Source organism: Nesoenas mayeri (genome assembly GCF_963082525.1).
Source record: "Nesoenas mayeri genome assembly, chromosome: 30".
Lineage (NCBI taxonomy): Eukaryota > Metazoa > Chordata > Aves > Columbiformes > Columbidae > Nesoenas > Nesoenas mayeri.
Window position 1 is genome coordinate 2,223,181 of NC_137564.1, and position 123,606 is coordinate 2,346,786.

The following is a 123,606-nucleotide window of genomic DNA, read 5'->3' on the forward strand; positions in this document are numbered from 1 at the left end:
GCTGCTCGCCCAGGTAGGCCTGGAGAGACTTCTGACAATGACTTTGCTACAAACAGGAAAGCAGGAGCTTCTGGTCATGAGGATGTCCCTGAAGGTGACACTGCTGAGCTCTCCTAAAAGGAAAAGAAAAGAAAAAAAAAAATCTATCTATCTATCTATCTATATATATATATAGATATAAAGAATTTTAAAAGAGATCTGTAATTGCACTATTCCATCATTTGTTAGAGATGACCTGCAGTCACAGCTCTGCTCTGCTGCAGAGAAAGCCAAATGGGATTTTTTCTCTTCTCTCTTTCTGTGTTCCCCCAGCCTTTCGGCTCTTGCTGTCCCTCATCTCTCCAGCCATCACCCGCTCATCCTTACACCTGTCTCCACAGTTGGGTTTCATTTTTCAGATGTTTTGTTGTGAGACTCTTCTTGTCCTCTCTTTCTCTTCACTTACACAGTTTCATTTTGTCTTTGCCCTTCTCTGTCTCTTGTTTCTCTCTCTGCCTGCCCAGCTGTGTTGTTAAAGAGTCACTTAGCTGAAAAGCAAGAAAACAAACAAACAAAAAGACCCTTTTAAAATGTGCTTTTCTTGCAGGCTGCAGGGAGATGGCCCAGCTCCAGGAAAATGCCAACAGCATCATTTCTGCTTTCTACACATGCACTAGAAGTGACGGGAACTGCAGCCCCCTGAGCAGGGAGGAGCTGAAGCTGCTCATCGAGCAGGAGTTTGCCGATGCGATGGAGGTGAGGATCCAGCCCCGCAGCTGGCGCCTGCCGCGGGTTTACCTTCTGGCTGCAGGGCTGGGACCCATCGTGCAGCACAGTGGGTAAAGCCATGCAGTCCCATGTGGGTATGCAGGACACCTGGCTCCCTGGGAAAGGTACAGATGACTCCAAAAGCCCAGGATATGCAGGGAAAAGTAGAGGCTGTTCATTCTCCCAGTGCCAGCAGCTCGTAGAGCTCAGTGCAGGGATAAACACAAGCCACGGGGAGTGGGGGAAGCGCGGAGCTGAATTTCTGCTCTGAGACCACCCAGGTGCTCCTAGAGAGATTACACAGATGGCTCACTGGCTTTGCAGACACCATTTGTCTCTTTACAGAACCCCCAGGACCCCAAAACCATCAAGAAGGTGCTGTGCTTTCTGGACAATGACAGCAACCGCAGGGTTGACTTCAATGAATTGCTCAGCCTGGTCTTCCGCGTGGCCAAGGCTTGTTGCAAACCACCCCAGCAACACCAGGCACCAGAAGATGATCAAGAGCCAACAGTGCAAGGAAAGGCAGGTGGGGAGCAGCTGCCGGGGCCACATGCAGCCGGAAGGGTCTCCCTTGACCAGCAGGTCCCTGAGCAGGATGTAAACAATCAGGTCCAGGACTCCGAGACACAAGATCCAGAAGACCGTCAAACCCAGGAGGGTGACACACAGGAGCAGGACCAGGACACCTGTCAGCCCCAGGAGAGTGAGACACAGGAGCAGAACCCAGACACCCCTCAAACCCAGGAGGGTGAGACACAGGAGCAGGACCCAGACACCCCTCAAACACAGGAGGGTGAGACACAGGAGCAGGACCCAGACACCCCTCAAACCCAGGAGGGTGAGACACAGGAGCAGGACCCAGACACCCCTCAAACCCAGGAGGGTGAGACACAGGAGCAGGACCCAGACACCCCTCAAACCCAGGAGGGTGAGACACAGGAGCAGGACTGGGACACGCATCAGGATGACAGGACTGAAGCACCAGAAGGGGATGCAAAGAGGGGTGAGATCCTGGAGACCAAGAAACAAGACCACATCAGAAATACCCATAAGGCTGAAGAGACTGAGACACGAAAACAGGACCCAAAAACCCACCAGGCCCAAGAAAATGAGATACCAGGCCAGGGTTCTAACTGTGATCAGAACCCAGAGACAGAGTCAGCAGAGCAGAACCAGAATTGTCCCTCTGAGACACAAGAGAGACACCCAAACAATAAGATTCAGGTCTGTGAGGCCCCTTGGCAGGACCCCAACCCTGGCAAGACTCAGAAGCTGCAGCACCCACAGCAGGGTGCAAGCCCCTCTCGGGATCCCAAGTCCCAGGGAATGCATCATGACCTGGCTTTCCATCAGCTCGCTGTATGCAAGGTGCTGGAGCAGGAGCACAGCAAGGTGGAGGCTCCAAGTTGTCCAGCACAACAGCAGCAAGGTGCTCATGGCCAAAGACAACCAGCTATGGAACAACAGCTCCTGAAGTCACTCTATCAATGGCCAACACAGCAGTAAAGGCTGATACAAGCCCCTGTCTAAGTGTAGCTGTTGTCCCCTGAGAAGAGGTATATTTTGTCCTGTCCCACTCTGTTGTTTTGCATTTCTATTAGTCATGTCTTATCCCATTCCTTATTAACTGTGGGCTTCACCTCTGTTTTTTATTAAGCTCCGCATGACTAGAGACCTTCCCTCTTACTCTGTGTTAGACTGCCCCTGTCTGTGTAAGCAAAGCAATAAAACTGAAAGCAAAAGGACATTCTGTCCCAGTGTGTTGTTGCAAGTGTACCCCGGACCCAGCTCTGAGCATTGCCAGGTTGACAAGAGGCAGTGCAGGGGACCTGAGCATCTGCTCCTCACATGACATACGGCCACATTGCTCCAGGGTACAGACAGAGGGATGGCTGCAGAGAGGCAGGTGTGTCTGGGGGGTGAATAGCCTAAAGGAGCTGCTGCTCAGTCGCCTTTGCGATTTAGCTGAGGTGAATCGATTGCTCCCCGCAGGCAGGGATGTGACATCCCTGCAAGAGATGTCTTCAAAGAGGGTAAAAATCTGGATTAACACAACAGCACAGCTGACCTGAACAGATTCCTCTCAGCCTCCATCTGCTCTGGGCATTTTTCATGTCTGCGAAAAGAATAAACAGCTGCTTAACACTGAATGGGAGGGATTTTCCTATTTGACCTCACTTATTAATAATCTCAGAAGCAAGGGGAATTTGTAGCATGCTATGAAGAACAGAAATCCCTATTAGCTATGGAAAACTCCAAAGGAAGGAGTGGAGATACATTACACACAGGAAAAATGATTATTCACATACATTCAATCCCAACAACAACTGCGAAGCCAGAGATAAAGAGCTAAAATGCAAACTGTGCACAAATGGAGCCAATCTCAAACTCATATTCAGCTCACATGGTTTGGGGTACCAGAGCCTTGGGCACTTGTCCAGACACATTCCATCCAGGAATGTGGATAATTCTGAGGGCATGAGCAGTCTGGTGAAATCAGTGTGGTTTATTAGGGAGTTCAGACATGCTGGACCACCAGACAGACCCAGGACTTGGCATCCCTCAGGGAGGGTGATGCTCAGCCTGTTTTTCACTATACTATCTTTCACTTGAGACCTATCAACTAAATCAGCATATGATAAATGCACCCACACCTCCTGCTCTGTGGCTGGTGACAAGCAGCACGCAGAGACCTCACTTGAAAATAAAACGTCATTCCTCTGGGACACACCAGAATTTCACAATTTGCTAAACGCTGAATCAGAAAAAACAGCATTTCAAAACTATCCCCAGAATGTACATCCAAAAATGATTTGGTCTAAAAGTGCCAATGTCATAATTAAATGTATGAGACACAACATATATCTACCTCATGACAGATGTGGACACGAAACTGGAGAGTCAAGACTTAAATTTCATCACCTATCTGTGAAAATCCCATTTCACCTGAAACGTTCCTTGTAACATTTCATTTTCAAGAAAACTCCATTTTTCTTGTAAAATACGTCTCAGGAGTTTGTCCAACAGCTCTTTTACTTCTTCTTAGCTCTGGCTTAGGGTCTAAAATCACCAGACCAAAGCACCTGCCTGTAGTCTGTCTGTCCGTCAGCTACCGCCTTTTACAGCATCAAAAAAACCTGACCTCCCAGTTCAGGCAGGAACCAAGCCCTGTTAGGGACGTGTTTATTATATTCTCTATTCCAAATGACACTACTTTTGCCATCACGAGTGTCGTATTTGAGGAAGGGATTTTTTTTTTTTTGCTGTTCATTTTGAGGAGAACATTATAGCACAATGAAAATTATCCCGCTGACACAAATGAAAAAATAGTCCTGCAAGTCTGGGAGGTGTTGGAGCTTGGATCTTCTGAGATTAAACGCAATAGAGGCTCGATCACCCTATATAAACAGCAACAGAGATGGGTGCAGAATTGGGTAAGAAGCAGGAAGATGGAACCCATGCTCTTGGGTAACAAGCTTTTAAAAACCTACCATGAAAGCGTCGTTGGGGAAAGGCAAGCCACGGGAGAAAGGGGGCATTTGGTGCTGCCAAGAACATACTTTGAAACTCATTGCTTTGTCCTTTGGCTGAAAATGCAACATACCTTTTGCTGCATTGGTACCTGAACTCTGCCTGGCGGGTCACGTACCACCCGACCATCCTGCACTGACCCAGCCCCTGCAGAGGGGATTAGAGACTGTTATAGGACACCAAGTGTACAAGCTCCAGCCGCACTGTAATACTCTAATTTTAATAATAACTCAAATCTACCATAAAATTACAGTTTCCCAAGGGTATTATTATCCCACAGGTGGGGTATAATTTGCACAAGTATAATTTAATCTTGAAAAAAAGCTCAAAAATGAAGTATGGTTAGTAACAATCCTTAGTACGCACTTGTATGAGTATCCCCAAAGTGTTACCAGCACTAATTAATTAGGCTCCTACACCCAGTATGATCTTACCTTACAGATGGGCTAGATGAGCCGCTCACCCAAGGCTGCATGACAAGTTCATGCTCTGAATGGTCTCTGCAACGTCTCTGTCGTGCCTGGCAAGGCAGCATCCTGCCTCCAAACCCAAAAGCCCAGGTGGCATGGCTGGTATCGTCCTCGTTTGCTCTCTGTACTGGGAGATTTCAGGGTGAATAAAGGAGTCAGTTGGTCTCTAATTAATCTACTGTTAAAAGATTTTTTTAAAAAAATAATTGTAATTACAGCAAAAGCTGCCTAGGGCAACCAGATGAAGATTCAACACGAATCAACTGCTCAGCAGAGAGGTTTCTGCTTTTATTTTTAATTAAAGATCAAGCAAAGTTGAAATGAAAGTCATTCATTGAAGACAGTTAATATGAAAGCTGGTTTATGGTTATTTTTCTCAATGAAAAGACATTGCTTATTGAAAAGACTTCTTGTACAAAAACTCATTTTGCAAGTTTTACCGTTCAAAAATATTCTGTCTGTGGCTGTAGTTTTTATTTTGTTTAGTTTTGTTTTGTTTTTCCCAACAAAAACCTGAACAATATAACAATAAGGCTCCTTACTAAGAAGTTACCAAAAATTAAAAAAAAAAATCAGCACACTCTACAAAGACGCCACACAGGCCAAGACCTGGAGGATTTTGGGACCTCACTAAAGTGCACTTGCATTTCACCATTGCCATCTCACTTAGGTCGTCTTCTCTCCTTCTGTGCGCAAGAGCCAGACCCAAATTCCATTATCCTTGTGCCCAAGGTGCCAAAGGAACTGCACAAAAAGCAAACAAAAATCATCTCAGATGTTGTGGTATCAAGCTCATTTGCTATATAGACCTTGACTGTCCCTGATCCACTCTCATTGGGCTCTGCTACTGTCAGCACTTCTGCCCCCATCTTCAAAATTTCATTCTGTTGTTATTTTTATGTGTTTGTATTATACATATATAAATTCATACCTACGCAAATGCACATTTATATATAAATACACCCTCCCATTAATACATATATACACTTTATAGCTGTTCTGGATTTTTTAAAATCTGAAATGCAATCAGCCTGTAAATTAACTTTACAGTCCGGATTAGGTGGAACCAACCAGTGCCTGAATTGCCACATGGCAACTGCTATTTCTGGGTTAAAATGATAGGTAAGGGGATGATAAGTTAAATAACCCGTTTGAGGACATGAAGGTGCAGCTGGGCTTGGCCAAAGATGAATCAGGACAATGTCCACAAAGGGTGTCTCCTTTCTGTAGCTCCATCAAGGACCCTATAAAAGGACTCGGGTCCTCTGATCACTCCGCACGGCTTCACAGGAATCCCACTTGATCCTGTTGGTGATTTGGGTAAGTCACTCCTGAAATGTGCTCTTTGCTGGGCAAGAACGTGTTGTTTCTATAGGATTCATGTTGGGTGGTAACATCATTACTGCCACAGTATTTTCTGGGAGTCTTCTTGTTTATATGTAGTGAAATGTTTTGTGCGATTCAGATACCTGCATGCGGTTCTTGTCTGTTCACATGTAGAGGCAGCTTTTCTTGAACAGAAACCAAGGAAGGGAGTCAGTTTTTGTGCCCTGCTTTGGGTCTAGTGTCAGCTCCTATTCAGAATGAACAGACTGCAGAAATTTTCTGTTTTCAAGAGAAATACCGAACCCCAGGGTTTTGTATGCAGAGATGTGCACATGTGTTCATGTGTGTATATATATATATATGTATATATATGTAAAATAGAGGCGGCAAAGCAGACATGGTACAGCTTCACCAGCTGCACCGATGTGCCTGATAACAGGCTTGGGGATCCTATGAGGAGGACAGGAGGAGATGGTTTTTGAGGGTCCCAGACAAAAAGCTCAAACAGGAGCACAGCTTTCTGCCAAGCAGATCTCAGTAAAATTATATCAGTAGCTCTGACCTAGGTGATCTGACTGTTCCCCTCTGGCTAACTCAATTTGCCAATGAACTGATGTTGTGATGGAAGCTTTATTGATTGTTTTACATTACTACTGGTCATAGGACCATCAGTAACAAGGCTTGTTTTAACACTCTGTAAGCACTCTACCTGTCTCTGACCCAGGTGGGTCTTGTCTCAGGCCATGCCAGCGCTGCATTAGACATCCTCTAACTGGCTCCAGAGAAGCCAGTGTACATCTATTGTGGGTCCTGGAAAAACATAAATAGCTGGTATAGCTCTAAGGGGCACGTTCTCAGGGCATCTCTTGAGTCACTGTCCCCAGTCCCCTCCCTGTGATCCATAAACACAGGCATCCTGCCATCCACTATTAAATCTCATTCAAAGACATCAGTAGACAAGTTGGAGGACCCTCCCCATGCCACTAAAACACCTAAGCATTTGAACTTCTTCCCAGTGCTCTGGTGAAATAGAGCTCACCATGGCACAGGAGTAGACACACAGTACATGGCATCCAGTGTCCCATTAATGTACACAGCCTGATCCCGTTAATTCCCCATCCTCCTTTCATGCTCAAAGGCAAGTGAATCTCCCATTCTTAAGCTTGCTCCTTTCCATGCAGGCTTGCTTGAATCTGCAGGAAGATGTCTCACTTCTTGGACAGCATTTCTACCATCATCCGTGTCTTCCACGAACACGTAAAGGAAGATGGAGGCTGCTCCAGCCTCAGCCAGAGGAAGATGAGAGAGTTGATCCAGACAGAGTTTGCAGATGCTATAGCGGTGAGTGCTGCTGCACGAAGGAGGGCTTGAGTCCAAGGCTGGAGTGCAGGGACTGCAAAATTGCCTTCCAGATGATTCTTATGACTATGGGGAGGCTTTCACCAAAGGGGAGCATCAGATGTGTCTCTCCACTGATTGCTTTGACAGCTCTTCCAACACATTTTGTCATGAGCAAATGGGCAAATGTTGGAGAATGAACTGTGGCAAGGTATGGTTTTCTTCAAAAGGTAGAAAATAAATTAATCCAGTAGAGGGGTTCAGCATCTCCCAAAAAGAGGAGAGCTGGTGGGCTGCAGCCAGGGAATGAACAGGAAAACAGAGAACAAAGACATGGAGTTGTTGCTGAGCTACGAAAGCAGAGGTGGGAGAGATGGAAGGAGAAAAGATTGCGATTGTTCCTGGCTTTGCGTTTCTCTGACAAGGAGCACGAAGGCTAAAATCCATTTTTTGTTTCCCTGTCTGTTTTCCCTGCAGAACCCACATGATCCTCAGACGATTTACAAGATTCTGCAGTTTCTGGACTGGGATGATGATGGGGAAATAGATTTTAATGAGTTCCTGCTTTTGGTGTTCAGAGTGGCTAAGGCCTGCTACTGGTACCAGTTGAAGGCACCGTGCCTTCTGCAAAGAACAAAGCTGACAGCCAGTGATAAGTCACTCCAAGAACCTGAAGTTAAGAACAGAGGAAGCCATCGGAATCAGCAGGAGGAGGAACGAAAAACCCGTGAGAGCAATCATCATCCCCCTGGTGAACATGAGCTGCAACAAGACACCAGGATCAATGAACTTGGAACTCTAGAGGAAATGGGGAGTCATCACCAGCAACGTAACACACAAAGCAGAAACAATGCAAAACGAAGCACCGAGCTGGGGGAGCCAGTCCTTCAGGTATACGAAGAACGAAGCCAAGAGCCACAAGACCAATGTAACAGCCAGAGAAGATGTCAGCCAGCGAAGCTGGACAGACAAGGAGATGTACAACTCCAAAAGCACAGCAACTTGCAAGCACATCACACCCAACTAGAGGCAGATGAAAGGCAAAATCAAGAGAGGCCTCAGCCAAAACAATTGGCAGAAGTGAGGAGTCACAACCAGACACATAAACCTCAACCACTGCCAAACCAGTGCAGAAACCATGAGCCAAATGAGCCATCACTACAAGCCTATGATCAGAAAAAACGTCATCCACAAGAAGCAGATAGAGTGAGTTACAATCAGCCACATAAAGCTGAATTACTAACGGAAGAGAGAAGCCAGGACCACCTACGTGAGCCAGAACAAATTGAACTTGAAGACAGGAGCCGACACAGACATGAGCTTCAATTCCTGGACTCAAGATGCCTGCATCAGTCATACATTCAGGAACCAATAGAGATTGATCTGAGGTACAATAAGACCTGTGAGCTAGAAAGAGACATCTCTGAACAAAGGAGAAACCAGGAATGTCAGCTAAAAAATGTAAGACAGATTCAGCAGACTCGTGAGACTGAACAAGACCATGGAAGGAGGGAAGGACCCAAGGGGGAGAGGAGAAACGATCAGCAACGGGAGCTGGAACTCTATGAGTGCCGCAACCACCAGACACGAGAGAGGGAAGAGCAAGGTGCCATCAGTGACCGGAGAGAGGTACGTGAGAGATGTGATAGTGAAACATATGAGCCAGAAGACAATGGAAGGGGACCACGTGAGTCAGTGCAGTATGAAAGAACACGGGAGACTGCAGTGGTGGCAGCAGAAGCAGATGTGAAGATCCACCGTGTGTCCAGGGAACTGGAGCCACGTGAGAACCTGGAAAGGAGGAAACATCCCCGTGAGCACCAAGAACCAGTGGACGAGAGAAGGATTTGCCGAGAAAGACAGAGGGAAGAGCCCAAGTGGGAGAGGAGGATCGATGGCCAATTGGAGCGAGAGCTGGAAGTCTATGAGCGTCGCAGCCGCCAGACACAAGAGAGGGAAGAGCGAGGTGCCACCAGAGACCAGAAAGAGGTACACGAGAGACGTGACCGTCAAAATTATGAACTTGAAGACAATGTAAGGGGACCACGTGAGTTGGTGAGGTATGAAAGAGGACAGGAGAGCTCAGTGGTGGCAGCAGAAGCAGATGGGAAGATCCACCGTGTGTCCAGGGAACTGGAGCCACATGAGAACCTGGAAAGGAGGGACCATCCCCGTGAGTGCCGAGAGTCAGAGGACGAGAGGAGGATTGGCCCTGAAAGACAGAGGGAAGAGCCCAAGCGGGAGAGGAGGATCGATGGCCAACTGGAGCGAGAGTTGGAAGTCTATGAGCGCCGCAGTCACCAGACACGAGAGAGGGAAGAGTGGGGTGCCACCAGAGACCAGAGAGAGGTACATGAGATACGTGACCATCAAACGTATGAGCCAGAAGACAATGGAAGGGGACCACGTGAGTCAGTGCAGTATGAAAGAACACGGGACACCACATTGGTGGCAGCAGAGGCAGGTGTGAAGATCCACCGTGTGTCCAGGGAACTGGAGCCACGTGAGGATGGGGAAAGGAGGGACCATCCCCGTGAGTGCCGAGAGTCAGAGAACGAGAGGAGGGTTGGCCCAGAAAGACAGAGGGAAGAGCCCAAGCGGGAGAGGAGGATCGATGGGCAATTGGAGCGAGAGTTGGAGGTCTATGAGCGCCGCAGCCACCAGACACGAGAGAGGGAAGAGCGAGGTGCCACCAGAGACCAGAGAGAGGCACGCGAGAGACGTGTCCGTCAAAATTATGAGCTTGAAGATGAGAGAAGGAGACCATATGAGACAGTGCAGTACAAAAGAACACGGGAGACTGCAGTGGTGGCAGCAGAGGCAGATGTGAAGATCCACCGTGTGTCCAGGGAACTGGAGCCACGTGAGAACCTGGAAAGGAGGAAACATCCCCGTGAGCACCAAGAACCAGTGGACGAGAGAAGGATTTGCCGAGAAAGACAGAGGGAAGAGCCCAAGCGGGAGAGGAGGATCGATGGCCAATTGGAGCGAGAGTTGGAAGTCTATGAGCGTCGCAGCCGCCAGACACGAGAGAGGGAAGAGCGAGGTGCCACCAGAGATCAGAGAGAGGCACATGAAAGACGTGACCGTCATAATTATGAGCTTGAAGACAATGTAAGGGGACCACGTGAGTTGGTGAGGTATGAAAGAGGACAGGAGAGCTCAGTGGTGGCAGCAGAAGCAGATGTGAAGATCCACCGTGTGTCCAGGGAACTGGAGCCACGTGAGAACCTGGAAAGGAGGGACCATCCCCGTGAGTGCCGAGAGTCAGAGGACGAGAGGAGGATTGGCCTTGAAAGACAGAGGGAAGAGCCCAAGCGGGAGAGGAGGATCGATGGGCAAAGGGAGCGAGAGCTGGAAGTCTATGAGCGCCGCAGCCGCCAGACACGAGAGAGGGAAGAGCGGGGTGCCACCAGAGACCAGAGAGAGGTACATGAGATACTTGACCATCAAACATATGAGACAGAAGACAATGGAAGGGGACCACGTGAGTCAGTGCAGTATGAAAGAACATGGGAGAGCACAGTAGTGGCAGCAGAAGCAGATGTGAAGTTCAGGGAACTGGAGCCACATGAGGATGGGGAAAGGAGGGACCATCCCCGTGAGCCCCAAGAGCCAGAGGACGAGAGGAGGGTTGGCCCAGAAAGACAGAGGGAAGAGCCCAAGCGGGAGAGGAGGATCGATGGCCAACTGGAGCGAGAGTTGGAAGTCTATGAGCGCCACAGCCACCAGACACGAGAGAGGGAAGAGCGAGGTGCCACCAGAGACCAGAGAGAGGCACGCGAGAGACGTGACCGTCAAACGTATGAGACAGAAAACAATGTAAGGGGACCACGTGAGTCAGTGCGGTATGAACGAACATGGGAGAGCACAGTAGTGGCAGCAGAAGCAGATGTGAAGTTCAGGGAACTGGAGCCACGTGAGGATGGGGAAAGGAGGGACCATCCCCGTGAGCGCCAAGAGCCAGAGGACGAGAGGAGGATTGGCCCAGAAAGAGAAAGGAATGATCCCAAGCAGGAGAGGAGGATCAAACACCAGCAGCACGTGGTGGTCTTTTAGGATCAGTTCTGCTATCTGTTTTCCTCCTAGGTTTTTACTGTGTATGACAGAGAGGTGATCAATGTATAAGTTTTAAGGGGTTCTCTTTTAGGCTGTTAAGTGAGTTTTGGATTTTCCATCTAACAGCAGCTATGTAGGTAGAGATTTACCCTAAGATCTCAAGCTTCTGCCTTCCTTCATTATGTCTGTCTACCTTCATGTATTATTTAGTCACATCTGTGCTCTACTTGGTTTCTTTGGGACTCTCTGGCCTTTATGTCCCTGTCATCCTTTCTACCCTGTGGCATGACTGTCCTGCATCTCACTGCTCTCATGTGTCCCATGTCCTGTGCTGGGCTCTCATGCTAGCTTCTGTGTGCATTGCAAACAAACAAACAAAAACCCAACAAAAACAACAAAACAAAACAAAACAACACACACAAAAAAATCAATCAAATAAACAACAACAAAAACCAAACATCTTCCTTCTAGGGCCTGAGAATCCTCAAGGTTGACAAAAAAAAAAGCACCTTTGCAGACTCAGTGCTTTTGGTTACACCTTTCTGCTCCCCTAATAGAGCAGGATCCAACCTCTGGCCTCACAAAGGCTTTAAAGCAGACGGGTTATGCTCTGGTTACTGCAGGATAATGGTGGTGGGGTGGGGGTGGGTCTCTTTGTTCTTCACGCTGATGTATTGCATGAAAAATCAGAATAAATAGCTGACGACTGCACTAACTGCTGCCATCCTTCATCCTTGCATCTAATTTCTATAACGGCCCCAGTCTGGTGCGTGAGTGTCCCAATTCAGGTCATGCATTCCTCCTAATGCCAGACACCTAGTGCAGACAGGGGCTGCCAAAAATCCCACCAAATCCCCCCTACTACACACCTAGGAGTCCACATCCTTCCGAAACTCTGGCCCTCGTTACTCATCTGCACGGTGTCAGGGGCTCCCAGCACAGCTGCACATGCTGTGATCTCAGACCCACATGGGGACATTCAGATGTGTGCATGTGCTCCAGCTTTCACAGCAGCCGTGCACTACGAGGAGAGCCAGCATCGCAAAGCCAGCCCAATGCACATTTTCCTGGCCACATGCATCCATGTGCTTTTTCCCTTGGACTTCCCTATGCCCAGGATCACTCCTTGATCCTATGGCAGGAGAGAGGCAGCAGCATGGCACAAAAAAATGCACCAGATGCCACACGTGATACATGAGGCTGGAGATGGAGACATCAGTGACCCTTCCTTGAGAAGTCCAGATTTTATTCATTTTTCTTTCCCTTGAGCAAAAGAGAACCAGTTCCCTTAGCAGCAGACGGGGTTGTAATTTTGCAAGAAGACAGAGAAGCGAGGGCAACCCCAGCACCATCTGTGCCTTGCTCTTAAATGCAACCACAGCCTGCTGGCTGGTAACAGGGCTGGCCAGGAGGAACAAGGGCATCTCAGGTCCACCACAGCCTGATGCGGCCCCAGCGGACAGCAGCCAGCGCTTCTTGCTCACCTGGCCACAGTCACCACCCTGAGACATTCCGAACCCGGTGCTGGAGGGACCTGGAAGGGTCTGTCCCAGCCAGGGGCAGGGAGATGCATGAGGCAATGCTCCGACCAATGTGCCCCTTGTGCATGTGACAGTCGCAAGTCTTGGTGACAAACATATGGCAGCACAGATGGGCTGTCTGCAAACAGGGCCAACGCCTGGACTGCAAACACACACGGCAGCAGCAAGAAAAAGAAACCTCCCGAAATCCCCCACCGCAGCCAAGACAGGGTCGGGCCACAACCCTTTTGCAAAGGGTAAAATAACAGTTGCGCCTCCAAACAGCTCATATTTTATTGTTAAGGGACCAAAAGAGCAGGCGGGAGTGCAAAACCCAAAGAGAAGTGCAGCAGGTTTCCTGCCCTCAGCTCCCAGGTTTGGCAAATCCTCTTGATTTACGCGGACTGAACTATTTGCATTTCGGGAGGGGGCGGCTGGGGACTAGAGGTACTTTTTCCTCAATACATGGGAAAAAAAGGATAGTTTGGTGGAAGGATATTGGGGCAAGAAAGAGAAGGAGATTTGGGACTGTTGGCCCCCTAATTTACTACTCCCCTTTCTCCCAGTCTGAGTCACAGTCTCCAGTGGGATTTCCCAAAGAGCCCCATCCCTGGAAGCTGTCCCAGATCCCAGAGGACATCCCGGCTCCCCTTGCCCCAGCTTCTCTGCTCCAGGCTTCCCCTGAAGCTTTTGAGGAACAGCGGCACCACCCAGGGCTGGGAGCCACGGGGAAATATGGCCTCGAGTGGGTGATTCTGCATCAGCGCTGGTTGCAAAAGCACAGACATGGGTGCTGTAACCACGGACCGGTTGCCTGTGCAAACACGGGGAAACACGACATGTCTGAGCAGCTTCCCTGGCTCTTGTTGGGTGGGTTGCGGCAGGGCAGCACAGCCTTGTGTGCCGGTTTCTGAGCAGCACAAGCCCCACAGCCCCCACCCGCCCTGCTCTGAGCTATTTTGGCTCATCACTTGCCTTTCAGGGGCCTCATGTCACTTCTGCACTTCTCCATTTTCACCCCTCTGGGGACTCACTCCACAACAGCCCAGGCCAGGAGCTCAAACCTGCACTGCTGGGGACAAATCCTGGCTGCAACACAACCAATCCTTTTACAACATGATGAAATGGTATTATCAGCAGGTGGGTTGGGTCAGGGTTGATGGGGACGGGGATAGATGGCCCCCCCAGCTGTGCTGGCAGAGGGACACTGCCTGCTCTTCTGTGCCTGATCTGCCTTCACGGACCTCGTTTGCAAAGCTGGGAAGGGCCAAATCTTGCCCTAGCGTGAGGAAACACTGCGGATGTTCTGGGTAGCAGCAAGGCAGTGCTGGGGGCTGAGCCCCAACCTGGGGAAGAAATGAAGGGAGCCATAAAGGGACAAGTTGCAAAGGACTGAGGGAAGAAAACAGATAACGAGGAGAAAACTGAAGTGTAAATAACTGTAAAGAATAAAACTGAGGGTAAAGGGACTGAGAACCCAGAGGAGGGGCCCAGCCCGTTCCTGGGAACCACAGGCACGTCCAGATCTGCCGTTACTGCTGACGGTTGCCCAAGGCAGCCCCAGGCTGAGTCAGGGCTGGGCGCTGGCTGACACGGGAAGGGCGGTGGCTGCGGCGTGAGGTTCATAACTGCCCCAGCTCCCGCTGCGCCACGTCGTGCCGTGACCCTGCTGAGCACCGAGCCCCCTCCTCGCACCCCGGCCATGGTGAGTGCGCAGGGACCTCGGGATGGGGAGGGAGAAAAGACTCCGCAGGGGGGGAGGGCGATGACAGGGGAGAGTTTCCGTAAGTGGTCCCGGAGCCGAAGGCAAAACACACTTTGGCACGGAAGAGAGGAGACGGTGCCAAGGGCTGAGCTGCTGGGGAGGGGGTGCGGGAAGAGGGTGCAGAGTTAGTGAGGGAGGGGAGAGGGTCCCCACAGGCTGGGGGGACCAAGGAGTGGTGTTACACCCCCAGCCATGCAGCCCCCCCCCTTCCCTCCCCTCCTTTTCCCCACTGCTGCTCCACCCTCAGCCCCCCTACGCCCGAGCAGCAGAGCAGGGGGTGCAGAGGAGTCAGGAACCCGCAGCTGAGGGTGGAACCAACTCAGCTCCTCTCACATTAAGAAAAAAAGGGTGAATTGAGCCTCAGGCAGGGCAGGGTGTAGCAGGGAGTCCCCAGGATGCTGAGGTTAGATAGGAAGGGCGGATTCCTCCCAGAGCTGTCCTTTTCCCAGGGGGAAGAGCCCCACATCCCCTCCATCTCCCTCATTTTGCCCCATCCATCACCACCCAGGCCACTCCGACTCCCTCCCTGCCTGGAGCCAACTCCAGTCGCATTTTTCTCTCCTGACTCAGAGTTTCTCCTCTGTCCAGCCAGGGCAGGGGGAGGGAAAGGAGGAGGCAGGCTGGTTTATCTTTCCAGAAAAGCAGCCTCAGTCCAGCCGTGCTGGAGAGCATGGAAAAAATGAGCACGTTGCTGTGGTTGCAGCGCAAGCTCTTTCCCACCCGGGACACTCCTCTGATGGGAGCTGATGTTTCCCCAGGGGATTTTGCATGAACCACTCCCCAGTCCTGCACCACAGTGCTGTGCCAAAATAGCAGAGAAATTAATACCAAAGAAAAATGCAGCTGGGCAGGTTGGGCAGAGGAGACTCCTCGAGGAAAACAATTGCAAGAGACCCCTCTTAGCCCAACCTTCCTCCAGAAATGGAGCCAAGTTGCTTGTCTGTGGGCCCGCGGCTCCCTGCAGCGCTAGCCTGAACTTGCTCTTGTTCCTGCAGCCCACGGAGACCGAACGCTGCATCGAGTCGCTGCTGGCCGTCTTCCAGCGGTATGCAGGGCGCGAAGGGGACAACTGCACACTCTCCAAGAAGGAGTTCCTGGCTTTCATGAACACTGAGCTGGCCGCCTTCACAAAGGTGAGCAAAATGCAGGCCAGGAGTCTCCTTTGGCACAGCTTCAGCCCCTGGGACACCAGTGAAGCCTTTGCCCCTACAAATGCTGCGGGATGGGCAATGGGAAGAGCTGGCTCCCCGCAGGAATGGCCTGACCTGTGTCAGCCCAACTAAATTCTGCCTTTCTCTGCCGGTCTCTCTCCTCTGGTGCTGAAATCAGCAGCTGCAGTTCCCTTCCTGGGGCAGGGGCGTTGCTTTGCCTACAGGCCAACATCAATTCCTACCTCTTTGGTCTTTTGCAGAATCAGAAGGACCCAGCTGTCTTGGACAGGATGATGAAGAAACTCGATTTAAACAGCGATGGGCAGCTGGACTTCCAGGAGTTCCTGAACCTCATCGGGGGCATCGCGGTGGCCTGCCACGAGACCCTGGTGGTTAAGGCCCCTGTCCACTAGCCCTGGCTGCTGTGTCTCCCCTGCCACTGTGAACATTCCTCAAACAAGACCGATGCAAAGCTAGAAGCAATGCCCTCAAGATGGAGACACCCCAATTCCTCTTTTTATCCCTCATTTTTATGTATAAAATAAAAGGTTTAACATTCTAGTGTAAGGCATGGTTTTATTTTGGCATCATGAGTGAGGAGAAAGCATTGGTGGTTAGTCCAGCCCCAACAGGAGCAGCATCTTTAGGTCCTGCCCTCCCCTCTGCTTCTCCATGGATAGGAGAACACACGTGTCCTCATCCTTGTCACTACTGGAAACGATGATCTGCCAGGCTTTGGAGATCCTCCAGGCTCCTAAGTACTATGGTACAACCATGCAAGGTAAATGCAAAGGCAGGAGCACTACCAGTAAGGATCATTTCAGCACTGGCACCACTGATTACACACTGGCATAATAAATTATTTCAGGACTACAGCCTCCATTTTCTGTGAACTTCAAAACCCTCCAAGTTTGGCAGCTTAGGGGTGTGAAGGGGAGATGAGATGAGGAAATTAAGCCTAATCTCTATCTCAGTAAGACCAATCAAGCTACAAGACAGGAAGATCAAGATGGTCAACTTACTTTATTCATGAGAGAAGCTGAGTATTTTAAGAAATGTTGCTAGGACAACAAAACAAAAAGTCAACACTAGCACTTGGATGATGAGCTGCTCTCCTGCCACTTCCGCGGGGAGCAGGACTGCCCCGGCGCAGGGACAGGCTCTGCGCTGGCCGCAGTTCTGCACGGTGCTGTGCTCCCAAGGGAGCCGGGCTTGGCTCTCCCTGCTCTCCAGGCTGCAGCAGCATCTTCAAGCTCTTCCATCAGCAGCCAAACACTAAAGGATGTCAGAGGCAGGTGATGCCTCTCAAGCAGTTTCTACAGAGTGTACCATGCAGTAACTGGAACTCAGCAAGAGTCATCCTTTATCCTCTGGAAAAGATTTGCCTTGAGAAAATCATGCACACAAAAATCATGTCAGCTGGATCTGGAAACAGAAGCGTAAGTCTCTATGACTGGGAAGCAGTAGAGAATCTGATTACAGCATTCCTCAGGGGGGGAAGAGCAGGTAAGACAGTACTTGCACAGCTACGGTGAAGAGACTAGACTAGACTAGAAGCTGGAATGGTGTGGGAGGTGAGAGTTTCCAGACTGTGCTGTGAAACGGGACCATTTATTCCCATCTAGCACCTCCCCAGGACACACAAGGCCTAGCGGAACTGGAGTGGGCTGATCCGCAGCCCGATGACATCTTTGCCGATCTCCGTCACCTGAGGAATAAAAGGGAGATGATTAATGCTGAAAAGCGACTCGACAGCCCCACCCCGTGTGCGGCGCTCAGAGCCAGACGGTTCTTGAGAATGCATGCTGCTGATCGCTGCAATGTTAGTCCCTGAAGGTCACTTTTAAACGACATGGTTATTTCCCAATTCCCAAACTGCTCCACCTCACAAGTCTTCCGATGTTCAACCTGACCCACAACGCATGCCAGCTCAGTTTAGGGGGAGCACAGGGGAAGCTGCTGGAGGGGATTCTCAAAGGAAACATCCCAGACTAGGAGTGGGTGGTAACAGACACCAAGACTCCTTTACCGTAGTGACACGGCAGATCTGCCCATGGAACTCAGGGCAGTAGCAGGCTCCGCTGAGCGGACACTTCTCCACCGGTTTGCCACGATAGATGGGTCGGTAAGAGGCGGCACAGATATCAAAAGGGTTGTGCATGTCATAGTTGAGCTGGTAGGTGTCAGTGGGATTCTTCTCACATGCCGACAAGATCTTGCGAGTCTGCAAGAAGCAAGCACATCGACCACAGAGGCAGTGAGGAAGCAGTCCCAACAGGGTCTGCCCCAGCAGATACTTCTGCCCATGCACATCGTGGACATACCTGCTGAGCCACCTCAGGCTTTGGACCCAGCTCCAGCAGGCGACGGGCGAAAGTAGCAGCTGTCTTGAAGTTTTTGAGTTTGAAAAAGAGGTTGAGAGCAGTACGCAGCACCAAGATCATGTGGACGGGCTGCAGGTTGGAGTGGGTGAAATAGGCAGCCATCTGCATTAGGGAGGAGGGAAAGAGGGGATATAATCACTACCAACCACAGGAAAATCTGGATGTCCTGAAAATGCTGCATTCAAGGCCCTGCCTTGAATACTGTGTTCAGTTTTGGGCCCCTCACTACAGGAAAGCCCTTGAGGTGCTGGAGTGAGTTGAGAGAAGGGAGTGGAGCTGGTGAGTGGCTGGAGCACAATGTGATGGGAGCGGCTGAGGGACCTGGGGGGTTCAGCTGGAGAAGAGGAGCTGAGGGGAGACCTTCTGATCTCTGAACTGCCCGAAAGGAGCTTGGAGCCAGGGGGGTCGGGCTCTGCTCCCCAGGAACAAGCGCCAGGAGCAGAGGAAACGGCCTCAAGTTGCGCCAGGGGAGGTTGAGGTTGGATATGGGGAACAATTTCTCCCCAAAGGGCTGTGGGGCATTGGAACAGGCTGCCCAGGGCAGTGCTGGAGTCACCATCCCTGGAGGGGTTGAACAGACGCGGAGATGAGGTTCTCAGGGACATGGGATAGTGCCAGAGTTGGGTTAACGGTTGGACTCTATCAGCTTGAGGGGCTTTTTCAACCAAAATGATTCTATGATTCTCCCTCATCTCCCTCCCAGTGAGGAAATTCACAGAGTTTCCATACCTCGCAGATTCGCTTCTGCTGCTCCAGGGTCTCTTTGGGCAGCTTCTTCCGCTCAATCTCCATCGAGAGTCCTACAATGTACTCCCGGCAAATAGCAATCAGCTGCTGGGCCTTTCAGAGAGGGAGACAGAGTCAGGCATTCAGCCTCCTGCCCCACAGGCACACAGACAACAGACAGAGTCTGCCCCTCACCTCAGCGATCTCCTGCTTGTTATCCACCACCAGCAAGGGCACGCTGAGCAAGATGGAGCGGAACTTCTCCACGGCCTCCTCAAACTTGCCAGCCGTAGTCAGCTGGTAGCAGATCTGCAGGCGCTGGATCAGGTCGTTCAGTTTCAGCCCAACGGCAGGGAGGGCATTCTTCAAGCCAGCTTCTTTCCTGGGGGCACCAAAGATGGGTTGGGGGTACAAATGACAGCGCTGCAGAGGCCAGCAAGAACACAGGCATTGTCTGCAACTTGTCAGAAATGCTTTGACCCAGAGCCACGCTGTTTTTCTTGGCCATCAGCTTAGCACAAAAGACATTCATGCTTCTGTAATTCTGCCCCCACAATACTCAGCTCTGTGTCAGCACAGGTTGGGAAGTGTGGCTCATTTTTCTACAGCAGCTTCCAGACATCACTGTAAAAATACACTCGTGGTTCTCTAGATGCCTCAGACCAGCTTTGTCAGAGGCAGAACACTAGTCTGAGAAAACACAGTATCCCAACTACCTCACCCTGGTTTTAATCTCTAAAAAAATGAAAGTGGTTCTTTAAAAATCTTTACATCTATCAGCAGAAAAATCCCACTAAAGACAGAATGCTCCCTGTTCATATCCAGCCAACAGGAAGGCTCCTCCCAGGTTAAAGGTTGGTCTTGATGATATTTAAGGTCCTTTTCAACCAACACGATTCCATGATTCACAACAGGGGGAGGAGACGTTGCTCTCAGGGAGTCTGGGAGGTAGACAGCACAAGGAAAAGAGCCGACAAAAGGAGCTGACCCGGTTGCTTACCAGTTGCGATGTGGGTATCCGTACATGGTAGGGAGACACGGCAGGGCTTGGTAGGTTGTGCGGCCACGGGCATAGGTCTGCAGGAACAGCTGCTTGTAGGGTCCAAAGTTTGTTACTCCTACCTGGTCATGGAGGAGCTGAAAAAGACATTGATCTGCTGAGTAAAAGTTGTCCAGGGCAGTAGAAAAGCTGCACAGACATAACTCTGGCTCACAGCAGCTCTTGTTTTATACAAACAGAAAACAATGCACAAAATGACTCACAAAAGGACACAAAATGAAGCTTCAGATTGGATCACAGCACATGGGGGACAAGGACGCAATTTTTTCCCTAGAAACTCCAGGGGGAAACTTACTCTCATTGCTGTCTCAAAGGAACCTGCCAGAATGTGGTCCACAGGAAGCTGAGAATTGTTACACCACACCTACAAGAAGGGAAGAGGAAATACAAGAGGAAATGTGTATATGTGCACATTAGTCTTACCTACCCTCATCACCCCCAAGTCCCCTTAAAAAGTTCTTACGCTGTGCTCACACAAGTGTTCACAAGAAGGACTGAACCCAAAAAAAGAAGTGCCAAATTAGACTGTTTCTGAGAATGACAATGAAAAGATCTGTGCTGTTACCTGAGCAGGGCTGGTACCCTTGGTGGGTGGCACGAAGAATCCATCCTCAGCTGCTCCTGCTGGACCTGCAGGAACATCCTGGGGGAACACGCAGAGCAGTGAGTATCATGGAAGTCTCCAGCATCCAGATGAAATCAGAGCTGGCCACAGCTATGGTGATCAAGTCTCTGAAGAAGCCCAGAACACATTTCTCCCACCACTACAAGGTGTCATTGCTACAACTGGGCTACTTCAGAAGCCTCCTACCAGTTCCGGGGGAAGATCCAAATCTTCCTCAACTTCCCATCCACCTCCATCTTCTTGTCCTTTACCTAGACCTTCCTCTCCAAAGCCTTCTCCAGCATCCACAAAGCCATCTGCATGGAGTGGGCAGAGGGAAATAGTCAGAGCTCTTACACAGATGCACCCTTACACTTCTGCAAGAAAAACTCTTAAATTCCCCCACCTTCATCCAGCTGCAACTCTGCATCTTCTCCCCAGCCCTCAGTGCTAACAGCGTCAATATCAATATCGGCAGCCAAGGCTCCTCCTTTGCCTGCAAAAAGGGCAGGATCCTCCATTTACTCATTTCTGAGGTGGTCAGGTGATCAGTTAAGAACTGCATTAGGCCAGCACCCTCCTCTCTAATTGTCAAGTCCCATCTTGTGGTAAAAGGCCAAAGATTTGAGAGATTTCCCAAAGATAGTGTAAATGCCATGTGAGCTGGATTACAGCTTCTGTGAGGTTAACAGCAACAGTTCAGGAACCACAGAGACAAGTATCTGCAATTTGCATATCCCAGCTTAATGCAGCTTTCCAAGTGCAAAGCAATACCTTTGCTAGCAATTGTTCCTTCAAAGAACCCCTTGGAGACAGTCAGCAATGGCCAGTTGGTATCCAAGGGCATGACAGGAGCAGGAGGCTGCAGCAGTTTTGCATTGTGATCAATGTCTGGAATCTGACCAGAGAGGAGCAGAAAATGGTTAAAGGCCACATAAGGAAACTCTGATTCTTTGACCTACCTACCTCCCAGCGGCACAGACAGTCTGAAGCCTGAGAAGTGGTGACTGGAATGGAGACAGTTCCTTCCTCCCTCCCAGCAAGGAGCTGCCTCACCAGTCACACTAACACCAGACCCCACTGTCATATTCCCAAACTCTAGAGCTCTTGTAACAAAGTAGGAAGCATTAGTCAGTCTGCTAACCATTTCCTTTTCGGGATCAAATGTCTCCTTTAGGCTTTCAGCTTCCTCATCCAGACCATGAGTTGCAGCCGTGAGATAGGCCAGAGACTCTGAAATAAAATATAATTAACATGAGTGGACATTCTTCATTGCCTAGAGAAACAAAAACTTCTCAGAGCAGCACACATGGCCACACTGTCACAAAGGCACGACGAGCAGCACAGCAAGGTGCAGAATTACACCTTTAGGGGTGTCACTAGAAGGTGTAGGCAATGACTGACCATTTGAATATCATCTACAGTTGACTCGGGTCTCCTGGATGGTATTCAAGCTCTTGGGTTATTTTGTGCTCATCTGATTCAGTTTCTCAGGGAAGGGATTATATTGATCTGCCTCCAGAAACTACTGTTCATCCCAACTACCTCCCCAGCTTCTCCCCACATTAGTTTGATATTACTCACTTTGCCCGCAGTTCTTCAGGATCCTCACTCTCTCTGCCACATCTCCTAGATACAAGGCATTCTGGTAGTGGCCACTCATATCCTTACGGATCTCAGCTAAAACAAAGGAAAAATGAAGTCTCAATATCTTCTACTTTGGGAAGTTATGGGTGTTATTTCCCTGTAGGAATAACACTCAGATCTTCTTATCTCACTCTTCTTTGCCAGCACCCTGGCACTCACCTATCTTCATCATCTTCCGAAGCTTCTCCAGATTGCCAGTGATGAGATAGAGGAAGGAGAGTCTATCGAAATTCTTGGTGCGCTGGTAGCACATCTCCACAATCTGGTGATTTCCCTGCAGCAATGCCACTTCTCCCAGTTTCTCCCAACAATTCTTGTCATCCAGAGCCTTGGCTGCTTCCAGAGCAATCTAATGAGAGAAGTGACAAGGTGACAAGGGCTTTCCAGAGAGCACTTTTCTCTGCAGGCTCCTGTTGATAATGCCTGTGACGGAAAGCATGGGATTACAGGGATCACTGCACTAAATCCTGCCGCAGCTGAGAGGCCGGGCCTTAGCAGGGCTGCTATCATTCTCAACTCTATTGTTGTCAGTATCACTTAAAAGAATGAATCCTGGCTGCAATTGCTAACCTAAAGATATGTAAATCCCTCCAGTTTTAGGTCAGTCTGACAGAGATAAGGGTGACTTGAAAAATACTTAATCAGAGAGACTGACCTTGCAGCTTTAGACATGTGGTAGCCTGCACAATTAGTCGAGTCTTGTTTTAACACATATCTTGAGACTGTCGGATAAAGTGTCCCTTAGCTGAACATTGCTGTTGGATAAGTGCCTTTTAGCTGAACGTTGCTCATTATACGCTAAAGGGATTATGTAACGCAATATGCAAACATGTCACCAACTGGCTCTTTCGAATGTGAATGTAGTGATAAGATTTTGTATATAATGGCTGTTACTTTTCTTTCTGGTGTGCTGGCTTTATTCCAGCATTCAGGCTTACGCAACTCTGTAATAAACAATAACTCATTTTTGGTTTTGCACACCAGGTCACAAAACCCTGGTTTTGCGACACTATCACTCTCAACTAATATTTCTTCTTCTCAATACTCCTCCTCCTTGCAGCAAAAAGTAAGGTTTGCAATTGGTGCCCTACAAGGACATGCCTTTGTCACAGCACCACTGTCACCTCACCTCAATGTTGCCACACTCCAGCGCGAGGCTGAAACGGGTCTTCTCATCCTTGACAAAGTGCAGTGCCACCTCGGGGTAGCCTTTTTTCTGCAGGTAGGCAATGATGGACTGGCCCACAAGCTTCGCATTCCTCACCATGTGCAGCACCTGCAAAGAAAAGGCCCAAGCACTGAAGCTGATGCCACCACTTGTGAGGAAGTTTTCTATATCCTCAGGCCACAGTCAAGGAAGAGTGCAGGGTTTCTCATGCCACCTCACCTCATCATACTTTCTGTTGATCAATGCCAGCTTGAATTTGAATTCTGTGGGATCAATAGTGAGGACTCTGGGGCGGCACTCTCTGTCCAGGCAGTAGACGTTGTTCCCCTTTACGCGGGTCACGTAGATAGGCAGGTCCAGGGTGCGGATAATTCCGTGATCCCTACGCCAACACACAGCACACGTGTGACACATGTGCCAATACAATGTATCTGTATGACCACATCCCCTACCTCAAAAAGGCTCCTACACTCTGTGTGTTATTTTAGGCTGACTTACAAAAACCCCAGTCAGATGAACAGTGCAGCCATCCAGCCCAGTGATAAAATACCAGTGCACCAGGTAAGCAACCAAACATGAGTATTTAGCTCTTTAGGTATGTCCATACTGTAATAAAAGTGCCATTTCAGAAGCACCAGCTTTGGCATCTACAAAAAAAAAAACCCCAGGGTAGTGTGCACAAGGTCCAGTAGTTCAAGGACTGGACTGAGCGCACAACTCCCAGACTCACCCTGTGGTGACAGCATATTTGATGTGATTGCTGGTGGTGTAGATGAAAACACCGCTTTCATCCCAGGCACCGCTCTTGACGCGGATGTTCTCATGGATATTACACAGTGACTCCAGCTTTCTGTTGCATATCATGATGGCTGGGGAGGAAAGCCAAAAGAAGTAAGGCTAGGGAACCCTCTACTGTTACAAATCTGCCTCGCAATAACAACATGTCTCTTCCATAGTCCCAGCAACAGAGACCATATTCAAAGAGTCAGACACTAAGGAGTTGATGGCAAAACCCAAAATTGTCACCATGTGCCTCTGTTTTACAAAAGGGATTAGCTGGATCATTGTGAGGAGTACAAGAAATCCTCTGTTTTACAAGCTTGCAGGAAGGTTTTGCTGAAGAAAGGGCAGACACTGTGAGCGTCTTCAGCTGCACCTTCACTGCTGGCCCCCACAATGAATGGTTTCTCTAGCAGGTCACACAATCAGGGACTCTGTTCCCAAGCAAGGAAGGAGCTACTGTGCTCTAGGATCCAGGTGAAACACTGTGCCCCCCTGCCCTGCTTACCGTGCTTTGCCAGCAGAGCGACGTGAGACATGTCAGCCGACCAGATGACGTATTTCACCTTGGAGATCTTCACAGAGGCCAGAGTTCTGGAAAAGGAAAGCACTGACATCAGAGAGTTGAACAAGGTGACCAAGCTGTGCAAGAACTACCAGTACCCAACACCCTGAACCCACTTTGCAGATGCTCTGAAGCTCCTTTTTGCAATTCTGAAGCTATAAAATCATGAGGCAGAATTGCGTGTCTCTGCAGTCCAGTTCAGCAAAATAAACCTCTCTCCACATCTGTGCAGTAACAAATACACTTGAAGTGACAGTTGACTTCAAAACCTGGATTTCTGATGGGGTTTTAGGGATGGATTGAACAGAACAAGGGAAATAAGATATTCTAAGCAGCATTTGCTTTGCTAATATATTTGCAACTTCCCAAACAATACTAGAAAAAGAAAGGCATAAAAATAAGGAAATTAAAGTCATGAGGCATGTTCTGAGATGCAAGTGATCAACATAGACTGTATCCACCTGCAGATAATCCAGAGCCTTCTCAAGCCTACAAAGATGGCAAAAAGCACCAATTCCTTGCCTTTGTGGCTAGCAACACATATACCAGCACAAATAGGCTGCCACAGTCCAATTCAAGAACATTTTGAGTAGATATAAAATCTAAGGGACAAGAAATCAGGCAGGCTTAGCTTGAGTTTATTCATTTCTCTCCACTTTCACAGCACCTGATTCTGCAGTCGCAGGATTTACAAGGGTATGGCACACATCTCCCTGTGATAAATAAACGGCACAATGCCTGCAGCATAAATTGCACCTTGGCTACGTTCGCACTCTGCTCTTCATACCAGCTGTTAGCTGTGGTTTGGATCAGTGTGACACAGCCTGCAGCTGATGCTAAATTCTAGAGTGCATTAATAGCTGTTACTTGTCCCCCGAGGACGCAGCCAGCAGGATTACGATATTAAAATTTCTCCCAACAGGCCACATCTTACCGCTTCTGCTGCACGTCAAACAGGGTGATGGAGTCTGCGTCTCTCAGTAACAGGTTCCCTGTGCCAGCGTAGAAAATCTCATCACAGTTTGGCACCTGCACCTTCTTTGTAATCTCATTCTTCAGGTTTTTGATGAGGATCTGCCGTGTGATGAGAAGACATGTAACAGCAAAGGACAGTTAGATCGATTCTACAGTTACGTAGAGTCTACAAAGAAATTCAGGATTATTTGAACTCGGAATTTTCATGTTGCTAAACCTCGGTGACAAAAGGCCAAAAAAAGAGCTTCAGCCTTTCTTGAAGGATGGGACTGCATCCTGCTAGAAAACCCGACCCCAGGTTTGCCAGGGTGCAGACACAGCGTACCCTTTCTTTTCAGCCTCACTGCTGTCAGGACTAGCTGGCTGATACAATTCGCAAGCCCTCTCTCCAGTGAGTATATGAGCAATGTAAATATTAGGGAAGAGTGAGAGAGAACACAGTGTAGCTGGAAAAAGGAAATGTGGAGGTTGAGACAGGAGAAAGGTAAGAGGAGAAAGGGAAAGAAGGGAGGAGTAACAGAACAGGTATGAAATAAACTTGAACATACTAAGCAAAAAAACAAACCAACCAACCACACCCTAAATTAAAAAAATACAATATCCTCCATGGGGCAAAGAGCAAAACTTGTCTTCCCCTTCACATCAATTCAAGCAGGGAAAGCTTTCCATGACTGTCTTTCCCCTTTCTCTTATTGTACTCCGTACGTGAGAACAAAGAGCTTTATAAAAACCGAACCTGTATTTTCCCTGTTTCCACATTAATTTCATGGTATGAACACGGCCTGGGTGGCTTCCCAGCCCTGTTTTGGTCAGCATTCATTCCTAAACTCACCTGCTGCAGCAGGCAACCAGCAACCAAGGTAAGATCTACTGTCAAAGGAGTTCAATAATATTTCAACTCATTACATTTTCACTATATTATATTTCTTCACGTGTGCCTGCAGCTCACCCTGACAATGCCTTGCCCGTCTACTCTGATCTCCAAAATTCAATTAACCCAATCTCCCCACTTTCCATCTGTGTGCTTCCAAATGACAAAATATCCTGTTAAAAGGACGGCCCTATAGAGCTTGTCCCCTTACCGAATGCATGCGATCCAGGACTGCGAAGCGGTTCCGAGCGACCCACACAGCTGTCAGCCCAGAGGAACGCTTCCCTTCGGGGGCTGGGGAAGAGCAAAACACAGGCAGTGAATAAAACCTCTGGCAGGCTCTTACAGCAACACATTAGTCAGTCTTGTTTGATCCCATATTGGCCATCGGAGCCGCCTCCTACTAATTCCTATTTAACCCCAGGCTATTCACGAGACTCATTTCCACCCCGATGTCCTTTCAGATGGGAGCATGGCCAGCACCAGCCCTTCTCTCCAGCCAAGGGACAAGACAAGTGGCCGTCAGTCCTGCCAACGGCGCTGCTTGGCGTGGGAGCCAGCCATCCTGGGCGACAGCACCGTCTGTCAAACTAACGAGCAAGAGCCTCCTCGTTGGCCAAACAAACCGAGCAGTGAGGGTCCCAGCTTCAATGCAACCCCCCCGCAAAACGATGTAATGAGCTGGAGGAGAAAGGCTGCACTCTCCCCAGCACGCAGCTGTGCTCCTGCTTTTAAAAAGCGAACACACTCGTCATGTCAGGTGCATAGACAGAGCAGTACTGCAGGACGTGCTTCAGATGCGGAGGTGGCTTTCACAGCAGCAGAAGAGAACAGAGAAGCAAAGCGAGAGCGCTGTTGCTGTTTTGGTAAAATAAAACTTCGGTTTTCAGTCTCTTTTTGCAGCAGTCCTCCCGCTGCTCAGCGCGAGTGGTTTCGGAGACTCACCCACCACACCAAGTGCAATTTCACCAAGCAAAGTACTATTTGTGGCAGATCAACATCCAAATAAATGACGGATTAAACGTGAACTGTCTCAGCCCTCATTTACAACCCAACACAAGAAAGACTTGTCTGAATTCAACTTCCAGCTCTGCTTGGAGTTTTCTGATGGCAACTGTTTTTCAGAATCCCCACAACTCAACATTTTTACTGGTTTTAAGTCTTTAACACTGACTGTAGATCAGGCAGAAAACTATTTAAATATATTACCCAGAATTAGAGCGGTAAGAAAGCTTAGCTTCCCTTGTAGGTTGGGTAAATAAGCAGGAAGACATGAGGATGGCAACTCCAAGGCATGTGTTAATTATCTACATGATAGTCCTGGAGATCATGAGAAGGCTGCGAACACAGCGGCTTGTTGGAGAAGGTATTTATCACTTCATTAAATTTTATGCTATTCTTGCAACTGCATTAAGAGCTCGCAGTTTTCATGAGGTAAAGACATTTCTTCCTCTGGAAGAAGAATAACCCCTTTCATCATTTAAAGGGTCACAAGCTGGGTGTCATATTCAGTAATGTTTAAGCTATATAAAGTTACTAAAAGGCTCCATTTCTCTTTCTCTCCCCAAATACACCTGCTGACCGTACTCAGCAAAGAAATCTTCCCTTCATTAGATCCAGAGAAACCAATAAATCTATAACGAGTGAACTGGATTCCAGTCTCACTCATCCATCACTCCCACTCATTTCAAAATCTTCACTGCCATGACGACAGAGGCAGGAGGAACCAGCTGGAGCTTCAGATTCCAAATGGAATTCATAGTTAGGAGAAAGAATGATTCTTTTTTCCTAAATCATGTTTTGACTTGTAAATTGCCCAAAACTGATCTGGAATTTGCTGAGAGGAATAATGACTACTGGCATCCTGGTGCTGTCACTTTTACAGCCACTTGTTCAGAACATAAAGGCTCTTAGAATAAAACCTATCTGATTAAAATCCATCTTTGCTGACGGGCCAGGAAGGCTGCCTGCTGAGCAGAAATGGAAAAAATTGAGAGTTCCTAATAACAAAATTATAAAATATATATTTGTAGCAGTAAAAGTTTGGGATGAACATGAATTTTTCAAGTCAGTGTAGTGTGATATAGTGAGCAGGAATCCTGCCAAATGACGTGTGCTGCAGGGGCACTGGGAAACACAGAGTCCAATGAGAGAGGCTTAGAGAAATGGAGCTTTTTTATATATGACACACACACAGTTGGAGAGTGGAGGATGGGACAGTTACACAGTAATAAACACTCACAAGGATTAATGTGAAATAAGAAATGCCTACCATCCGGATTCTGGGAGTCTGCATCCTTGGGAATGGTGTACAGGTCGTAAGTACTGTTCTCTAAGTTGCTGGCTCTCTGCAGACGAAAAAAACGTCTTGAGACAGGATTTCACAGCCTCACGGAAAGTTCTTTAGCACACTATGCAACAAAACGGACTCACTGTGCAGAGAAGGACAGCGTTCTCAGCTGGGTTGTATGACATGTTGAACACGGGGAACTTGGAACCACTGAAGAAGGATCATGAACAAAGAAAAGTTAGAGTGGATCAAGAGTCACCTTCTGATAAACACTCTTTATTTTCTGAAATACATCAAGTCTCAGAAAAGCTAAGTTTTGTTTAATTTCCTGGATCAAAAACACTTGGAAACACTGTAAGAACATTAGCGTCTCATAAATCAAAGAACTGGTATTTCAGTTTGAAATTATTTCAAACTTAATGTTACAAAAAAAATTACATCTACGCACAGATAAAAACTGACTGAAAAAGCTTCTTGTAGGCTTTGTAACTTCATATGATGGAAGAGTTGGCTGAAACTGAGGTATGTGAATACAACAATATGACATATCTGTAAGCACAAAACTAGTATGGGATTCAGGATACTAGCAACACCTCTTGCAACACAATGAGCACCCATCTCCCACCTTCGCAGCTGCATGACAGCAACATCTTTTGAGCTGTTGAAATCAAGCTGGCGGAGGAAACGGTCCTTCACGTAGTACAGCATGTTCCCGTGCACGGCATAAGCAGGTCTCTCCCGCTCCAGTTTAAACACAATCATGCCACCATCATGGCCTGAGAAAAGGCACGGAAGAATTTAAAACATGAATTAAATCCTGTGTATTTTCTCATTATGAAGGTAACACTACCAAGTCTTTCAAATCAAGGAAGAACTAAAAAGACCAGTGACTTCCAGCCACGTCTGCTACCCCTCGGCCAGACTGAATTAAGAGATTCCACTTCTTTCCTCACTAAGGGCCATGTTCCCACCCCTGTACAGATTTCATAAATCTAAGATCCGACACTTTTCTAAAAAGAGTCTGCCCTGCTGTCACGCATTTCTTTAAGCATCACTAGGTCCCCTGGGATCTGTCCCACCTGTTCTTAGCCTTAGAGTATTTTGGTAGCTAATGCAGAGGCTGTCTTGTTCTAAGCTTTGAACTGCAGCTCACAAATGAGACTATGTTCTGCTCACAGCTCTCAGACACTGCAGGAAGTTAAACAACGATCTTTTCCCAACAATACATTTAATAAAAGCATCTGCAAGTCAGTATGTTCTGCAAAGCATGCTAAAGAAATGCACATCCTATACGGATGTCCTGTATGGAATACATTTTCTCTTCAATGACAACCTGTCAGACACTGAATCGGTCTTTTCTTTTTTTTTTTTACCTGCTGCGAAGAGATTGAGGTTGGGATGAGCAGCCAATACCCAAAAGCGATCATGATCACGCCGAAAGGTCTGGACGCCCGTGCTAAATGTGCAAGAGAAGGAATAGCAAATATAAATATAAAGCAACCCTGGCGTAAACTTCAGTTCCCAGAATGAAGATCCTAAGCTTTGTCATACATCTCTAGTATTCAGCATGAGTCCACTGAGAGTGCAAAACACCGTATTCAAAGCCTTCTGTCAAATAATATATTTTCATTTAACATACTTTCAGCAGCAGTATCACTAGAGAAGTCAGCCGCCTTCTGCTTGCTTTCAGACAATTACAAGCCTTGCCCTTAGCATGTGTCTCAAAGGCACAGAGAATGCCCAAAACATGAATTCTCACTCCTGAATTCTCAAACGCTAGTGCTGTTTTAAGAGTTGCTAGTGTTCAGTTTCTCTAGAAATAACCGTAAGCCTTTCATAACATGTAAAAACTTTTATAATAAGGTTGTGTCAGATGCTTGACAAGCACTAACCGTTTAGACATATCCCAGACACGGATGCTTTTGTCTTCCGAATTGCTGAGGATCAGTTCCTGTCGCGGGTGAAAGACAGCACACGAGACGTTGTTGTAATGCCCCCGGCAAGTGTCAACCTCCCAGGCCTTGGATTCTAACCAAAAGTTGAAAAGAATGAGGAAAAGAACACTTAAACAGGCTAAGGACTGCCATAGCAGAAAAACATCAAGTACTTTACTAAAGTGACTGCACTGGCTGATAGCCATTTGATCATTCTCTGCGATTTACACTTAAGGTCACTTTTTAACCACGAGCACAGCTCACGTGAAAAAAAAAAAAACAACAACAAATAAATCAGTTTTCCAAAAGGGCCACAGTTGAGACAGACTGAGCTGACAAAAGCATGACCATTCCTGGCTCTCAAATCATCTCCCTTTCTTATTCCATTGATGCACACTCAAAAAACTTCAGAGTCAAGCTCTTCTACTCCTGCAAGTTTCCACCCAGCAGTGCCTGTAAATCAGAGGTAGCTAAAGGTGTTTGCTAGAAAACTGAGCTCTCCTCAAATTGCAAGACAATGCTGCTGGAGATTATTTACCTCTCATGCAGACATGTTTGCAAAGTGCAAGTTACCTCCAGGTTCAGCCTATAGATGTCCTAACATAACTTTCAAGTCTCAGCCCCCTTCCCTGTGCCGGCTCCCGCAGGAGAACTTTCTCACCATTCATCCGCCAGATCTTCACTTGCCGATCGTCAGCTCCGGACACGATAAGTGGCATTGTCGGGTGGAAGGCAGCCCAGTTCACCCCACGATCGTGGCCCTACAGGCAAAAAGAAATGTCACTCGAAGCAATTTGGTGACTGAATGGAATGAACAAAGGAAGGATGAAGCAACAAAGACCGTGGACGGGCTTGCCAAGACACAGCTTTCCCCCTTTTTAAACACCATGCTGCTCATGCTGAATGCTCACAGATAGTAAAAGCATTCTTATAGATGCCCACGATAATAAGCTTTGCAGATACTGTTTTTCACCAGTAGAACAAAGCTGAAGCTCGGCAGCAGAGCAGCCCTACATCCCAGCTTTAACAAGCCATTTACAGATGGTTCTCTCTACCATAATCTCCTCTGTTGCTTCCAGTAACACAAGGTAATAACATCTGTTATTTAACTAAGCTTTTGGCAGTGTAGAGACAACTGTATCAGTTTGGTTACAGCACAAACTTCTCCAGATTTCCATTTTTAAACTTCCCAGAAAAAGGAGTGCCATAATCTATAAGAACATGTATCTCTACAGAGCCGAGTCCGGTGTTTTAGCTCTTTCCTCCTCTGCTGTTCTTCTTGGACTTTAGAGAATCATTTGTGTCACAGGGACTTCATTGGATAAATCTGAAAAGGTTGAACTGAACACACACACATTGACACTGTACCTCAAGAACGTGCTTCACAACTGCATCTGTTGTCCCAAACAAATCCACGCCAGTTATTCCCCTGACATCCGATTCCACAGCTCCAGGGGACAGGTTCTTCTTCCTTAGGCCTTGTGGAACAAAGAGGAAGGAGAAGCAGAGGAGGAAGAAGCAAGAAGTATATTATCAAGACAATGTTTCTAATTTACCAACAAGTTGAGCACTCCCCTGTGCTGTTTACACACATCTTTGGGTGAAAATAGGGACTTGAAAGAATGGAAGATGGTGAGAAACATCCAGAAACCTCTTCCACTTCCTCCAAAAACACAAGCTCAGATGAGACAGACCAAAAGCGAAGCCTGCAACACAGTATATTGCAGGGAGGATTCGCTTCAGCTCACTGGGATGCAAACAGCAGCACCTCAGCAAAGGGCTGATACATTCTTATTTCTCCCCCTCTCACCCCGTCGTTAATCTGAGCTTGTGCCTTTGTTGGGGGGAGGGAAATTTCACCCAAGACACTTTGATGTCCTCTTGCTTACAGATTTTGGACAAGGTGCCTAGACACAAGGTATTTTCAGGAGCTAAAACTATAGGAAATAAAGTCTGATCCTGATGCTAAAGAAAACTCATTTAACATCAAAAAAACCCAGTGCTCATAATGCCAAAACCTGCTGAAGAAAATTCCCATTGATGTCAGCAGAAGGTGCAAGTTAACAGCAGGGTTCAGAAATGGAGTTAAAGCTCAACACCAAATGCTGCCCTCTGTGAGCAGGATTGTATCAACAACAGACATCAAATAAAATGGGGAAATAATCCTTCCTGGGAGACTGCTAGAGCCAGAACAGAATCCCGCAAAGGCCATACGTAATTTGGGGGAAAAACTGTGGAGGGAGGGAATGTATTTTGAATCCGTTTCTCATCCCTCTGTAGGTTTTCTGCACACTAGCATTCTCACAGTGTCACGTCTGACTGGAGCGGCAGCTGAGTCAATAACTCAGAGCGTCTCTAAAATCCCCCATCACACATCAGCTGAGAGGGAAAAAAAAAAAAAAGGGCTGTATTATCTCCAAACTAATTTGGCAGCTGGAACTCTGCTGAGAGCATTTGTGGGAGAATGCAGCAGCAAAGAGCACAAGAGCTGTTAAATTCCCCATGCTGGCAGTAGAGAGGGGCACAGGTTTTAAATAACCGGGATATCCTGTCCCCAGCCCCTACTGTTGACACAGCTGGTCACGTCTGAGCGCGCACTACGAATAACGCTGCATGCCCAACCAAAACTGCAATGGCAAGAGTGGATGAAGGCTCTCTGTGTCACAGCCCCACCAGTCCTGCCCTTCCCTCCCTCCCACCAGTCCCTGATCTCCATCTGGTATTTTTTTCGTTCCTAATCTTTCCTTTAGGAATCGAATTTCATCCCACGAAGTCACCCTGCAGCCTAGGTACAACCTAAGAAATAGCAAAGATATCAGTACTTGGGATTTTTGACTTGCAGCTCCTGCTCCACTCTTCACTTAGAAAGCAGACAAGCAGGCTGAATGTTGACAGAATTCCTAATAATATTTTCTCCCTGTCACCACCCACAACCAGGCTACCAAGAAAAAACCCCAAACCTCTAACTGCTTCTCTTTTGGTAACCCATACAGAGATCTTCTCTTCTTTCTCTCAGAACAAATGACTTACTGCTGCCTCCAAGAGTTTGTCAAGGGGATAAAAGTGATCCAGAATTTTCTAAAATCATCCTCCAAGTCACACTATGTCACTTGTTGCAATACTCATTGCTTATGTTGGCTATAAAATCAGACTGGGAGATAAGGTTGCAAAATCTCCATCTTTAGAGGGTCTTTTGGCTGCACAGAACCACAGCTCACCTCATTTACTGTTGCAGAAGACTTGCTTCAAGCAAAAGGGTGGCCGAGGTGGCCCCCAGAAGTCCCTTCCAGGCACTATCCTACAACTTCATGGAAATGGAGGGGAATAAGTCCCCATCAATAGAGAATTTTCTAATTGTCTGCCTGAGGTTCCTGCTCTCAGACCCAACTTGTTCCTTCCTGCCTCGATTTGCTTTCAGCAATTGCAGTTTTGAAGTGGGTTTTACCATGGGGTAACCCCTCGATCTGGGCAGCTCACCAGAAATATCCCAAACACGCACGGTCTGATCCAAGCTGGCTGACACTACCAGGTCCTCAGAGGGGTGAAACTGGGCACACATCACATAGTGGTTGTGTCCTGTCAGCACGCTACAACAAAAAGGACAGAAAATACCATTTAAACATAAAATGTATTATTATTAGAATTCAAATTTGCACCAACAACAGGAAGCTCAGTCTGGGGAGGGATGATACAGGATTGCTAAATGCTGCTCTTCCAGAGGTACCACACCTCAACATCAGGCACTTCTGTTCCTACAAAGAGCACTCAAGGGCCGACCTTCTGATATCAATAACTTCACAGGCTTTGGTGCCGACATGTATTATTTTAACTTCCAAAAAACGTTCAACCAAACAACACATGAATTTATGATTACAGGCCTGGTGGCATCAGAATAAATGAGGAAAAAGACTGACAGAAAGATTCAGAACTGATCAGATCCCGCTGTCGGTTCTGTTCCTTCAAATAAGCGCAGCTTCTGCTTGAACATGACAAAAGATCACAGTTCATCCCCAAACAGTCTGGCTATTTTTTAAAAGAGCCCATTCATTTTACCAAACACAAGTTCTGGACTGCCAGTTCCAAACCCGAATGGTCTGGTCATCAGAAGCACTCAAGATCCAGGGATATTCCTAAAAAGACAAAATATGCTTATATGAAATGACACACATCTCAGACATTCCCTCCCCACAGGATATTTTTCAACTATCCCCAGAAACAACCCATTTTAAATTTTATTTAAGATCTTGGAAGCAGAATTTATGTCTCTTACACTTCTACAAAAGGCTATCACAGCTGGAGCAGCCTCAAAACACCAAATCCAGCACAATTTCTTTAGCAAAGGGAGGAGGCACCCAGCACCCGGGTAAGCATGAGAGGAGCTTACATACATGGTGGAAGAATGTTGTGCGAATATAATCCAAGTGCCCGAGCAGAGTGAAGAGACAACGACGCAATTTGTAATTCCAGACCTGCACAACACAGGAGCAGAACAATGACTCTACACGTCTCCCCCACCGAGATTTTTTTTGTCATTTTTCAAAAGATTCAAGACTTCAGTTCAACTTCAAGCCTCTCACTTCCATTTTAAAATGTGTTTCTAACACTACAGAGACTTCAACTCGCTGCACTCAACTCTAACGTCTATGAAACAGAAGCACTTAAATACCCCAAAACTAGTTCCCTTCCCCACCACACACTTCCTCGTCTTTTAACCAGTTTCTTTCCACATTCCCTTCCCTAGACAATGCCTTTGAGAGAAAAAGAGCTAAAGGGATACAATTTTACCTTTATTTTATAATCATCACCTCCAGAAACAAAGAGAGGCTGCTGCTTGTGGAAATCAATACCTCGAACAGGTCCTGCAAATAGGAAGAGCAGGTTGGACACAAGAAGACAGTTGACAGCTGGAGCAGCCCCTTGAGCAAGTTAAAAGATGACAATTCACATTCCTCCTCACTCCTGCTGCTACCGGTAAATTAAGAGCTCCAGCACAATACTGAAATGTTAGATAACAGTCTGAGATCTCACTCCCAAATGTGCTTTTTTTTCATCAACACGCCTGCAACAAAGCATCACAAAACATCCAGAACTTTCAGATCTCTATTTACAGGATCATTTTCACACTAGAAACAAAATTATTACCCCAATTAATGCATATGCAAGCAAAGCTGGAGCACAAGTCTTATGAGGAGCAGACGAAGGACCTGGGGGGGCTTCAGCCTGGAGAACAGGAGCTGAGGGGAGACCTTCTCACTCCCTGCAACTGCCTGAAAGAAGGCTGCAGCCAGGGGGGTTCGGCTCTGCTCCCCAGAAACAAGTGCCAGGATAAGAGGAAACAGCCTCAAGTTGCACCAGGAGAGGTTGAGGCTGGATCCTGGGAACAATTTATTCCTGGAAAGGGCTGTGGGGCGTTGGAACAAGCTGCCCAGGGCAGTGGTGGAGTCACCATCCCTGGAGGGTTGAACAGATGGAGATGAGGTTCTCAGGGACAGGAGCTAGTGCCAGGGCTGGGGGAACGGTTGGACTTGATGACCTTGAGGGGCTTTTCCAACCAAAATTATCTGGTGATTCTATGAAGCTCAGCACCAGTGAGCTGGCCCAACAGAAACACAGAGGAGTCCAACAAGCCTCAGCAATACTGGGGCGCTGCCCCCCTTCCTCCTCTCACTCTCCCCTCACAAGCAGGTCCCATCACCCACCAGCTCCCCCCAGCTCACTGACCGTCGTGCTCATCGAACTTGTCGATGAGGGTGCACATCCGATAATCCCACAGCTGGATGACGCCATTGTGCAGGCTGGTGAGAATCCACGGCCGCTTGGGGTGAAAGCTGAGCCCTGCGAGGCACCGAGAGACCCGTCAGCGAGGCCTCCGCGCACCGGGGAGGCCAGAGACCCGGAGCAGCCCCGAGGGAGTTCCCGGCAGAGCCCCCCAGGCCCCCATCACGGCCCCAGCCGCGTCCCGCCGTTACCTTTCACCCGGGCCGACTTAGTCTCGAACTTGGTCAGCATCGCCCTGCGCCCCGGCGCTCTCCACCGCCCCGGCCCTCCACGTCAGCGCCCCGGAAGTGACACCGGCCGACTTCCGCTTCCGCCACCTCCCGAGCATCGAGTGTCAGTCCTCCCGCCTGCGCAGAGCGGCTTCCGGTGCTGCCCGGGCGCGGCCGAGGAAGCGGAAAGGCCGGGAAGATGGCGGCGGGGAGAGCGGGGGGCGGGCGGGGGATGGAGGCCGCTGCTGGGAGCTGCTGGGCCCCGTTCTCGGCCTGGTGGGGGCTGGTGCTCGCCGTGCTTGCAGCGGGTGAGGCTGGCTGGGAGGAGGGCGGGACGGGGCAGGGCAGGCCTGGCCTCCTCCGGGCTGGGGCGGAGGTGGGGAGGGCCCTGCCTGGCCCCCTTGACATGGCGGCGCTGGGAGCCCTCGGTGTCCCCCTCCGAGCTGTGGAGGGGCTCGCTTTTCCCCACCCTGAGCCGGGGAGAGCCTTTTGAGGCGCGGGGAGCCCCTAGTTTGGCTCCCTCTGAGGCGGGGCTGCGTCTTCTCCTCAGGCTCCTGCCAGGGGAACTCGGTGGAGAGGAAGATCTACATCCCCTTGAACAAAACTGCACCGTGCGTTCGCCTTCTGAATGCCACCCACCAGATTGGCTGCCAGTGTGAGTACAGCCGCGGGGCGCCAGAGCTCTGCCCTGCGGTGGCTGTGCCCTGGGCTGGAAGATGTGCCGGGGAGGGTCAGGTTGGACATGGGGAAAAGGTTCTTCACCCAGAGGTGCTGGACACTGAACAGGCTCCCCGGGGAGGTGTCACGACCCCAAGCCTGACAGTGTTCAAGAAGAGACTGGACAACGTCCTCAGACACACGGGGTGACCCGTGGGGTTGTCTTGTGCAGGGACAGCAGTTGGACTCGATGATCCGTGTGGGTCCCTTCCAACTCAGGACATTCTGTGGTTCTAGAACCCTGTTCAAGCAGGATTCTGGGCTGACGTTAGTGTAGAAAGGGCTTCCTGTGCGTCAGTGTTTTACACACAACTGAGTTTTGCTTTCCCTCAGCCACTCCCTGCAGCAGAGGTTGGCAGCTGCCACAACAGGGCAGCACAGCTGTGCTTGGGCTGGCAGATATCTGAGGGTACGAGGTTCTCTGACACCTCTGCCACCCTTTGCTGTGAGCCCAGTGCCTGGGCAGGCAGCTGTATGCCATCCTACTCCCCTGACACAGGCAGTGGCCATTAATTACAACAGTTACTAATTGTAGGGATTGACAAGGTGCTTGTCTTTATCAGGAGCTTCTTCTGAAAGCACTTTGCTTTCATTCAGACAGGGCAAAATGATGAGCAGTGGACCTGCTTTGTTTCTTGTCCCCCTTTGCTGCCGTGATCTGTTTGCCCTTTATCTCCCGCCGTGCTCTTCTGTGGCTTGTGCTGAGCTGTCTTTGAGCTCCATGTTCCTGAATTTGTGATCTTTACTCGTTGAAGAAGGGCAGCACTAACCTGGGTCTGTGACTGTGATCGCTGAGGCTGGTCCTGGCTCCTCCGAGTTCTTTTCTATTTTGGGCTGCAGTTTCCTCCTGTCCGTTCTTATTCTGCTCAGTCACAGGAGGCCCGTAGTTATCTGAAGATCCTTAAGTGCTCTGATGAGCTTAAACAAAAGATGCTTTCAAAGCATGAGTGCTTACTTCTTCATGTATGCCCTTCAGCGTCTTTTTCCTCTACCAAAAGCCACTGTTTTCTGTCCTGCTTTGGCTAAATGGTATCACTTCACCAGATTGCTTCCTCTAGACCTTTAATCCTGTGAGTTGTTCTTCCATAAAGCCCTTAGGAACATATTGCACTGCCCTTAAAGCCAGTGAGGGGCTGGAGCACAAGTCTGATGGGAGCGGCTGAGGGACCTGGGAGGTTCAGCTAGAGAACAGGAGCTGAGGGGAGACCTTCTGATCTCTGAACTGCCTGAAAGGAGCTTGGAGCCAGGGGGGGTTGGGCTCTGCTCCCCAGGAACGAGCGCCAGGAGCAGAGGAAACGGCCTCAAGTTGCGCCAGGGGAGGTTGAGGTTGGATCTTGGGAATCGTTTCTTCCCCAAAGGGCTGTGGGGCATTGGAACAGGCTGTCCAGGGCAGTGCTGGAGTCACCATCCCTGGAGGGGTTGAACAGATGTAGAGATGAGGTTCTCAGGGACATGTTTAGTGCTAGATTTAGGTTATGGTTGGACTCGATGAGCTTGAGGGGCTTTTCCAACCAAAATGATTCTGTGTTTCTATGATGTGGCACTTATGGACATGGTTTGGTTGGACTTGATGTTCTTCAAGGTCTATTCCTGCCTAAATGGTTCTACGATTCTATTCTGGGGTGGTTTGGGGGTGTGAAGGAAGTAGAGCGCTGTGACACACAAAGGGCATGCTCTCTCTCTGCAGCCTCCATCAGCGGAGACACGGGAGTGATCCACGTGGTTGAAGAGGAGGAAGACCTGAAGTGGGTGCTTGCTGATGGCCCACACCCACCCTACATGATACTGCTGGATGGGAACCTCTTCAACAGGTCGATCACCATCAGCTTTTATCTTCCCAGGGTGACATGAGCCCCCAAGACCACTCTGGGTCCTTAATCTGGTGGTAAAAATGTCATTTTTCAAATGACAGATGGCAGAATCAGACCTGACTGCACTAAACTATATTGAGGTTGAAACGTGTGTTTTAGTGCCTGAATTTATTTCTTCTTAAATGGGCTGTTTTGCAGTTAGAAGGGCTCTGGTCTGTGTGAATTCTCTTGCCGTGTTCATCACCAGCAGTTACTAAAGTTCATTAAATAACGTGATTAATATTGGTCATGTCTCTTCCTGGGCAGAGCGGGAAAGAAGTGGTTGAAGTTTTCTCCTTGTTGCTGTGGGCGTAATCTTATGTAGAAGATAGTGAAAAAGGGATAAGTTGGCTATTTTGATCAAAATTATCATCATGTGCTCAACTGTAAGAGCTTGTGAATGAATTCAAAATTTCACTCCTGTTTTCTGTGTTCCAGGAGGGTGATGATGCAGCTGAAGGGAACCTCCCGGGTGTCAGGCCTAGCTGTGACCATGGCCAAACCCAACCCTCCCCAGGGCTTCTCTCCTGGTTTGAAGTGCCCCAATGATGGGTTTGGTAAGGAAGCGTTCGGTCTTGATCCTCATTGGGAGGAAGAAAAATGGTGCCTTGACATTGGATGGTCAGCTGCTGAAGCTGCAGCTCCACTTTAACGTCAAAACGATGTTTCAGATAACAGGCTCAATATCTTCTTTCAAAGTCATTGGTCTGAGCTGGAATCTCGTCAGTTCTCAACAAGAGCTGGGAGGGATGTTTGTGAAAGACTGGTAGATAAGCTGACTAAAACAGCGTGAAGTCACGGAAGTGTTAAGCCTGACCAAGAGTGGTTGTAACTTCCTTTTCTTTAACGCATGAAGCATGTACTTTGTCCACACATGATGGTAAAAGCATCTCGTGTTTGCGTAGATTGAGCAGCGAGTGTGTTAACCTCCCCTCTGGGCCAGTCACTGCTTTTTAAAATTCCATCCCGCCTCCTTGATTCCCCGCTGTGGTTTCAGGGTTTCAGGCTTTCGTCTCACTGGTTTTTCATGCAGCAAATTTACTGTATTGCACTTGGAGGGGAGAAATCGCGACACCTTCAGTAGTTTGCACAGAGCTTTCTGCTGTGTGTACGCTCCTGCCATGAGTTTGACGCGCTGGCTTTTGTCACGTCCCTGCCTTCATGCTGTTTGCACAGTATCTAGGTGTTAAAACAATGGGCACATTATGGATGCTTTAGGGCTACTTCCAGCACATGATGAGCTCACAAAATGCAGGTTTGTATGTTCCTCCTTTAGAAGTATAATGTTCCTTTGCGTGCCTCCTCCACTCTCTCAGCACGTCATAACTGCTTGCTGAGCACTCTTGCCAGCGTCCCACCAGCGTCCTTCTCCTCGCTCTCGCTGCCGCTCTGCCCCATGCAGTGACCAGCTCCATCCCTCCAAGCTTTTGTCAGCTGGTTCCTGAGCTCGTCATGGTGCTCATGCTCTATTTTTTCAGCAGGCCCTACCTTTCCTGCTGTTTGTTCTTCTCTTCCAGGCTCTGATTCACCTGTTTCTTTCTGTTGCCAGGTGTCTATTCCAAAGATTACGGCCCTGAGTTTGCACACTGCAACAGGACTGTGTGGAACCCTGTGGGCAATGGGCTGTCATATGAGGATTTTGACTTCCCTATTTTTCTCCTTGAAGACGCCAATGAGACTCAAGTTATTAAGCAGGTACTGAGCTTCCTCAGCAAGCAGAAGGGGAACTCCTGCCACTGTTCAGGAAAGGGGGTGGAAGTTTTGTTTTCTCTCAGCTTAGATATTGAAATCTACAGTAAAACTGTCAAATTTTAGATGCAGTACACAATGTTTTTACAGGAATACTGTTTTGCCCTGATTTTTGTTTCCATACAGTGTTACCAAGATCATAATGTCCCTCGCGGTGGATCAGGCCCCGAGTACCCTCTCTGTGCCATGCAGCTTTTTTCCCATATGCACGCCGTCACCAGCACCGTCACCTGCATGAGGCGCAGCTCCCTCCAAAGCACCTTCAGCATTAATCCAGGTGAGCACATTCCTTCTTTCCTTGACATTATGCCTGGTCGTAAAAATCCCAGTGCAATACAGTTGTGCAAAAGAAAGAAAATTTTAGAGTTTCCCTAAAGGCTTGCTTGTCAACTGAGCCTTTTCAAAATACGTTTGTTTTCAGTTTGGAAAATAATGTATAAAAAAGATGAGACCTAATACCTGCTATGTAAATCATCAAGAATGGCTCTGAGCTTACTGCTCTGTTAGGCTGTGTATGCATGAAATTAAATCCTGAGGAATGTTTTACCAGTGGCTTTCCTGGGGCCAGGACTTCATCCCCACTGAGCACAAATCTTCTCTTGTGATAGAGCCACTGATGAGCTACAGCTGACCAGAAAGCACATTTCTGACTTGTCACTGCTGTAGGCTCAACTCAAACCGTGTTTTTTCTGCTTCCTAGAGGTTGTGTGTGATCCTCTGCTTGATTACAATGTCTGGAGCACCTTGCAACCTATCAATTCCTCTGGAAAAGTTGATCCTGAGAAGGAAGTTATTATTGTCGCTACGCGAGTAGGTACCTCTTAATCTTGCTTTTAGAGTGTGGACTGGAAGGATTCTGGAAAGACAGAGACTTAGTCTTATGGGAATATACTCCTTGTGTATTTTGATTTCTTCCTGTGTTTCAAACCTTCTTTTAGATCCGACTGGCTATTGTGGTTCTGCAAGTATGAGCCTTTCAGCTGGTAGTTTTACATATATTTATCTATTGTTTCAATATAAAACATCTGCATTTTGTTTCTTGCTATCTTATGCGAGACGTTTTTCAGCATCTTCTTCACTTATGGAACCAGACAAGTGGAAGTAGTTGGTGTGTCTGTTATGTTTTCCTAAGATATTTCACATCCTCAAAATGTGCTACAGAGAAGCAGACCATGCAGTTGGCTCATCTGTATTTTTCAGGAGAGGGAGACTGAATCACTTGGAGATTTTGTTGTGTGTCAAGCACTGAGTCAGTGTGAGGGCCGGGAAGAAGTTTGCTTCCCCATCTAGCAGTCTGTTTTACAGGCACTTTACACCTTCCAAAGGTGCCAGTTCAAAACTCCATTTTGCTGCTGTCTCGGAGGCCAGTGCTGAACAGTGCTGCCAGCGTTAAAATTACGGCGCGCTCACGAATCTCTATTTTGGGTCAGGGCTGAGGGTGGCGGGGGCAGAGCTCTGAGGCCTCAGGACTGCCGCAGCAATGCAGTTGGTATTTTTGGTTACGGTAGACGGGGTGTTTTGTTTTTTCCCATAGCAGTAGGATGCGTGGGATAGGAGGAAGGCGATGGATTTGCTTTCCTGGTACAGTGTTCCTCTCTCCGTGTGCACATTTCTTACACCTCCTGTCCATGCTTACAGATCGACAGCCATTCCTTCTTCTGGAACATTGCACCCGGGGCAGAGAGCGCTGTCTCTTCCTTCGTCACCCACTTGGCTGCTGCCGAAGCCCTTCATAAAGTGTCAGATGTTCATTTGCTACAAAGGAATATCATGTTCACCTTCTTCCAAGGGGTAAGAGGAGCAGCGTCATGCCCCATTTGGCTTATTCTAAGATAACAAATCAACCCTTGGCTCCCTGCAAATGAGCTTTTTCCCTACTCTTTGTGCAGAGTCATTTGTTTGCATTCTCATACCATGATTTTCTCTGCTCCCCCAGCAAGAATGGGATCTTAAATGCACTGGGATAACAACAGCAGATGGAGCTTCCACTGGGGCAACTAATTTTCTGCCCCACAATTCATTCTGGATGAATGACACAAACTTTGCTTTCCCTCCCCTCTCCTCCCAGTGTGCCTGGCTGTTTGTTTGTTCTCTGTTTCAGTTCAGGATGAACTGCAGTGGCCAGGCTTTAAATTCTGAGATGAAGCCCAAAGAAGGCTAGATTAAAAATATATGTGTTGACAGCAGCAAAATGTAGCTCATTTTCTGAGAACCCAGCACTGGAGCCAGCAGCTGTGGAAATGCAGAACAAGCTTGTAGAGGAGGGACTGATGGCCAACAGCTGATGTTCCCCTCAAGGCATCTGCACTGATGGGTATTTTTTTTGTGCAGCTTTGTGAAATTGGCTCCCATTCTGTGGCCCTGCAATTCCCTTCATTCGCTCTGCCCAGCACATCCATCCCTAGCCAGAATTTCCTTGGGGGAGGGAGACGTAGAGCACGATGAAGCAAACATTCTCTGTCGTGCTCCCTGGATGGAGGAGGAATGATAAGACTTGTCTGTAACTTCGTTGCGGCGATGGCTGGTGGCTGGCTGACCTCACTGCTCGTCTCTCACCGGAATTCTCTTCTTAGGGGCGCCGGCCCCTCCCCAGGCAATGCTCAGCTTCTTGTAGCTCCCTTGACATACTCATTTCTGCCGCCTTGCCTACCCCCCTTTTTTTCAAGGGAAACAGATACCCCTCTTTTCAGTAAAGCTTCATATTTTTATTTCCTGGAATGGAGAATTGTCCTTTTTCCCTGACTTGCTGTCCTCCTTCCCCAAAACCAAGAGGACGACATATGCCAGAGCAGAGGCTGTGTGAATGTCTTTGCTGTTGTTCACTCGCAGTGCCTTGCCAGATACCAGTGCTCACTTCAGTCTGACTTTGCCTTTGTGCCTTTCTTAGTCGTGGAGCTTAATAGCTGTCCCGTTTTTTTGCTGTTTGCCTTAATTTTTGTCCTTTGCTCTGTCCCTGCCTGCAACACCTTTGTCTTTGGCACCAGGGACAACGTAATATTTGCTTTTGGTGCGTGCCAGGCTACACAAACCTTCAGAAATACTTGGTGCAGTAGTTGGCCCTCAAGCTTTTGGTTTTGTTCCGCCTCAGCCTTTCAAATATTGCTTTTGTGCCAGACAGCAATCTTATGTGATTCATGTGTGATTTTTTTTTTCTGTCGCAGGAAACCTTTGATTACATTGGCAGCTCCCGAATGGTGTATGATATGGAAAACGACAAGTTTCCTCTCCGCTTGGACAACATTCATTCCTTTGTGGAGTTGAATCAGGTGTGGGTTAAGTTAGAGGACTTTTCATTCCCTGCTTCTCTGATAATTTGGCTGTGGTTTTCCCAGCCAGCCTTTCGCTGGTTTTGACTTTTCCCTGGACTGAACTTCCCTGCTTTGCAAGGCTCAGTGATTTCCAGTCGTGTGTTTATGGTGGGGATTTTTTTCTTGCAGGTGGCTCTAAGGAATGGCTCAATTTTATGGATGCATACAGACCCTGTCTCTCGAATGAATGAATCTGTTAAAATGCAGGTAATAGAAAGCAATATGTAGTCAGTCACCTAGCCAAAATACTGTGGGATCTTCAGCACGCTGCAGATGATCAGGATGTTAACCTTTCCAGAGAAATTATAGATCCAAAAGAATAGTGGGACGGTGCCTTTTTCTCTTTTTTTTTCAGGTTAACAACTTGCTAGATATTCTGAGTAGGAGCAGCATGGGAGCAAATGTGAGTGTGCAGGAGGTTGGATATTCGCAGCCTCTCCCCCCATCTTCCTTCCAGCGCTTCCTTCGGGCCCGGCACATCCCTGGAGTGGTCCTGACTGACCACCAGGCAGCTTTCCAGAACAGGTATGTCTCCGGGCCGTGCACGCACAGCCTGGCCCCTGTTCTGAAGGCGGCGGAGCCAGCAGAGGGCACCTGAGCTCCTGCAGTGCCTGTGCCCGGGGTGTACTGGCTAACATACATGTAGAGCAGCAGTTCGGGGGAGCAGAGGAGGAAACATGTGCCATGTAATTGAACAAGCGCAACATAATTATTCTGACAACCGAAAGAAATCCAGTTTTGTACAGAAAATGTTCCCCACAGCTGGCTGGAAGCCAGAGGTGAGCAAATGGCAACTGAGCGTGCCTAAGCCTCATCTGTTCTTCCAGAAGCTAGCTGCCTCTTTTTTTTTTTTTTTTTTTTTTTTATTATAGCTTACTATTTGGGATGGCAGAAGGCCCCAGGCATTGGAAAGGGCACTTTCATTCACCTCACATGACCCTACTACAATGTGTTCCTTGGGGATCCCCTGCTCCTCATCAACTTTGGAAGTGACATGGGGCAGAGGACAGACATGTGCCTCTCCTCTTTCCCCCAGACTCTTCCGATTGTCTCTTTCCCTTTATCTTCAACCCTTCTCTGCTGTTTCTGAGAATCTCTGTAGCAATCAAAGGGAAGTAAATTCCCTTTAACCTCTAAATCTGCACTACTCTAAAGGGATAAGAAGAGCTGGGGTGGAGGAAAACATGCCTCACCGCTGTGTGACCCATCTTTAGACTGGAAGGATGAGTCCTTGTTTGGCTGGGAACGTCAGACTACGCCGTGGGCATTCCGCCCAGTTCCCCATTCAGTTGCATGTGCCGCAGATGCCTTGGTGTAAATCTTTTGTAGACTTGTAGTTGGAATTCCTCGCTGCCTTCAAGATGAGGCATTAATAAAATCCACTCACATGACTTGCATTCAAAGCTCTCGTCCCAGGAGACCTTCTGCATGGGTTGTCCTTGCCTCAGTTTCTCTGCCCATTTAATAGATTGGGCTGTTGCCCACCTGAAAGCTAATCACAGCTTGGAAATTGCTTGGAGATCCTCAGATGGGAGAAGCTGCGGAAGGGCCAAGTTAATTATAAAGCCTCATTAACTGGTTTAAGGAGTGTGTGGCAGGGCAGCGCTTTGGCAGGGCTGTGTCTCTGCTCTCAGGAGACTGCTCCCACTGTTTGCTTTAGGCAGACTCTGAATTGAATTCCATGCCCTGTGGTTTCTTTCTGCCCCTCCCCAACCTCTGTTTGCCTCTTTCTTTTCAGATACTACCAGAGCATGTATGACACTCCAGAGAACATCCAGATGCAATACCCCGAGGGGCTCAGCCCAGAGGAGACTTTGGAGTATGTCACAGACACAGCCAAGGTTCCTCCTTTGCATTTTTCTTAAGCTACTGCATCTGGGTTGGATGGGGCTTTGGGTGGGGGCAGATAACAAGCAGGGTGATGGGGAGAGGGCCAAAGCTGTTTCCAAAAAGGGCAGGGGGAAGCCAGGAGTGCTTTGTACAGTGACAAAGGCAATAGGCACTCACACGCTAGCCCGATGTAAGTGTTTTGATGGATGGGTAGATTCTGGCTTGCTCTTCTTGCTTATTTTGCTGAATCTGCCTATCTTGATTAACACAGAGTGTTTTTCCTTTGCAGTCTCTGGCAGAAGTTGCCACAGTGGTCGCCCGTGCTCTCTACCAACTTGCAGGGGGAGCCAACAACACCTCTGCTATTCAGGCAGATCCAAAAACGGTACAGGCAGATGGAATTGAGTCCCTGGCATCTCTGATGAGCCCTCACGAACCCCCCTTCTGTCTCTGTTTATATGTGTTTACACAGCATGCTGTCCTGTCTGTCTCCATGAGGGCTTTGCCTCTCCCCTTCTTTTCTCCACCACAGCTGAATCAAAAACCTTTCACCCTTCCCTGGCTCCTTGCTTCTCTGTCGCTGGATGGACATTAAATTTCATGAGCCCTCTACAAAACAGACCTGTATCTTCATTCCATAAAGCAAAAGAGGAAGCTGAGGTGAAATGGCAATGTGTGCCACAGGGATCAGCTAAGGAGTCAGTGGAACTGAAATCAAACCGAATTTTCACAGCTTGGTCCTGAATTATATTCAGTTGTGACATATGGTCTCTCTTTTGCTGTGCTCTTGGCCCCTGTCATGTGTCAGATGAACGATCTTAAGAGGTATAGCTGTTAAGATGCTATTTTCTCTCCTCTTTGTATAAACCAATTTCTGTCTCTTTCCAGGTCTCTCGAATGCTGTATGGGTTTCTGATTAAAATGAACAATTCCTGGTTTCAGTCCATCATTAAACCAGACTTAAAAGGAATTCTGGGTAAGGGCAACATAGGCAAGAAGAACACAGGGATGGGTTTGACCCCATATGTTACCTGGCAGCTTTCTGAAGCGCCACACTAACATTGTCTGGTTCTGGCCATCTCACCGCCAATCCCATTTCTCTGACTGTTCCAGGTGACGTTCCCCAACACTATGTTGCCGTTTCCAGCCCTGTGAACACCACCTACCTTGTGCAGTACGTCCTAGCCAACCTCACAGGCACTGTTGTGAACCTCACCAAGGAAGAGTGTCTGAACCCTGAAAAAACACCCAACAGTGAGAAGGAAGTAAGTATCAGTCAGAGTGGGGTGACGGGCATCTGCTGTCCAATTTGCTGTTTTCTGCTTTTGAGGAAAGCTGGTTAGGAATTCCTCATAATAACACATGGGACAGCTGGGAAACTCCTCCTACAAGGAGGCATCTTAATGCCCACGGGCTCCCCAGTTTAAGAACGACAAGGAATTACTGGAGGGAGTCCAGCAGTGGGCTACGAAGATGATTAGGGGCCTAGAGCACCTTTCTTCTGAGGAGAGACCGAGAGAGCTGGTTCTGTTCAGCCTGGAGAAGAGAAGCTGGGAGGGGATTTCATCAGCATTTATAAGTATCTCTGGGGTGGGTGTCAAGAGGATGGGACCAGACTCTTTTCAGTGGTGCCCAACAATAGGATGAGAGGCAATAGGCAGAGACTGAAGCATAAGAGGTTCCATCTGAATATGAGAAGAAACTTCTTTACCTTGAGGGTGCCAGAGCCCTGGAACAGGCTGCCCAGAGAGGTTGTGGAGTCTCCTCAGGAGACATTCAAACCTGCCTGGACACCTTCCTGTACCTGCTTTAGCAGGTAGGTTGGACTAGATGATCTCCAGAGGTCCCCTCCAACCCCAACCATTCTATGAAAAGGATCCCTTTACAGTGAGAACACTTTGTAAAGTCTCTATTTCTCTCTGGGGACATGGGGAAGGTTCCAGAACAAGGAGGTAGTCTGGTTGTTTGCTAGTGACCGTTTGCTGTCTCTCACTCTCATGTGTTCTTTGCAGATGTATGAATATTCCTGGGTGCAGGGTTCCCTGGACCCTAACTCAACATCACGAGTCCCCTACTGTGTTCGGTCAACCGTTCACCTAAGCAAAGCACTCTCTCCTGCCTTCGAGCTGAGACAGTGGGGATCTACAGAGTACTCCACATGGACAGAGAGTCGGTGGAAAGAGATCCGTGCCCGAATATTTCTGGTAGCCAGCAAGGAGCTAGAGGTGAGTTTGTACATGTCTGGAAGAGAAAACCAGAGAAAAAGACAAAAGTGAATGGGTGAAATCCATAGGGCTTTGAATAACGCCTCCTAACAGCTGAAGAAACAATTCAGAGTTTGTTACAGAATCTTGTACCATCATCCTGTGTGAGCTCCTCAGTTAAGAACAGCCAGGCTTTGATCCTTGAGAAAGAGGTAACCAAGAATGCACAGCTGGTGATAACCCTACCACCTCCAGCCATTTGTGGGTTAATAAACTGGTCACTGGGCCTGAGACAGTGCAGCATAATTGCTGAACTCTGTGAATAAAAGAAGTGACAGGAGTCTTAACTCCTTCCCCAAGCACAGGAAGGCAAGGCAGTGAATCTGGCTGTTCAGGTGTTTTACATGATGTGCAAGCCAGGTCTTCCTGGAGTTCAAATCTGCCCTCAACAGCCCAGAAATAACTTTTGCACAAACCTTCACCAACAAAAGCTGCTGTTGGTTCAGCGTCTCAGATTCTGAGCAGCCCTGAGCTGGGTGCCGGCAGAATAAGGTTTAAGCATACCGTTACTTTGGGACTCTCTGCCTCTCTTGGTGTCCTCTGGTTGGCTGTTAATCATGTCACACCTTGTCAGGACAGACTCCAGAACTTCATCATCATTTGCTAGCAATAAGTCACCTAAAAATTGTAGAAACCCAGGCAATTGTTGCATTTCTCAGGTGATTATTTGAAATATGAGCAATTTATTTGTGTGGCACTGTGACTTGCCTGTGCCTGTCGGCCTGTTACAGCTCAGTAGATCTGGTGCCCTGGAGGGGCACAGTTTGAGCCCAGCCATCCCTGAAGTGTTGACCCCATAGAAGACGTACCGTGAGAGTCGTAGCAGTGTGTTTCTGGCCACTGTATGGGGACTGCCCTGAGATATTCGGGGGAGAGTGGGAATGGGAGTCCTACCCCACAGGGAGAAGGGTTGTCAGAGAGGAATCTAATGGACTGGTTTGGCATTTAGGCTGCAGGAAAGGTGCTGAGCAGGAGGTGATCTCAGTTATGCAGAGGCTGTTGGCAGGTGTTGATTCTGCCAGTAACTGTGGTGCTTGAAGGTGTTTACAGTTCCTTGACGGAGGAGATGACGGTTCATGCAGGAGTAGCCAGAGTGTCACATTGAGTGTTCACTAAAAATCTTTGCAAACTGTGTCAACCACTCTGAAATGCACTATGTCCTTTATCTGTGATACTTTTTTACCTTTTCTCTTAAACATTTGTTTGTGTGCACTGTTGATAACTTCAATGAAAGCTGACCTGATCCTGTCTGGTAGTTGCTTTTGTCTGAGACCGTAAGGTCCTCAGATTATCTTTGTATTTTAATGCACATAGTGGTCAGTAACAAGCTGGTCTCTGTAGCTTCTGACAGAGACTACCAATTCAATGCAGATTCTGTAAGGTGCTGCAGATTTGTGTGTGTAACAATGCTGAGTGTTTCTCATCCCTTCCTAGATAATCACTTTGGTTGTGGGCATTGCCATTCTGATCATCTCTCTCCTCGCCACATATTTTATCAACGCCAAAGCGGATGTGCTTTTTAGCACCCCACGGGACCCTGGGGCTGTGGCTTACTGAAGATGCTCTCGGGGCTTGAGAAGTCTTAGCCCTTGGATTCCAATTGTCAAATATAAAACTACACTGGAATGCCCCTCTCTCTGGATAGGGATGCAAATGGTTCTCACCAGAGCTTCTGTGCTTGGGTTCTGGAGACTGAGCCCCAAAACTTAAGAGACTTGCCCAGAAAACAGTGCCGACCAAGCCCGAAAGAAACTATGACTGAGAAGTTCCCAAAGCCTTTCTTTTTAATTTGTCCTTAATTTCGAGCAACTTGAGAGGATTGGTCCTGAATGCCACCGAGACAACAATGGGATGGATTTGTTCCCTAAAGGAAGGTGGAGTGGAAAGGGGAAAGGTATTTTCTCTGGGATGAATGTGGACTAGCGGAATTACGTGATGTTTGGCAGCACAAGTTGCCTGTTAATGTCCGACAGTTGCTGTGAATCTGTGTTTACTACAATGCAGGGAGGGCAAGGTATGTTTAACAGATGATTAGATGTAAAATGTCCTTTTTTTTAAATGGTGCAATATTTTCTGGGTTTTGTATATATATAAATAGTTCCATTTAATTAAAAAATCTCCACTTACAAATTAACCCATTGCCTATTTTGTCTTAGTTGCTGCCAAAAGAACCAAAACCGCTGGGTGTTGCAATGTATTTTGGTCTCGGGAGAAATGGCGTTTGTCTGATTTGGTTTTTGGCTCTCTGTGAACTTTGAATTCTTTCTGCAACTGGACAAGAGACTTTGTGCTCTGAGGGATGACAGGGAATTAACTCGCTGGTTTTCAGACTGTAGTCTCTCCAAGGCAGGATGGCTGATCACTCCTGATTCTTGGTTGATACCTGGGCACAGATATAATGTGTTTTATAGTGAGCCTACTGACACATTTTGTTTCCTTTGATGCTGTTGCTTAGTGCCCAGCAAGACGAGGGTCTGTTGTGATTGACCAAGCACTCAGATATTCCTGATTTATTCTTGTGTATAAGAAATCACTTATTCTTCAGCGACTGTAATTCAAAGGTGCAATAATGCTGTTGTTGGCTCAAAAATAGAGAGGATTAATCGCAGAAATCAGAGCTGACTAGCACAAAGGCAGACATCGGCTTCCCTTCCCTAGAGGACACTGTGGGCTTATTATGTTTAAGTCTTTTCTCAACTAGGCATACACTCTGGAGTTTTAAAGTAATTCAGACCTTGTACTTTCAGAGCCACGCTGAGGGAGACTTTTTCCACTTGATAAAGCATCCTGCTATCAGGAAACTGCTCCTGGTACTTGGTGAAGTGTTTCTGTGCTGGATTTCTTTGCATTTTTCCTAGCAATACTGAAGAAACTCGTATCTCAATTTAAACGGACATATCTCGTCTTTACAATAAGGGTTTTTATAGCCTCTAACTCCTAATCTTTGGACTCATTCCAACTTCATTAGAACAAAATCGGTGCCCCAAAATTATCCAGGTAGACTGTTTCTGTGCACTAAAGTATTCAGGTGAGACAGAAGACTTCAAAAGAGCATGTGATTTGGCAGAGAATTTGATAAAATATGTTTTTCCTTCCCTAAGGTAAGTTTATTATGGTTTTTTACATATCAAAACGCAAATGCTTAATTCATGGTGGAGCTGTGTTGTGTGGAGAGATGGTCAGCAAATTGAGTCAATATACACAGGGTTCTTGATAATTTTCAGATTAAAAATGCGGCCTTCCCATACTGCTCTCTCTTCTGTTTTTCAAATCTAGATTCTCTGCTTGGATTTGGGCTCTTTTTTTATTTTCCTGAAGGTTTCTGGTTGGAATTTTTTTTTCCCCATACAAACAGAAAAACACCCTTTTACTGCTCCCAGCCCCATTTTCCACTCCCAGCTTTTTGTTCAGAGCTGCTCTCTGGTGAGGCGAACAAACAGCTGCCTCCATTGTCGGTGCCGACGCTGCTCCTCGGATGGCCAACAGGTCTCCCTGTAGACACTGCGGTGAGCAACCCTCCTAGCGGTGCCTGACAAAAGGGAGGGAGAAGCGAGGGCTGGCAGGCGCTTCAGCAGAGACACATTTTCCCTCCTGCTGCCAACGCTGGAGAAGACTGCAAGTTTTCGCTTGACTGTCAGTCTAAAATTTCACCTGAGCTGGGGGTTTGTGTGTCTCTCAAACTCTCTTGGTGCCAGCAGTGTTGCTGCAAATGGGGGTAAAAGGAAAAGGCAGTGGCTGTCGGTGTTTCCAGCCCTCCTCGTCATGTTTTGCCATGGTCGGTAAATTTGTTTTGTTCAGCTGGCTTTTGATGATGAGGCTTGTGCCGTGCAGATCTGAGCCTTCCCTCCTCTGGGGAATCGGGCCTGAGTGTTGGATGAAAGGGGGTGGGGAAGAAATAGTCAGGATTGTGGGACTTGTCTGAGAAATAAATGAGCTATGAGAGCAAGTCCGAGTCCCCAGGTTTCTCTTCCCCAGACTGGCTGTGGCCGCTTCCCTGCCCCTCGCAGTGTCCTCACTGGTGACACGGCCCTGCTGCTGCCCTGTCTCACAGGGGTGAGGGGATGCTCTGAGACCTTGGCGGTGAACTGGACCTGAAATACAAAGGTTTTTTGTTAAAGTAAAGCTAGTGTTGGTGAAAGAAACTGCCGTGTGTGTTGTGGAGAATGAAATAGTGATTTATGCAGAAATAAGATGATGCAAAAAGTCTTATGTTCACCTGCATCCCTTGTCAGAACGTAAATGGGAGGAACTGGGATCTCTGACCTATCCAGTCATCTAGTGTCACTGCTGATCTTCAAACAAAGAGCTGACAGTGGATTTGGGAGTGCTCATTCCCCTCCGCTGGGACTAGGAAAGCCTTTGCAGCTATTGTGTACAGCTACTAAATCGCTGCCCCTTAGGGAGCTGCTGTCTGCTGCTTTAAGCCCAGAGTTAGTGTCTTAGCCCTGGAAAGGCTCCCTCTTAAGCCATCCTTTCCATGCCTTCAGTCTGAGTACAGTTATCTGCAGTAGGTACGTTCCCAGTTTCAAAATAAAACAGGCTTGACTTCTTGTTTATCTTCCTTCGTAACATGCAGTAGCTGCCTTTGGTTTGGGGCTGAGTTTTCTCTCGTTTTCCTCCTGCCCGTTGTGGTGTAACAGCAGCTGTCCTCAGCTGTGCAAGCCTTAAAGTTGATAACTCCCCTGATACGCTTTTCTCCATCACTCCTGAGATTATGTACATTAATTAGAGCATCCCTAATGCTAATAAGCAATAGTAAGTGCCTTCTCAGTACATGAATGTGGAAAGTAGAGTGCTGGTATATACATAGATTCATTTTTATCTTTACAGCAGAAACAAAATTACTGAGGTGCAACTACGTGTATTTTGATGTGTGCTGGACTTCTTTGAGATGAATGACCTAATTCCCCTGTTCAAAGCCCACTTGCTTTGATAATTAGAAAAGTTTGCATGGAAAATTGTGCAAAAGGTAGGGAAAGCAGACAACTTTTCTGCTCCGTGTCTGGTTGTCTTTGAAGCAGCCACCCACAGCAGAGTAACCCTGGCTGCCTCTTGGCCAAGGGAAAGGATGCAGCAAGGGCCACTCGTGTCTGTCATAGCTGGTCTAGGAGGACACAGTCCAGCTGGGAACCAATTAACAGGAACGCTCTAGAGGTACTGAGCTCTTTTCTGGCTTCGACAGATTTCTCCTGACAAGCCTTGCTGCAGTGTTTTAAGATACTCTCCCGGGTGACAAAGGTTACCCTCCCTCTAGCAGAGCCAGCAGAGGAGGCAAAAGCTCACGCACACTGTTTCAGTTCAACATCACAGTCAAGTTTAGGTACTGGGAAAATATTCTCTTCTCTTAGTCTTTGCCTTGTTGCTCCAAATCATGAGTACTTCTTCCAGAACTACTACATTTTGAGGTTTTACATTATTCCTGGTCTAACCAGTTCTTCCTGATGCTTATAGATGCTGGACGGCTTTGATTTCTGTCCAAGCACTTAACATCCTTGGCGTCTTTCAGGCATTGAGACCAGCAGGTCAGTTATTCTGCTGGCTGAAAGGGACTGGGGGTCTGCAAGCTCTTTTCTTTGCTCCACGTTTGACCAAAGAAACAGGGAAGAAAAGCAAAAGCAGCTGAGTACCCACAGGCAAACACACCTTCAAGAGGTGGAGCCTGGAAGAAGCAAGTTCTGCAGCCCTCTGCCAGGGCAAAAAAGAGGTGATGCAACTTCTGGCAAGTCTTGCTGAACTGCTCCTCCAAATAAACAGCCTGCTGATGCCGGTGAGGGCTGGGGCACCCACTCCCAGGGGCACCTGCCTGTCTGCGCCTTGCACTGGGTTTGGTGGTGAAGGCTGCAGCTCTGCACCTGTTCCCATCTCCTCCCTGTGTCCAGTTCCAGTGAGACTGGTGCTGGCAGGGCAGCCGTGGAGAAGATCAAGAGGACACTGGAAATTCCTTTCCTGTCAAACTTGGGAGAGAAGTAATTCACTACCTGCTGACGGCTCTTCTGGCTACAAGGTGCTGAGCCAGGAATAGAAAGAAACCCAGGGATCTCTCTGCCTCACTTTTCTCTTGACTGTCCTCCAAAATTACCTTCATCGCTATACCTTGCATTCTACAGCTCAATGAGAAATCTCATCCTTACCGATATCCCCACAGCCTCTCCTTGGGACTCCAACCCATGCCTCTGGTACTGAGAGAGCACCTAGATTACCCCAGACCACCTCCAGCTCCACCAAAGCGCAGACTCGTTTTGTTGGGCAGCCCCCGGCTCATCTTGCCGAGGAGGGCAGCTGGCACATGCTTTCTCCATCGCAGAGCCCCCAGGCATCTTGCTGAGACACCCCCCCCCGCCCCCTTCATGCACACACATAATTTGCAAGCATCAATTTCCTCTCCTGTCTCCCCATGCAACTCTAACAGGGATTTCTGCACAAAAAGAAGATGCCACTGACTCTCTTGACCTGTGAACTCAGCTGCCTCCCAGGAGGCAGAGGGCTGGGGCTGAGCCCAGAGAGGAGGGTTTGCAGCTGCCCTCATGCCCTGAGGGGGAGACATATGGGGGTGACAGTCAATGAGACAAGGAGAAAGGAGAGGAAATGTATGTTTTCTTAGCGCTCAGCCTCTCAGCTCCTGGGAACTTTATGGCTCTGGAATATTAAGAGGCAGGGAAGTTAATTAATACCCAGAACAAAGCCAGGTCTGTTCGGCTTCTGGGAGAAGGAAACGGTGGAGACAGGAAGAAAAAAATTGGTGTCGTCTCAGATAATTTTTCTATGTTTTATCAGCAGCTAAAATAGAGATGAAGCTGACTGGGAGGCAGAGGACTTGAGTTTTGGAGACCAAAGAGGCTTTCTGACTAAGGGCAGTAGAGTTCGTTGGGTGAGCTATAGGAGCAGCTCCCAGTGCATTATTCAAGCTGAGGACTGAGCTTGGGGCATCGCAGAGCAGTGTTCATACTGCTGTGTTCTCTGCCACTTCTCTGAGAAGTCGCTGTTTTTCTGACTTGAGTTAACACTACTTGAGTTAACACTTCCGCTCCTCACTTCTGCTCCTCCTTCCCCTCCAGTCTGCCCAGCTTCTGGTACCTCTCCTGGTCCCGGTGCTGGAGCCCAGCGTCTGTGCTTTGGGCAGCAGTGGCTGCAGCTGGCCGCAGTTGAGCTGTCCCACAGATGGCCTTGCTGGGACCATCATTTGCAGGGACAGAATTTAGCTTTAACTGCCAAATAAATATGTGGAGAAAACCCGCTTGCCTCATGAAGAAGAGCTACTCCTTCTACATGCCTTCAAACTGCTCTAGATCTGTCTATGCTGAATACTTTAAAGAGCTCAAAGCTTTGTATGCCCTGTGCCTCGAGTGTCTGAAGTGGGTCAGAGCCCATCATTTCCCTGCGTAGACTGGCAGAGCTTTGGTCTGTGGACCACTGAAGTGGTTACAGACATAACAGAGCCTTTGCATGATGCTGCTGTCTGAAGAATAGATCGAGTGCTGTGTCCTAGTCCAGTGCTCTGTCATAGAATCAGAGAATCATTTTGGTTGGAAGAGCCCCTCAAGCTCATCGAGTCCAACCATAACCCACCCCTGGTATTAAACCCTGTTCCTGAGAACCTCATCTCCGCGTCTGTTCAACCCCTCCAGGGATGGTGACTCCAGCACTGCCCTGGGCAGCCTGTTCCAATGCCCCACAGCTCTTTGGGGAAGAAATTGTTCCCCAGATCCAACCTCAACCTCCCCTGGTGCAACTTGAGGCCGTTTCCTCTGCTCCTGGCGCTTGTTCCTGGGGAGCAGAGCCCGACCCCCCCCCCGGCTCCAAGCTCCTTTCAGGCAGTTCAGGGATCAGAAGGTCTCCCCTCAGCTCCTCCAGCTGAACCCCCAGGTCCCTCAGCCGCTCCCATCACACTTGTGCTCCAGCCCCTCACCGGTCTGTTTCCTTTTCTGAACTCTCTCTGTCCAGTAGCCTATGGTATGTCTCTAGTAGTCCTGCTGCCATGATTGTTGACAGCTGTGTTCTGTGCCGTACCCGTGAGCAGCTACAAGGTCCAGATGAAGGAATGAAGGCAGCCTAGCTCAGGATATAACTATCACAGCAAGAAAGGGCCATTGACTGGCACCCAGCAGGCATCTGAGTCCAACGTGTGTTTAAAATCAGGGTCTGACTGCTATAAATAGGAGCACAGGAACTGCCAGACTGGATCATGCCCAGGGTCCATCTCTGTGGCTGCCCTTGTCCCTGACAGGGACCAGGTGCTGCTGGGAAGGGCACAGGAGACCCTCGAGTAACCCCAAATCCACTACACCCTGATACCTGGGCACCTGCTTCCCCCAGTGGGTACCGCTGCAGCCCTCTGCCGCGTCTCTGCTCTGCCTTGTCCCCTCTGTGTGCATTGAGAACATCCAGGCAGGTACCACCACCTTGCCTGCACATCCAGCCATCCGTCTGCCCATCATCCAGCCAGCCGTGTGCATTCCTGGAGAGAAATAACCAGGGCTGGAGAAAAATGGAAGGTACTTTGGGAAAATTCAAGATTGCTGTTTCCCCGCCTGCCTTGTGCAGCTCCGTGCTCCTGGAGCTCCATCCTTTTATCTCCGTGCTTTGTCCAGCCTCTTTCACCTGCATGTCCGGCCTGATGGTGATGCAATCACTCAGAGAAGGTAGAGGGTGGGGCGGGGATGGAGGATGCTGCCTAGGACATACAGCTCTGTGCTACCCAGGTTATCTTTCCCTAGTGCCAGCATGGCCTTAACAGCGAGGTTTCTGGGGCTAATCAAGATCGACATACAAACAAAACAGCATCTCTACATCTCGCAGCCAGCAGAAAGGGAGAAGCAGATGGGCTAGAGGAGGCAGGGAGCTGCTGCTAAATGGATTGATGGAGAGGCCTTTAAGAGAGATGGATTGGAGAGGGAGCCGCTGGAGGAAAGGGCTGGGGCAGCCACACTGCAAATGGGGCAGGGGCCCAGGGAGATGATGGGAAGGGAGAAAGGCCTGCAGATAACAGATGGATGGACACAAAGACTGGAAGGGAAGAGAGGGACAGATGGACAGGCAATAGAGAGAGTCAGGAGAAGAGAGGGATCTGAACGTAATTAGATTGGATCCGATTATGACAGACTCGATTAGAGCAATATTATGATCAGGAACTTCTGTCGCTATTTGGCTTTTAGGGGGGAACAAAGCCAGAGAGCACGTGTGGAAGGGGGACAAGCAAAGGCGAAGGGAACCGGGAAGGATGAAAGGAAAGGGGCTCCTTGTGAAAGCTGTCAGTGGTGGTAGTGACAGATTGTCTAGTTATCGAGCACCGGGGCCGTCTGTCACCGACCGCTCACAAAACCTGCATTCAATAAAAGCCAGGGAGACAAAGGCGAGAAGAGGAGAGGGGCTATCAGAGCTGAGAGCTTCTGTCACAAGCCAGGCAAGCGTGCCCAGGGCTTGGGGAGAGCTGTGCCATTCAGGGACCTTCTGTTGTTACCTGAGCACATGCACAGTAAACACAGCTGAGCGTGCAAACACTTGCTGAGGGGTGCTGGGCCTTGCTCAGACACCTGCCTGCATGCACACGTACCCTGCGGCCCAAGTTTGCACTGCACACACACTTGTGCGCACACAGTTTGCACAGGCAGCCTGCACACACACACACAAAGATTGGTGTGCTCTAATGCAGTGGCCCAAAAAGGCCTTGAGCCCTGGCTCTGCAGGGCATCATCATCCCAAGTGATGATTAATAGCCTGCCTGAGTGTTTCTCCAGTGTCAATCCAAATAGCTCTGCTTCCCACTCACTGTCTGAAGAGTCTGGTAGCTGGAGCTCACCCAGCTGAGCATCATGATGTGGTCAGAGAGGCCTCACACTGTCTGTGCGGAGCATCTGAACCTTTGCAAAAGGCTCGGGCTGCAGCCATTGGTTGCAAAAGCATGCTGCAAACCAGACAGGATGGAGCTGGCAGCTGCCCCCTCCACAAACTGCACTTGTGCACATCTGGACAAAGTGTAATGGCACCAAATGTGACACTGTGGGTGGTATGGGATCTGCGATTGCTTGACTGCAGAGAACAGCCCAGACAGGCAGGTCTGCTGGAGAAGACTGCCATGAATGAGCAGCCAGGTGGTCACAGAAATGTGGGGGAGCCCAGTGCCTTTTGTTTTGCAGAGGGTCCTTGCTGGAGAGATGGGGCACAGTCCCACCGGTTGCATGAAGGTACCATTTGCCAGGGGCATGAGCAGTAACACCCCCTGGGGTCTTGATCTTCCTGGCATCATGGTAGGGTAGGGATCTTCCAGATCTCCTACCCATCATTATGGCATCCAGGCCCTTGCTGTAAAAAAGTTGCGAGTTCTTAGGAACGTGGTTTAGTGCCAGAGTTAGGTTAGGTTATCGTTGGACTCAATGATCCTGAGGGTCTCTTCCAACTGAAGTGATTCTATGATTCTGTTTGGGGCTGCTCCAGCAGCACAAGGGTTAAAGCTGCCTGTTTTCCCTGACAAGCCCAGGCCAGTGTGGTCCCCAGTGTCTTTGTACAATATGTCGCTTCATCCCTTGCCAAATGCTGCCTCTTCTAGTCTCTTTTCATACCTCACTGTGCACTCCCTGCGTGCACGTGGGTAGCCCAGCTCAGGTCCCCCTGGCCCTGGCCCACAGCTCCTCTCTTTGCAGCAGATTCCCGAACCTTGTGCATTAAGGTGGGCAAGTCCTGGAGGGCTTTGTCCCCTCAGATGGAAATGCTACAATGGACTCACTTGGGGTCAAATTGAAGGTATCAAAAGTTGGCCATGCTCCCATCAGTGTTCTCCAGCCTCTTTCTTCTTCAATGATGCTGTGTTGAAAGAGAGGTTCAGGAATTCAAGGGAAATGAGGATTTTCTGCAGGCTCTGGGTTATGGGCTCCTGCCATTAAGAAACCTGCCTGGTTTTGACAGGGAATGCCAGTTTCTCTCAGCTAGGAAGCTGGGTAATTCAGATGAAGAACAAAACTAGAGGGTCTCTTGTTTTCCCTCCCCCAAATCCCGTCAGTTTTTGGACAGCCATAGGATATTGGAAGCTCACAAGTTCTTGCTGAAGAGGTAGAGAATGAGGTAGCAGCCAAACTCCCAGGGACCAGGGCAGCTCCCCGGGCTGAAGGCTGTGAGCGGGGACCGGGGAGGATTGCAGCCATGGCGGAGAGTGCAGAACAAAGATCTTGAGTTTCTCGCTTTGCCATGACCCTCCCACGAGACCCGTGGCTGTGGCTTTGTCTTGCTCTGCTCCCTGGCGCAGCCTCGCCGGTGTTCGTCTTACCTGCCACGAGCCGGGCGGTTCTGCGAGACTTTGCACTCAGCATCAGGGAAGCATCCTGACCCTAGACATTTCTCAGGTACAAAGAGCCACCATTTTCCAAGCTGAGGGACATCCCCAGGTGAAATCCTCCATCCCGGCAGCACAGAATTTGGATGCTGACAGATAAAGGGGCTTTTGCAATCTCAGCTCTTACCTGTGGGAGGAGGAAGGCTGAAAGTCTTCATCGTTCCAGGGCAGCATTAGGTGACCATATTGTGGGAAAGGGGAGTGGGTGCTGTGTTTGTGTCACTGGAGAGGGCTGTCCCTGGTTAGTGACCGATGCCTGGGGGACAAGCCAGGCAGTCGGTGTTCCCACAGAACACTGCGCATCGCTCCCTGGGAGAGCCGCGAGGATCCAGGGTAGGATTTTGGAGCTGCTAAATCCTCAACCTGGGAGAAGAACTGGAGCAGGAGCCTGCTGAAGGGAACTGAAACGGCTGCTTGCCCAGGTGCTGCACGCTGCGGTGGCCATGAGACCGGCGCAGACCGGGTCTGGCATTCCCGTGGAGAAGCTCCGGCAGCCGGCTCCGCTCCATCCCTCCCCTCCTCCCCGGGCCCAGCCCGGCAGGATGCCCGGAGCAGCCCAGCATCAGCTGCAGAGAGAGGTGGGGCCTTGCTGGCGTCCTGGCAGGGAGAGAGGAGCTGGCCAGGGGTGAGCAGGCGAGACAGAGGAGGGACAGGCAGCACGGAGCAAGGAAAAACCACAAACAGCCCATTGGGCTCTTGGGGAAGATGGGGGGCTCAGGCAGAGCAAGGCAGCACGGGAGGAGGGGGACGTGTGTGCAGAGGGATATGGGGTGTGCAACGGTGAAGGGTACACACGCCCATGCAAATTTGTATGTTCTGCTCACGTGTCCACACGTGAGCCATGATGTGTGCGTGTGCGAAGTGTCCGTGGGGCACATGTGTGATGGATGTGCAGAACGCGTTGCATCCAGTGCCCTACCTAGGCGTGCTGTGCATCGTGTGCACTGGTCTCAGGGCGGATGTGGCTATTGCCACGAGCTCATTAGGTGAATATTGTTTTCTAATCGGTGCCATAGCAATGGCAAGGTGGGCTCCTCGCTGCCACCTGATCCCTCTGCCTCCTCCACCGCTCGCCCTGCAAACTCCAAGACCATCTGCCGATCCATGCCATGGGCTGGAGTCCACCCAAGTGCAGATGCCCATCACCTGGGCTTTGCCTGCAGTGCAGGGGAGGGGGAAACAGCCTCCATGGCTGGGAGGGAGCACGGGAGGGCCATAACCTCCAGCACTCAGAGGAGGGAGAGAGAGGATGAAGGTAGGAGACTCCAGCAAGGAAACTACAGTGAGGTCTAAGAGGACACACAGATACATATGAGCGGGATGGGGATGCAGGAATTTACTGATAATGAGGACAAACTGGAGCAGATTTTTGCAAGACAGAGTTTAACAGGAAAATTTGAAAACGGAGAAGGGTGAGAGGCAGAGGCAAAGTCTAACCCACAAAAGAGATCATTGTTTTGTGGTTAAATAGAGGATCAGCATTTCAAAGTAATACCTGTGTATTCTAGGTACCGCTTTCTTTCACTTACTTTCTCTCCTCACCAAACTTTACTACAGGTGAATTTTAGAGCAGCTGCTAGGCAGGACCTATAGGATAGTTGCTGCTGCTGGTGGAATCTGTCTGTGGTCTGGGCACCCACCAGTGCTCACCCACCCTACACACGCACCTGCAGACCCATGCAGCATGCGGCTGTGTGTCCACGGACATGCACGCATGCTGGCGCAGCACAGACACGCAGCCTGGCTCCCACACGTGCCCGTGCCACGGCAGCAGGGGCTGCATACCAGTGGAAGCCACCAGGAAGGCTGTGTCATCAGTCCCACATCTTCTGCAGACCCTGCTCCTCATCCCACCGCAGCACAGAGACTTGCCTGCCTGCCTGTCTCTCCTCCTCCCCTTTCCACGTTTGCTCCCATCTCTCTATTTCTCCTTTATGAAATATGCATGGAGAACAGATGTCGCCTTCTCCCGGAGCACCCCCACCCTCCTCCCTCCCTCTCTCCCAGCCCACCACCTCCATCCACCCTCCAGGACCACATCCAACCTCCACCTCCCTCCTCTCCCGGGGGCTCCAACCTCCTGCACAGCCAATGGCATCCCCTCGCTTGACTTTAATATTTATGAGGGGGGGAGCACTGGAGCGGCCAATGAGGCAGCCGGGGTCGGACCTGTCGCGCAAGGCTGGGGTGTATATATAGCACATGGGGCACATGCCTCTTTGGGGTGTCCATCTCAGTGCGGGGTGGCCCACTCCCACTCCTGCTCAAGGAGTAGCATGACCGGGCTCCAAGGCCACCAGGGCTCCCCCTGACCCCCCAGGTCCATCCTGTGGAGCAGGACACCGTGCACACCCAGAGAAACTTTTTGCCTCCTCAATGGACAGATGAGCCAAGCAATTCCTCCCTCCCTGGATTACCTGAGCTTCATCCTGCTGGAAGAAAAAAGCTGGAGCCTGGGAATGGTCATCAGCTTGGGGGTAAGGTGGCTGTCCTGGGGCTGGGTGGACAGTGCTCCTGGATGATTCTATGAGGTTTGATGCTCAAAAATGGAAGCATGGCAGGTGGGGAGAGGGAGAGCGAGATAAGCAGCGTGGTCTGTGTGGGATGGAAGCCCTCTGCGCAGAGCTTGCAGGCTCTCTTGGGAAGGGGCTTGACCCTTCTGCTTGTACTCGGTGCGAGGTTGAACACACAAACCTGCCTGCGTGTCCTTTGCTTTGGGCTTGGCAGTGGCATAGGGGATTTCTGATCAGGAAAAAGAAAAGGAACCTCCATTCATATGGCCTTAAATTGGGCACTAGCCACAGTCTGCATGGCCAGGGAGTCCTCAAAAATTGTCACACTGCCGGTCTGGAGTGCAAGGCAAAGGGCAGGCAAGGAGATGAGAAGCATTGCTTCCCCTCAGGGGTTTAAGCATTACTGAGGTTTTGCTGAAGGCAGGACTGGAGCAAGTGTAGGTTTAAAGGAGGTTCTTGCAGTAGATTAATTTAGTAAGACGACAGTTTACAGTTCATCTGAAGGAGAGTGAAAGCACCTCAGAGCACAAGTCACCCAGGTGAAGGAAAAGCTTTTTGAGGACTGGACTAACCGAGCAAAGGAAGAGTGAGAGAAGGAGTTTATTTGGGTCCAGTACTGAAACTTGTCTTCATGCAAATGGTCCGGTGTCTCCTGCCAACATCCTTCTGTGACTGAGAACAGAGAGAGACCCCTGTGCAGGGCTCCTGCCTCCCGTGTCTGATACACCTTGAATTCACTCGCAAGGATACTGAAACAGCAACAGCAACGTGTCCCACAGCCCATGTCTGACTGGTGAGTGCTTCCTGGGCTGTTCCTGGGCCAGGTCACTATCCCCATCTGCCCAAGCAGAAGGAGCTTCTGCAGCCTCTTCTCCACCAGGATGAGAGCGACACACTCATGCCTCAGTGCTGGTGTCCTAAGAGGCTGTTTGTCTCCTTCCCTGCCCTATGCTGAAGTGATGAGGCCAGGAGGCAGCAGAGCTGCTCAGCAGTTTCTTGCTGGGGTGGCTCACCTGCATGTGGACGGCACCTGCAGTGCGGCCCCGGGTGGACGAGACAGAGCCTGCATTTGCAGAGCAAGAGTAGATCAGGCCTGTGGTTTTCAGAGCAGCAGCACCGGGATAAGAGGGAGACATAAGAGCGGTGAAGAGAGTGCAAGAGATCAAATACAGTTCCCCATCCCCAAGAAGCAGGGGGAGAGTACTTAAAGAGAAGCTGCACATGTGAGCGTGATCCTGGGATGTCCACGCACCAACTCCTTGCCACAACCCTGGGGCTGAAAGTGCAGAGCTGCCTTGGCATGTGTCTGGCCCCAGGGCTGACCTTCCCTCCTTCTCCTGGCCCTGCTGCCGAAGCGATGCCCCAGGGAAGGATACTGGGAGCGGGGCGGCAGTGCCAGCACACAGGGAAACATGGCCGTGACCGCAAGCCTTGATCTGGCCACCAAGGGCTGCCCCAGCTTGCTGGCCAGCTCCAGGTTTGCTTTGGGTGGTGTTCACGAGGGCAGGGCAGGGATGATCCCTTCACCACTGAGTGCCAGAAAGGAGGTCCTGGGTCTGTGGGAAGGAGACAAGAGCAGAGAGAGAAAAGAAATTAAAGCAGGGGGACAATGGAGAAGGTTAAAAAGGTACAGGAGTCACCGCTGTGGCGGGTGGCTACAGCAGACGTGGCTGATTCAATAACTTTGTCGCGGTTCTTGGTTCCCGGCTGGTTTGTCTCTGAAGCTGATCACAGGGAGAGCAAGTGAAACACAAAACCAAACTCAGTCCTGCTCCAAGGGCACTGCAGTTCATTGCAAGCTCAAAGCCTTGAGATGGCGTCTCTGCGGATCCCAAAAGCCACGTTTCCATCAGCCCTTTGTCACCTCTGGGCTAAGGGCTGCACAAGTTTGGGATATGGATGGTTTACTGGTAGTCTCACACACAGCTGAAAGGTTTCGTGTTAGAGCACAGTTGTCCAGGTTATTTTTTTAGTGAAATCTGAATATCACGGTGCAATAATGAGTGTGTATGTGTGTGTGTGTGCACACAGAGATGCCCAACTTTGGGTAGATTTATGAGTGTGGCTGTAAATTATTGTGCATAAATGGATGTCGGATTCTTGCAGAGGAGACTTTGACTGGGAACACTTACATAAATGCGCTGGGAAACATGTCTGTGTGTATATGTGTACACGTGTGTAAGCACGCAGAGAAACAGCCACGTATGTTGTGGTGGGGTACTCAGAGGGGCTGTGCAGACATTTCTATATATGATCTAGTTGAAGATGTCCTTCCTCATTGCAGAGAGGTTGGACTCAGTGAGCTTTGAAGGTCCCTTCCAAACCAAACTATTCTGTGATTCTATGATTCTGTGATTCTATACACGCTTATGAGGTTCCTTGTGTTCCTTGGGCAGTGCTTCTGCAAACGCACATCAAGGGCTCTGCTCCCCACTGGTATTTTAAAGCAGGCTGTGGACTATTTCTCCCCAGTCACTGCCTGTCCATATTTGTTGAGTTTCCATTTCTCAGTTGTATGGCTCATTACAAGCTTGTCAGGCCTGGGAGAGGTAATATGTTGTACATCTCTGCCTGGCCGCCTTCCCAGGCTGCCGTTGCTTCCAGCAGCAGCATTTCCCCATATGAAGTTTGTTCCCTTTCCTCTGCTCCACCCCAGCCCTTCCCCTGCTTGCTGGGGGGAAAAGATGCACCTGTGGCACATCTGCCTTTCCCAGACCTGCTCCCGGTATGCCGGAGGCAACTGTGCCAGCCTGGGAGCCCCCGTGGGCCTGGCCTCCCCGCCGTGTGCCAGAGCTGTGCTGGGAAGGCGGCAGGGGGAGAAGAAGGGAGAGGAGAGGCAGATTTCCCAGCTGGCAGCACAGCATCCCGGAGGGAGCAAGGAGCCAGCATCTATTTGGTCACATCAAGCAAAGCAGCTGTGTTGGGTTCCATATGTCGGGGGTGCCAGGATCCATGACATACGGGCTCATTTACTATACAATAAGCTCCCCCCTTCCTCTCGCCTCCGCAGTCTGTTTTTCCCCTTCGCTCATCCACCACCTGTCATCTCTCTGGAGAGCCAGGAGAAATGGCTTCCACCTTCTTCCAGAGCCATCCCACCAGCTCCATCGCCCTCAACTGGGGACCCGGAGCCCTGTCCCAGCCCAGCGGGCTGTCCCCTGCTCTGGCGGAAGCCGATACCACAGGGCAGGTGGAGCAAAGAGCCCTCGTGCTCTCTAGCTCTGACTCTTGTGTCTGCCAAGAGCCGGGCAATACTGAGAGCCCCTGTGCTTCTGTTTTCTAGAGCTCACGGGAGGAGTTCAGCTCTGACACCTGACAGCTCCGAAACTGGCTGCACAGAAGAGCCTGTGGTCTCTGCGCCTATACATGCAGAGGATATCTATTTATTTGTTTATTTATTTTATGCATCCTGCCATCTTTCTTACGTTATTTATTGTGAAAGTTGCCACCCACCCTACAAGTTCTCCAGGGAAAATTTTGAAATTCCCTTGCAGAGAGTGTGTGTGATGAGGAGGAAGAGGAGGAGAGTAACCAGGGGCTTGCTCTGAGCCTGAAACCTTCTCTTGCTCTGACGTCGTGCCTGGGTCAGTCTGTCCTCCTGACATACCACATCTCTGAAGCATCTGTCCCTCTGTCCAGCCTTCTTCCGCGAAGATGATGCTCAATTCGGACCAGACAGAGATCGACCTGCCCCCGACGCACTCCGAGTCCGAGTCCGTCTTCAGCGACTGCGGCCGAACGGGCAGCACGGGGGACACCAGTGGCATTGGCTTGTGCTCTCAGTCCCGGGCAGCTGAGCCAGGTGATGCTGTGAAGAAAGACCTGCAGCACCTGAGTCGGGAGGAACGTCGACGTCGGCGCCGTGCCACGGCCAAATACCGGACAGCCCACGCCACGCGGGAGCGCATCCGTGTTGAGGCCTTCAACATGGCCTTCGCTGAGCTGCGCAAGCTACTGCCCACCCTGCCGCCAGACAAGAAGCTCTCCAAGATTGAGATCCTCCGCCTGGCCATCTGCTACATCTCCTACCTGAACCACGTGCTGGACGTCTGAGACGCCCAGCCTATGTCTTTCTGTCTGTCTGCCTGCCACCTGAACAGGGCATTTGAGCCAAGGGCTCAAGTCCGTCTGTCCATCTATGACCTAAACCACATGTTAGGCATCTGAACTTCTGTGTCTGTGTTCATTCATCTGCTCAAATGCACCAAGTTCCCAACTGTCTGCTCTACTCTCTAAGTGCTGTATTTCCCCGCCAGCAAGCCCACGTCCGTCTGTCTGTCCATTCTGCCTGAGTCAGGCTGGATGTTTGGTCCATCAGCCGTCTGTCTGTCCTGCTGTATCAGCCACCTGAAGATTGTGTTGGCTGTGTTGTGTTCCCAGCTTCTGTCTGTCCTTCTGCTGCGCATGCCACTGATACTGCCTACGGGATCCTGAGCCCACATCCATCAGTCTGTCCACCGTGTCCACTCCCCGAGCCCAAGTCTGTCTGTCTGTCACTTCTTTCATACGAGCCAGAAAAAAATGGACCTGTGAAACACAACAGTGCCAGGCAGCCCCGTGGTCCTGTCTGTCTGTGCTTTCTCCCACCAGCCACCCCATCAGCATGGCCAGTCTGGGCATTTTGTCTGTTTGCTGCTGCTGCTCTGCCCCTGGCATCATGCTGGGAACTTAAACGCTGACATCAGGACCGTCCTCTCTGCAGAGGGAACACAGCCCAGGAGCATCCCTGGGCACAGAGCAGCTGCTTGGTGTTCGCTCTGGCTTTTCACACCCCAAAAGGAAGCACAGAGCGGCGTGCAGACCTGGCAGGACCTGGCCATGCTTCCCATGGACGGCAGTGGCAGGTTCCCAGAGAGGTGCACTCACTCGCTGTGCTGCCAGCGAAGTCCCTGCCGCTGTGCTGGCTCCGAGCCGGAGCAGCACCCGGGGTCTCACCACGCCGCTCGGTTGTGCGGTCTGGGCTCCCCAAACTTCAGCATGCTGCTTCCCTGCCCCACGCGTCCCAACCTTCACTGCCTGACACTCCTTTGCACAGTGAGTGTGAAGCCACAACCCCGGGGCACCAGAGCTCCCAGTGCAGCACTTCATCCCTCCCCACTCTTCCCCAGTTCTGTGCTCCTGGTGAAAAATGCCTGAGTGGGGGTCACAAGTGTGGGGGGGAAGTGCAGGGGAACACGGTGCTCAGCTCCCCCAGCACCCTGTCCCTCCCCGACAGCGCAGCCGGCGCTGCCGGGACTCACGCGCAAAGGGGTCCCCCCTGTTTACACCGGTAAGGCACTGGTGCAGCGTGACCTTTTGCAGCACATGCTCTGCTGGGGTAAACTGCACTTTACCTGTGACTCGCAGGGCAGAGTGTTGGAGAGGGAGGAAGAGGATATGGCCCCCAGCCCGGCCCTTTGCCCAGCGTCCAGCAGGCGGGGCTCTCCCCAACCCCCCCCCAAACATGGATCAGCACTTTGGGAAAGGGAAGACAGAGCCGAGCAGCCTCTTCTCCAGCAAGGGCACGCTGAGGCTGGGGGAAGCTCATTGCAAGAATGAACGTTTTGCCTTGTTTTTTGGGTGTTTGTTTGGTTTAAGACTTAATTTTGCACTGGCAGTGGCAAGAGCACAAGCAGAACACGGATGGGGGACCAGGACCGTGCAGGAACTGCAATGTTTTGGGCTGGGAGCAAAGGCCCAGCCTGGCCCATGGCACTGAGCCTCGCCATAAGACAGGCACTGGCGTGGGACACATGGTGGGTGCTGGGGGAGATGGATTTGGATGTGCTGGAGGTGAAATACTTGTGGTGAGAGGGTCAGTGCCATGTTGTGTGAACGCCAGCAAACCCCCAGAGTGCGAACAGGGAGTCCTCTGGGGTCCCACCTGCTGCTTTTTGCCCTCCCGAGGTGTTTGCTGCCACCCACACCGAGTGTCCGAGCCCCACAAACCCCAGCTGGGCTTCCTGGCACCTCGTAGACCTCCCGGCTCCATCCCACCCCTGTCTCTGCCCAGCTCCCAGCAATGCCTCGCTCCGTACCTCAGTTTCCCCCTCCCCATGAACGTGGGGAGAACGATCACTACCTCTGTCTCGCAAGGACTCGACAGTGAATATGGGATCCCCGAGGGCCGGAGCAGCCGTCCCCGCGGCTGGCTCCCGCCACCGCACTGCTCAGTGGGGCAGGAAGACAGAGCAGGTCAGCCCATCCTTCCCCTCCACCCACCAGCCACGTCTCTGTGCCACAAGGATATTTATTGAATTAATTTATTGATAAATGTTATTATTTATTTTGCTGTGTTGTGCACTTTTTGGAAAGGAAAACTAGAAAATAAGCAAACAAACAAAAAAATAATGACCATGGTGAAAAACCATCTAATTAGCCCACCCTTGTATGCGGTGTGCCCCAGTGTGTGTTCGTCTTGACTGTTCAGACTGTGCAAGGATTTATTATTTGTGAGTTAACAAGGAAGTTGGGAAGGGGGAAATTGATTAAACTGCCAGCAAAAGGGAGATCTTGAACTTGGACTGCCCAGCTTCTCTTTTTTCTTTTCTTTTAATCTTATTTCTAACTGTGTCTTCCTTGCGCCGTTCAGTGGTGGCAGCAGATTCCCCATGCAGGAGTCGATGGCTGCAGCTGTGCCAGTGAGCGGGGTTGGTGGGAGTGAGAGCACTACCCTCCAGTCTGGCCAGGGGACCAGGACGTGTCCTCTGGGCTCTCATAGAGTCATACCAGCACTGTCCAGGCTCAGGCTCACGGTACATGGTGGCTTGACCTTTCCCTGGGTCTGCAGTCACCATCTGAGCCCAGCTTGGTTACACTGGGACAAGCAAACCCTGAACGTCCCAGTCCTGCTGGTGACAGCAGAGAGATGAGGACATCTGGTCCAGGTATCAGCATCTCCAAACATGCCCAATAATCCCTCTCTCCTTCATTTCTCTGGGAAATCGGTGTGGCCTTGGCTACGAAGTCACCCGTTGCTTGACCGTACCCCTGGCAGAGCCCCCACAGTCCCTTCCACACCCTCCCCCAGCCCTCTCCCTTTCCCAGTTGCCCCTGCGAACCCCCAGCCCTCTCCCTGCATCTTCAGCCCACCTCAACCTAAGCGGGGAAGCAAGTTTGGAGCTCTTCTCCTTTGTCTATGCCGATCCTGCGCATCCCCGGGGGCAGGTTGCAGCTGTTCGCCGATTTGCTCCAAATTTCTTCATATAATCAATTGGCCTCGGCTGCAGCTCGGCTCAGCAGAGATGTGTCAAAGGGGAAATAATAAATGTGGGGGAGGGAGCAGGGAGACTCTGCAGCATTGCGCTGAAGGAGCAATCATGGCTGATGAGGTGCGGGAGCGGACCTGGGCGCTGCCTTTTTGTCCCATCTCAGGGATTTCTCCCTGGTGTTCACCCCTCGGGATGCATCATGTCCTCGCCACCTGCATCCAAACCCAGCTCTGCTCCCCACCCCCCTGTGCTGGCTGTCTCCATCCCACCCCTGGCCGCCGGTGCTCCAGGAGATGGTAATAGGGTTTGGGCTGCACAAGTTCCCAAACCTCAGCGGGGCCTGTTGTTCCCGGCTGCCAGCCCCAGCCCTGACATATGGTCCTCATTGTGCTGTGCACAATGGAAACACTTCATGCTAATTTAGATGCTGGTTCTGGCCTCGCTGTCATCTCCAGCAGATTGGGTCCCTTGCCTGTTCTTTGTGTATGTGGACAGGCAGGGTAACAGGCAGGGTAACGGGCAGCTCGGCTCATCCTCTATCTTCCTGGGCATTTTCCCAGATGCTTCCCAGCTCTTTCCCTGTTGCCACAACTATTTCCTTCTCTCTAGCTCTCCTTCCCTTAGGATGAGAGGAAACGGCCTCAAGTTGTGGCAGAGAAGGTTCAGATTGGATATTGGGAACAATTTCTTCCCCAAAGGGCTGTTGGGCATTGGAACAGGATGCCCAGGGCATTGGTGGAGTCACCATCCCTGGAGCGGATGGTTCTCAGGGACAGGGGTCAGTGCCAGGGGTGGGTTATGGTTGGACTCAGGGATCTTGAGGGGCTTTTCCAACCGAAATGATTCAATGATTCTATGATTCCCCATGCATACCTCCATCTCTCCATCCCTTCCCCAGCCTCTGGAGGATGCTGGTCCTGGTGCACAGGTAGGTGTATGCAAGAGGAATTTTTCACAGTGGTTTTTCATTTGAAAAATACCCATGGAAAATTGTCCTGAAAGAGCAGAAAAACAGAGATGCATGAAACTGCTTGGCTGCTTCTGCCCAGTGGCACTTCTGTGTCCCTGCCCCAGGGACAATGAGGTGGGGATGGCTGCGGGCCCTGTTCTGTGTCCCTTCCTCCTCCAAAAAGAAGTAGCTGGGTCAGGATATGATGCCCTGGGTTAGGGAAGGGGGAAGGACCCCCACTTGTCTCAGCCCTCTGCCCCAGGGCCAGGCCGCCTGCCTGTGCCCTGGTCCCTTGAGGGATGTCACCGTGGGCAGCAGCTGTGTCCCCAGCTCTTCTGTGTGAGGAGGCAGTGCCATCTGCTGGGTCCCTGCATGCTCGCACCAGACCCACGTCACCCCCAAGCTGGGGACCCCTGTCCCTGGCAGCCAGGCCCTGGAGCATCCCTGCCCCCTGTGAACCATAACCCTGCTGCAGCTCTCGGGCAGGGCTGGGACCGGGACCGGCACAAGGGACAAAGGAGAACGGCTCCTGTATGCCCATGTGTGGGACCTTCCCAAAAGCATCTTCAATGACCCATCATTTTAAATGCTTATTTTGTGCTTGCTTTAGAGCACAAGGGTCCCCTGAGGCTGCAATGTTGATCGGAGAAGGGTGGCTGAGAGAGACATGCCCTGACCAAAAAGGGCCGACAGTTGCAGGAGGTAAATCGAGTATCTGTTCCCTTCTTACAAGATATGGAGCAGGAACTAATGATGCCTCGCGCCAGTGATGGCGTACCAGAGATAAAGAGCCTGTCTGGACAGACTGGAGGGGTGAGGGCGTGCAGTCGGGCAGTGGGTGCAGTTTGGGACCCACGTGTCCTCCCAGGCAGGGTCCATAGCCTGTGGCACTTGGTGGGGATCTGGTGTGATCCTGCCCTGGGGCTTGTGGACAGGTCACACAAACCTCTCCAGGGACGGGTCAGATGCTGCTGATACTGCCTGGGTGAGGGAAAGTGTAACAAACCTGCATGCTACTTCACAGGACCTCCTAATCTCCAGAATTATCTGCCTGGAGCCTCTGCCTCCCTCCTGCGGAGCAGGAGGCCCAGCCACGACACCTTGGGACTGATGGGTGTCAGACCTGCCTGGGGTCTGGTTGGTAGTCTGTGGGGTGGTGGGTGGCTCTGGGCAAAGAGAGGGGATGCAACTGCCCCCACGAGGACATTATGAGGGCTCTGGGTCTTTCCTCCTCTGCAGAAGGTCGTTTCCAAGAACAAGGCAAAACAGAGCTGGTTCTGGGGACTCCTTCATCCCCAGGAGATGGATAGAGAGCACCCAGGCCCCCGTGCAGTGCTATCCCAGGTGCTCCACACAGCACAGGGCACTTTGCAGAGCTGGGCTGGCTCTTCTGGCCTGAAAACAGGCTGTGGAGACAAGGGACCATCCCTGTAAACCACAAGCTGGAACAATGCGGCCCTTCCCAGACGGCAAGGAAGCTCCAGCAACCCCCGCTGGCCAGGAATGAGCTCCAAGGGCCCATTAATCACTCCCAGAGCCAGAGCGAGAGGACAGCCGGGGCAGCTGGGTGCAGGGGGGTCAGCACCGCGCAGTGATCCCCAATCCCTGCTGGGTCACAGGGTCCCAAACCTGGCCACAGCTCCTGCATCCCCAGGGTTACACCTCCAGGCTGCTCCAGTGACTCACACAAGCCACTGACCCAGGTGAAAAGGGGTGACAGTGACACCCCCAGCTCTGTACCGGGCATCAGGGGACCAGCACAGGCTGGGATCCACCTCCATCCAGTCTCTGTGGCCGATGCAGGGCGTAGCATCATGTCTCCTTGCCATGTCGTAGGTGGAGGCAGAGGGGGACCTGAGGAATGAGAGGAAACAGCCTCAAGTTGGTGCCAGGGAAGGTTCAGATTGGATATCAGGAAAAATTTCTTCCTGGAAAGAGCTGTGAGGCAGCGAACCAGGCTGCCCAGGGCAGGGATTGAGTCACCATCCCTGGAGGTGTTTTAAAGACAAATAGATGAGGTTCTTAGGGACATGGTTTAGTGACAGTGTTGGGTTAATGGCTGGACTCAATGATCTTGGAGGTCTCTTCCAACCAAAATTATTCTCTGATTCTAATCAGCTCTGAGGCTGCTCAAGTTGCCCCAGGGAAGGGGCTGGAGCTGGGCCCGCTGACAACTGCTGAGAGATAGCGGAATAAGTGTCACTAGCTGAGCTGCATGGGATGCCCAGGTCTGAAGCCACAACTATAGTGCCTAAACAAGCTCCTACATGAGAGCTGAGACGCTCGATAGAAGGGAATGGACAAGCTGGCCAGACTTGGGAGTCCCCTCCCAGGGTGTCCCAAGCTCCATCCTCCAGCTAACAGCTCTAGCCACCTTTTTCAGCTCTCACTGACCTGAGCCTGGATTTTGCATTTCTGGGTGCTGTGGAGGGGGCATTGCCAGACACCACTGTCAGGTAGCACCTCTGCCCGTGGGGCACACGATGGTGAGGAGGTGACCCGGAGGGACCCAAATAACACGGGCTGAACTGTGTCAGGGCTCAGGCAAAAAGACCCTCCAGCCTGACCTGGCTAAGCCTAGTGTTAATGTTAACCTAGCTCCCTCCCACCCCAACGCCTGCTCCCCATTAAGGGAAACAAGCTATTTAAATCCGGCCTATGGCGTGCTCCGGGAGGAGAGCGCCGCACGCCATTGGGCAGCGCGGGGGGGTGGGCCCGGCCCATTCCCAGCCTTGCTCGTTGATATAAAGCGCCCGGCGGCTCAGCCTGGCTCTTACAGGCAACGCCGCGACCCCCTCCGCGGGGTGTCCCACGCGTGGGCTTTGCGCCCCAAAATGGAGGGATCTGGTTTTGCGTGGGTGTCCCCCCACTCTCCCCTCAGCCTGTGAGGTAGCCTGTGAGTACACGGGCTCCTTCCCGCGGGCCCTGCTGGGTGAGGGGATGGTCCTGGGCCCTGAGGCTCCCACAACGGACACCCACCCCTCGGTCCATGCTGGCCAGCCCCTCTGGCTCCCTCCCTGCGAATGGAAGGTCTGCAGGTGTGTGTGCTGAGCTGCTGGCCCCTGTGCTCCCTCACCCCTCTTTGCTCCGTGTGCATCCCTTGTCCTTGGGAAGCTGGGAGAGCGGGTGGGGGTCTCCCAGGTGCTCCCACCCAGCCTGGTGCAGCAGGAGCCCCACTGAAGTAGAGGTTCGGGGCTGACCCTCTGGCACTGGGAAGGTCCCGTGTGCTGTGACCCGTTTCTGGGCTGAGCCAGGAGACCCCAGCCGTTGGGGCTGACAGACATCCTCCACCTGGGCGCACTGAGGAACAGAGCCAGACCCGGGCGATGGCCCCGGGTTTCATGGGTGAGGGGGTTCCAGGGCCAAGAGGAACTGCATGTTCACATCATTACCCTCACCCCAAAACACCCGGGCCTGGCACAAAGGTGGGAGCAGGAGCACAACCCCCATGGGCTGTTACCTCTCTGGGGGCACCTCTGCCAGGGCGAAGGCTCCTGCCCCCGAAGCAGCTCATGCCTGAGTGCAGAGGGGCGCCTGGGGGTACGGTGACCCTCTTGGGGGTCCCATGTGACCCCACCGATTGCCGAAGCCGGGGGAGGCTCCAGCAGGGCAGAACCCTGAACCCCACCATGCCCACACCCCCAGCAGCAGGGACCCCCTCCAGGGCGGCCCCCCACCCCACTATCCTCACTCTCCTTACTCCAAAAGCCCCGGCTCCGTGTTGAGAACCGGGAGAGCGGGTGGGATCCTCGGGGCGGGGGTCCTGCAGGTACGGGGGTGGGGGGGAAGCCGAGGGTCGCCGGGTTTCCCCCCCGCCTCTCGCCAGACAATGGCCCCGGAGGGGCGCCGGGAGCGCGGAGCGGAGACAATGGGCGGGCGCGGGGGGAGCGGCCGGGAACAGCGACGGGGCGGGCGAGGGCTGCCGGCCCGGGGCGCGGCGGAGCGGCGGGGCTGGGGTGGGGGGGAGCTGCTCCGCTGGGATTCGGGGTTTCCTCCGCCTCTTCCTTCTCCTCCTTCGCCGCCGCAGCAGCAGCCCCAGGATTTTGGTGCGGGGGGGGGGCGTTGACGCGCACAAAGGTGCGGCGGCGATGGTGAGTGCGGGGGCAAGAAGCAGGGGGGATGCGGGGGGAGCGGGGCGGCTCCGCAGCAGCGCGGGGGGGAGCGGGACCGGGCTCGGCGCGTCCCCGCAGGAGGGGCCTGGGAAGCCGGGGATTTTCCTGGGCCGCCAGCCAGGCGGGGAGCGGTTGTTCGGCGAGCCCCACTGCCGGGTATGCCCCGCTGCGTGGTACGAGAGGGTCCCGGGGTGGGTGGGGGCGGTTGCGGTGCTGGGGTCCCTGGGCGGGGGGTGCTGAGGACGCGCCCGGGCATGGGCCCCGCTCCCAGCGTGCTGGTTGCTCCCTTCTCGCAGGGCTCCGCTGGCTCTGGGGAGCCTCCCCGGGGGGCGATGCAGCTGGGCCGGGTCTCCCCCGGTTGCACCAGTGCCCGTGGCTTTTTCATTCTGCAGCGGGCATGCTTATACTGGAGTTTACTGGTCAAGCTGCTCTGCTGCGGCCAACCAGCCCTTGGCCTTCGAGCCCTTTGTGCCAGGCACCGGGTTTTCTCCCTGCCTGCAACCCCTGCGAGCAAGAGAGTGACCGCAGCAGCGGCCAGCCTCTCCCTGGGTAAGGGTGGGCGCTTATGGGGTGGCCATCCCAGTACCTGCCCTGTGCTGGGGCTGGGGCGCTGCTGGTGGGGACGGGGACGTGATGCTCCTGCCGGATCTGCAGGACCTGCAGGGCAGGGTCTGGCCCTGCCAGCACACTCACCTGCTTCTGGGAGAGACTCGGCCGGATTCTGATCCGGTTTATCTTGGTCCTGGCCTGGCAGAGCGCCCTGAGCCGGCAGGGAGTTCCCTCCATTCTACACCGAGCACGAGCTCAGACATCGGCCCTGCTGCTCTGTCTGGGGTGAGAGGCTTTATTTCCTTGGGAGAGGGCGTAGAGTCTGTTCCCCCTGCAGGCCGTGGTATAATAACCGAGGCAGAGGTTTAAAAAAAAAAAAAAAAATTAAATATTATCTTCATGGAGCCTCTGGGGATTGCTGTTGCTTAATCACAGCAATTCGGGATTGTGTTGGGACCAAGCTGGGCTCCGAGGCAGCCTGAGTCAGATGCGAGCTCCGAACAGCTGGGTTTCTCCCCGTGTATTTACACTGCCTTTGTGCTGGGGCGGGGAAGCTCAGGATGAGACTGGCTGATTTAATTAGCACACGACTACATTGGAGCTGGCGGTGGCTCCTCACCTGGCTGTTGGACCATGGAGTGGCCGTCAGCTTGTTTGGTTTAGGGATGCAGGTCACCAGGTCCCGTGGGCAGCCCTCGTTCTGGAGACATGACCCCAAGGATGAGCACCGCGCTGGGGATACCAGCTGCCTGTCCCCATGCTCCTTCTGGGCTCCCTTCAGCCCTTTGAATGATCAAATGTGGTTTCTTGTTCTCATCAGCTCACAGACAATGGGGCTGGAGGGGGCTCAGGGAAAGGCAGGGAGCCCCTCACCCTGGCATCAGGCAGGACTGAATCAACCCCAGGTCCTTTGGTCTGAGCTAATTTTAGATTTTTGGTCCTGTCTTTTGAAACCTGGCGTGGCCAGCAGATGCTTTATGGCTTCATTGTCTGGCTGGGATGCTTGGGAGGAGGCCTTCGAGAAAACGGCGGGGCTTCGCTGCCTGTCCCCAGCTGCCCCTGGGCGAGTGCCAGCAATGAAGCAGCGAGTACTCAAACTCAAGGCCATCGTGGCACAGGGGTGCCGGGGTGACACTGGAGTCCCCATGGGACCAGCCACCAAAGCTGGACGCTGCGTGAAGGGATTTTTGTTCCCTGGTGCCCTCCAAAGGTGTTTGGCACCTCGGGCTGAGCTCAGCTTCAGCTCAAGCATCGCAGTTGACGTGTGAATGCAGTCACCCCGCTCCATGTCTCTCCACGGACAGATCCCAGCTCTGCGCTGCTTTTCCAGGCTCCGAGAGGTGGATAATGCTGTCTGCCTGCTGCAGCCTGGCACGATTTAGGAGGGTTAAATCCACAGCTGACAGAGCAGAGTTATAATCGATCTACAAGCACAGTCGTTTACACTGCAAGTGTCCCTTTGGGGTAGGAACTGGCCTTTTGAGGTGTCACTGCAGTGCCTTGGAGATGCTCTTGGGGAACGCACTGAAATCCAAGTAATGGCCCAAGCTGCGAGTGCAGACCCCTGCGCCTTCTCAGCTCGTGATGCTTGTGACCACCTGAGAAGCAGCCCAGAACACCAGCGTTTGGATCCTCCTCTGCCCCAGCGTGACCATAGGTTTGTCACTTCGTGCCGTCATCCCACGCAGAGGTGCCACTGGTGGTGTGCTGGATGTCACAGTGCCATCCCACCGCTGCCTGGATCTGGCACCAGAAATCACGAGGGCCAAGCTGCCGCTCATCTTCCCGGGGATCCCTGGGCACTTCCAGCGAGCTCAGGCTGAGGGGGACAGGGGCCGTGAGGACACGGGGTGAGGACTGAGCCCCTCTGAGCCCTGGGGTGGGCCAGAAGGAGCCAGTGGGTGCCTGGGAGAGCAGCTGGCTGTAGGACTGGAGTTAGGATCCCTTGGTGCCGGCACATTTTGCAATGCAAATAGCTTTCTCTTTGCATCCAGCCCCGTTCTCATGCAAATCCTTCTCTTTTTTTGTACATTTTTTTTTCTTCCTCTGTTTCGAGGTCTTGGTACAGTGATTTTTACCTGTGCAGCTAGCGCATCCCTGCCGCCTGATGTGGCTGCAACCTCCGTCCCTCCCAGACGCAGCGGGATTGAAATGCTGGGTGACAGGTCGGGCTTTGTCCCCTAGTCACACAGTGGGACTTCCCTGCTGGAGGAGACTTGGTGAGGACTGGGTGCTGGAGGGACTGGACGTTCCTGTGGATATTGTAACAATCCCAAGTGATTGTAATTAAAGCTGGCAGTTTGGAAGGGATATTAAACCTTCTGCATCCAAGCTGACGCTGAGCAATTTGAAAGCAGAATGGGACCCCATGGGGAAGGTGGATTAAGCCACTTGGGCTTCCCATGGGCCTCTCCCGCATCCCCCTGAAGCGCCTAGTTGTGCCAATGGACCAAAAAGTCGGAAGTTTGTGGATTCCCCCTGGTGGAGGCATCTCCCGGGGCTGGGGTGATGGGGGGCTGGGGCCCCCCTCGCACTGACTCCCAACCAGCTCCTCCTTGGGCAGACTGTGTCCCCCCACTCCAAGCAGGGATACCCACCGGGCACCCACCTTCTGTACTTTGCCATTCACCTGTGGGCACCCAGTGCTGGCAGCTGCCTTGGCTCTCCAGAATTTGGTGCATATGGGAAATACGGCTGCGTCCCCCCCAACGCTGGGCAGCACAGGGCTTGGGGGCCAGTGGCCAGCGGGGGACCGAGGCGGTGGCCGGCGGGGGAGAGGTGCCTATTGTGTGGAGGCAACAAGGCGTGTTTGTGTAGCCAAGCAAGCAAATGTGCCGGGCACTGGGCTCGGCTCAGCTGTGTGCCGGAGCCGGGAGGTGCCTCCTGTTCCCAGGCAGGGAAAGAATCGGTTTCGGAAGCGTCGCGGCAGTACATGGCGTCCCCACGGCGGGGATCGCTGCTCAGGGGTCCCTGGGTCAACATCCCCGGTGTCGGTATGGCAAGGGAGGACACCCCAAAAGTTACAGTGTGAGGTAGGGCCAAGGCTTGTGTTAGCTTTCTTGCCTGTCCATATACTCCAGTTTGTGTCGTGCCTCAGTTTCCTCATCTCTGTCACAGGCAGAGCCATGCTTCCAGCTCTCCTGGGCTTATTGGGAGGACAAACAGTTGTGGAGTGATGTTCCAGGATCCCAGGGTTCTCCTGACGAGCTCCGTGACTTGGTTTCCAAGTTGCTGTGATGCTCGTCGGGTCAAGCAGGAAAACACCTGCCCAGATGTGCCCGAGCTGATGTTTCCTTCTGCTCCTGCTTGACTCAGCAGCGGGAAGCCAGCTATCGCCAGTGTGCGAAGGGCTGCATTCGCACCCTTCTCCTGACCACATTAGAGCGTCCTGACTTAACGCTGGTATTTATTTAACTGCACTAGAGTCGACGATGCTGGAAAAAAAGCACCGGTGGTGTAAATGACGGGCACCAGCATGGTGGCACAATGCAGGCAAGCACACTGCGGTTCCATCCTTGTCCTGGTGGTGCAGAGCTGCGGGTGCACAGTCGCTCAGGAAACAGCCAGTGTGGTTTGGTTGCTGATGGCTGTTCCCAACGTTCCCTCGGGACCATGGTCTCACCTGGCTGAGCTCTGGCATGGGTGCTTGCAGCTGGTTCGATCCCAGCCCTCTTGGCTGGGACAGGGCTGCTCAACCATCAGTTTTTCCCTCTGCCCTTTGCTCCGAGTGTGTTTTTCTCCAGCAAACGTTGTGCCCGGCTCCTGCAAGGTGCTGAAGCAAGCAGGGTGACAGCCGGGTGCTGCCCTGTCCGAGGGATGTGCTGCCATGCCGGGGGGGGAGGAGAGGATCTCCCTTTCAGGATTTGCCCTGGAGCTGTTTGAAATAAGAAAGCTTTCTCAACTAGACAGGCTTGGAGCTTATTTATTTTTGAGCGTTTGAATGTAAAAGAGAGTTTGTTTTTCGAGGTTCATGGGCTCAAAGGCAGGAGAGACAGCGGCAGTGGTTTTTCTGACCATCCCGGTCACCCAGCTGGGCTCTCTCTGCTTTGAACCCTCTGATGTGCTCCAGCATCGTCCCGAGAAGCCATCCAGTCTGGACTTGAAGCTGTAAAGAGATGGCAAATCCTCTCCTCCCCTGGGGAGTTTGTTCTGATGGTTAATCACCTCGCTATTAAAAAATGTGAATTTTCCTCCTCGTTTGCATGCGGCTGGATCTTGCTCCCAGCCCTCAGCGGTTGTTCCACGTCTCCACGGGCTCCGTAAGGCGAGGCCGCTTCTCCTGGAGATGAGGAACTGTTTTCAGCTTCTCCACCAGAGCACCTTGTGCTGCCGAACCGGCTCTCCCCACTCTGCCGGGCAAACCATCAAAAAAAATTCGCTTTCTTCCTTGCTGAAGCAGTCAAGTTGCTCTGCTGGCACCGGAGCAGCTGTGGGATGGATGAGGAGCTCCCAGCTCCAGCAACCTGCTCGATTTACAAATTAATCTGGCGAAACTCCTGGTTGGGGTTTATCCCCACACCAGCCTTTTGCTGGGGGGAAGGTTCAGCCGCTCTTGTGCAGGCAAGTTGGAGGGTCCTCATTGTCCAGAGCCCAGCCCTGGTTTGAATCTGGAGGTTGCTTCTGGTTCATCTGTGGATTTTGCTGGACCAAACCATCCCACGCTGCTGCTCTGCCCTAGGAAAGGATCCGAAAGCCTCTGCTCATAACCTCAGCCCCATTCCTGGATGGTGATGGAAGGGCCAGGCTTGTTCTCCCTCTGAATGCATCCACCTTCACCTCCTGGCTCCAGCTTTGCTGGATGGCTCTGGGGTCCCCACGTTACTGGTGCAGCCACAGGGACACTGTGACTTGGGGACAGACTCAAAGTGTGGCCGCTGGCCATGGGATTGTGGTGGCTGAGAAGCATTAAATCCACGGGCCAGTACTTTGAATCTCTGAGATGTGCTCGAAAACCCTGTCCAGATTTTGGCTGATAAATCAGCTTTGCCTCTGCAGGATTGCCAGGCTGGGGCTGGGAGGTGGAAGCCATGCTGGGGACTCCAGATGCTCTGAGGGGTGTCACATCCAGCAGCTGGTGGGTGCCTGGTGCTGGGTACAGGGCAGGCTGCTGATGCCACATGGAAGTGATGCTTGGGCAGGTTTTGGGCTGTTGCAGTGTCTGTGCACACATCCAGCCTACCCTTGTCTTCCTCCCCTGCCCATCGCTCCTCTTGGGTGCTCACGGGTGTGATGGCCAAGCGAGGAGCTCTCATGGGGTGGATGTCCCCAGGCGGCTGGGTGACCTGCAGGACAAGTACTTTGGCTGATGGTCCCCAGCATGACGTACTGCGACTCTCCCCCAAACAGGTGCTGAAAGGCTACCACAGCACACGTGTTGTCCCAGTCCCCAGGGAAGGGATGCCACCAGGCATCTTTCTATATATTGGAAATTAGGAACAATTTCTTCCCAAAACGGTTATTGGACATTGGAACAGGCTGCCCAGGGCAGTGGTGGAGTCACCATCCCTGGAGCGGTTGAACAGACACAGAGATGAGGTTCTCAGGGACATGGGTTAGTGCCAGCGTTAGGTTAACGATTAGACTCAATGATCGAGGGGCTTTTCCAACCAAAACGATTCTCTGATTCTGTCTGTGTGCAGCAGGGATGCCTGGCTCCTGATTTCCTTCTCTCTTGCTCCCCCCAGCTTGACTGCGGACCCCTGGCACAGCTGCCTGTCCTGTGAGTGGCCCCCGATGCGCAGCCCCCTCCAGCACCCACCAGCTGGATGCCATCCCCGTCGGCGGCTCGGGATGCCCCAAGTGCCTCGGTGACTGTTGGGACGGGGGACAGCACCTGCCTGCAGCTGCCTCACCCTGACCTGTGCCGCCCCACTGGTGAGTCCACCTGGGTCTGTCCCCTGCCCCAGTATCAATGTCCTATTGGTGTTAATGGACTGGGGACAAGTGTGTCCTTACACGGTCGCCCCATCGCCCATCATTGTTCCTGACAGAAACCCGATCCCCGGCTGCAAACAAAGCCCAGAAGAGGGGTCTAGCAGGAGGTTTGGGGGGGGCACTATGGGGTCCTTTCTCTCCCTGTCCCTTCCCCCATTGCTTGCTGGGGATGCCGGGACGAGCTCTAGGCGCTGTTGCCATCTCCTAGACAACAGGCGTGAGGGGGGGCTTTTGTTTCCATAGTGATAAATGTGTGAGCATCCAGCATCTGGGACAAAAGGATCCCCTGCTGCCCCCTTTTTCGCCTCCTCGACCCCATCTCCCCCTTCCCTGAGGCCTTGGAAAAGAGGCCAAAAGACATTTGGGTTTTATTTGGTTGAAATGGCATTTCTGTGGTAACCCGGCATGGACCCATCCCCAAATGCAGCCATCATGGCCCCCCTTGGCGTGCACCCCTTGGGGTGGTGCTGGCTCAGAGGGGTGGTTCAGGGCTCTGAGCAGTCCCCAACCCCCCAGTACCCTTAGGGTGAGGACAGGAGAATTTGGCAGGACCCCTGCAACAGCATCCAGCACGCATTAGACAGCATGATGTCCCCACTGCCGCCCCGCTGGTGGCTCCCGTCCCTCCCCAGGTCCCCTCGCTGCTGGGATCACAGACCCAGGCAAGCCGTGTTGCAGCTGTAAGTAGCTTGCGAGTCCCCCAGGACAGCGGGGTGACATGAATTGGGACCCCGGAAACAACCGATGTGGTACCCAGCTCCTGCCCACGTCTCCCAAGCCATTCCCCGTGGTCCTGGTGCCTTGTGCCATCTGGCCAGGTTTGAAACAAGGTGATATTTTCCCGTCCCAGCAGAGATCTGATACCGCAGGTAAATGTAGGTGGGTGTCATGTGCGTGTGTTTGTAGGCCCGTACGCCTGGGCCTACAAATGCCTGTAATGGAAGTTTGGGGTTGGCAAACAGCAACGTGGCAGCCGTGAGTCAGCGGCGCAGGGTGATGGTATCTGCTCTGAGCCAGCTGGGCGATGGGAACCAGTCCCCAGTCCCATCCTTGGAGCCACCACTGTGGCTCCCAGCAGCCTGGGAGCTCCCCAGTTCCCCCAGCAAACCCGAAGCTCTCCCCGGTTTGGGCTGCCGGTGCGAGGCGAGCCGGAGCCAGCACACAGCAATGCGCCTCGGCAGAGCGGGACTCCCGCGCCCATCACCTGGCTCTGTGCTGGGAAACGTGTCCAGGCAGCGCCCTGCACTGTGAGATGGGCCTGAAACATTGCCTGCACCCAATTATTCATTCCTTTCTTTTTTTGGCCCCCACCCTAGGCACTCTCAGCAGTTAAAATAATGATCGTGATATTCATTTTAGCATAAATCACACGAAACAGGAGCAAATTGTGCTGTATTGTTAATAAAGGGGAAGGTGATCATCCCAGACCCAGCTCAGCCATGGGAGAAAATAGAAAATGCCCCGAAGTGACCTAAATTCCCTTTCCCTGCCGAAGTCCCACCACTATTTGCCACCAGGGCTGGATGGAGGAATGGGGTGGGTGGTGGGCGAGGGGATGCTGCTGCTCTGCCGCTCACCCTTCACTTCCCCTCTGCAGGCGGGTGAGCCATTTTCTCCTGAGACGAGCCCAACAAGGTGATCAAAATAGAGTCCCTCAAGGTGACGGTTGACTTCTTGAAGGTGCCCCTGGGCCTGAAGAAGCCCCCTCTGAAGGAGGCCCTGGCCGCTGTCCCGGGGCCAGGGAGAGCCAAGCCCTTCGGCGTGGAGCGGCACAAGTCCCGGCACTGCGACACCATGGACAATGAGTCCCAGTACTCGGGGTATTCCTACAAATCCGGGCACTCCCGCAGCTCCCGCAAGCACAGGTGAGGGGGTTGGTGCATGCCCGGGGGAGTCCCCTGGCTCCAGTGGGTGCTGCCACCCCAGTACACCCACCTTCTCCTGTCTCTGCCTTCCAGGGACCGGCGGGACCGGCATCGATCCAAAAGCCGGGACGGAAGCCGTGGGGACAAGTCAGTGACCATCCAAGCACCAGGCGAGCCCTTGTTGGACAACGAGTCCACCCGGGGGGACGAGAGGGTGAGTCGGGCAGGGGGAGGGATGGGATCAGGATCTCAGCCCCGCCATGGGGGTGCTGCTGAGGGTGGGAGCCGCCAGTGGAGCATGGAGGCTCCAGACATGCCCAGTGCACCCCAGCAGAGCAGTCGAGCTGGTTGGGCAGGCCCTGGGCTGCTGGCGGCTCTGCCGAGTGCCGGCGGCGAGGGCAGGCGGGCAGCACAGGTGCAAATGAAAGGGGACTGGCTGTCAGGGCGCCCCGTGGAAGCAGCTGGGGTGGGCATGGGCTACCCAGGGTGGAAAATGCCCTGGGGATCCAGACCCTGGGGATCTGCTCCTTGGGGATCCACTCCCTGGTGATTAGCTCCAGCTCCTTGCTTGGTGCCCACAGGGCTATGCCGGCTCGGCCGTGCCAAAGCATTAATAACCCCGGGAGGATCCTGTGCCCCGTCCCTCCACCAGCCACCCCACTTCCGTGGGGTCCCTTGGTGTGAGCAGCAGCAGGGGCAGTGCTGCTGTGCCCCCTGCGCTGGAGCCCAGTCCCCAGCTTTAATCATCTCCCAGCCACCTACGCAGGCGGCTCCAGCTCCTTTCATCTTCCCCCACCAAGAAGTCAGTGCCAGCAGAGGCTGGGGTTTGCGGGTGACGGAAGCTGAGCCACCCAGTCCAGCTCCAGGCAGAGTGAAGCGACAGCATCGTGGGTTCACTTGGGGATGGGCTGGGTAGGAACTGGCCCTCCTGGACCCTCCTCTGCTCCCTGTCCCTCTGGAAAGCCCCAGGCTGTGGCTTTAGTTTGATTTTTAGGATTAAATTGCTGGCTTTCCTGCAGAAATTGTAGGTGAAAAAGATACGCTATGGTAAACTGCCAATTTTCAGGGATGCTGACGTACTATAAAACAGAATGTAGGAGCCTGAGTGAATGGACAGACAGATGGGCAGACTTGGGGTGGCATTTTCAGTGGCTGTAGTGCAATGCTTCTCCCTTCACTGAAACCAGTTTTAGCTGGAATAAAAAGGGGATAGTTTGTTTCTGCACCACTTGGCTTGAGGAAGGGGTTTTCAAAGGTGGTGGGAGACCTGCCCGGTGCTCGGAATTGCTGGATGACCTGTGACTTTGTCCTGCCTGGTGCTGGAGGCGGCAGCGCCTGCCCGTGCAGCGGCAGCGAGGGCGTGTTGGGAGAGTGGCTGGGCATGTTCGTTCTGGCCCCGCTAACGAGGGGGTTTGCCTGGAAGCAGGATGCTTCCAACTTCCAAAGCTGCTCTTACCGCTGCTGGAGAGGTGGAGTGCAGCATGGAGCCACCAGTGGGGCTTTCATGGAGGGTGGCAGTCAAATCATTGTGTCCCCCTGCTTCAGGCTGCAGTTTCTGCCAATGAAATGGGGGTGATGGTGCCAGGCATTGAGGTTTGGTGGATGGGAGATGCTGGGGTTGGGCTGGGGTGACATAGAGCCATCCCCCCGTGTAACCCTCCCATCTGCCTCTCCTCAGGATGACAACTGGGGCGAGACCACAACGGTGGTGACGGGGACATCGGAGCACAGCATTTCACACGATGACATCACCCGCATCACCAAGGACATGGAGGACAGTGCCCACCTGGACTGCTCGCGGCACCTGGGCGTCGCACTGGCGGCGGCACTGGCGCTGCTGGCCTTTGTCACCCCCCTCACCTTCATGGTCCTGCCCCAGCTGCTGTGGAGGGAGGAGCTGGAGCCCTGTGGGACCCCCTGCGAGGGGCTCTTCATCTCCGTGGCCTTCAAACTCCTCATCCTCCTGCTGGGGAGCTGGGCTCTTTTCTTCCGTCGCCCCAAAGCCTTCTTCCCCCGCATCTTCGTCTTCCGAGCATTGCTCATGGTGCTTGTTTTCCTCCTCGTCGTTTCCTACTGGCTTTTCTACGGGGTGCGGATCCTGGACTCGCGGGAGCGGAACTACCAGGGGGTGGTGCAGTACACAGTCTCGCTGGTGGACGCTCTGCTCTTCGTGCACTACCTGGCTGTGGTGCTGCTGGAGCTGCGGCAGCTCCAGCCCCAGTTCACCCTCAAGGCCGTCCGTTCCACAGACGGGACCAGCCGCTTCTACAACGTTGGCCACCTCAGGTGCGGGGGTACTGGGAGGAGGGGTCCTGCTTTTGTGGGTGTGCACAAGGTTTGCGTGACCATGGGGTGCTTGCATGTCCCGTGTGTGAGTGCGTATTCACCTCTTTGCATGGGCGTTGGTGCATGTGCACCCTCAGGCCAAGAAAGTCCTTGAGGTGCTGGAGTGACTTGAGAGAAGGGAATGGAGCTGGGGAAGGGGCTGGAGCACAAGTGTGATGGGAGCGGCTGAGGGACCTGGGGGGTTCAGCTGGAGAACAGGAGCTGAGGGGAGACCTTCTGATCCCTGAACTGCCTGAAAGGAGCTTGGAGCCAGGGGGGTCGGGCTCTGCTCCCCAGGAACAAGCGCCAGGAGCAGAGGAAACGGCCTCAAGTTGCGCCAGGGGAGGTTGAGGTTGGATCTGGGGAACAATTTATTCCTGAAAAGGCCTGTGGGGCATTGGAACAGGCTGCCCAGGGCAGTGCTGGAGTCACCATCCCTGGAGGGGTTGAACAGATGTAGAGATGAGGTTCTCAGGGACATATTTAGTGGTAGATTTAGGTTATGGTTGAACTCCCTGATCTTGAGGGTCTTTTCCAACCAAAATTATTCTGCTTCTACATGGGCATGCGTACATACATATAGCATATACACTGATACATGTCCACATACATATGTGTATGTATATTCAGGCATGTGCATGTGCATTTGAGGACACACACTCATGTGTGCAGGTGCATGTGTGTATATCCATGCATATGTTCACAAGTGGGTGCACCCACACTGCTCCCCTCCATGGCACCCAGCACCTGCTGGCTGGAGGAGCTGCATGTGTGCCCCATGGCGGGCACAGCTCCCTTCCTTCTGGGGGACAAGACGTCCCTGTCCTCACAGTGCCACCTGCTGTCCGTCTGTCCCTCCCTGTCCTGCCCGTCTGTGTGTGCCCCTTGCTGTGGCGTGGTGCTCATGGTTCTCTGTGCACCCCCCCGCCCGGCTGCCTCTCCCTGCAGCATCCAGCGAGCGGCCGTGTGGATCCTGGAGAACTATTACCACGATTTCCCGGTCTACAACCCTGCCCTCCTCAACCTGCCAAAATCCATCCTGTCCAAGAAAATGTCCGGGTTTAAAGTCTATTCCCTTGGCGAGGGTGAGTTCCCCTGTCCCCTGGCTTCTCCTCTTGTTATCTCTTTTCCTTCCCTTCTCCATCCCCGTATTTTCCCCTTGGAAGGCTCCTGTTGACTCCAGAGAGCCCACAGTGGGATCATCGCAGCCTGGCCAAGGGGCAGGGGGGACATTGGGCACCTCGCAGCCCCCCAAGCCCTCTCTAACCTCACCCTTTTCCCCGCAGAAAACACGACGAACAACTCTACGGGCCAGTCCCGGGCCGTCATTGCAGCGGCTGCCCGGAGGCGTGACAACAGCCACAACGAGTATTACTATGAGGAGGCTGAGCATGAGCGCAGGGTGCGGAAACGCCGCGCCAGGTACGGGGCTGAGGGCAGGGACTGGGTGCCCCATTGCTGCTCCCTTTGGGGTACACAGGACTGCCCCCAAAAACCTTGGGGGTTTCCCAGGGTGTGTCCACCTCTATCATCCCCAAAACAAGGTATCCACTCTCTTGGGGAAGCACATCTTTGGTGGACATTGGAACAGGCTGCTCCTGGAGGGGGTTGAGCAGATGCGGAGATGAGGTTCTCAGGGACATGGGTTAGTGCCAGTTTTGGGTTAATGGTTGGACTTGATCTTGAGGCTCTTTTCCAACCAAAATGAGCCTATGATTCTATGATCACCAGCCTGGCTGTTGCATGGCATGGCCAGATCTCCCGCAAAACTGTTGTGGGGTGGAAGCTAGGTTCCTGCCACCGTAGGTGGGCAGGCAGTGAGCAGCTCACGCCCTAGCCCCACGGGATCTCCTGCCTGTGGCTGGACTCTGCCCTGCTGCAGCCACATGCACAGTTTGTCCTCCTGGCAGGCTGGTGGTGGCAGTGGAAGAAGCCTTCACCCACATCAAGCGGCTGCAGGAGGAGGACCAGAAGAATCCCCGGGAGATCATGGACCCTCGTGAAGCCGCTCAGGCCATTTTTGCCTCCATGGCCCGGGCCATGCAGAAGTACCTGCGCACCACCAAGCAGCAGCCCTACCACACCATGGAGAGCATCCTGCAGCACCTTGAGTTCTGCATCACCCACGACATGACGCCCAAGGTGTGCGGGGTGGGACGGGTTCCCAGGTTCTTGGTCCAGAAGGTGAGGACTTGGGTGGGATTTTTACCACACTGTGTGAGAGCGTCTCCCGTGAGAGGACAAGGGGCTGGGGGATACAGCCAGAAAAGTGGATGTAACCCCAAGGGAGCAACGTGCGGCAATGGGAAGCAGCCGAGCGGGGATGTTTTTCCTGCAGGACCTACCGAGCAGGCTGAGCCGTAGGTAGGTAACATTCACATGTCCTTTCCTTCTTCCAGGCGTTCCTTGAGCGATACCTTACGGCAGGACCCACCATCCAGTACCACAAGGACCGCTGGCTGGCCAAGCAGTGGACACTGGTCAGCGAGGAGCCGGTGACAAACGGCCTTAAAGATGGGGTGGTCTTTGTGCTGAAGCGCCAGGACTTCAGCCTTGTGGTGAGCACCAAGAAGATCCCGTTCTTCAAGCTCTCGGAAGAGTTTGTGGACCCCAAGTCACACAAGTTCGTCATGAGGCTGCAGTCAGAGACTTCTGTGTGAGCTGAAGAGGGATGGAGAGGGGTTTGGGGCAGGGGGGAGAACCCTCTCTAGACCCCCCGTCTCATCCTCCCTGTCTCCACTGGGGCTTCGGGAGGCTGCAGCTCGAGGGCAGAACTGTGGTGGGCACTGGGACGCAGCGCCCATGCCTGGCTCCATCACTCACCCACGACCACTCGCCCTCCGCCTGGGCTCAGCCTCCACCAGGGCGGGCTGAGCCCCTTCGTCCTCCTCCTCAAAACCCAGCTCCTTGTAGCAACCCCCCAGAAAGGTGCAGCCGGTGGAGGACAGCTGCGCAGCCAGGAAGGAGATAGTGTTTTGGTGCCATAACTCAAGGGCTAAACTCTATGTTCTTTTCACCAGCATCTTCAAGCACCATCAGGTCCCAAGGACCTTCCATGCTCACCCATTTTCTACCTGGTGCCTGTCCCGGCTCTGGCCTTAAACTGCTGCCCAGCATTTGGGGCTGGTTTTTAATCCTAGAGACTTTTTGGGGGGAGGATTTTGCAAACACCTCCATCCATGATCCATGGCTGCTATGAAAACCTCCCCTGGCACCCAAGAAACCAGAGTGGTGACACAGAAATGTCTTCCTTGCCTCTCCGCTGATGGTTTCTGCACTCAGCTCTTAACAAAAGCAAGCAAAAATCTGTTTTTTAAGCAAAAGAGAAGAAGGGTTTTTTTAAGCTGTTTCCCTGCTCCCGAGGTGACCTGTGTCCCTGGTCTCAGCAACATTCCCATGGAGTGGTTGAAGCTGTGGACGCGGGTTGCAGGAAGAGCAGCTTAGGATGTCTCTGGGGCTCCAACCCTGGACTTGGAGCTGGCAAGGTGGGTGGACAGAAGGGTTTCCTCATGAGAATGATGAGGGCTGGTGGCTCACGGAGGTCCTGGAGGTCCTTAATTAACATCCCAGGGTGGCAAGTGGCCCGTGGTGATGCCACGAGCAGGGGCTGACTCACTGTTGGGGCCACAAAAGCTTTTGCCTTTCCCTTGGTTTTGTTAAGAGTCACAAATACCTCATGGATTTATTTTAATTTTTTTTTGTTATTATCCCTCTGGATCCTGTTGTCCAGCCGGGCTGGGGGCTCATGAGGTCCCAGGGGGGATTGTGACTGGGCAGGGTGGGGTTCTTTGGTCATGGGAGCTGCCAAATTTCATCGTGGGGAGGCATGTGGTTTTACTGGATTTTGGTGGCTTTTTTTTGTCCTAAGCACTACAAGGGCTGAGTTTGAGGGGAGCAATGATGCTGTGTGTCCTCAGGCCACAGGTGCCACCCCAGAGGGGCTGATGACTTCCCCAGTAAGTAGCAGTAGCAAGATTAAGAAGCTGGTGGGGTCCTGTGGGGTCTGTCCCCATCCGGGCAACGTGTTGTTCTGGGCTGACTTTCCTGATTTCCAGGAAGTCACTGTTTTTCAGGAGTTTCTAACCCCTCTCTGCTGCCTCCCTCATCTTCCAGCCTCTCGAGGCTGAAGAATCCAGGTTTCCCCCCCCTGGTTTCTCCCGCTCCAGCAGTGCTGCTGCCTCTGGGAGCCCATTTTTGGTATGTTTTACTGCAAAAAAGGCTTCCATGAGTGTGAGTGGATGGGTTGACCAGGGAGGGGGAATTTTCCACTTGGATTTTAAGAAGAATTAACCCTTTTTCATTCATTTTTGGGTTTGTTTTTGTTTTGATTGTTGTTGTTGGTTTTTTTTTTTTCTGCAGAGCCGAGACCTTGTGCATGTGTGCAGAAAACTGTAAAATGTATATATATATTTTTTTTTTTAATATATAAAAAGCTTGTTTAACAGTTTGCAGTGAATCGAAGGATTACAGCAGTGGTAGGAAGTTTTGTTGGTTGGTTTTGGTTTATTTTTTCATAGAGGAGCTAAAATTGTACAATTTTTTTTTTAAATAAAATGAATCCATTTGACTTTTTTTTTTTTTTTTAATTTTGTCTTCCAACATCCAATGAGAGAAATTTGTCCTGCCGTTGGAGGATGCTCAGGGCAGGATGAGGGCTCAGGGGTTTTGGGGGATCATGGATTTAGGGTCTGTGGGGCCAAGGGTTTGGGGTCTAGAGGGTAAAGGTTTTGTGGTTTGGGGGTCAAGGCCTTGGGTCTTGTAGGATGGTGGATTTAAAGTCTATGGGGCTGAGGGTTTGTGGGAACAAGGATTTGGGCTTCATGGGGCCAAGGGTTTTGGATCTGTGAGATCAAGGGTTTGGGGTTGATAGGGCCAAAGCTTTGGAATTTACAGGGGCCAAGGGCTTGAGGGCCAAGGATTTGGGGTATATGGAGCCAAGTGTTTTGGATCTGTGAGATCAAGGGTCTGGGCTTTATAGGGCCAAAGATTTGGAATTTGTGAGGGCCAAGGTTTTGGTGGACCAAGGATTTGGGGTTTATGAGGGTGAAGGGTTTTGATGGAGCCATGACTTAGGGTGAGCAGGGGCTGCTCTGCTAGCAGAGAAATGCCCAAACCCTCCCTGGGGTGAGGACAAGTCCCAAGCACTTTGCTGGGGAGCAAACCCCCCCCTCCATGCACAGCTCCCACTCCCCCCTTGCACAACTGCTGCCTGCTGTTGCTGCGAAGGCAGTGGATGTGCCGGCACCTGCACCCGTCACCCCAGCACCCACCTGCACCCCCCACCAGCTCGGGGGCTTGTTTGGGGTCCCCTTACGACAACAGCAGCAGCGCTGATTCTCTGGGACTTGGTGTCAGCATTTCCTTTGGTTTTTGCACCTTTCCTCCCCCTCATCTCAGCCCTGGGCCCCCCACACTGTATCCTGTCACAGGAAGATGTGTGCTGTGGACGAGGGGAAACTGAGGCAGGGCAGCAGCAGCCATGAGCTGCCTGCAGTGCATGCATGGATGGAGCTGGGGTGTTTGCTGGCCCCCCCGGTGAGCCATGTTGGGGCTCAGGGTCCGTCTCCCCGCCAGCTCCTCATTTACCCAGGGATGTTCTTTCCTCTCCCAGGCCACATTACCCATGGAGCTTTGGGGCTCCCTAGGGCGTTTATTTCCAGCCCTCACCCCATCTTTGCCCAGTGATGAGTTTTACATTCACCCGACTAGCCCCGGGCCCTGAAGCCAGGGGCTTATTTCAGTCCTGTGTGTTTTGTTGTTTTTTTCTTCCCTCCATGAGTAATGGAGCAGCACAAGAAATTCCTTCCTCCAGCCCCCATGACAGCTTCTCACCCTCCGTGTGAAACAGGGGAAAACGGACAACTGACACAGAAAAAAAACTTCAACAGAAAGGGCTGTCGGGCACTGCAACAGGCTGCCCAGGGCAGTGGTGGAGTCACCATCCCTGGAGGGGTTGAACAGATGGAGGTGAGGTTCTCAGGGACATGGGTTAGTGCCAGGGGTGGCTTAACGGTTGGACTTGATGATCTTGAGGGGCTTTTCCAACCGGAATGATTCCATTATTCAAACTGGGGTGAGTGGGGGAGGCTGCCTTTCCCAGCAGAGAAAGTCCAGGGGTTCTGGGATGAAATCCGGCTTTATTGACTCAGCCATGCCCTCTGCAGGTGCATTGAGCCTCCATCCTCACACACGGGGCACACGTGTGGCCACGTCCCACACAGGTCCCTGTTCCACACGTGTCCCTGTTCCTCTGGGATTCAGGCAGATGCTCCAGCATCCATAGGAAGGGCAGAGGTGGCACAAGATGCTCGTGGCCTGCAGCCCCCACATGGTTCCTGGCCAGGAACATCATCCCCATACTGTCCCTCGGGGGTGGCCTTGCACTCCTTGGGGGTGTCTGGAAGCCACTGGTTCCCCCAGAACCCCTCAGTCAGCCCCCAGCTCCCGAGGACAGCGGGGACCACCAGCAGCTGTGGGGGTGTCAGGCTGGAGAGAAGCAAAATCAGCTGCTGGGGGCAGGGGAACAGTTACAAACCCTCCACGGGGACCGCACAGCCTGGAGGGCCAAGGTCTCAGCTGGCAGCTCCCCCCTCTGCTGGGCACTAGGGTGAAATACCTGGGGTGGCACTGGGGGGACCGGCTCACTGAAGTTGGTTTCGGTGTCCTCTGGGGGTTTCTCCAGCCCCTTTCTCTCCTCCTGCAAGAGAAGCAGCTCAAGGACCCATCTGAGCATCCTCATCACCCGCCACCGCTGTGGTGGATGGGGAAACTGAGTCACAGCCTGGGGTTTGGCCAAAGCCATGCAGAGTAAGAAAGCAGCTCTCAACCTACCACCCACCCCCCAGATCATACTTTGCTGGCGAGAGGATCCCCATTGGTTGGGCTCACCTGGGGAGCAGGAATTATTGGGATGGTGTCTTGGATAGGGAGTGGGTCCAGGGCTCCCAAATCTGCAACACAATGAGATGCGAATCCCAGCACAGTTAGAAATGGGATAACATGGCACCCTGGCCTCACAGCCAACCCCCCACTTGGGCTGAGCTTCTCTCACCTGAAGAGTCGCTGGCGGGGGCAACTTGATCCTGGCTCCCTGTGGGCCAGGGTAGACACAGGTGTTACACCAGCAGGGCCAAATGAGCTTCATCAAAAGCCCAGCAAGACCCACCTGGTAACAGGGCAGCAGCAGGGGATAAGCAGGTGAGCTTTTGGGTTTGCTTTGCAGGAGCAAAAAAAAAACCCTTGACCCCGAGGTTTGTGTTAAAGCAGAGGAGGAGAAGCACCCCCCGCCCCCCAACCCGGGGGGAAGGGCAGAGCTGGCAGCAAGAGATGCAAAATGGAGCAGAAAAGTCCAGACTTCTGGACTCTTAAAGACAGATCTGTGCAAGGGGGAACTGTCCCTATGGGGCTAAACTGTGGCCAAAGGGGATTTCTGGGGACAGCCTCTTGTTGGTGGGAAGGCCTTATCCTGCCCCCCCAGCATAAAGGCAGACACCCCCCTCCCCCCACATCGAGCTGCACCAGAATAATTGACTTTTTACCGCACTTCTCGCTGCTTTGAGGATGTGGGCTACGGGATGGCTGCCCCCGCTTTTCTACTAAGCCAGTGTGGGGCTGAGTGAAGCTGGGAGATACCGGTGCTCTGGTGGGGTGCTCACCTTCCCCCTTTTTCCGCCGGTAGGTGAAGAAAAGCACGAGCAGAGCAACCACCACAAAAATGGCAGGGGACCAGTACCTGATGGGAACAGCTGACATGTTTTCTATGGGAAAAGACAGAAGATGCAGGATTTCTGCTCACAAAAGTGGCCTGGGGGGGTGTTTCCTGGCACTGAGTGTCTCTGGGGGATGCAGGACCCTCCAGGATGGTGGCACTTTCCCAAGCCACATCTATTCCTTTGTCCATGGCACTCACGTGTTTTGTTCTCTGCGGCACTTGCTTGTGTTGGCACGAGGGTGGTGACAGGTACCTCAGTCACCAGAGGAGTCAGAGTGGCCATTGGCCATGTCATCAGCTTGCCTTCATCCCTGGTGGTTGTGGTGGGGTCTCCCATTGTCTCTGGAACATGACCAGCCTTTGTGGTGCTTTGATGCCTCAGCTCTTCTCCATTGAGGGCAAAAGCTGGAAACAAGGGTTATTATTCATGTAAATGCCTCCCTAAGGCAGAATTGCCCCTGAGGAGCAGGAATGGAGCTGCAGAGCCAGGGGCTGCACCGGCCCCACCATGGTCCTGCACCGAGAATGGCTGGAAACACAAGGCAGGAGCAAGAAACAGCAAACCCATGTCCTGCCAACTTCAAGTGAGCTGGGGTGGAGATGTGGGGCTGGAGGGCCAGCTCCTGAGTGGGCTGGTGGGTGCTAGCAGGTGCTGCTGGCTCACACCCAGCTGGGACACCAAAGCAGACAGTCCCACACCACCCTCCTGCATGACGCTGCGGAGACAAACCCCCACTAACAAAGAAGGTGCTAATGGGGAGATGGAACGGAGGGCTGGTTGGAAGTCATGTAGGGTCACATGCTGCCAGATGGCGCCACACTGAGCTACTGGAGATTGGGCAACTGGCAGTGGTGCTGGCACAGATGGGTGCTCTGTGGTGGCAAAACAGGGTCCCCAAGCAAACTAGTCCGCAGCCACCTATGGTTCTGGCCATGTAGGGAGCCAAGTGGTCAGTGAGCATCCTTACCACTTAGCCAGCAGAGGGCTGGGCAGGAGCAGCGGAGCCCAGGGTGCTGGTTTGGGGCCCAGCTTGGTGGGGGGAGAAGCCAGGAAACCCTAATCCTTCCCCTCACACAAGCCAGACCCCAGCCAAGCAATAGACCAGGCAGCTTTGAGCCTGGCTGCCCATGAAATGGCCAGGTCAGCATCCTGCCCCGCCATGGACTGTCTCCTGGGAAGGCATTGCGGCTTTGCACCCACTTGCCTTCACACCACCCCTTCCTCCTCTTCTCTCCAGCACCGCAATTGTGGGGAGTGCCTGGACCCCACACCATCCCCTTGGCCACACTCACCAGCTCCAGAGCAGAGCACGGCGAAGCAGAGCCGCATTGTCCCGACACTGCTTGGCTCCATCCTCCTCTGCCACACCGAGCTCTCCACCGCTGCTCTCTCTTGCAATGTCTTCCTTCCCCTTTTTTCCCCACCAACGGCTTCCTGTGAGCTCAAAGTTGTTGGCACTGAAATAGGGTGATTAATGGCCAGAAACCACCCTGGGAGGTCATTTCTGGGGTGAGGGCTAGAGCCCCATCAGCCGTTGGCATGGGTGAAGGACAAGGTGATGGTCCAGCACTATCCTGGCTCCATTCAGGCCACTTCCTGCTGCCACCACCACCTTGTCCAGGATGGCAACTGGAGTTAGAAGAAGAGATTTGGTGCCATGTAGACAAATTCATTGGTAAAATATGTAACCCACTGAGGTATATATTTTTAATTGATGGGCATGAATTTGAGGAACTCAAAATCAAGCCTGACACATACTGTGAAAACACAGAGAACAAACAAATTACTCCACGGGCTTGTCAGTAAATGACTGTTTTCACCCAAAATAATATGCAGACAGAAACTGAGCTCAGATGCATCTTGCATTTTTATTCCAGTAGCTCCTAGAGGGGTCTCCGTTGCCAGGCACTTCAAAGAAATCTCTGGTTTTATCCCTGAATAATTTACTATCTGCACAGACAAGACAGAGAGCAAGGGGAAGCAGCATGCACGGGAAGAGGCATCACTGCATGGGCAGCATCTGTCTGTCTGTCAGCGCTGGAAAATTGATGCCAATGTGCGTGTTTTCATCAGTTGACTGGTCTGGGCAGGAGGGGGGAAGAAGGGCGGGTGGGGAAGTGTCCGAGAACCCAGGTCCCTGTGGGCACCAGCTCAGAGTGAACCCAGGCAGATCCTGCTGGTATGCAGCCACGACCACCCTGTGCAGCATCTCTGCATCACTCAGGGCTCAGAGACCTGCTCTCCTCCCTAAAGGTCTGCTGGGAAGCCACCTTGCTGCAGCCACAGCACTTCACATCGAAATATTTCATCCAAGAATAAAGGCCTCATATACAAACACATCAAAGGAATGGAGAAGCATGGCACCAGCCACGTTCCTTGTCCTGCTTTCCCCTGAGCCTGGACCACCTCCTGTCCCCAGACTCCAGAGTGGCCCTGCAGCATCCCCGAGGACCACAAGTGCATTCACAGCACAAAGTGATGCTGAAGCATGGTGCAGGGCTGCGAGGTTCCGAAGGTCCATGGCAGGCCCAGAAGCAATGAGCACCAGGGAAGCATCATCAAGCACTGAGGAAGCAGCCGGCAGCACCAAAACCACAGCAGCCGTGCGTGTGTGCCAGAGCAAAGGCACGTGTTTCCTTCTGCAGCTTTCTACCACCAAGTGTTATTTTTGCTTTCTCTTGGTTCAGCAACCACAGGAGTCAAAGTATTTACCAAGTTTAAAAGTATAGCAAAAAGAAGGTTATTTAAAAGGACTTTAAGAAGCTCCTCGAGCTTTGCTGTCCTCTTGTCTGGAGGCTCCGCAGTGCAAGGTGCTGCAGAGCGAATCGCAGGAGCATCGGCTCATGTCCTTGCACTGGGAGGGCTGGGTTTGCAACCACATTTTTGGTCCGTGTTCCTTGGTCTGGTCAGAGAGGGCACAAAAATGAGCCCAGACCCCATGGGGATGCCAAAACACTGGTAAAGCTTCTATGCCAGACAAGCCTGCACGTCCATCCTTACATCGATGGTCAAGGACCACTGCCAGCAAGCAAAACAGGGACATCAGCCATGGGGAGGGAAGCGGGGGGATGCTACAGTCCCATAGGCTGGGACCCAGCGGAGCAGAGCACTGTGCTCAGAGCAGGCTGATGGGTGCACTGGAGCTGTGCCAGGGCTGTGCTGCAGGATCTGGTTAGCAGACTGACGAGTAGGGGCTTTTCTTATCCTGCTTCTGGCACCCCAGCATGCTGTTGCTCATCTTCTCATCATCTGTCTGCAACTGCAAAGGGACAAAAGCTTTGATTGGGCTCATGGTAGCCAACCCCTCCACTGGCAAGAGGGAAGGGATCCATGGGCTTGCCTTGAAGCTCTGGACACTGAGAAAGCCCAGTGAAGACCCATCTGTCCCCATCCCTCACTTCAGTGGTTATGTCTCTCACCCTGAGGTTTTGCGCACCTCTTTCCTTGGTGCTGGAGTCCCTCCAGGGGAGATGGCCACAAACGCGAACTCACCTGGGCCAGAGCCTGGATGGTGGAATAAATGGTTTTGGAGGTCTCTACACCAGCGGCCAGAGTCCGCTTTGAGTTGTCTTGCTGTGCTTTAGAGCAACTCCACAGGTGCACCTGGGGAAAAGATTTTTAAAAGTGTTTCCAGGGGATCTTAAAGCCTGAGTGGGCCAAAGAAACCAAGTTTGGTGGGGCTGGGAACGGAAACCCTGGTGATGCACCACGACATGCAGGCAGGTGGTTATGCTGGCTGCTTTTGGGCAAGTCCCAGCACAGGCATGTGTCCCTTTAACTTCCCAGGAGGATCTAACAGACAAAGCCTGGGGCTGTCCACCTGCTGTCCTTCCTCCCCAGGTGAACCCTGACTCATGCAGGGATCCCCTGGCTGTGCAGCCTGGTCCAGCCACATACCTGGAAGATGGGGCTGAGGCTGTGCAAACTCACCGCCTGGTAAGGGCCGACTTGGGCGTACACTGTCGAGTACCCTGCTCCGGCATCTGCAAGGAGAAAGAAGCAGAGGGTCAGTGAGGGGTCAGGTTGCTGCATTTGGGAAGGAGCTGTGATGGATCCCTTGGATGACCCGCAGTGCTGCTGAGATGCTCCTCACCGAGGGCTACAGAGAATCCTGTCTTAAAGTGCGCTGAGCTCAAGCAAGAGCCCGGCTTTGCAGGAGCTGCAGCCCCTCAGAGCTGATGGAGGTGTTTGCTGTGGGTCTGGGTCGAGGGGATCGTTGCTTTTCATCCCACTATCCGTCCTGCCCTGGCCACTGCAGAAGTGAGGCTCTTGCTTCCAGCTCAAAGGACAGCAGTTAAAAAGGACTTGCTAGTAAAAATCAGGTTTTTATGTATAAATACAAGATCCCCAGCTGCTTTTGAAGGGTAATATGAATTTGTCTCTTCTTCATATACTGCCACCATTGCAGCAAATGTTGGCATCAGGTTGGCCTCTGGCTCATCAAACAGAGTGAGGAGAGAGGATTTAAATCCTTCATAATCCCATTTTTGGGTTAATATTTCAGTGCCTCTCATTTGAAGTGTTGCTGCCAGCCCCACGGAGGAACAACCATGCAGGTTTCAGCCCATGCAGAGAGGAGTGCTTCAGGGAGAGGTTTTTGCCTGTGGTTCCTAACAAAAGAGCTTGATCTTGGTGCTGGGTGCACCACAACATCCTGCTCAGGCACATGCAAATGCAAAACATGAGGCAGGAACTCCCCCATTCAAGACAGCTTTATTTCAGCTTATGCCAACAACAAAACATGCACATAAAAAAAACCCCCAAAAGTCAGTGATGTCTCTGCTTGGCATTGGCTTAGTTGTAGCAGCGATGGGCACAGCATATCCCATCACAAAACAGTCCTGAACATTAGGGAGAGGAGATGGGAACCAGTCCAGGGGTTTCTTCTTCCACTGGCATTCTAAGCTGGACTCGTACACTGAACCCCCAAGTCTACTGGAGCTGATCCTGAAGCAATGCCAAGGGTGTTCTTCAGTCCCTACGGCCACCGTTGTGCTGTGCCACCTCTCCCAGGAGCCTTGGATCTCTATCCCCAAGAGCCAGTGACACCCGGCAGCAGCTGTTTCAGGTAGGGGCTGCTGGCGACAGCTGCTCGAGCTGTGTGTGGTGCTACACAGGGCTTGGTTCTCGATGTGGGATTGCACAGCCCTTCATCGCTTGTTTACGTGTCTCCAGTTGTTTCTTGCAAGCTTTATATTTTCCCAAACTCCCTCTTGCTTTGGTGACCTCATGGCTGCACCCTTGGCTCTTTCTTGGTGGTTTGGCATGAAGTTTTCCAGCAACAGGCTGGGGGAGAGCACAGCTTCAGCCACCATGGCATCGCCTGGATCGTCCCCTTTCACTCACCTCTGTGTGTGCTGGGTAGGGGCATAGGCAGGTCTCGGGGCCCCGTAAGGTGGGATATGCTCTGGTACCAAGGCACGGTGATGGATGAGTTCCCTACCAATCTTAAATGGGACCAGGCTGTTCCCATCAGGAAAAAGTGGGAGGAAGAAAAATGCCTGGGGGAGCCCCAGAGTCCTACCTGTGTTCCTAGCCTCAACTGCAGGCAAATGGAAGTTCTTCCAGCCTAGGGGAGAAGCAACATGGGGCTCCTGTCAGCAGCAGCAACCAAGGGAACCCCACACAGCATCCTCAGCCCCACGGGTGCCCGGGCACAGGGGCTGGCTGTGTCTTCCCCACTCAGGTCCCATCTGCTCACTAGGTCTGCAGGGACAGTAACCTGCATGGGAAGCAGCTCACCTTTGGATTTACAGTAGATCAAGAAGATAACCACTGCTAAAAGCACTCCCACTCCCGTCACCGCTGCGGCCACGATTCCAGCCTGCCTGCTGGAGTAGGTGCCTTGAAAGAGAAAAATCCAGTAGCAACATCCCAAAACACATCTGCCTCTTCCTGGCATCAGAGCAGGGGAAACAGGCATGTCTTTGCTCCAACACCCCTGCTGAGCCCTTCCCTTCTTTACAGAGACCCATGTTTCATGATAACATGGTCCAATGCAGAAAGGAGGCGACACACTGCACAAGGACGAGTGGCTTTGCAGACAGAGCAGCAGCCGGGAGACTCTCATGCCAGCACCTCCACCACTACCCGTTTTGGTGTCCCTTTCCACTCCAGGGACCTCATGAGTGGCTTTTGGAGGGCCAAAGCCCCAATGGGCTCTGGCAGCAGACATACATAGAGCCACGGTCCCACCTCAAGCCCATCCTTGGCTCTGCCTTTCTGTTGCATGAATTGATTTGATGCTCCCACCCCAAGCTGGGACTTTTTTGGAGGACAAGCTAGAAATGGGGACCCACTTTCCCTCCCCAGATTCCCCAGGTGACAAATACATGCATGGATGCTAAGCCCACTGCCCAGAAAGCCTGGCTATCCCCTGTGAGCTATTTTGGGAGGAGATGGACTGTGCTGGTCTTGGGCTCCCCATCTCCCACCTCCACAGGTGCAGGGATCTGTGGCCCTAGGCACTCTTTCCTGGCTTGGGCAGACTCAGACACTTAGGAGCAAAGCTGGACACAGACAGGCAGTTTGGCAGCTCACCAGTGATGGGAGGGTGGGTTGTGTTTTCTGACGGCACAGTGAGGGGAGAGAACAGGAAAAGCATTAAGTGCCTCTGCCAGAGGTCTGGGCTTCTCTCTTTGCACACCAAGGTGCAGCTCAGGGAGAGCTGGAGGCACTGGGAGCAGGATATGGCCCATCCCCACCACCCACCTACACACCTTTCCACAGCTGTTACCTGCACAGAGGGCAGCAGGTGAGACCACGGTGGTGTTGTGGCTGCTAATGGGGTTTTGTGCCATGCACGTGAGCAGCAGCTTGTCTGGGGGTGACTCCTCCACCAGTATCGTGGGCCCCTCGCTCCACAAGCCTCCCAGGCTCCAGCCGTAGGAGACGTTGCCATAGCCAGACCCCAATGCAGTGCAGCGCAGGGCGTAGCGGCAGCCGTTGGCTGAGCAGTTCTGCACCGCGCAGGTCACCGTCAGCACCACTAGCTCTCCTGTGGGAAGTGGGGGACTGTCAGGAAAACCTTGATCCCCATATTTAGCACAAAGCATAAAAAAAAAAAAATGCCAACACTAAGAGATGCTTACTGTACACGTGTAGAGTGAAGGTGGCTTTTGCCCCTGTGGTGGTCTTTGCAGTGTAGGTACCGGCGTCACCCATCCTCAGCTGGGAGATGGTGAGAGCGCTGCCATTCTTGGGGAAGGCCAAGCGTGGCTTGTACTTGTCATCAAAAAACAGAGCTTCGGGAGGACTGCCGAATTTCACGGCCACTATGACATCGTGGTGAAAGCTCCAGGCTACGGTGTTTCCATCTGGGTTCTGGAGGTGGAAGGTGATGGACCTGCCCACAGCCCCGGTCACCTCAGCCCCGATACGGGAGCACACTAAGGAGAGAAGCCAAGCTTGTGGCTGGCTAGTGGAGAAGGCAGGAGGGCTTGAGGAAGAGTCCTCAGCTAAAAAGAGCCTGGTCCCACTGCAATCACACAGAATGATGCCATGGACAGTCTGATCTACAGAGGACAGAGCCCCACGTGCTCTCTCACACAGCACCTCTGCTCAGCTGTCGGTAAAGTCAGAATCATAAAATGGTTTTGGTTGGAAGATACCTTCAAAGCTCATCCAGTCCAACCCCTGCCATGAGCATCTTCACCCAGCTCAGGTTGCTCAGAGCCCCGTCCAGCCTGGCTTGAGATGTCTCCAGGGATGGGCCATCCACCAGCTCTCTGGGCAACCTAGGTCAGGGTCTCACCACCCTCAGTGGGAACAATTTCTTCTTCATGTCCAGCCTGAATCTCCCCTCCTTTAGTTTAAAACCATCACCCTTTGTCCTATTGCAATAGGTCCTACTAAAAAAATCTGTCCCCATATTTCTTATAAGTACAGAAAGGCCGTACTAAGGTCTCCCCAGAGCTTCTCTTCTCCAGGCTGAACACCTCAGCTCTCTCAGCCTGTCCTCCCAGCAGAGCTGTTCTAGCCTCGGATCATTTCTGTGGCTCCTCTGGCCCCTCTTCAGCAGGTTTATGTCTGTCCTGTGCTGGGGACCCCAGTGCTGGACACGGTGCCCCAGGGGGTCTCACCAGAGCAGAACGGGAGCATCCCCTCCCTCAGCCTGCCGGTCACACTTCTATTTATGCAGCCCAGGAGACAATAAGTTTTCTGGGCTGCAAGCACATGTTGTTGGCTCACTTGTACCCTCTGGGGCATCCTGAGGATGAGGATGCACCTCAGATCACCAACACTGGATGTGGAGAGCACTGAGGAACCATTCCACTTCAGGGTGATTGCAGGGAATTCCTTTTTATTTTAAATAAATGAATTGCCCCTGAGGCTCTGGGCTGAGGTGCCTCAAGAGGACCTGTACTTTCACATCCCTCAAGGGCTCATGAAGTCAGTGGCACCAGGTCCCCTGCAGCTATGGGACACCCATGCTGCATCCCATGTGCAAGGAGAGTGGAAGGGAGAGAGCCCTGAGGTGCAAAATGGAAGCTGAAGAATTTACAATGACTCAGAAAGGCCAGAAAGATTCACTTTCATCACCAGACCAAAAGACCAAGCTCACCTCCATGAGCAGGCAAGAAAATAGGGGACTTCTTCCCCAAATATGCAGCTGCTTCTCCCTTCTTCAGAGAAAGAGGAAGACATTTATCTCTTATTTTTGGATACTTCCCATTTCAAATAAAGCAGTTCTGCCCTGTTTGGGTGGGGGATGGAGTTTTTCTCCACAGTTCCTGGAAAGGAAACTGATCCTGGCTCAGCCAGACCCTGCGGTTGTCACCTCTCCCAGGGGTTCTGCCTTTCTGGTCCCCCCCTGCCCGGATGCCCCCAGGACAACAAGAACAGGCATCTCTGGCCACAGAGAAGGAAAAACTGGCTGGGGAGATAAAGTTGAAGGAAATTCTGCTGGAACAGTAGATAAAACGGCTGAGGGCCTCATTTGGCAGCAAAAGCCTCATCAAGGATGCAGGGAAGGGTCCAGGGCAGAGCCACCATCTCTGCCTGTTACAACTTGCCTGAAAAGAGGTAGAAAGTGCCTCCTGTTTCAAACAGCCCTAAATACCCCACAACAAAACCACAAAAACACAGAAAACTCAGAGATAACATGCAGGGTACAGACTACAAACGTGAAGCAGAATAGAGAACTCAGCAGCTGGGACACATCTGACAGCAACTGGATGGAAACCAGGCCAGAGCAGAGACCTGACACATTCACTCCTTAGCAGAGGAGGACTGCATGAGAGGCCAGCACTGAATCTTGCTGGGCACCTTTCACACCAGTTTTCCCAATTTCTTTTGGACAACTGCATCCCTCTAGAGCTGCACGTGCACCCAGAGCTGCTGGTCCTGCATGTGTCAGCCCTGTACCTCTCTCTCTCAAGTCCCTTAAACCACCCTGAGCTCCTCATAGGCTCCTTCCCTTCCACCACCGAGGGGAAAAATTAACATCTTGCACTTACTTGCTTGATGGAAGAGGAGGAGGGTGAGTGACAAGCACTGCAAAGCATCCATCGACTCCAATGCACTCAGAGGGGTTCTCTGCACCCGAGTTTTTACTACAGGTTGTGGCAGCAAGAGGAAGACAAAACGCCTGTGCAGCTTTCTCTTTCACGGTGGATGGGTGGAGAAAAAACTTTGTCTGTTTGTCTGTTGGGGGTGACAGCAAGTCTCGTGACAGAAGGGGTATGACGAAGAGGAAAGTTCCATGGTACATGCTGAAAAACTCAATTTCCAAGCAAAGGCAAGTGTGGCAGTTGAGGGAGACTGGGAGTCCCTGGGGAAATGAGCAGAGCCCTGGGGAGGACTGGGGAGCCCTTGGGAACCAAGGCAAGACCTCAGGAGAACTGGGGAGCCCTGGAGAGTCAAGGCAAGCCATGGAGAAGACTGGAGAGTTTTGGGGAGCCAAGACGAGCCTTGGGAAAGACTGTGGAGCCCTGGGAAGCCAAGGCAAGCCCTGGGGAATTCTGGGGAGCCTTGGGAAACCGAGGTGACATCTGGGCAGCCTGGGAGATCTGAGGCGAGCCCTGAAGAAGACTGGGGAGCCTTGGGGAACTGAGGCAAGTCCTTGGGAGTACTGGGTGTTCCTGCAGAGCCAAGGAGAGCCTTGGGGAATATTGGAGAGCCCACAGGAGATGAGGCGAGGTCTATGGATCTTGGTAAGCCTAGACAAGTGCCTGGTTTCACAATAACAAAGCACTAACATTGTTCCTGAACTAAAAACAACTCCTCTCTTTGGCAATGCCTGGCAGTGGGGTGAGATAACAGACACCCTGGGGGATGAACCACCCTGCAGATGACTTTACCTCCTCCAGTCATCACGTGGGAGCTCAGTGTGTCCACGTCATCGTGGCTCAATTCTCCTCTGTGTAAACTCTTCCCTATATTTAGTATCTGACATCTGGCACATCCCAATGGCACCACGCAGGGTCAAGGACCTGTCCAGTCATTCTGCAATGACCAGTTCCATCCTGCACTAAGTGCCAGTCACAGAAACTGGAACTTTTACACCATTTTAGAGTCATAAGGACAAGTGTGACCTTGACCTTCTGTAGACCTGCCTATGCCCCTAGGGGAAGTGGTCATTTTGTGGGTAGACTTTTCCAATGAAGCAGCTCAGCTGATTTTCTGTAGTGAGAAAAGGAGGAAGCTTGTGATGTGCCAAAACACTGATTTCTCTTCCCCCAAGGCCTGATCCAACCCCTAACACACACCTCCAGCAAACCTTTCCAAAAGACTTTACTATAAATTTATTTACCTTTCCCTTAGCAGCAGCACACAAAATCAGATCTGCTGTATGAGCCAAGTTATGTTGGGATTATGAAACAGCTCAGACTGAGGGCAGGCTGGAAAGAGTTGACAGCCCAAATCCCTCCCACCCAGGTTCCTCCAGCATCCCCACACCGGATATTTCCACAGGGAAGATGGGAGATGCTATGGGGAGGATGGTGGCAGCAATGAAGTTGGAATGTAAATCTGCTTTGGCCATGCTTCCCAGTGCTGCACCACGGTGCTGATGGGCTGAGACATCCTCTCCAAGGTGCTGTTTCTCTCTCCCTTGCTCATGTGGAGCTGCAGGGTCATATCCAGAGCCCCTCTACCCTTTCCTGGTGCTTCAGCATCTCACTGGCTGCCCTTAGTCACAACCTGGTGAGATTTCTTGCTTTGCTTCAGCCCTGTTCTTTGCTCCACTGTCCCTCACTTCCGCATTGGCATCGCCCCAGCTCAGCTGTGTTGCGTGTTGGCGTGTACCAGAGGGTTTTGCCCCAATTCCCCAGGGACAAGAGGGGTTTCCTCCAGCCGGGAATGGGGATGTCAGTGTGCAGTGAACAGAGGTGGAGACTGGGCTGGGCATCAGACCATAGGCCTCATCACACTGGCGTAAACTGTCTTGGGCTCCACGTCAGGGCTTGGTGTCTGCAGCAAAAAACAGGGAAGCAAGGGGGTCGGTGAGGTGTCTCAACTGGGGGATGCTGTGGGGTGTCCCAAGTGATGCCCCGGTGCTGGAGGGCAGCCCCCCTTTACCTGTGAGAGGGAAGGTGGCTTTGCTGGGAGGGTGTACACGGGGCGCAGGGCTCTGCCGGGAGCTGGGGCCGTGTCTGGGGGCAGACCGGTGGCTGCAGCGTAGATGGTGGTGCAGGAGGCATGCTCAGCAGCGGGGACCTCTTTCTGCTTCCGTGTGGAGAGTGAAGGATCATCAGCAGCAGCCAGCTTGCCACAGGTGCTCTTTTCTCCCTCTACCCCCATGTCGTCCCTGGTTTGCACTGAGCAGGACTTGGAGAGGGGGGAAAAAATGCCCAGTTTGTCCCCAAAGCCACCCTGGGATGCTGGGGGCTGGGGAAGCAGCAGCACCCAGACATTCCCAATGATTCCCAAGTTAACAGCGGCCAGGCTGACTTCTGCAATGGCAGGGATGGGTGACCCTGGGGAGTCCACAGCCATCCCAGTCCCCCATGGTCACTCATTTTACCTGTTGCCTCACCAGCCATGGGGCTGTGTTGACACTCAGAGGCCAAAACCCACAATGGAGGGTGCTGCAGACCTGTAAGGAGGGACCCAGCAGCGACCAGCGACTTTGGGTGCTGCTGTCCAAGACCCCCACCCAAGAAACCCCAGCAGAGTCATGCCCACAGTCCCTGAAGGCTGCAGTACTCAGGATCCTGTCACTGAAGGAGTTTTTCCATTGCTAAAGGAGCATTTTTCCCCATGCACCAAGACAGGCTGAGATCGTGATGGTCATGGCTCACCTCCACCCGCTGCACTTGGGAGTAGATGGTGTGCACTGTGCTGTCCTCAGCAGGTGACAATTGCTCCTGCTCCTGGCCAGCTGTGGGAGGATAATCACATCAGAGGGGAGCAGGAACTGGGGGGGACCCCGGCACTTTGTAATCCACATCAAACTCCTGTGCCCCAGGGCACGGCGAGGGTGAGCCCATGCTGGGTCTGTCTGCGGCACAGTGCCTGCTGGTTGAACCTATCTGTGTCCCTGTCACCTGCCCAGCCATGGTCAGAGGATTTCTGGGCGCTACAGGTCACATTAGCAAATTAGTCACTACACAGGGAATGTGATGGGGTGGCAAAGACCAGCTGAGGCACTTTGAGAGATGATGTTCTCTTGAATGTGGGCTGGGATCTTTCAGTTCCCTTTGAGACCTGGAGATGTGATCTCAGATACACATAATCCAGGTGAAGAGTTGGAGAACACACGCAGGTACTTTTCTTTTTTTTTTTTTTTTTTTTAAGCTGTTTTTCTTCCTGCCCTTGACACTATGCTTCAGGAGAAACACATGTTGCTCCTTCCCACAGGCCAGGGTACCCTGCAGATGAGGTGTCCATGGGGATCAGCCCCTTGGTCTATTCGCTGGACCTGTCTGGGGGCAATTTCTGTCCCCTCTGCAAGGCTCATCCCACCTGTGGACCACCAACTGCCCCAGCACCACTCCCTCACTGCACTCACCAAAAGGCGTGGCCAAATGGGCAATGACGAAAGCCACGGTCAACACCACTAAGGCAATGGGCACCACCACCATCAGCACGAGGTGCTCCATCCTCAGCCCAGTGCTGCCTGGGATGGGGAACAGAAAAGGGAGGGGGTCAGCCACTGGCCCTGGGGCCCAGGGTCACCCAGAGATGAGCAGAACAGGCTGCTAAATTCTGCCTTCATCTCACCAGCTAATTTTGGTAGAACAGGAAACAAGAGACAGGAAATGCTTTTCTTGAGCAGAGCTCTCTCTAATTGCCACCAGACTGCAACAGTCAGCAAAAAAAACTGCTGGAGGATAGATTGAGGCCAGATAAAACCCTAAAAACATCTCCAGTGGCTTTACGGAGGCCTGCAGGGAGGCAGCTCCTGTGTACAACACCCTTGCATGGCAGGTGCATGAGAACGGGGCCCTGGGACAGAGCTCTGCAGTTCCCAGCACAGGGAGGCACCCGGGGTGGCCCTGCTCAAGGGCCACTAATGGTGACACCATGCAGAGATGTCCCACCATGCAAGGGGTGTTGGGGCAAAATTATGAGAAAGAAACCCCAAACCCCCCAGGGTGTTTCATTTCAGCATCTCCCTTTCTTAAGCAAGAGTCCCAACCATTTTTTCCATGGAGATATTTTCTCAGCACAAGTCACCACGAGAGCCCCAGCACAGTTCCATGCAGAGGTTCCATGTGAGTTCACCTTTGGCTCCCTGGAGAAAGGGGCAGCCGCCATGTCACCCAGCCCCAGCCCCAGCAAAAGTCCCCCACGTCACAAGGGAGTGCTAGAAAACCCCGGTGAGAGTGTGACTTTTACCCTGAGAGACTCTGAAGGGAAAGTTGTCACCGAGGTTTTTCTCCTCCCCAGACTGCCCAGCATATGAGTCTCATGCACTTAAAATAAGATCTGAGCACCATAGCGTGGTGGCCGTGCTGCCTGAGAAGGCAGGTGGGACCCACAGCTCTGGGGCCAGCATTTACAGGGAGGACTGAGAGACTTACCCCCTTGCTTGTAGCTACATTCAAAGGACTTGAAGGGAACAACACCCCTGCTGATAGGGTTGCTGGCTGTGCAGGCACAGGCAATGCTGGAGTTCTGTAGAGGGTAGGAGAGGTGCAGGAGGCTGCCATTGTGGGTGCAGAGCCCCGAGGTGCCAGCATCCCAGCCTTCCCAGCTGTAGGAGACATTGTCCCCTCGCTCTGCTGTGCAGTTGATGGTGATCGTGCAGCTGCCATTGGCCAGCTCCCAGCTGAGGATCTGGATGCTGGGATCAGACACCGGCTCTAAAGAGAAGAGGAAGGGCAAAGGCTTGTGGCTGGGGAAGGATGCAAACGTTGCCTTGGTCCCTGCCTGGGAAATCCTTCTGGCCGTTCCTAAATCCCCAGGTGATGGAGAGGAACCAGTCTGGCCCCAGAGCCACTGCAAATGGCATTAGAGACACGGTCTACACACACCCAAAGGCTTATTGGGGTACCCAGATGGGGCTGCAAGAGGGTCCTGGACTCACTGCAGCACCCTGACATCAGGGTGGGCATCTCCCACCCCTCTCAGCCACTGCCCACCTCCCAGACCTGCTTCCAGCATTGCCAAAGGCTGGGAGCATCCAGCATGGTCCTCCCAAAGCAGTGTGTCTCACCATACACCTCCAGCTGTATCTGCCAGACTTTCTCCTCCGACTCCTTGCTGACAATGTACTCATAGAGCTGCCTGTCTTGCCGACTGGTGTTCAGGATCTCCAGGGAGAAATCCAACTCATGGAAGCGAGTCCGTCCCTTCATGTAGTTGGTGTAGTTGCCGCCTAAGTACTTGAGCAGAACGAGCTTCCTCTGTGGGTCCTCTGTGTCCCGCTTCCACACAGCTGTCCCAAAGTGCAAGGTGAGGTTCTGGAGTTCAGGGGGTATCCGCAAGATCGACGCCTTCCCCAAAGTGCCCAGCACTGTCTCTCTCACTCCATGGCCCATGTCTGGGAGGAGAGGGGAGAGAAGGGCTGAGGCAGGCACGAGGAGCTCAGAGTGACCGTCCCCCATCCCATCTGTGTCAGAGGAGTATAGATGCCCACAGAGCTGCAGTAGCCAGCAATGGCATCAGACCCACCCTAGTAATCCACAGAGTGGATTCAGGTTCAGGTGTGGGTTCAGGTGTAAATCCCAGGTTGTCCTTCTCCTGATCAAGGTGGTCACAGGTGTGTTTCTTGATGGCCATGGAAAAATGCTCTTACAAAGAGGGTGTAAGCATCTCCAGGGATGGTGGGACAAAGATTTGGACCCCCCACCCATCCCAAAACACCTTGACCACTTGGCTTCCCTGGAGAGCATACAGGAGGAGCTTCTCCCCCAGACCCTTTCCTGTCTTTGGCTGCAAGGCAGTGATTCATATCTGCCCACACCCCTAGGGCAAACAACTTTGTTTTTGTAGGAAAAAGCGTGGGGAGCAGTGCCAGCCACCAGCAGCAGCAAGAGCATGGAAGGGACCTCAACCATGTCACCCCCATGTTTCCTACTGACTTCTTTCCATCATAATGAGGGTTTGCCCCAGAAAAGAAAAGAGAGAGGAAGCTACCCCAGAAGAACAGGTCTGGGGAGGCTCAGATAAACCGTGTCTGCCTTTCCTGTGGCACTTGTGTTTCCAGTAAAAACCACAGAGCAAATGCTCTCTCTGCTGTCATCACAAGTGAGTGCTATCACTCATTATTTTTCCACCTCTATGGCAAAAAACCACAGCAGTTCCTGAGCTGTCCCTGTGGACTACATCTCCCAGGCATTGAAGCAGCCATGTGGACACAGTCGCCGTCCTGCAGAAACCCCATGGTCCAGCTGACTCGGTGCCTCACACTTTTTTTTTGCTGATACATTTACTGGAAAGACCAACACACAGACAGATGCTGTATTTTCTCAGAAACATATTTTTTGACGCACAGTGGTTAGGCTCCTCATTCATTACCAAATGGAAAAGCCCTTTTTACATCATGTTAGAAAAATCATCTGCCCAGGCAAGGAACATCTCCTTTGTGGGGAAGACAACTCAGCTGGAACAAGGCTGCGGGGAGGAGGATGTAAAAAGCTCTGGAATCATCTGTGATGGAACCCAGATGGAGGTCATGGAAGACAACAAGTGATCTGCACCAGCATGGCACCGGGTTTGGGGTAGCCCTTGCATCGGATATTGAGCCAGTGGGACTTTTGGCATGCTGTCTGGACAGAAAATCCCAGGGGGATTTTACAGGCAGATATTCTAGTAACAGTGAGCCAGAAAAGCTGAGGAGAAACCCCAGCTCTGTCAAGGTCTCTGTTTTCCCAGCCAAGCCCTTTGTTTTGCTCCCAGAAATTGTGCAGATGTGGTGGCAGAGGGCTCGTGGGGCTGCAGGGACACATGGTGTCCCCAGAGAAGGGGACCTGATGTCAGCCTGGCATCAAGAGGAGGGTCAGGATCAGTCACAGCTCCTGTTGCTCTGCTAGGGGACCCTGGCCTCTCTGAGCTCTTTTGTGCCACCAAAACTGATTTCTCAGCAACCTCCTGTAACTGCCATCAGGCTGGAAGGAGAGGACCTAGGAGCCCTGCTTATGTCCGGGTGGTCCTCACTCCCTGATGAGTGAGGGGAGTGGATTTTGACTTGTCTAGAACACCACCATCTCCATGACACCATCTATAGCCAGCCACGGCTCTCCAGGCAGCCAGAAAACAGGCATTGCCCCACTGTCAGTCCCTTTCCACTTGCCTTATACATGCTTTATTACTTGGGTACCATCTCCCAGCCCACCAGCAACTCTTGACCCAAGACACTCTCAGTATCACAGGGAGTGAGATGCTCCACCAAGGACCTTTATCTCACATACCCCATTTCACATCTGGTACTAAATTATTTGCTTGGTGCTATTAATATCCCATCAAAACATATGGTAGAGTGCTTCACTATTGCAGCTACACTTTGTCCATCACTGTTCATTCATCATCTTTTATTCTCTCCTCCCTCAGCCCAGGTGGTAGGAGCATATTAGGGATGCACCATGCATCCAGCTTGGAGTTGTGAGCCATTTATCTTCTATTTATACTCAGTTTGCTCACCTGGCTGGTACACAGTTTGTGATTTCTAAAGGTCTTCATATCTGACAAAAAAAACCCAAAAACCCACGATCTGAACAGAGTATTTCAGGGAGAGGAAAATATACATACCCCAAAGACAGCCAAGAGAGATGAACAGCCAGAGCCCCACACTGCAGCCCATGCCTCGATCACAGAGCTTCTGCTGCAGTAGAGTTAATATCTGCTGCCGGGATCATTATAAGAACAGGTGTACTCAAATCAGAGACGCTGCCCTGGGCCATGTGTTTCCTGTTTTTGGTTGAATTATTACGTTCTTCTTTTTTTTTTTTTTTTTTTTTTTTTCCTTCCGTGGAAAGTATTCAAAGCACTGAGTTGCTCTGCTGAACGCTTCACCAGAAACAGCCCAAGAGATCTGCAGAGGGAAACGGGGCATCAGTTTCAAGTTGGTACCAGAACTGCATCATCCTGCCACAGGTCCTTAACCCGACTCCAAAAGAAAAGGAAATGACCAGTGAGAAAATAAGTTCGCTTATGGTATCAGCTTCCCAGGGCTGTACAGAACCTTTAAACCCTGACACCACAGCAGGGGTGGAGGCAGGTGGCCACATGGCAGCGTCCCAACCCCTACTTCTCCATCCCAGTTCCATGGGACTGGGATCCCACATGAAGACCCCCTAGAGAGCTAGCTTGCACCAGTGCTCACAGCCGTGGTGCAGGAAAGCCTCAGATATTCTGGGATAAAACCACACCACTGCTTTGGGCTTGGATTGTGCAGGATCTACAGTGAGGAGAAGTACAAGTGGTCTTTAAGAGCCCACCAAGGAAAAGTCCAGTCTTTGTTCTCAGGCTGAGTGCTCACAGTGGTGACCTGGACTTCAGCTTGTTTGTCTTCAACCCCATCAGCCCAGCCTGTGCTCAGGGATGGGAATGGTCCCCTCCCAGGGGGGATGAAAGGTGGGTCACAGTCTCTTGCGCTCAGCAGAGAGCCAGAGATGGAGCATGGGGAAAACACCACTTGCTTGTTCCACTGCTGGAAAGGGGTGAGAAAAGCCAAGATGTTTTTGTGTATTTAGTGGAATGAATTATTCACCTCCCTCAGTGCTTGACTTGTGCATCTTTAAAATGAGAAAAGGGTTTTTTCCTATTGCTTACCTCAAGTTTTTGTTGGCTTTTTTTTTTTTTTTCTGGTTTTCAGATGAGAGCAGAGGCAACAGCAAGAAACAGGAATGACTCCACTGTTTTAAACCAAATTTGAGTGCCACAAGGAAATAAAACGTGAACTTATATCCCCCTGCTTTTCATCAGAGCCGAACTCCAAGAATGACAGGGGCAGACAAAGCTCAGAAAAGACCAACAGAGCCAGGCAGGGCTTGAGAGAGTTTGAGAGAGGCCGACAGGTCTCGACACTGCCTGACAAAGCCCAACAGGGCCCGAGAGAGTTTGTCGGATCCTCACAGAACCTGACAAAGCTTGACAGAGCCCAACAGGACCCGTCAGGGCCTGACAAATCTTGTCAGTTCCTGATAGAGCCTCAATGTGTATGACAGAGCCCTGGGGACCTCAACAGAGCCTGAGAAATCTCGACAGGCTCAGCAGACCCCAAGAGGTCTTGACAGAGCCCTACAGAGCCCATCAAAGCCTGATAGAGCCTGACAGACCCCAAGAGGTCTCGACAGGGCTTCACAAAAACCAAGTGTCTGACAGAGCCCAACAGGAGTGCAGGTGCTGTCATTTCCAGTGAGGGTCCAGGTGATTTGATAAGGGTGGTGGCTGGGGCCTGGGGTGATTGATCCCTCCCCTTTCCCAGGGGATTGTGGGAAGGGGTGCGTGGGTCTCAGGGTATTTGAGCCTCAGCCCCTGGACAGGAGTTGATGGTGCTCCTGGGCTGCTTGGGTGCTGGTTCTCTGCTGCTCTTTCTGCAGTTGGCAGCTTTTGGGCTGTTTAAGCTATGTGGGCAGTTGTGTTTGGAGAAGTGGAGATGCCTGTTGGATGCAGGACCTTCAGGAGCAGCAAAGCTTCAATATCAGCTGTATTGAAAGTATGTTTGTAACTAGGTTTCATTTATGGAATAAATTCCCGGTGCTTTGCGTTTTCCTGAAATTCCTGACTGCAATGAAGATGAGGTGTTAATTTATGGTTTGTATAGGGGTGTAACAAGTTGCTGATACAATCTCTCCTCCTAGGACTGATGCTTTGGTTATCTAGCAGGGGTTAAAATGAGCATCTCATATGTATAAGTAGAGTTATAGCATTTCCGAAGGAAGCAGCAGGACCATAAGGCAGAGTGTCTTTCAGGCTGCTCTGCCCGGAGGTGTGCAGTCAGGGGTGGGTTGAATGCCCAAGCTGTTGATGAGCTGCTGGGTGACTTGCTGAATAACTTGATTTCAGATGCAGAGGGCAAACTGGGCACGAAAAAGCAACGGTGGAGACGAGCTGCATGCTGTAAGCAGGTGGGTCAGTGCGTGGCGCCAGAGGGAAGCTGTGCTGTGTGGCTCTAGCTAAGTTTGGTCGTTTCTCTCTTTCCTAGGTGTGAAGCGAAGAGGAAAGCTGGGTATCGGCACGGCAGCTCCTCGGGCAAGGTGAGCACGGAGTGCTGGGCTGAAGCGGCAGCTGGTTTCAGGTTCCGTGTTGCCAGTGCAGGTCTGAGCATCCTTTGGTTGCGTTTTACAGGCGGTAGCTGAAGGTCTTCGTGGTCAAAAGCAAGGGTGCCCAGGTGGGTGAGTGGCCCAGGTAAGGGAGAGCGAGATGGGACCGTCTGCGGGCAGGCTGTGTTTTCGGGCAGCGTCCGAGCACGTGCCTCTGGTTTTGCAGGTGCTGCAGACGAGCTCGGAGGGGCGAAGGCGCACGCCGGCCGGCAGCCGAGAAGGTGAGGCGGCAGTGGGTGTTGAGGAGCCCGGTATTGCCTGGTGACTGGGTTCAGCGTTTCCTTCTCGCTTTGCAGGCTTTTTGTGGGCCCTTTGGACTGGGAGGAGCATTTGTGGTGAGCTGGGCTAGGGGTGAGGAGGAGCGTGGGGCCGGGCACTCGTTCCAGGCACTACAGTTGTTTTGCTTCTCGCCGTCTTAGGCGTCACGAGCAATGGGAGTTTGTGACGGCGCCCGCAACGCGCCGAACGGAACGCCGTGGAACTTAGCAGGAGGTGGGTGTTGCAGAAGGGGTCGGCGTTTACCCCACGGCACCGTGTGCCGGCATGGCTTAGCGAGCGTGTGTTTTGTCGTGTTCCTAGAGATGGTCTACCTCGCGGCGGGGGCGGCCCGGTCTACCTCGCGCGATTAGGATTAGGGTTGGTGTACCATTAGAATTAGCGTTAGGGTTAGGGTTAGGTTATGGCTATGGTGAGGATTAGGCTCATGGTTAAACATATGTTAGGTTTATGGTCAGCGTTATGGTCAGGGTCAGGGTTTGCTTAGGCTTAGGGTTAGGGTTGGGATTACAGTTAGGGTAAGGATTAGACTTGGTTTAGCGTTACACTTAGTGTTAGGGTTAGGCTTAGGTTACGACAACGGTGAGGTTTAGGCTTATGGCCACTGCCCACCCCAGCCCCCTCCCAAGCTCTCCCCAAGGTGCTTTTCCGGAGGGGTGTGCCCCTACCAGGCCCCACCCCCTTTCCAAGCACCCCTACCCTCCCAGCTGGGCTCCTCCCCCTTGACCCATACTTCCACCCCCATTGGTTGCCTCCCTGCAGGGGGTGTGGCCTATAGACCTACAACTCCCTCCCCTCCCCTGCTGAGCCATGTACCCGACAGCATGACGGGGCAGACAAAGCTCAGGAAAGACCAACAGAGCCAGGCAGGGCTTGAGAGAGCTTGAGAAAGTCCGACAGCTCTGCACACTGCCTGACAAAGCCCGACAGGGCCTGAGAGAGTTTGACGGATCCTCACAGAGCCTGACAAAGCTTGACAGAGCCCAACAGGACCCGTCAGGGCCTGACAAATCTTGTCAGTTCCTGATAGAGCCTCAATGTGTATGACAGAGCCCTGGGGACCTCAACAGAGCCTGAGAAATCTTGACAGGCTCAGCAGACCCCAAGAGGTCTTGACAGAGCCCTACAGAGCCCATCAAAGCCTGATAGAGCCTGACAGGCCCCAAGAGGTCTCGACAGGGCTTCACAAAAACCAACAGTATCTGGCGGCTGTTTGTGCACGTGGCCCATGGGGCACCCAGGTCTACCTGCCGCGGGGGCGCCCGGGTCTTTAATCTGCCTGGTAGTAATGTAATGATAGAAGTGTTAAAGTGTAAATAAATGAAATTATTTAGGCGTGAGCAATAACTAAATATAATTTCAGCTATTACTTGGTGAACTAGGCAGCGGTTATTCCAAATCTGAATCCTCATTTAAAAAACACATTGTTTGGAATTCCTTTTAAATGATAAAGTCAGAAAACTAATGTGGAGTTATTGGTAGCTACATTTGAACAACCTATACACCCACAGTACTGCCCCACAACACCCCATAGCTCCTACACTCTGCCCCATAGACCCACAACACTGCCCCACAGCACCATATAGCTGCTGTACTCTGCCCCATACATCCACAGCAGTACCCCACAGCACCCCATAGTGACTCTATTCTTCCCCATAGACCCACAGTGCTGTCCCACAGCACCTCATATCTTGTTCACTTTGCCCTATAGACCCACAGTGTAACCCCACAGTTCCTCTGCCCTATAGATCAACAGCACTGTCCCAGAAAACACCATAGCGTCTTCCCACTAGCCCATAGGCCAGCAATGCTGCCCTACAGCACACTGTAGCTCCTGCACCCTGCCCCATAGACCCACAGCAGTGCCCCACAGCGCCCCACACATCCAGGCTGCCCTATACATCCACAGCACTGCTCTGCAGCACCATATAGTTCCAGCACTCTGCCCCCTTGATATGTAGCACCCCGCAGCTTCTGCATTCTGCCCATAGATCCACATTCCTGGGTCCCCTCACCCCACCAGATGTCCTGGGTTGCGATGCTGCACGGGGCCCCGTGCACAACACAAAATGAGGACAGCGTGGCTGCTGGGCTCCACCCTGCTTGGTATCCAAGATGGCTGGGGGGGGCTGGCGGCCATGCTGGCACTGCCGGAGGGGCTGTTGATCTGGGCTGTGCTCAGGCAGCAGCTCCCGGCTGTACCAGCCGCTCCCATTGGCTGCCCCTGTGGCCCTGCACCGTGCCCATGAGAACAAGATGGCTGCCCTGATGGGTGGCCCTCTCGGCCGCTGTGTCCCTGCTGGTGGGCGGGGACATGGCTGTCATGCGCTGGAAGGGTGGGGCTGAGGTGGGCGGGGCCTGCTTAGGGCGGCCATTTTGGGATGCGGCCCAAGGTGGGTGGTGGGACCTGTGACTCTGTTTACCCCTGATGGCCATCTTGGAAAAGGGCAGCGCTATGCCGCTGCCATCCTGACACTGATGCCCCAGGGCCATGCTGGGGGATTTTTAACCTGGTTTTGGGGCCAATTCTCAACCAATAAAATGAAATAATGTAAAAAAACCTTAAGCATGTGGTTTGTTCCATTTCCAGTGTGAAATTTGAGAGTGGGGTTTAGGATTGAGGGTGGGGCTGAAAGTGTGGGCGGGGCCACTGCCAACCCCACCCCCCTCCCAAGCTCTCCCCAATGTGCCTTCCCAGAGGTGTGTGCCCCAAACAGGCCCCACCCCCTTTCCAAGCACCCTACCGCCCTAGCTGAGTTGGTTTAGCGTTAGACTTAGCGTTAGGGTTAGGCTTACGTTACGGCTACGGTGAGGTTTAGACTTATGGTTAAACATATGTTATTGTTATGGTCAGCGTTACGGTCAGGGTCGGGTTAGGGTTCGGGGTAGGGTTAGGGTTCGGGGTAGGGGTAGGGGTACAGGTAGGGGTAGGGTTTGGGTTGTTTTAGGTTTTATGGTTACACATATTTTAGGGTTATGGTCAGCGTTAGGGTCAGGGTGAGGGTTAGGGTTAGGGTTTTGGTTAGGGTAGGGGTAGGATTTGGGTTGTCTTAGGGTTAGGCTTAGGTTTAGGATTAGGCCTAGGTTACAGTTAGGTTGAGGTTTAGGGTTATAGTTCAACTGAAGTTTGGGTTAGGGTCAGGGTTATGGTCAGAGTCAGGGTTTGGTTAGGGTTAGGGTTAGGGTTAGGATTACAGTTAGGGTTAGGAGTAGAGCTGTTTTAGTGTTAGACATAGGCTGAGGGTTAGGCTTAGGTTACGGCTATGGTGAGGTTTAGGCTTATGGTTACACATATTTTAGGGTTATGGTCAGTGTTAGGGTCAGGGTCAGGATTAGGGTTAGGGTGAGGGTTAGGGTGAGGGTTAGGGTTATGTTTAGGGTAGGGGTAGGATTTGGGTTGTCTTAGGGTTAGGCTTAGGTTTAGGATTAGGCCTAGGTTACAGTTAGGTTGAGGTTTAGGGTTATAGTTCAACTGAAGTTTGGGTTAGGGTCAAGGTTATGGTCAGGGTCAGGGTTTGGTTAGGGTTAGGGTTAGGGTTAGGATTACAGATAGGGTTAGGATTAGAGCTGGTTTAGCCTTAGACATAGCGTGAGGGTTAGGCTTAGGTTATGGCTATGGTGAGATTTAGGCTTATGGCTAAACATATTTTAGGGTTATGGTCAGCGTTATGGTCAGGGTCAGGGTCAGGTTAGGGTTAGTGTTCGGGTTAGGGTTAGGTTTCGGGTTAGGGTTAGGTTTAGCGTTAGGGTCAGGGTTAGGGGTAGGATTCAGATTGTTTTAGGGTTAGGCTTAGCATTAGGATTAGGCCTAGGTTAGGCTTACGTTGAGGTTTAGGGTTATGGTGAAACTTAAGTTTGAGTTAGGGTCAGGGTTACGGTCAGGGTCAGGGTTTGGTTAGGGTTAAGGTTAGGGTTAGGGTTAGGATTACAGTTAGGGTTAGGAGTAGAGCTGTTTTAGTGTTAGACATAGTCTGAGGGTTGGGCTTAGGTTACGGCTATGGTGAGGTTTAGGCTTATGGTTACACATATTTTAGAGTTATGGTCAGCGTTAGGGTCAGGTTCAGGGTTAGGGTGAGGGTGAGGGTGAAGTTGAGGGTTAGGGTGAGGGTTAGGGTTAGGTTTAGGGTTAGAGTAGGGGTAGGATTTGGGTTGTCTTAGGGTTAGACTTAGGTTTAGGATTAGGCCTAGGTTACAGTTAGGTTGAGGTTTAGGGTTATAGTTCAACTGAAGTTTGGGTTAAGGTCAGGGTTATGGTCAGGGTCAGGGTTTGGTTAGGGTTAGGGTTAGGGTTAGGATTACAGATAGGGTTAGGATTAGAGCTGGTTTAGCCTTAGACATAGGCTGAGGGTTAGGCTTAGGTTACGGCTATGGTGAGGTTTAGGCTTATGGCTAAACATATTTATGGTTATGGTCAGCGTTAGGGTTAGGGTCATGGTCAGGGTCAGGGTCAGGGTTAGGGTTAGGGTGAGTATGAGGGTTAGGGTGAGGGTTAGGGTTAGGTTTAGGGTTAGGGTAGGGGTAGGATTTGGGTTGTCTTAGGGTTAGGCTTAGGTTTAGGATTAGGCCTAGGTTACAGTTTTGTTGAGGTTTAGGGTTATAGTTCAACTGAAGTTTGGGTTAGGGTCAGGGTTATGGTCAGGGTCAGGGTTTGGTTAGAGTTAGGGTTAGGGTTAGGGTTAGGGTTAGGATTAGGGTTAGGGGTAGGATTCAGATTGTTTTAGGGTTAGGCTTAGCATTAGGATTAGGCCTAGGTTAGGCTTACGTTGAGGTTTAGGGTTATGGTGAAACTGGAGTTTGGGTTAGGGTCAGGGTTACGGTCAGGATCAGGGTTTGGTTAGGGTTAGGGTTAGGGTTAGGGTTAGGATTACAGTTAGGGTTAGGAGTAGAGCTGTTTTAGTGTTAGACATAGGCTGAGGATTAGGCTTAGGTTACGGCTATGGTGAGGTTTAGGCTTATGGTTACACATATTTTAGGGTTATGGTCAGCTTTAGGGTCAGAGTCAGGGTCAGGGTCAGGGTCAGGGTTAGGTTTAGGGTTAGGGTGAGGGTGAGGGTTAGGGTTCGGGTTAGGGTTTTGGTTAGGGTTAGGTTTAGGGTTAGGATAGGGGTAGGATTTGGGTTGTCTTAGGGTTAGACTTAGGTTTAGGATTAGGCCTAGGTTACAGTTAGGTTGAGGTTTAGGGTTATAGTTCAACTGAAGTTTGGGTTAGTGTCAGGGTTCTGGTCAGGATCAGGGTTTGGTTAGGGTTAGGGTTAGGGTTAAGGTTAGGATTACAGATAGGGTTAGGATTAGAGCTGGTTTAGCCTTAGACATAGCGTGAGGGTTAGGCTTAGGTTACGGCTATGGTGAGGTTTAGGCTTATGGTTACACATATTTTAGGGTTAGGGTCAGGGTCAGGGTCAGGGTTCGGGTTAGGGTGAGGGTGAGGGTTAGGGTGAGGGTTAGGGTTAGGTTTAGGGTTAGGGTAGGGGTAGGATTTGGGTTGTCTTAGGGTTAGGCTTAGCATTAGGATTAGGCCTAGGTTAGGCTTAGGTTGAGGTTTAAGGTTATGGTGAAACTAAAGTTTGGGTTAGGGTCAGGGTTACGGTCAGGGTCAGGGTTTGGTTAAGGTTAGGGTTAGGGTTAGGGTTAGGATTACAGATAGGGTTAGGATTAGAGCTGGTTTAGCCTTAGACATAGCGTGAGGGTTAGGCTTAGGTTACGGCTATGGTGAGGTTTAGGCTTATGGCTAAACATATTTTAGGGTTATGGTCAGCGTTAGGGTCAGGGTCAAGGTCAGGTTAGGGTTAGGGTTCGAGTTAGGGTTAGGGTTCGGGTTAGGGTTAGGGTTAATGTTAGGGTCAGGGTTAGGGGTAGGATTCAGATTGTTTTAGGGTTAGGCTTAGCATTAGGATTAGGCCTAGGTTAGGCTTAGGTTGAGGTTTAGGGTTATGGTGAAACTGAAGTTTGGGTTAGGGTCAGGGTTACGGTCAGGATCAGGGTTTGGTTAGGGTTAGGGTTAGGATTACAGATAGGGTTAGGAGTAGAGCTGGTTTAGCCTTAGGCATAGCGTGAGGGTTAGGCTTAGGGTTAGGGTTAGGGTTAGGGTTAGGGTTTAGGGTTAGGGTTAAGGTTAGGGTTAGGGTTTAGGGTTAGGGTTAGGGTTAGGGTTTAGGGTTAGGGTTAGGGTTAGGTTTAGGGTTAGCGTCAGGGTTAGGGGTAGGATTCAGAGTGTTTTAGGGTTAGGCTTAGCATTAGGATTAGGCCTATGTTAGGCTATGGTGAGGTTTAGGCTTATGGTTACACATATTTTAGGGTTATGGTCAGCGTTAGGGTCAGAGTCAGAGTCACGGTCAGGGTTAAGGTTAGGGTGAGGGTGAGGGTGAGGGTTAGGGTTTTGGTTAGGGTTAGGTTTAGGGTTAGGGTAGGGGTAGGATTTGGGTTGTCTTAGGGTTAGGCTTAGGTTTAGGATTAGGCCTAGGTTACAGTTAGGTTTAGGTTTAGGGTTATAGTTCAACTCAAGTTTGCGTTAGGGTCAGGGTTATGGTCAGGGTCAGGGTTTGGTTAGGGTTAGGGTTAGGGTTAGGGTTACAGATAGGGTTAGGATTAGAGCTGGTTTAGCCTTAGACATAGCGTGAGGGTTAGGCTTAGGTTACGGCTATGGTGAGGTTTAGGCTTATGGTTACACATATTTTAGGGTTATGGTCAGCGTTAAGGTCAGGGTCAGGGTCAGGGTCAGGGTTAGGGTTAGGGTGAGGGTGAGGGTAAGGGTTAGGGTGAGGGTTAGGGTTAGGTTTAGGGTTAGGGTAGGGGTAGGATTTGGGTTGTCTTAGGGTTAGGCTTAGGTTTAGAATTAGACCTAGGTTACAGTTAGGTTGAGGTTTAGGGTTATAGTTCAACTCAAGTTTGGGTTAGGGTCAGGGTTATGGTCAGGGTCAGGGTTTGGTTAGGGTTAGGGTTAGGGTTAGGATTACAGATAGGGTTAGGATTAGAGCTGGTTTAGCCTTAGACATATCGTGAGGGTTAGGCTTAGGTTACGGCTATGGTGAGGTTTAGGCTTATGGTTACACATATTTTAGGGTTATGGTCAGCGTTAGGGTCAGGGTCAGGGTCAGGGTCAGGGTTAGGGTTAGGGTGAGGGTGAGGGTTAGGGTGAGGGTTAGGCTTAGGTTTAGGGTTAGGGTAGGGGTAGGATTTGGGTTGTCTTAGGGTTAGGCTTAGGTTTAAGATTAGGCCTAGGTTACAGTTAGGTTGAGGTTTAGGGTTATAGTTCAACTGAAGTTTGGATTAGGGTCAGGGTTATGGTCAGGGTCAGGGTTTGATTAGGGTTAGAGTTAGGGTTAGGATTACAGATAGGGTTAGGATTAGAGCTGGTTTAGCTTTAGACATAGCGTGAGGGTTAGGCTTAGGTTACGGCTATGGTGAGGTTTAGGGTTATGGTTACACATATTTTAGGGTTATGGTCAGCGTTAGGGTCAGCGTTAGGGTCAGGGTCAGGATCTGGTTCAGGGTTAGAGTTAGGGTGAGGGTGAGGGTTAGGGTTAGGGTTAGGGTTAGGTTTAGGGTTAGGGTAGGGGTAGGATTTGGGTTGTCTTAGGGTTAGGCTTAGGTTTAGGATTAGGCCTAGGTTACAGTTAGGTTGAGGTTTAGGGTTATAGTTCAACTGAAGTTTGGGTTAGGGTCAGGGTTATGGTCAGGGTCAGGGTTTGGTTAGGGTTAGGGTTAGGGTTAGGGTTAGGATTACAGATAGGGTTAGGATTAGAGCTGGTTTAGCCTTAGACATAGCATGAGGGTTAGGCTTAGGTTACGACTATGGTGAGGTTTAGGCTTATGGCTAAACATATTTTAGGGTTATGGTCAGCGTTAGGGTCAGGGTCAAGGTCAGGTTAGGGTTAGGGTTCGGGTTAGGGTTAGGGTTCTGGTTCCGGTTAGGTTTAATGTTAGGGTCAGGGTTCGGGGTAGGATTCAGATTGTTTTACGGTTAGGCTTAGCATTAGGATTAGGCCTAGGTTAGGCTTATGTTGAGGTTTAAGGTTATGGTGAAACTGAAGTTTGGTTTAGGGTCAGGGTTACGGTCAGGGTCAGGGTTTGGTTAGGGTTAGGGTTAGGGTTAGGATTAAGATTACAGTTAGGGTTAGGAGTAGAGCTGTTTTAGTGTTAGACATAGGCTGAGGCTTAGGCTTAGGTTACGGCTATGGTGAGGTTTAGGCTTATGGTTACACATATTTTAGGGTTATGGTCAGCGTTAGGGTTCAGGGTCAGGGTCAGGGTCAGGGTCAGGGTCAGGATCAGGGTTAGGGTGAGGGTGAGGTTTCGGGTTAGGGTTTTGGTTAGGGTTAGGTTTAGGGTTAGGGTAGGGGTAGGATTTGGGTTGTCTTAGGGTTAGGCTTAGGTTTAGGATTAGGCCTAGGTTACAGTTAGGTTGAGTTTTAGGGTTATAGTTCAACTGAAGTTTGGGTTAGGGTCAGGGTTATGGTCAGGGTCAGGGTTTGGTTAGGGTTAGGGTTAGGGTTAGGGTTAGGATTACAGATAGGGTTAGGATTAGAGCTGGTTTAGTCTTAGACATAGCGTGAGGGTTAGGCTTAGGTTACGGCTATGGTGAGGTTTAGGCTTATGGTTACACATATTTTAGGGTTATGGTCAGCGTTAGGGTCAGGGTCAGGGTCAGGGTCAGGGTCAGTGTTAGGGTTAGGGTTAGGGTGAGGGTAAGGGTTAGGGTGAGGGTTAGGGTTAGGTTTAGGGTTAGGGTAGGGGTAGGATTTGTGTTGTCTTAGGGTTAGGCTTAGGTTTAGGATTAGGCCTAGGTTACAGTTAGGTTGAGGTTTAGGGTTATAGTTCAACTGAAGTTTGGGTTAGGGTCAGGGTTATGGTCAGGGTCAGGGTTTGGTTAGGGTTAGGGTTAGAGTTAGGGTTAAGGTTAGGATTACAGATAGGGTTAGGTTTAGAGCTGGTTTAGCCTTAGACATAGCATGAGGGTTAGGCTTAGGTTACGGCTATGGTGAGGTTTAGGCTTATGGCTAAACATATTTTAGGGTTATGGTCAGCGTTAGGGTCAGAGTCAGGGTCAGGGTTAGGGTTAGGGTTCGGGTTAGGGTTAGGGTTCGGGTTAGGGTTAGGTTTAGTGTTAGGGTCAGGGTTAGGGGTAGGATTCAGATTGTTTTAGGGTTAGGCTTAGCATTAGGATTAGGCCTAGGTTACAGTTAGGTTGAGGTTTAGGGTTATGGTGAAACTGAAGTTTGAGTTAGGATCAGGGTTACGGTCAGGATCAGGGTTTGGTTAGGGTTAGGGTTAGGGTTATGATTACAGTTAGGGTTAGGAGTAGAGCTGTTTTAGTGTTAGACATAGGCTGAGGGTTAGGCTTAGGTTACGGCTATGGTGAGGTTTAGGCTTATGGTTACACATATTTTAGGGTTATGGTCAGCGTTAGGGTCAAGTTTAGGGTCAGGGTCAGGGTTAGGGTTAGGCTTAGGGTTAGGGTGAGGGTGAGGGTTAGGGTTCGGGTTAGGGTTTTGGTTAGGGTTAGGTTTAGGTTTAGGGTAGAGGTAGGATTTGGGTTGTCTTAGGGTTAGGCTTAGGTTTAGGATTAGGCCTAGGTTACAGATAAGTTGAGGTTTAGGGTTATAGTTCAACTGAAGTTTGGGTTAGGGTCAGGGTTATGGTCAGGGTCAGGGTTTGGTTAGGGTTAGGGTTAGGGTTAGGGTTAGGATTACAGACAGGGTTAGGTTTAGAGCTGGTTTAGCCTTAGACATAGCGTGAGGGTTAGGCTTAGGTTATGGCTATGGAGAGGTTTAGGCTTATGGCTGAACATATTTTAGGGTTATGGTAAGCGTTAGGGTCAGGGTCAAGGTCAGGTTAGGGTTAGGGTTCGGGTTAGGGTTAGGGTTCGGGTTAGGGATAGGTTTAGTGTTAGGGTCAGGGTTAGGGGTAGGATTCAGATTGTTTTATGGTTAAGCTTAACATTAGGATTAGGCCTAGGTTAGGCTTAGGTTGAGGTTTAAGGTTATGGTGAAACTGAAGTTTGGTTTAGGGTCAGGGTTACGGTCAGGATCAGGGTTTGGTTAGGGTTAGGGTTAGGGTTAGGGTTAGGATTACAGTTAGGGTTAGGAGTAGAGCTGTTTTAGTGTTAGACATAGGCTGAGGCTTAGGCTTAGGTTACGGCTATGGTGAGGTTTAGGCTTATGGTTACACATATTTTAGGGTTATGGTCAGCGTTAGGGTCAGGGTTAGGGTAAGGGTCAGGGTCAGGGTTAGGGTTAGGGTTAGGGTGAGGGTGAGGGTTAGGGTGAGGGTTAGGGTTTTGGTTAGGGTTAGGTTTAGGGTTAAGGTGGGGGTAGGATTTGGGTTGTCTTAGGGTTAGGCTTAGGTTTAGGATTAGGCCTAGGTTACAGTTAGGTTGAGGTTTAGGGTTATAGTTCAACTGAAGTTTGGGTTAGGGTCGCGATTATGGTCAGGGTCAGGGTTTGGTTAGGGTTAGCGTTAGGGTTAGTGTTACAGACAGGGTTAGGATTAGAGCTGGTTTAGCCTTAGACATAGGCTGAGGGTTAGGCTTAGGTTACGGCTATGGTGAGGTTTAGGCTTATGGCTAAACATATTTTAGGGTTATGGTCA

General features: G+C 51.7%; 8 protein-coding genes across 13 annotated transcripts; 4 read left to right on the forward strand and 4 right to left on the reverse strand.

The window, feature by feature from the left end:
* Nucleotides 1-14,051: 14,051 nt before the first annotated feature.
* Nucleotides 14,052-16,427, forward strand: S100A11 (S100 calcium binding protein A11). Of its 2 annotated transcripts, none has more exons than XM_080360946.1 (3): nt 14,052-14,134; nt 15,755-15,892; nt 16,171-16,427. In XM_080360946.1, the coding sequence occupies exons 1-3, from the start codon at nt 14,111-14,113 to the stop codon at nt 16,321-16,323; spliced, it is 315 nt and encodes a 104-aa protein (XP_080217072.1). In that variant the 5' UTR covers nt 14,052-14,110; the 3' UTR covers nt 16,324-16,427. The 2 variants fall into 2 exon arrangements, with proteins under 2 accessions (XP_080217072.1, XP_080217073.1); XM_080360947.1 differs by lacking the exon at nt 14,052-14,134 and adding an exon at nt 14,613-14,699.
* Nucleotides 16,428-16,920: 493 nt separating this feature from the next.
* Nucleotides 16,921-36,963, reverse strand: COPA (COPI coat complex subunit alpha). Its single transcript, XM_080360897.1, has 33 exons — nt 36,884-36,963; nt 36,636-36,749; nt 35,700-35,773; nt 35,303-35,383; nt 34,968-35,044; nt 34,392-34,501; nt 32,283-32,392; nt 31,576-31,675; nt 30,873-31,008; nt 30,354-30,436; nt 29,606-29,756; nt 29,124-29,190; nt 28,963-29,038; nt 26,902-26,984; nt 25,779-25,918; nt 24,788-24,873; nt 24,230-24,368; nt 23,719-23,881; nt 23,461-23,607; nt 22,491-22,680; nt 22,269-22,364; nt 21,829-21,917; nt 21,459-21,582; nt 21,091-21,180; nt 20,892-21,001; nt 20,646-20,723; nt 20,376-20,444; nt 20,021-20,157; nt 19,216-19,402; nt 19,024-19,134; nt 18,235-18,396; nt 17,940-18,134; nt 16,921-17,618 (listed from the first exon to the last, which is right to left on the reverse strand). Exons 1-33 carry the CDS (start codon nt 36,921-36,923, stop codon nt 17,559-17,561), a joined length of 3,675 nt encoding a protein of 1,224 aa, XP_080217023.1. The 5' UTR covers nt 36,924-36,963; the 3' UTR covers nt 16,921-17,558.
* Nucleotides 36,964-37,100: 137 nt separating this feature from the next.
* Nucleotides 37,101-50,747, forward strand: NCSTN (nicastrin; the record flags this gene model as incomplete). Its single annotated transcript, XM_080360898.1, has 17 exons — nt 37,101-37,209; nt 37,452-37,556; nt 39,306-39,429; nt 39,907-40,025; nt 41,018-41,163; nt 41,344-41,494; nt 41,918-42,027; nt 42,856-43,008; nt 44,379-44,483; nt 44,655-44,732; nt 44,881-45,050; nt 46,264-46,366; nt 46,645-46,740; nt 47,244-47,331; nt 47,469-47,620; nt 48,368-48,580; nt 50,054-50,747. 17 exons carry the CDS (start codon nt 37,101-37,103, stop codon nt 50,174-50,176), a joined length of 2,145 nt encoding a protein of 714 aa, XP_080217024.1. The 3' UTR covers nt 50,177-50,747.
* Nucleotides 50,748-65,886: 15,139 nt separating this feature from the next.
* Nucleotides 65,887-66,547, forward strand: NHLH1 (nescient helix-loop-helix 1). The gene has a single exon (XM_080360923.1). It carries the CDS (start codon nt 66,110-66,112, stop codon nt 66,506-66,508), a length of 399 nt encoding a protein of 132 aa, XP_080217049.1. The 5' UTR covers nt 65,887-66,109; the 3' UTR covers nt 66,509-66,547.
* Nucleotides 66,548-82,983: 16,436 nt separating this feature from the next.
* VANGL2 (VANGL planar cell polarity protein 2) lies at nt 82,984-88,039 on the forward strand (the record flags this gene model as incomplete). Its single annotated transcript, XM_080360911.1, has 7 exons — nt 82,984-83,054; nt 83,148-83,268; nt 84,733-85,340; nt 86,328-86,464; nt 86,666-86,801; nt 87,290-87,521; nt 87,779-88,039. The coding sequence occupies 7 exons, from the start codon at nt 82,984-82,986 to the stop codon at nt 88,037-88,039; spliced, it is 1,566 nt and encodes a 521-aa protein (XP_080217037.1).
* A 3,642-nt stretch (nt 88,040-91,681) lies between these two features.
* Nucleotides 91,682-93,256, reverse strand: LOC308050772 (uncharacterized protein). The gene is made up of 5 exons (XM_080360929.1): nt 93,035-93,256; nt 92,431-92,469; nt 92,232-92,329; nt 91,996-92,076; nt 91,682-91,865 (listed from the first exon to the last, which is right to left on the reverse strand). Exons 1-5 carry the CDS (start codon nt 93,129-93,131, stop codon nt 91,806-91,808), a joined length of 375 nt encoding a protein of 124 aa, XP_080217055.1. The 5' UTR covers nt 93,132-93,256; the 3' UTR covers nt 91,682-91,805.
* A 4-nt stretch (nt 93,257-93,260) lies between these two features.
* Nucleotides 93,261-102,675, reverse strand: LOC308050764 (SLAM family member 7-like). 5 transcript variants are annotated; one of them, XM_080360916.1, is made up of 10 exons: nt 102,550-102,675; nt 100,183-100,479; nt 99,828-100,088; nt 99,632-99,658; nt 98,834-98,935; nt 98,616-98,660; nt 97,022-97,074; nt 96,584-96,694; nt 94,384-96,350; nt 93,261-93,495 (listed from the first exon to the last, which is right to left on the reverse strand). In XM_080360916.1, the coding sequence occupies exons 1-9, from the start codon at nt 102,599-102,601 to the stop codon at nt 96,264-96,266; spliced, it is 1,035 nt and encodes a 344-aa protein (XP_080217042.1). In that variant the 5' UTR covers nt 102,602-102,675; the 3' UTR covers nt 93,261-93,495; nt 94,384-96,263. The 5 variants fall into 5 exon arrangements, with proteins under 5 accessions (XP_080217042.1, XP_080217045.1, XP_080217044.1 ...); XM_080360919.1 differs by having other exon boundaries at nt 100,183-100,315; nt 102,550-102,657; XM_080360918.1 differs by lacking the exon at nt 102,550-102,675 and adding an exon at nt 100,702-100,731.
* A 1,765-nt stretch (nt 102,676-104,440) lies between these two features.
* LOC308050925 (signaling lymphocytic activation molecule-like) lies at nt 104,441-111,432 on the reverse strand (the record flags this gene model as incomplete). The annotated part of the gene is made up of 7 exons (XM_080361143.1): nt 110,228-111,432; nt 107,694-108,020; nt 107,059-107,340; nt 106,044-106,151; nt 105,334-105,413; nt 104,612-104,758; nt 104,441-104,503 (listed from the first exon to the last, which is right to left on the reverse strand). The coding sequence occupies exons 1-7, from the start codon at nt 110,277-110,279 to the stop codon at nt 104,441-104,443; spliced, it is 1,059 nt and encodes a 352-aa protein (XP_080217269.1). The 5' UTR covers nt 110,280-111,432.
* Nucleotides 111,433-123,606: the final 12,174 nt, after the last annotated feature.

What these genes read in the sequence shown, in the direction of transcription:
- S100A11 (XM_080360946.1), top strand. Translation starts at nt 14,111, where the DNA reads ATGATGAAATGGTATTATCAGCAG. An exon ending in TGAAATGGTATTATCAGCAG is followed by an intron (nt 14,135 to 15,754) that starts GTGGGTTGGGTC and finishes TTGTTCCTGCAG; the next exon opens with CCCACGGAGACCGAACGCTG. An exon ending in AGCTGGCCGCCTTCACAAAG is followed by an intron (nt 15,893 to 16,170) that starts GTGAGCAAAATG and finishes GGTCTTTTGCAG; the next exon opens with AATCAGAAGGACCCAGCTGT.
- COPA (XM_080360897.1), bottom strand. Translation starts at nt 36,923, where the DNA reads ATGCTGACCAAGTTCGAGACTAAGTCGGCCCGGGTGAAAG. An exon ending in TTTGACGTGCAGCAGAAGCG is followed by an intron (nt 24,874 to 25,778) that starts GTAAGATGTGGC and finishes TTCCTTTTCCAG; the next exon opens with AACTCTGGCCTCTGTGAAGA. An exon ending in TGGATCTTCCCCCGGAACTG is followed by an intron (nt 20,724 to 20,891) that starts GTAGGAGGCTTC and finishes GTGTTCCCCCAG; the next exon opens with GATGTTCCTGCAGGTCCAGC.
- NHLH1 (XM_080360923.1), top strand. Translation starts at nt 66,110, where the DNA reads ATGATGCTCAATTCGGACCAGACAGAGATCGACCTGCCCCCGACGCAC.
- LOC308050772 (XM_080360929.1), bottom strand. Translation starts at nt 93,131, where the DNA reads ATGTCAGCTGTTCCCATCAGGTACTGGTCCCCTGCCATTTTTGTGGTG. An exon ending in GGGATCCTCTCGCCAGCAAA is followed by an intron (nt 92,077 to 92,231) that starts GTATGATCTGGG and finishes CTTCTCTTGCAG; the next exon opens with GAGGAGAGAAAGGGGCTGGA. An exon ending in TCCCCCCAGTGCCACCCCAG is followed by an intron (nt 91,866 to 91,995) that starts GTATTTCACCCT and finishes GCTTCTCTCCAG; the next exon opens with CCTGACACCCCCACAGCTGC.
- LOC308050764 (XM_080360916.1), bottom strand. Translation starts at nt 102,601, where the DNA reads ATGGATGCTTTGCAGTGCTTGTCACTCACCCTCCTCCTCTTCCATCAA. An exon ending in CTTCACTCTACACGTGTACA is followed by an intron (nt 100,089 to 100,182) that starts GTAAGCATCTCT and finishes CACTTCCCACAG; the next exon opens with GAGAGCTAGTGGTGCTGACG. An exon ending in GATCTACTGTAAATCCAAAG is followed by an intron (nt 98,661 to 98,833) that starts GTGAGCTGCTTC and finishes CTTCTCCCCTAG; the next exon opens with GCTGGAAGAACTTCCATTTG.